This window comes from Lissotriton helveticus, chromosome 1_2 (genome assembly GCF_964261635.1).
Source record: "Lissotriton helveticus chromosome 1_2, aLisHel1.1, whole genome shotgun sequence".
NCBI lineage: Eukaryota > Metazoa > Chordata > Amphibia > Caudata > Salamandridae > Lissotriton > Lissotriton helveticus.
In genome coordinates this window covers 332,683,999-332,795,510 of record NC_136058.1, presented here as the reverse complement: position 1 = coordinate 332,795,510, position 111,512 = coordinate 332,683,999, and the positions used below count along the sequence as shown (strand labels likewise).

Sequence of the window (111,512 nt, the reverse complement as noted above, 5' to 3'; positions counted from 1 at the left end):
GAGGTTAATGGGAGTGGTGGCCTAGTTCCCATCAAAGGGCAGTTCATTCCAGGGACAGGGCTGTGGATCATGGCAAATTAGGAGGGGCTGAGTGCCGGGACAGCAGTAGGTAGCGGTCATTGGGCTCATCAAGAGGTGGGGGGGCTGGTGGAGTTGCCCCTGAGTGGGTCACCTGTTTGGTGGGATCTGTCGTGGTCTGAGGCGAGGTCCACTGGTAGAGGTATGAGCACTGGAGGTCAGCATCAACCCTCTGATGTTTCAGTTCAGGTTGGGGAGTACTGGAAGCAGGGGCTGCTCTGTGAGATGATCTTGCTCTGGTTTATAATATATGGATTTTGTGAATCTGTTCGGCTTTAGTAACATAATTTGGCTGTTTCTCTAATTCGTGTAAATTGGTGTGTAACTTGGTTGAGAATTGTTATTTTCAGCAAGATGTATTACTAGGCGTCACTAAATGGCGCTGGAACCTCGGGCCATATTATCAAGCCTGGGCGATAAAATTATCGCCGCTTTATCGACAGGAAACTGCCTCTAAAGTGGCGATAATGGGCTTGATAATAGGCTCTATGGAATATCTAACATGGGCTTCGATTGGAATTCCATAGAGCCTGTTATCAAGCCCATTATCGCCACTTTAGCTGCAGTTTCCTGCCGATAAAGCGGCGATAATTTTATCGCCCAGGCTTGATAATATGGCCCCTGATTTCTTTCTCTTCTGGCTTTTCCTTTCCAGCACAGAGCACCATATTCAAATCGCTGAAAGTAGAAGTTTAATTGGCATCTCTTGAATGTAAAGGATTGCTGTAATGCTCATATATTTCTTCTGCTTTACCTAAGTCAACTGACACAGCTAACATGTCCTTTTACATCAACATCTTTGTAAAATACATTTTCTAGTTTAAGATATTTCAAAGCTTTCTTAACCCTGTGAATAATTAGGAGTTCCTGACAATTTAAGAAAATCTTTTGGTGGCCCTCCATTTACTAGAAATGCTTGTGGTTCTTCTTCTTCTCGATCTACACCTATAGTTGTAATATTCTCTTTCATATTCAAAGGCAAATACACAACTTTACCTTTCAGGCCGTTTAATAATTCACAAGGAGGTAGCTTCTTATTGTTATTCTGGATTCTAACAATTGCTTGGAAGGGATGCACTGTCTGTATGGGAATACTCTCAAAGGCATCGAGGAGAAAAACTTCCAATTTATTATGAACACCTCTTGCAGGCCTTGTGATTGGCCTGCCTGTCACACAGTGTGCAGCTTTGTGACTTTTATTAATGATCCTACACTCTTACGGAGAAGCCTTATGCTTGGCCAGCCTATCTTGCAGTGTGCAGCTTGATGAGTTTGGGCAGTTTCTGTTCTACGTAGGTGAGATTCATATAACCCTGGATTTTGTTTCTAAGTTTGTGTGATTCGAACCCACATTATATGAGAGTAAGGTAAGGTCACAAATTAGGATAATGTTCTTGATGAAATTTAACAAAATTAATAAATAATATAGAACTTCAGTTACTGACCTTACAAACTAGAAACCTCTAACACCGGTCTCGATAAGTGACCATATCAAATGATTACGGCCAAATTGATTTACCTCCCTTCGCCTCAAATTATACATATGCTTTTAGGAAATCTTTGAAATGTTACAAAAAATAAACAGTGTGCGGTGTTAAAATACATCAGCATATTATACTCTCTTGTACTGTCCAAACTATTGAACTTGCCGTTTTGATCAACTGCATTGTCTAAGCAGGCATCACCGGGGCAGCCCTGGATTTCTCCTGCCTTTTCCTCAATGGTCAACTGCAGACATTTCCGCTCCTGATCCAGTTGTGTAGCTTTCAGTGTTATGTATACACTGGTGGTACCAACGTCCTGCTCAATTTAGTTTTGTTATGTTATGATATCAGCATCTGTATAGCAGTCTTTGCCTTTACTTTTGTATGAAAAGACTTTCTTAATATTGTCAGCCTTTTTATTTGAAAGGTTCTTGATTTTCTGTCCATGGGCTGTGTTCGGACGTTTAGTTGTGTTTCATCAGTAGAGATACATAATGCCAGGTTTCAAATTTGTTATGCCACTAATGGCTGCACAAACCACATATTTCTTTATTCTAAAGTGTTGAGTTTAGAAATGGGTCCTGTTAATGTGAAAGTGAGTCTGATCCTGGTATGAACCCCTGTAGTGTGTTATAGATAAGGACGGGTGTGCTGAAGAGGAGTCCCTTTACTGTCCCTCACTGACTTGGTGGTGGTGATGGTGGTCAGCGAGGAGGAGAACTTCCCAGACTTAGGACTTTGTTAAAATAACTCAGTGGAATTCATTAGTTTATGCAGTCTTTGGCTACTGAAGATGTTTTCTTTACTTTCTTCTGACATGGATGTTATTAGTGAACTCCTTCCTATATACACGGCTGTACTATGATAACACTTTGGGGCATATTTACAAGAAATGGTACATCACTGTGCCAAGGCAGCGGTGCATCAACACTTCTTGCGCCTGCGTGAAAAATCCTTACGACGTCATTGATGCGCCATATTTCCAATACAGGGCTCCATGGTGCATGGTCCCTATGATGCGTCAGAAATTCTGACGTATCTGTGGGAAGGATGCCGCAGGACATCTGCACAAAAACTGTTGCATTTCTGTAGTAATCCGTAAAACTATAAACAAAAAAAGGGGGGGAGAAAGTGGATATAGACTGGGGCCGCCCTCTAATAGGATTTACATATAGAAACAAAAGACCCAGTCTTATTTCTAGCAAGAAAGGTAAATGTACCTGTTACGTTGACAGTCTCCCTTATCGCGCCTTGTCCCCTGCATGCCCCCGTCCCTGCCGCGTGACCTTCCTCATTTCCATATGTTACGTCAGTGGCTCTGCCAGTGACAGTTGACACTGTTGACAGTTAGATTAGTTGCGGAGCCATATGTTGAGCCTTTGACAGGAGTGCTGCTCTTCCTACCAGTGTGTCGCTTTACTACGAATAAAGCTTTGTTAAAATTCACATGCTTGGTTCATCTTTACAAATTTGGCGACGAGGACGGGGATACGACACACTGAAGAATCCACGACTTGAGAAGTAACCTTTTTAAAGAGGAAGGCGGCGCTAGACTTCGTATGAAGGGTATGGACGCAAAAGAATAATTTATGAGTAAAGATTAAGCGCTGTAAACGGATATTGAGTAAAAAGAAAATTTAACTTTGGAGTGTTTTGAAGTAACGGAGGAAGATCCGAAGCACAACAAGTTGACATCTGCACAAATAAGTTGAGGTGAGCCGGGAATTCTGGTGGAAATAGAGTGATCGGCGTGGTAATACAGTTGGGTCCCTTCAACTGTGTTAAAACTAAATTGAGTAGACGCGGTAGCGTGTGAGGAAAAAAAAAAATATCACCTCAGCTCTCCAGCACCTATTCCCGAGTGACGTGATGACGTAATTGACGTCTGGGGCCATATTGAGTGAGGAAGTCTCCGAGTCAGTCACGTTAATGAGGAAGTTTATTGAGCTAAGTGAGATTTACATGAAACTGACGTCTGGGGGCGATATTGAGGGAAGAAGTCTCTTGGTCAATTTCAGTAGTGAGGAAAATTATAACTTTGATTTCAACGCTTAGGAAGCATTTTTCATCACCGCGCAATTCTTTATTAAATTTAATAAATAAAACGAGAAGACAAATTTGTGGAAACAAACATAAGAAAAGAAAGAAGTACCTGTGGGGTAGATATTATTGGCGCAAGAAAAATATAGAATATTAAGTAATTTAGCATTTATTGGGAGAGTTCAAAGAAATAAAAAAAAAAAAGAAAGATACAACGTGAGAAATAGGAAATTAGGAGACTATATCAAGGGAAAATCTTTGTATATCAGAATGGCAACGGGCAATATGTACAATCTACCACCCCCACAATCATTCATAAAAGGAAAAGAGGAACCTGAAATAAAATGGGAGGAATGGAAAGAATTCTTCAATAATTACATAACGACTTTTGACAAAAACCAGATGAGGTTCTACCAGCTGAGCAAAAGAAAATAATACTACTACACTGTTTAGGGGCAGGTGGCCTGAAGGTGTACAACAACATCACAAAAAAAACTCGTGGCGTAAATGAAGGAGATGTGTTAAAAAATGCTATGGAAGACTTGGACAATTATTACAAGCCAACTGTTTGTGCAGCAGTTAACAGATATAAATTTTATAGGCGTAAACAAGGGAAGGAAGAAAGTATAGAGGACTATGTATCTGCTTTAAAAAATGTGGCACTTACATGCAAATTCGGTAACATGCATGATGACTTTATAAGAGACCAAATTGTCATGTGCGCGGCTAATCCCGACATACAAGACACATTATGGGCTAAAGGAGAGAAACCACTCAAGGAAGTTATTGAAATTGTAAAGAGGAAAGAATTAACGGGTCGTTGTGCCAAAGCAGTTATAAAAGAGGAAGAGAACAAAAAGGAGGAAACAGGAATAGTAGCTAAACTAAGCGGAAGAAGGAAGAAGCAATTACTATGGAAAAACGATAAGGAGGAAGAGAGTAATACAAAAAACGAAACTAGGAAGTACAAGGATCTAAGATGCTTCAGATGTGGGAGCAAAAAACACTTGGCAGATAATTGGGAATGTCCTGTAAGGAACAGTAAATGTAAGAAGGTGTGCTACAGGAGAGGTAAGGGGAAAATGAGTTATGTAGAAGTGAGCGAGGAGGAAGAATCAGAATCTTCGGATGAGTCTGAATATAATCTATGTGTACTCATCATAACAGATGAAGATAACAATGACAAAGATGAAGAGATTGAGAAAAAACCTATGTGTGTCATCCCCATAGGGGGGGTGAACATTGACATGTTCGCTGATTCAGGGTCAGATTTCACAATGGTCAGCAAGAAGGTGTGGAAAAACGAATTGGCAAGTGAGCTAGGAGAAGAGTTAATGGAAGCAAACGCAACTCCAAGAACATACACCGGTGAAATCATTGACCTGGTTGGATGCAGAGAAATGGAATTGAGTTTCCAAGGAAGAAGTACCAAGAGTACAGTGTACATTTTAAAAAAAAGGCCTTTCGGTATAGGGATGGAAAGACCAAAGAAAATTAGAAATTACCCTAAATCCCAACAATTTCCAAAGAGTGAGTTGGGTGGAAAAGAATGAAAGGGAAAAGTATGATCATTCCAGGATGTTGAGCGTAAAGATTTCACAGGTTAAAGACAATGATGCGTGGGAAAAAACAGCAAGTAGGACTGCAAGAACAAGTGAAGCAACTATGGAAAATAACGAAGGAAAACACACTAAAAAAATATGTGAAATCAGGAAGGGTAAGGGTGTAAAAGTGGAAGAGAGTGTACTGGTTGGAAAGGAACAATGTATACCAACACAATGCATGGGGGAAGAAGAGGTCGTGTGTCAAGATGAACTAGAGTGCAACAACAAGATGGATTATTATGACTGGCTGTATTTGGAGGAGTCAGAGAATGAGAGTGAAGAGACACATGAACTTTTGCTACGTCAACACCCTAAGGTTGATATCGGGATGAGCATAACGCACAAAAAGTCCAAGAGAGGATACGTGTACAACGGTACAGTGGACTCGGGCAACTCTTCTTGTTCAATTCAATCGTCCATGCTGAGGAAAGGAAATGTCCTTAAGGTAGTTCGCATGAAAGAGATGGATCTTATGGACAGTAACATCACCGGAGGTTCCAGTACTGAGTGCATCAAGAGGACAGACGTAGACGTTTGGATAGCAACCCGTCACAAGAAGTATCCTAAGGAAGAGGATTGCTTAGCTTGTATCACAGACCAGTGCGAAGAAGACTGTGCTGGTAAAAGGAGTCTCGTGAACAACAACTTGATGGACTACGATGAATGGTTGTACAATGGAGAGTCACAGAAAGGAAGTGAAAAAGCTCAAATACATCTACGGCGTCCACGCCCAGAAGGGGATTTGGGAACTAAACGAATGCAAACAGAGTCAGTGGAGAAGCACGAGTACAAGAAATCTGAGGACTCTGTTGACACCTTTGGCGAAGTAGAATCGACCACGTTGAAGGAAGGTCAGGACTTTGTAGAAGTCATCCCGGATGATATGGACCCTATTTACAAGGATTATACCTGTGATTCTTTGAACTGTGAACAACAAGAGACCCAATTAGAGACCTAACATGAGTGACTTCGACAAGGAATATTCTGGTCGCATGTTGTCATGACACGTGGCGGTCAAGTCCCTTAAGAACAAGGACTCTTTGTTTTACTTTGGTTCATGTTTTTTCTTCTCTCTATAGGAAGGAGATGTGTTACGTTGACAGTCTCCCTTATCGCGCCTTGTCCCCTGCATGCCCCCGTCCCTGCCGCGCGACCTTCCTCATTTGCATATGTTACGTCAGTGGCTCTGCCAGTGACAGTTGACACTGTTGACAGTTAGATTAGTTGCGGAGCCATATGTTGAGCCTTTGACAGGAGCGCTGCTCTTCCTACCAGTGTGTCGCTTTACTACGAATAAAGCTTTGTTAAAATTCACATGCTTGGTTCATCTTTACAGTACCTTATGTTGGGAAAAACCTTTAGTTTTTGTAAAACCCTCACCCACCAGGGTTAGCCCTTTGTGGCATGCTTCATCATAGGGTCCTTCACGTTTCGCCACGGAAAAAACGGACACAACTATAGCAATGTGTCAAAAAAAGAGGTGATGTGTCAGTTTTGACTCACGAAAGAAGCCTACTGTATGAGGACCAATGTAATACAGTGTCAAAAGGTGAAAAACCCACCTTGTACATTGTTCCTGAATGTCACGCATACAAGTAGGCATAGTGTACTTATGTGTACTACTATGCCTATGTATGTATGACATAGGTCATTAATGAGGAGCAATGTGTAATTTACTGTGTTAAATACCTTGTGTGTGCACTTACCTGTTGAGAGGATGTGTCTTGATTGCAGATTACACTGTTTCAATTCACTTCAGCTGGTCAAATTCCTCTGCAATAGCCAAAGCGTCCATTCCTACCACTGGGAGGCCTTAGAGGCATAGGAATTTTGATGCATCTTAAGAGCAGAGACCCACTTCCCAACAATGCGGGACTTTTGGAAAAAGCGGTACAAAAGGGGGTGGTGATGGACGGAGCATCTGAACCAATCAAACACTCACACCCAGTCAAAAGATCTGGGTTTAATCCATCACCGTTCTTTAGCCCACTCTGCCGACCCAGTTCAGACATGGCCATATGCGAATCAGTCTGACCCTGTGCCTCATGGGAACAGTCCAGCCCGAACTGCCAAGCCATGCCTTCCCTGGACCGGAAACAAGCTTCCTAGGACCGGTTTCTGGCATTACAGCCGTCTTTAGCCAGGCTTGCTTGAATCCAGTGGCAAAGTAAGCAAGGGACTCACGTCTGAGCATACCCTGCCAACTTATGGCGAACAAAGCAGTACAAAAGGGGGTGATGATGGACGGAGCATCTGAACCAATCAAACACTCACACCCAGTCACAAAATCTGGGTTTAATCCATCACCGTTCTTTAGCCCACTCTGCTGACCCAGTTCTGACATGGCCATATGCAAATCAGTCTGACCCTGTGCCTCATGGGAACAGTCCAGCCCGAACTGCCAAGCCATGCCTTCCCTGGACCGGAAACAAGCTTCCTAGGACCGGTTTCTGGCAATACAGCCGTCTTCAGCCAGGGTTTCTTGAATCCAGTGGCAAAGTGAGCAAGGGACTCACGTCTGAGCATACCCTGCCACACTTATGGCAAACAAAGCGGTACAAAAGGGGGTGGTGATGGACGGAGCATCTGAACCAATCAAACACTCACACCCAGTCAAAAGATCTGGGTTTCAATCCATCACCGTTCTTTAGCCCACTCTGCCACCCCAGTTCAGACATGGCCATATGAAAATCAGTCTGACCCTGTGCCTCATGGGAACAGTCCAGCCCGAACTGCTAAGCCATGCCTTCCCTGGACCGGAAACAAGCTTCCTAGGACCGGTTTCTGTCCAGAAACCGGTCCTAGGATGCTTGATTCCGGTCCAGAAAAGACATGGCTTGGCAGTTCGGGCTGGACTGTTCCCATGAGGCACAGAGTCAAGGCTGATTTGCATATGGCCATGTCTGAACTGGGGTGGTGTGGCGTGCAAAAAAATATGGATTTAGGCCCAGATCTCTGTACTGGGGTGAATGTATGACATAGTTCTGCATTCTGTCCATCAACTGTTGGTTTTGACTTTTGGAAAAAGTCATAAATACCACTGCATCAGTTTTAAGGGAGATTTTATGAAGGTACGTCTACCTTGCATACTTTAATTCTAATGAGAAACAGCCGATTCAGACGATGGAAAAAACCAATGCATCACTATGAATTGTGATGCATCTGCCTAGATGTGTCACTTTACTTTATGAATATGGAGCAAGAAAGCGCCACAGTTGCGTAAAACAAATGATGCAGCAGCTGTGCAAGCTCATTGTAAATATGCCCCAGTGTATCTGGCAGCTCCAGCACAAAAAAAAAATCAAATATCAGATGAGTCAAATTGCTCCAGTCTTATTTGTGGTCTGAGGAAGTCTCAACTGCATCAATATATTCAAGTATACTTCAATAGTTTAGGATTAAAGCCAACACTGTTTTGAGAACATGAATAAAGGAAAGACCCCCAACATGGAATCCAGTTGACTGTTTTTTAAGACTGTCACTCACACTATTCCTGGCATGCCTCACCATCAGGTCTCAGCCGGGTCTCTATAAACCAGGCCAGGCTCAAGTATAATTCTGGGAGTACTTCAGACATTACCAAACGGGGGTCTACAGAATAAAATTACATTATGACCAGCCCAGTTTCCCTTTATTTTTGGGAGTCCAAGTATGGGTAAAGAAAAGTTGGCAGGGTGTGTATATGTTTCAGAGTCCCAAAACCCTCTTCAAAATTGTTCTTTTTTTTTAATTTACTTACTTATTGGAGCATTTTTACCACCTCTCTTCATTCAATAGTCTTTTGTGTCATTCACATTTTTATTCTTTCACAATTAGCACATCCGCACACAAGATAGTTCACCTTCGGTGCCAGTGGTTTTGTTTTTCTGTTATGATTACTTTAGTGTTGCCTTTGTGTTTAGAGTCTGAGGTGAAAGTAGATTTTTACAGATGTGAACACAGGCCACATTCCACACTTTATCCCTTCACCTGTCAATGGCGTTTTAAATTCCTTTTGGAGTGTGCTTTGTTTATCTGACTGCTGGTATTTTAAAGCATAACAGATTGTGTCTTTTTGTAACTTATGTATTAAGTTATCCTCTGTTTACTACGCATGCAGTACACACACTGGAAGTTACAAGATTATATAAGTGAATTCATAGGCAGACCATTCTTCAGAACACGTTTATTCAGGACTCAAATTCCCCAATGGTTCCTTAATAAACTTTGCCCAGGAAGAAAACTTGAGTTTAATTTGCAGCACTTGTAACACTTTTTTATTTATTTTATACTTTCTTTCTTACCTTCTTCATTTTTTTCTTTCCTTTTTTCTTTTCACCTTCTTTCTTTCTTTCTCTTCTTTTCTATCTTGCCTTTCTTGCTACCTTTCTTTCTTTCCTGCCTTATCTTATTTTCATTTTTCTTACGTTTTCGTCTTTCCTTTTTCTTTTTCTCCTTCTTTCTATCCTTCTTTAATTAATTTTTTTTTTCATTCCTTTTTTGTTTCCGTCTTTCTTTCTTTTTGCTTTCTTTCTTTTTCTATTTTTTTCTTTCCTTCTTGCCTCTTCTTCTTTTCAAGCTGTCTTCTTTCTTTCACTTTTCTTTTCTTTCCTTTATTAATTTATTTATTCCTTTCTTTTTTCTTTCTTTTTTTTTGGTCTTTCCTTCTTTTCTTTTCTTCTTTTGTTCCTCATTTTTTCTTTCTTTCTTTCTTTCCTTCCTTCATTCTTACTTCCATTCTTCCCTTCTTTCTTTCTTTCTCAAAGGCAAGGGGCTGGCAGCCGATGGCACAACTAATTGCTTCTTTAGGTCTGTGTTAGCCAAGATCTTTTGATTTTACTAAACTTATATCTATGTCATAGTTACTTATAGAGGTTTTTAGCCGCACTTCATCAATTAGTCTGTGGTTCTCTTATTTTGGTCCACCCCATTTAGTATACATCATGGGGCAATGCATCAGCACTCTTCAGTCATTGGCTAACTTCACTATGAATTATGGCATGCTGCCCTTTTACAAGGAGCACATTAAGACGCAAAGTAATTCCCTTCAGCGCCAGGGAGCACTATGGTCATGTGTACATTTTTGAGACCCAACAACATTTTGGCCTTGATTCAATTTTTTTTAATTAGATTGATTGAACTCCCAGAAGCTTTTCAAAGAACATAAAATTTCACAAAAACCATAAAAAATACAAGAATTGCAGAAAGCCTAATGGATAACACCAGACCTATAGGTTTTGCCAATGCTTTTTAAGTGTGTGGATTGTTACTTCCCAGACTAAGGGACGGAAGCACTCCCCAAGTTAGGTATTCAAAGGCTTTGGGTAGGAGTGTGTTAGAAATGCAAGTCCTATCTTCACCGCTGACAACCAATGTCAGAAATGGGGGTCTCTAGTTGGCAATGGTTTGCACCTTTGTCCACATAGGGATCCTTCCTTCTAGTCAGGATAAGGGGGATACACTAATGAAATAACCCGTTCTCTCCCCCTTGATAGCTTGGCACGGGCAGTCAGGCTTATCTCAGAGGCAGTGTGTAAAGCATTTCCATGGAATATAACCAATATTTATCTGTGCAAACAAGACCAAAACGATAAAAGACCAACATACAGTAATCAAAAATAGGCACTTTGCAAGTATGACTTAAAATGCAGTTCCTTGAAGTCGGCAACTCCATGCGGTGCTACAGCGGTGCTGAAAACAACAGTTACGGCTGATCGCGCCGGTGCGGACTAGAATTAGTGTCAGCAGACTAATAGACAGTACCTTTGTTTCCGGCCTGCCGCGTTGGTGCAGGCCGGTCGTGGCAACCGCTGCGGTTGCAATGTGTAGCGGTGCGGCGTGGGGTGCACTCAGGTCACAGTGCAAGCTGCGGCTCGGTGACGGTCATCCAGCGTCAGTGCTGAGACCAGGGCTGTGGTGCAAAGTGTGGCAGTGCTCGTGGCAGTGCTAACAGGTCCTGGTGCAAGTGACAGTGCCGGTTGATGGGAGCTGGCATCGATTGGCTCAGCCTGCAGTGTGGGATGCTGGGGTGCGTCATGTAACTTATGAGCGGTGCACCCAAGCCACGGTGCGGTCACAGTGAGTGGGTAGCAACGTCATCGGTGAAATCGGGGCGGCAAGGTGAAAAGAGGCGCTGTGGAGTGCGGTGCCCACAGGTCACAATGCAAGCAGCGGCTTGGTGGCAACAGCGGTCGCCGCCATTGGTGAGACCAGGATTGCGATGCGAAGTGCAGCGGTGCTCTCTGTGGTGCCTTCAGGACACAGAGCCCCGCAGAGGTTTTGGTGATAGTGTCGGCTGCTTTACCCCTCTGTGGCAACTGAAACCCACGGTTATAGTGGCGGTACCGAGAGGTAAGTGAAGTCTTTGCTGTTCCTGAGACTTTGTGAACAGAAGGCAAGCACAATTTGAAGCCCTCGGAGATACTCAGTGACAAGTAAAGAAAGTTAATTCCAGTCATTTCACTGCCAAAGGCAGAAGCAGCAACTGAAGCCCAACCCAGCAAAGCAGCAACACAGCAGAGGGGCAGTACTACTACTGGCAGCTCTTCCAGCTCTTCTTCTTGGCAGGTTCCTTGAACCAAGCAAGTTCTAAAGTTATGGGGTCTGGGCCCCAATATTTATATTGCATTTCTCTTTGTTCTCTTGGGCAGAGAGTTTCTGTGCTAAGTCCAAACCGGTTTGGTCCTCTCTGGCACAGCTTTTCGGCAGGAAGTAGAGACAGCGTTGTCCAAGGCAGACCAGGCCCATTCACGTGCAATGAAATATCTTCCCACCACTCTTAATGCGGCCGAGGTCTATTCAGCCCAGCCCTGACTGATCCAGGAAAGGCAGGACACACCTCGACCCCCCAGTGGCTGTCTGAAGTGAATGCACATCCCCAGCCCCTGTCGCTCCAAAGCCAGACAGTCAATACACAACCAAGCAAAGGCACATAGGATGGTTAAGCAAGAAAATACCTACTTTCTAAAAGCGGTAATTTCAAACACAGAACATAAAAATCATTACGTACCTCTAACAGGCCAAATTGCGTACATAGATTTTTCCATAAGCAGGTTGGTATTTGTGGTTACCTATTTGCAGTTTATGTAAATGAATGCCTCCCGTGTTGGTTTGGTATATATATATATATATATATATATGCAACCTTTATGCTGCAGTCCCACGATAAGTGCATTCGAAGCTATGGAGGTTTCCTGCTCTGAGAAAAGGTTTTTCAGGGAGCTCATTACAAGATGATGAGGAAAACAAGCATTGGAAATGCAATAGGTCTCGCATTAGGAAAGTTTGAGCTATTGGTATTGTAAATGACACTTTTTTTATTTATGTGTTGGTTTTGAAAGTAGCAAAATTAATAGCTTTGTCAGTAACAATGTCAATAGTTTTAACTTTTGCAAATGTGACACCTATAGCATTTGTAATGCAATATGTGTTGTATGTACGTGACTTATATGTCTTGATATTACAAATAACAATGGCTTTTAATTTTGTAAATAATTAATACTTAAATAAAAGTTATTGTAATTTATAATGGCAATAGCTTAAATGTTTGTAAATAACTTTTGTGAAGATTATGTTCAGTGTATTTTATTGTGATGAAAATCCAAGAACATTGCATTTGCACCTAAACACACACAGAGCCACACACATATAGATGTGGTGGATCTGGGGGATATGGTGGTGGTGGATGTGGTGGTGGATGTGGTGGTGGTGGTGATGGTGGATGTGGGGGTGGATGTGGTGGTGGATGTGGTCGATGTGGTGGTGGTGGATGTGGTGATGTGGTGGTGGTTGTGGATGTGGTGAAAGTGGTGGTGGATGTGGTGGTGGTGGTTGTGGATGTGGTGAAAGTGGTGGTGGATGTGGTGGTGGAAGTGATGGTGGTGGGTATGGTGGATGTGGTGGTGGTGGATGCGGTTGTGGATGAGGTGGTGGATGAGGTGGTGGATGAGGTGGTGGATGTGGTGGAAGTGGTGGATGTGGTGGTGGTGGATGCGGTTGAAGTGGTGGATGCGGTGGAAGTGGTGTATGTGGATGCGGTGGTGGATGTGGTGGTGGATGCGGTGGATGTGGTGGTGGTGGATGTGGTGGTGGTGGAAGTGGTGGTGGATTTTTAAAATTGTTATTTCTGTGTCACTCTTAAAATAACTTGTACTTTTAACTGCGCACTCACCCGGCTGGCACCTGTGCAGCGGGCTTGAGACACGCCAAACAGCGACCCCTTCGCTGCACCGATTTAGGAACAAAACAAACATTTGGACGCCATTCACGGCGAGGAACTGAGGCCACGCCCACTCTCAGGCCACGCCCACCCGCCACAGCATAAAAGCGCGAATAACAGCGCTAAGTAATTAGAACTGCTAATTCTCCTGAGGCGGAAGCCGGGAGACGACCGATTTTTAAAATTGTTATTTCTGTGTCACTCTTAAAATAACTTGTACTTTTAACTGCGCACTCACCCGGCTGGCACCTGGGCAGCGGGCTTGAGACACGCCAAACAGCGACCCCTTCGCTGCACCGATTTAGGAACAAAACAAACATTTGGACGCCATTCACGGCGAGGAACTGAGGCCACGCCCACTCTCAGGCCACGCCCACCCGCCACAGCATAAAAGCGCGAATAACAGCGCTAAGTAATTAGAACTGCTAATTCTCCTGAGGCGGAAGCCGGGAGACGACCGATTTTTAAAATTGTTATTTCTGTGTCACTCTTAAAATAACTTGTACTTTTAACTGCGCACTCACCCGGCTGGCACCTGTGCAGCGGGCTTGAGACACGCCAAACAGCGACCCCTTCGCTGCACCGATTTAGGAACAAAACAAACATTTGGACGCCATTCACGGCGAGGAACTGAGGCCACGCCCACTCTCAGGCCACGCCCATCCGCCCCCTTTCCACCCATAAAGATGTGCAATCACCGGACGCGCAGCGGACGGGCGCAGCGTGCGCGCCGTCAGCGCGCCGAAGGCGCGCCAAAGGCAAGCCCGTCTGGGCCCGTCCGGGCCCAGCCGGCCTTAGGCCCAGTCACTCTGGCCGTGGCAGCTCCTAACATCCTGACCTACACCCGGGCTGACTTGCTAGCCTTGAACACCAACAAACATCCCTCTTGCTCGCGCATCCTAACCGGAGACACGCAATTCTCCGGCTGTGACCGCTGTAACCCGGTCAATCAGACCGTGGCATCAAAGGGTTTGTACCTAGGCCTACTTAACTGCAGGTCGCTTGTGAAACATGCACAAGAAGTGAACCTCCTAATTACCAACAATGCCATAGATATTCTGTTTTTAACAGAAACCTGGCTTACCTCCAGTAGTGGCCCAGACATCGTTTTAGCACTCCCCTCCGGGTACGTTATGTGCTCACAGAACAGACCAGAGGGTAGGGGAGGTGGACTTGCAATAATCTTTAAAGACATCTTCACCTGCAGAACGTCTGATGGCAACATCAAGGGTTATGAAAGCTGCCACTATACCATTACAATCTCCCCTGTCACCTCGATATCAGGAACGTTGATATATCGCCCACCAGGCAATTTAGGGGACTTTCCGACCAAAATTGCTGACCAGACCTCCATTAAGTGCACGTCTACCACTAACTACCTATTATTAGGAGACTTGAATGTACATTTTCTGGATCCAGACGACAAACTGGCCAATGAACTACTCCAGGATCTCACCTCAATGGGCCTAGATCTTGAAAACCCACAGGCCACCCACGAAAAAGGGCAACTGCTTGATCCCATTCTTTCCAACATCCCCAACCTTAGATCCCTTGACCATATCCCCCTTCCCTGGACGGACCACTTTTTGGTTCCCTTAGTATGGGACATTATTACTGTGCCCCCGCCACCTCCAAAAATCAGAACGTACTCCAGACAATGGCAGAAATTGGAACCAGACGTCTGGGCAGCCAAACTCCGAGAAAATGTTCCTCATCCCCCCAATAACACCGTAGTAGGGGACAAAAAATTCAGTACCTGGATTACCCAATCGCTCGACGCCATCCTGCCCAAAACCCACTCTCTTAGACACATCAAGAGAGTTAACCCCTCACCCTGGTATACCCCGGAACTCAATCTGCTACGTAAGGCTTGCAAAAGAAACGAACGAATCTGGAGGAAGGAAAAAACCGAGGAACGGAAAGAAGCATTCCGCGCCGCGGTAAAATCCTACAAAAAAGAGCTCCGTAGCATCAAAACTAGTTTCTACGAGGACAGAATTAAAAACGCGGCCTGTTCGGCTCATGAAACCTACTTAGTTCTAAAAGAACTACTCCACGCCCCCGACCCCCCACTCAAACCCCTCGATCCAAAAGCAGCTGAAACCAAATGTCAAAAATTAGCCACTTTTTTCGACGAGAAGATTAAAAATATTCTTCTAACCATACCCTCCCCCGAACAGGACCCCACACAGCCGGATCCCACCATCACTATCGCCAATCCTCCACTGCCGCCAGCCCCCCAACCCTCCCTGGACACTTTCGGTCCCGTAACAGCGGAAGAAGTAGGAACCACGATGGCCGCAATTAAAAGTGGTTCTCCCCTTGATCCTGCCCCCCTCCGTTTCCTAAAAAAAGTGTCAAGTACCATCATCCCCCCCCTCACGGCCCTGATCAATTCCTCTCTCTCTGAGGGTATTGTCCCCCCCAGCTGGAAAGCGGCAGCAGTCAAAGGTCTGCTGAAAAAACCCTCTTTAGACCCGCAGGACTTCGCCAACTACAGGCCCATATCCCTTCTCCCTGGAAACAGCAAGATCGCAGAGAAGCTGGTGAATAAACAACTATTGCTTTTCTTAGAAAGTAACAACCTCTTAGCGGCCTCCCAGACAGGATTTCGTCCAGGGCAGGGCACTGACATCGCCCTCCTGACAGCAGTGGAGAAGGCCAGAAGCATTCTGGACACAGGAGGATCAGTGGCAGTGATCCTCCTAGACCTCAGCGCGGCCTTCGACACTGTAGACCATCCCACCCTTATCCACCGACTGGGAGAGATCGGATTAAAGGGTCTGGCCCTGAAATGGCTAGAATCCTTTTTGACTGGACGCTCCTTCCAGGTGTGGGAAAACGACAGCTGCTCATCCATCATCCCCCTCCGGTGTGGAGTGCCACAGGGCTCATCTCTGAGCCCTACACTTTTCAACGTGTACATGGCCCCACTGGAGAAGAGGGTCAGCTCGTACGGCGTGTCAGTCATCAACTACGCCGACGACACTCAGCTGGTCGTTACTCTTTCCCACCCTCACCACGCTCCTTCCGACCTCCACAGCTGCCTTTCCGAAGTCCACGTATGGATGAATCTCTCCTCCTTGAAATTGAACGGGTCCAAGACCGAGATCCTCCTGATGGGCCACAATGGGCCCTCTTTACCATCTTACCTTTGGCCCAGGTGCCTAGGGGACTCCCCTGCACCCAAGGAAGAGGTCAAGAGCCTTGGTGTGTGGATTGAGAAAGACATGAGTTTTAAAACCCAGGCAAAGAGAACCGCAGGGACATGCTTTGGACTACTCAGAGCCTGCAGGAAGATCTTTCCCCTGCTCCCAGAGACCGCAAGGAGGCTCCTCATCCAGGGTCTAATCCTGGCAAGATTAGACTACTGTACGCTATATACTTGGGAGCCCCTGAAGCCACCTTGAACTCACTGCAGAAAGTCCAAAATGCCGCAGCCCGCCTACTTACGGGCACACCTGGAAGATCCTCCGCCAGGCCGGCCCTCAACTCTCTCCACTGGCTCCCAGTCAGAGAAAGGGTCCTGTTCAAAGCCCTCTGTCTGGCCCATAAAACACTCAACAACAACGGTCCCCCTCTTCTGAAAGAACTTTTAATCCCATACAAAGCAGAGAGGGATCTCCGGTCCAATGCAGAAAACCTCATTGCAGTCCCTAGAGTGAGAAAAGCTAAGACCGGTGGCCGTCGCTTCTCGGTTCACACGGCGAAACGATGGAACCAGTTACCCCGAACACTTAGGACAGAACCGAACTATCTCCAGTTCAGAAAGACCTTAAAGACCTTCCTTTTCCCGCAAATATAATCCCACTAGTCGGCTAAAACCCCTGGAGAAGCAGATCAGCGCTGGGATGCTCTTCGGAGTTACTACGCGCTTTACAAAACCATTAAATAAATAAATAAATACATTAAATAAATAATGTGGTGGTGGTGGATGCGGTGGTGGTGGAAGTGGTGGTGGATGTGGTGGTGGTGGTGGTGGTGGATATGGTGGTGATGGTGGATGTGGTGGTGGATGCGGTGGTGGTGGATGCGGTGAATGTGGTGGTGGATGCGGTGGTGGTGGTGGATGCGGTGGTGGTGGTGGATGCGGTGGTGGTGGATGCGGTGGTGGTGGAAGTGGTGGTGGATGTGGTGGTGGTGGTGGATATGGTGGTGATGGTGGATGTGGTGGTGGATGCGGTGGTGGTGGATGCGGTGAATGTGGTGGTGGATGCGGTGGTGGTGGTGGATGCGGTGGTGGTGGTGGATGCGGTGGTGGTGGATGGGGTGGTGGTTGTGGTGGATGTGGTGGTGGATGTAGTGGTGGATGGGGTGGTGGTTGTGGTGGATGTGGTGGTGGATGTAGTGGTGGTGGGGGTGGTGGTGGATGCGTTGGTGGTGGTGGATGCGGTGGTGGTGGATGCGCTAGTGGTGGAAGTGGTGGTGGAGGTGGTGGTGGTGGTGGATATGGTGGTGATGGTGGATGTGGTGGTGGATGCGGTGGTGGTAGATGCGGTGAATGTGGTGGTGGATGCGGTGGTGGTGGTGGATGCGGTGGTGGTGGTGGATGCGGTGGTGGTGGATGGGGTGGTGGTTGTGGTGGATGTGGTGGTGGATGTAGTGGTGGATGGGGTGGTGGTTGTGGTGGATGTGGTGGTGGATGTAGTGGTGGTGGGGGTGGTGGTGGATGCGGTGGTGGTGGTGGTGGTGGTGGTGGATGCGGTAGTGGTGGAACTGGTGGTGGAGGTGGTGGTGGATGTGGTGGTGGTGGATGTGTTGGTGGTGGATGTGGTGGATGTGGCGGTGGATGTCATGGTGGATGTGGAGGTGATGGTGGATGTGGTGGTGGATGTGGTGGTGCTGGTGGTGGATGGGGTGGTGGTTGTGGTGGATGTGGTGGTGGATGTAGTGGTGGTGGGTGTGGTTGTGGCATCCTGAAATGTATTGTGTGTTGGAATTCCTCTTCCTTGTCAGAAGTATCAACATAAGCCTGTATGAGAAGGCTCCTTCTGGTTGCAATATTACAAGCTGCCACAGTTTTATTAGCCACGTATGGGGAATATTGGAGAGTGCCACTAATATTATGTAGGTAGCGAAATGTGACCTTTAGCAGTCCAAATGTATTTTCATTTATTACCCGGGTCATCTGTGAGTAACATTGTATCTTCGTGGTCTGTGAGTTACATCATTTAGGTATGGTGTCATGATCTAAGTACTGAGAGCCTATGCACTGTAACCAACACAAATGTAATGTTACAAGGTAAATCAGTACAGATATATATATTTAAAATAAAATCTACATTAATATAAATACGTTTTAGGAGGTACTCACCAACGTCTCATCTTGATAAGTCGGTTGTACAAGTGTAGGAATAATGTGCAGACCCAGGAAATTTAGCTGCAAAGTATGTTATTAAACAGACTACATTGAATACCATTTATATGTTTAAAAGTGCTGGCCTTGATGAGGGGGATCATACAACTTCTAAAAACTGCTAATTAGATATTCATTTAAGTGCAGTAAATCATTAACATGAAATATTACGCCAGGTCTACTTTGATCGCCGAGCCCCCAGAGTACTGGACATTCCAGCGGAATGGGGGGGGGCACGGCCCAAGAAAGGATACAAATAAAGCGTTCCGTAAATGTATAGTTTACTAAACCATAGCCATCATATTTGATTGAGAGTTCAGATACCATAGGGGGCCAGTTGAAAAATCCCACTACCAGGATTACCTATCCAGTCACGTGCAAACAGGAAGTAAGGTAACCAATCACCAGGTAAGCAGTTTTATTTTTAGACGCACATGCTTTCAACCGCCATCTGAGCGTAATTATACGGTTCGTGCAAAGCACTCCCGCGGCTACGAATACGAACTAAAATAAAGGAACTCCGAAGTACATTTTCATTGTTTCCTGCTGGAGTCACAATCGCGAGGCACAGGAGTGTAGGCTGATGGAAAAAAAAAATCATCTCTGGAAGGAAGTGAAATGTTGAAGTCATGCTCCGGTTTCAGAAATTCCAATCTAAGCATGAGTAAAAGTAATAAAATAAAAAAAGAAAGAAACACGGAATGGCGCAGTGGTAACAGCTCAGCGACATTAGCCAGTTTAATTTTTATTCGCCGTTTAGAGGCATTTATCTGTATAGTATTCCTACTGGTGGAGTGTAATTTTCCTCAAAGTTTACTCTGACAATGAAAGGCTGTTTGCGCAGCAATTCTGGCCAGCTGAGTGCGTGAAAGGCACATTACAAATAGAGATCCCAGCTCGAAAGTGTGTTTATCTAGAAGGATGGGTCTGCACATGCAACGGGCCTGTGATTCAGTACAAAGCTATGCAGCACGGCATTGCAAGCTGTAACTGGAGATCGTAAAGCCTTTTGTATGGATTATTTAAGCAACCGCCTTCTTTACTCTTAAAATCTCTGTGTAGCTTGTCCTAAAATATTAATATAGGACGAATCACGTTTACCACCGAAAACTTTGGCATACTGGGTGTACAATGTTCTGTATACCAGTCCCTCAAAGCTGGTAGCCTAAAGCAGCAAATGTTTCTCTCCCTCCTCCAGGAAGTCTGTAAAATGCAGGCAGGGGAGGGGGCAGAGTGACGGAGGGAAGGCAGAGAAGGGGGGGAGGAGAAATGCGACACGGCGGGCAGGGGAGGGGGCGGATTGGGGAGAGGGTGAAGCTAAGCTTCACTTCAAAGGTGTGGGAGGAGTGCGGCTGAGGGAACAGACGGCGATTTGGTGATGTGCACGCGCATTGACCTAAAAGCGCACGGGCACAGCACCAAATCGCCACAGTTAGTTAAACTTTGTTTAAAGCCCTATAGTCTCGCTTCTCTCAATGCGCATGCGCATTGATAGGTCACGAGACCTAAAAATAGATAGTAGTTGGATGATTGTTGTTCTTTTAAGTTTGAAAAGCTTTATTGAATAGTGAAAAACAATGTAAAACAGGAGTACAATGGCAAGAAAGGAAACAGCATGAGATAAATAAAAAAAAGATCGAAAACATTGCAAATGAAAAGTTAAACCCCAAGAAGGGTTAGAAAATATACTAAGGAGAAATGCTTTTATAACTTTTCAATTTTTAGGGGGAAAAGGAAAAGAGAAAAGAAAATGAAAAGAAAAAAGGGATGAAAAGGAAGGGAGGGGAGAGAGGTGCAAAGGGAAACATCATCACATATCAATAATTAGGCGGAAAACATCATCACATTTCAAAAATTAGGCGAAAAACACTAATAAAAAAAAATTTAAAAAAACCAATATTAGAGAAATAACAACTGTGGATGATCATGAGGCGTCTCTGGACAAGAATTCTGTCAAGGGAGACCACAATAAATCACGTTTTATCAACAGTGGAATTGTCGAAGCACAAGCACGATCTAGTCTATGGTGGTGACAAAGTAGATTCCACCAAGCATTATAAGCAACATTAGTAGTGTCTTTCCAATTAGCAGTGATAACTTGAAGAGAAATGGCAATGGAAAGGTCAATAAATTTGCGGGTATGCTGCGAAACATTCCAAACTGGGGCTAAACCACCCAAAAAAATGGTAACAATATCAAAAGGAACAACAGTGGACAGAATTTTGTTAAGTGTAGTCCAAACCCTGGACCACATTGATTTGACTCTAGGGCAAAGAAAAAACATGTGGAACAAATCGCTAGTAGGACTAGAACAAGACCAACATTTGCTGGAGGCAATTAATTTAAATTTGTACAGATCATTAGGGGTATAATAGAGTCGATTGTAAAAAAAGTAAAAGGTCTGTGTGGTACTAGCAGAGCGTGATACAGAGTGAATTCTAGACCAAATGGAGTCCCAGGTGAGCAAGGAAAAGGTGTGGTCGAGGTCAGATTCCCATCTAAACTCAAGACGGGTTTTGGGCCTATCTGTGGGAGAGGGGGATAGTAACTTGTAAATGGCCGAGGCCCTAAAAGGGATAAGGAAGTTTGGTGGGGAGGCAAGTAAGGGAGGAGGAGGGAGTGATGGGACATCCTGAAGAATGAGAGAGGATATTGTGGGAAGAAGGATGTTGAAGGACGAGAGATATTTGGTGGAAATACCAAAGGAATCCTGGAGTTCCTGGAAGGTTAGTAAGGAGCCATTCGAAAGGAGATGTTTCTAAGTAAGAATGCCTTTATCGATCCATTCCTTCCAGAAAAGTGCCCGATTGCGGAGTTTAAGAGATTTGTTGTACCAGAGAGGAGTATTGAAATGAAGGTCGGAAGACGAAGAAAAAGAACGAAAAAGAGCAAGAGTCAAAGCTTTAGAGTGTTTAAAGATAGGAGAGACAGACTTCTGAGGCGGCTGGGTAAGATTAGTAGCTGTAAAAAACGAGAAGGGGAGAAGTTGAGCCAATTCCAAAGAGCTCCATGCCGTGGTAGGTGGGGGAGAAGAGTCGTGGAGAAAAGTCCAAATCTGTTTGAGGGAAAAGGCGGAGTGAAAGCGGGAGATGTTGGGGAAGTTAACACCACCAAGATGTTTAGGTTGTTGGAGGCGGAGTAGAGACACCCTGGCTTTGCGCTTGTTCCAGAGAAATTTAGAGAAGAGTTCATTGATAGATTTAAAGAAGGAATGGGGAAGGGAGACAGGAAGCATAGAAAGGCAGAAGTTAACTATAGGAAGGAGCATCATTTTGATAGTGGAAAGACGACCCCACCATGAAAGGAAGAGCGGGGACCAACGATCAATGAGGGAGGAGAGTTTCTTAAGAACATCAGAATGGTTCAGTTTAATGGTGTCTCTAATGGTACTAGCATACAGGACACCAAGACATTTAATATGTCCAGGGTTCCACTCAAAGCCTGAGCCATGAAACATATGGGGAAGGCAATGTTTGTTAAGAGGAAGGACCTCTGACTTATCTACATTTAACTTATAGCCGGAGACCGAAGAGTAATCCCGGAGTAAAGAAAAAAAAGCGGGAAGGGCATCAATAGGATTTGAAATATAAAGCAAGATATCATCAGCATAAGCCGTGTATTTGATTTCAACATCTTTGTAAATGAAACCGGAATATTCGGGGGATTGTCGAATTTTCTCCAAGAAAGGTTCCAATGCCAAAATAAAAAGGAGAGGGGATAACGGACAACCTTGTCTAGTGCCTCTGTGGAGGGGGAAATAAGGAGATTGAGAACCGTTAACCCAAATGGAAGTAGTGGGACAAGAATAGAGCAATTTAATGTATTTGAGGATAGTGGGGCTAAAACCGTGCCAACGAAGTGCACCAAACATAAAATCCCAATTAACACGATCGAAAGCTTTCTCAGCGTCAAGGGTAATAGCCGCAATAGGAGTGTCCATTTTGGCAGAAAGGTGCATAATATTGAGAAGGGTCCTTGAGTTATCAGTGATAGACCTGCCTTTAACAAAACCGGATTGATAAATATTAACTAAATCAGGAACAACGGAGTTGATGCGTAGAGCTAAGAGTTTAGCATATATCTTACAATCAGTGTTGATGAGGGAAATGGGCCTATAGTTTTTACACTGGGAAGGATCTTTATCTTTTTTGGGGAGAAGGACAAGCATAGCTTGCGTAAAAGAGCCTTTAGATTCACCGGTAGCGAGAAAATGATTAATTAATTGGAGCAAATAAGGAACCAAAACAGTTTTGAAGTGGAGAAAGAACCGTACTGTAAAACCATCAGGGCCAGGCGTCTTATCTTTAGGGAGAAGAGAAAGAGCCGTAAGAATTTCCGATTCAGAGATGGGGGCATCGAGGGAAGAGAAATCTACAAGAGGTGCGGAAGGCTTAGGGATGGAATGAAAGAAGGAATCAATTAGTGTAGGGGAAGGATTGGACTCAGGCGTATAAAGGGTAGAATAATATTGGACAAAACAATCAAGAATTTTAGAGTCTGAGGAATGAAGGGAGCCTTGCGAATCCTTGATCGTCACAATTTTAGATTTTTGTTTTTTGATTTTGAGATAATTCGCTAAAGACCTACCAGCTTTATTCCGGCCACCATAGATTTTAGCGTTAAATTGGAGAAGCTGGTTAGAGGCAGAATCCCAAGAGTGTTTGTTAAATTCAATTTTTGCTTTAATAAGGGAGGACAAAGAATCAGGAGAGTTGGAGGTAAAATAAAGATGCTCAAGCTCTTTAATGCGGTGAAGAAAAGAGGATGCTTTATCACGCGCTTGCTTCCTTTTGCGAGCAACAAAGTCAATAATGCAGCCGCGAGCAGCAGCCTTGAAGGCATCCCAAATAAAGTGGAAATCAGAGGAAGTATTCAGGTTGTTAGTAAAGAACTCATCCATGAAGTGGGTGAAATAATCAGTGAAGGAAGAGGTAAGTAAGAGAGAATTATTAAAGCGCCATCTACGGGTTTTGGGAGTGGGGGAGGGATAATCCATATCCAGGATAATAGGGGCATGATCAGAGATCAGGATAGAACCTATTTCAGAGTTAGTCATGAATTGGAAAGCATGGTGGGAAAGAAAAATGTAATCTATACGGGAATGGGAAGCATGCACAGGAGAATAAAAAGAAAATTCCAACGAATCGGGGTGAGAGATTCTCCAGGAATCTATTAAACCTCTAGAAGAGATGGATCTGTGGAAGGACTTTTGCATCTTGTTAGGGACATAACGTGCTTGGGATTTACGGTCCAAGAAAGGGTCCATCAATTGATTACAATCCCCCCCAACAATCAAATCTTCAGAGGCAATGGAGGATACAAGGGAAGAAAAAGCAGTCCAGAAAGAATTATCCACCCCAGTAGGACCATAAACATTGCAAAGGGAAAGAGGAACATCATTAACAGTACAGTCTAGGAGCAACCACCTACCATTAGAATCGGCAGTTTCTTTGTGTATTTGAACAGACAGAGATTTATGAAATAAAATAACAACACCATTTTTACGGTTAACAGCCGGAGAACAGTAAACTTCCCCAACCCACTGTCTGCGTAACTTAGACAACTCATCAGCAGTAAGATGTGTCTCTTGCAAAAAGGCAATTTGGCATTGTAAACGAGCAAGGTGAGACACAACACGTTGTTTCTTAATAGGGTTGCGAAGACCCTTAACATTCCAAGAAATGAGTCTGAAACCTTTCATAAGAGGAGAGGAGAGAAAAAGGAGAGAGAAAAAATCCCAGCAACTATGAAGAGATAGAGGAGAGGAGATAAAAGAAGGCATATAGTGACAAGCCCAGTGAGGCGAAAAGAGAGGAGAAGAGAACAGCCAGGGGAATGAATGAGAGAGAGTAGGAAAGAACTAGGCAGCACTACCACTTGAAGTTGCGTATGGAGAGAAGGAGTGGAAGAAGAGAGAAGAGGAGAGGAGCCAAAACCATGATACAAAATGAGAGAAAGGAGTAATGACGGGGAAAGAATAAAGGTAACAGGAAAATAGTAGGAAAAACTTAAAAGAAAAGAAAAGGAAAGGAGAGGGCAGTGAAGAAAAAAGAGGTGGGAGCCAAACGCTACCCGAAAAAAGACAGTAGAAAGAAGGATGGCGAAAGAAACCAAAACGGTTCCAGCCATACAAGACAAATAACGAAGAAAAGAGACAATAAAGTGAGAGCGGGAGCAGCAAGAAAAGACGACCGAACAAAAGGGAAAATGTCAGAAAACCCGGTCAAAGGAACAGGAAAAAGAGACACGAGGAAAAACATGGAGTAAAAGAAAAGAACCCATGACCGAGCACGACAATAGAAAACAAATGGAGGAGACTTACCGAACAGTTAAGTAGAAACAACAGCGAATTGGAATAATGGAGACAGAGACAGCACGGTACGATGGCAGGGCTGACAATCAAAACAGAGGACGACGAATCTAGAAAACAGCGGAGACAAAAACCAATTAGAACATATGCATGAAAACAAATAAACAGCACAAGTAGAGACAATGAGTAGAATACAGAGAAGAAAACATAAAGAGACTAAGAGTCGCTTTGTTCCATGGAGTCTTCTCTGTGGGAGTGGATGAATCTGCGTAGGTCAGCCGGATCCTCGAAGCTATAAGACCTCTCTTTGTATGTGACCTTGAAGAAACAGGGATGAATGAGGCCGTATCTAGCGTTCATGGAGCGTAGTGTAGGCCGCAGATCGAGAAACTCCTTTCGACGTGACGCAGTTTGTTTAGAGACATCCTGAGAGAAAAAAAGTTTATGGCCCGACCAAAGTAGTTGCTTGTGTTGTTTGGCTGAATGCAAAACGGACATGAGGTCGGAATACAAAAGAAAATATGCAATGATGCCTCTAGGTTTTGAAGAGGAAGAGGAATTTTTTGCGCCCTCTGAATATTCAAATCGACATGTTTAGGCAGCCCAACTATTGGGAGGACTTGTGACTTCAAGAAGAGGATGATGTCGGACCCTTCTGAATTTTCTGGAACGCCATAAATACGCAGGTTGTTGCGTCTATTTCTATTTTCCAAATCCTCGGTCGTTTTCTTGAGTACTTGAACTTCCTTGGCGAGGCTATCCACCTTGGCAACAACATCTTGAGCGTCACTGATTTTTTGTTCAACGTCGGTGACCCTTTGATCAAGGTTGGACCATTTGTCGTCTAATCTCTGCAGGGTAGCAGTAGTATCCGCAATAAATGGGCGGATTAGACGAAGTTCCTCCATGAGGTCATCAAGGGTGACAGGGGACGGAGATTTAGAAGGAGACGGGGGATCCGTCTTGGGACGCTTGCCTGTTGATGTAGGATCCTTGCGTGAGGAAGAAACTGTAGTGGAGGCTTTAGCGCCATGCGCCTGCTGCATGATGATTGAGGTGAAAAAACAGCGTGAGGCAAATAACAAAGCAGCTCACCATGCGGTGTGAAAGCAAACAAATTGCAGAAGTGGAGACAAAAAACCCCCAGTAAAGAACAATGAACCTCCGTGGTAGACAAAAGTGCGTAGAAGTGAAGCAGTGACGCACCCAGCAGGCAGGTTCCAATAGAAATATGAGGGCAGGAGAGAGTCACCAAAATTAGGGCAGTATCACCTCAAGGCACCTCAAAGAAAGTCTCCTGGAGCAATAAAGAAAGACATATGTCCGTCGAGAAGACAGGAGCAGCAGAAGATGCAGAAGTAGGACGTTTTATAAAAAACGAAAAAATGAAAAAAAACAAAATGGCGGCCGGAGCTGAGGCAGCGGCATTTATGCCAAATATGGCCCCAAAAAATGCATTAACATGTTCAAGAACATACCCATGTGCTGGGGGGCAGTTCCGATGTCATAATCCGCCGTTTCCGACCAAAAATGCTGTCGGGAAGCGGGACCTCCGTAAGTTAAGCGCCGCCGGAATCGCGGAGCTCAGGGAGTGGCGGCCATCTTGTCTGCCGCGTCGCGCGCTCTCCGATGATTGTTGTTCTAATCAGTTTACTGGAGCATAATATACAATTATGTAGAAGATAGAGTGAGTGTGGTAGGTGAATCAGTGTCTATCTATCTATCTATCTATCTATCTATCTATCTATCTATCTATCTAGGAGTAGTACTTTTGTCTTTAAACATGCTTTTATTGGCACATATCAGGAGCAAAGCACAGTAGCAATTACACTCGGCTATAAGAGTTGCAGAGTGGGCCATTGTATAGCAGCAGAATATTATGCCTTTTAATAGCAATAACAAAGCAAATGTAAAGAACAAAACAAAGCGATCCTACGACCTTTATCAGCATCCAAAGTACCCATTACTCCTACAACTCGTCGAAGAGCTGAATACCGGTACAAAGAGGCACTGCAAATGGGGACGAATAGCTCAAAAGTAAGAAGAGCTCAGGTGTTAGCACGTATCAGACAAAACGGTCCTCATTTGACAATACTGAATGTCATGAACTGAAGGCATTGTTGTATGGAACAGCTAGAGGGAAGGTTGATCAGGGAGAAACATCATCCTTGATTAAGGATTTAAACCCCTCTAGATGGAGGTCCCATAGTTGTGAAATGTGGTGTTTGCGACAACCTGGTCTTTCCTCCACGTGTAAGTGTGCACTCTAAGAGAGAAGCCAAAGAAGCGAGACATTTTTCCAGATGGCACAGAAGGAGGGCCTAGAGCAATGTTCTGCTAGCCACTTTCTCAAGTTGCAATTGAGGGAAGTGGCCCTGTGAGAAAAATTTCAGGGAACGTGTAATACTACGCCCAGTAACTCAAAAGAAAATACTGAGTACCAGCAACCAGTATAAGTAAAGAGAGGTACATGACCATAACATGTTGGGGCAGATCTGTATCTATCATGTACACCTTGGGCATTGTGCCTCTGTATTGGGTTATTGGGGCATCAGGTAAACTCTGTTAACTGTGTTAAATTGAGTGTGTTTGAGATTTTATGTGAATTTAAAAGGACTCTGCCACTCAGAACCCTGCAAAGGCCTCACCCTCGCATGTGCAGCACAGTTTGGTTGAGGACAGGTCGCACAGTTGTACATAGGCTTTATAGAGCCATATTATTAAATGAGTAGAATTGCCCGTAATGTTTTGTGCCTGTAGAATGCTATGAATCTTTGGTTCAAGAGACCTGGTGACAAATAATATGTTCAGCTCACACTTCAAGCGTCCATAAGTGAGAAACTAGCCCAGAGGCAAGCTATAGTTCGTGACCAGGTCCACAAAGTCGAGTAAGATGGAACCTTCCAATACATCTTCAAACAGTGAACGCAGTGAATCGGACCAGGAGCAAATTTGTTGAGAATGCAACCAGTCGGTGAGCGTGGGGAGGCCAAACAGAGGTATGCGTAAAAGGAGTAAGACTTAGTTAGCTTACTAGTCTGCTGCAAGCAAGCCAAGGTGGTGTTAAGTAAGATGGATAGGGAGGATAGAAAACGTTACAAGGGGAACAGCAGCTGATACTGAAAATCGCTTGCCAGGTTACCAGCGGGTACTTTGGCATTTTTCTTTAAACTCACCAAACACATGTGAGTGTGTATCTCAGGAAGCAAGCAGTTTCAGATTCTGAGTGTGTTCCTCGAGAAAGATTGTGCAAGAGGTCTATCCTTCTTGAGTTTAGAAGCTCCTTTCGGCACTTGTCTTTCCTGAACTTGACAGTGTATTTCACAAGGTGGACGGGTTTGTGTGTGAAGCAGGCTGTCATTCAAAATGCATCTTGCTTCAATTGGAAGCCATTCTATATTAATCAGACTAGAGGTGTATTGTTTGTAACATTGTTCTCCTGCTACGAGGCTTGTCAGTGTAACCCTTAAAGATGCTGGGTGGAGTTTCCGAGTGCAAGTAAGAGTTCCTTTGCCACAGTCTAATCTTGACAAAATTTGGGATTGTACAACGTGCTGGACGTCTTATTTTCGTTTGATTGGTTTAACTTTCTTGTGGAGTTTGAGGTTACATATTGCACTTTTTGCAGTAGAGTTTATGTGAGCGTTTTGGCCCATGTTTTTGTCTATAGGTATCCTAAGCTGATTTTGTGGAATTGATGCGTTTGGGGGTGCAGTTTAGTGAATCTAGGTGAATAGGTTTGAGTGTGCTGGGTTTATAGGTTCTAATCCCTAAAGTTAGCTAAAAATACCCTGATTAGTCTCCGTTTTCTTCATGTTCTGTTTCATTAAATGAAAAACTTTTCTTTTATTTTAGTTCGCATTGTGCTTGCCTTCCAGTTTATTTCCAGGCATCTAATGTATTTGTACGTGTAGAGAAATGAACAATGGCTGGGAAAAGGCATTTATATAATTCTGTAAATATCTGATTTTGTTCTTCTTTCCTGCTAGTCAGGTCTTCTATCATCTACTTTTTATCATCTGGTATTTGAAAGTCCCACATAACTGTAATTTTATATTTTTCTGTAATTTTTGCACCTAACAATAAATGCTCCTTTTTTGCTCCTCTGTATGTCCACAGGTGTATTATTGTGTTGTACTTAAGTTCTTGCCAAATTCACTGTATCTTTAAGATCATTTCTATGTGTGGTAAATGAGGGAGTATTTTTAGTTATGGTGTTGTAGGAATGATAATTTCCTAAAGTTCTTCCCACTTTCAATACACCTGTATGTTTTCCCCTATGTGTGTTCTCTGATGTGTTTGTAGCTTTGATAATTCTCTAAAGCTCTTCTCACATTTAGTAGACGAGTCCCTAAAACTACTTCCACATGCACTGCAATGATATGGTTTTGCCCTAGTGTTGATGATGTTATAGCTGTGTTGATTTAATAAAGCTTTTCTCACAATCACTGCATCTGTGCGGTTTTCCTGTGTGTATTCTCTGATGTGTATTAGGTCTGATATTCGACTACAGCTCTACACACATTCACTGCACTCATATGGTTCTTCTCCTGTATGCGTTTGCTGATGAAAGTTGAAGATTCAACAAAACTACTTCTACATTCACAGCAATTATAGTTTTTCCACTGTGCATGTTGAAAAATAACATAATCTACTTCTACATTTAGTACATTTGAATGGTTTTATCCCATGTGTGTTTGCTGATGAATTCTTAGAGGTGAAGATGTGCTAAATCTATTTCCACAGTCAATGCATACATAAGAGTGTTCCTCGTGTGTGCTCGCTGATGTCCTTGGAGGTGTGAGAACTGATTAAAGCTCTTCATGCATTCACTACACTGGTATGAAAAAGAGAATGGGAGAGAGAAGGTTGAAAGAGATAGAATGAGAAGGAGGGTGGTGAGAAGTGGAGCGGGAAATGGTAGAGAGAGAGCAGAAGAAAGGGAGGAGGGGGAGGTAGAGAGAAAGCAGGACAGCAAGATGACCCGACGGGGCAGGCATAAGGGGAAGTGGGAGCACAATAGACAGCGGAGGGGAGAAGGGAACACCAGGGGTACGTACATGGACAATGGAGGGCAGCGCCAGGCAGGACAAGCAGATGTGGCAGTGGTAAACCCATGGACCACAGAGACCAGATGGGAGGAGGCGGGGGCACACTCAGGGAGAACAGAGTACAGGGGAAGGGGAAGAGGAGTGGACACGGTCATCAAGCTGACCATGATGAGCAGGCTGGCATTGGCTGGAGCAGTAAACTGACCATGAAGAACAGGCATGAGGGGGCAGGGGCATGAAAACAGAGAAGGCATTTAAGTTCTTGCCAGATTCGCTTCATCTTTAAGCTCATGGTAATTGTGAGCTTTTGCTTATGGTGTTTGCTATTGTCTTTGGAACTGTGATAACTGACTAAAGCTCTTCACACATTCACTGCAATGGTATGGTTTTTCTCCTATGCGTGTTCACTGAAAATTCCTTAATGATGAAGAGTACCTAAAACTGATGGTTTAGCAGAACTTGCCCCTCTGCCTAGAGCAGTGAGATTCCATGGTGTATGATGGCGTATCTCTCAGTTCCTGTGGAGTGGATCCTTGCTTTCAGTAGCACTGTAGCAGTTCAGTGAGTTTCCGAAGCAGCACAAGACCACAGACTTTGGAAACTTATGCTAGTATGACATTTGACCCTGGGGCTTTGCCGCTTGACAGCTAATTAAAAGGCTTTCTTCACATTGTCTCTTACTGGGGGAGCATACATGGAGTCATTGAAAGCAACTTGGGGCATCCTGTTGATGGCCTCATGGTTAATGACTGAGGGGTGTGTAAGGGGTTGGGTAAGGGCACCTGACTGGAAGAGGGAGTTACTAGGGCTGGCGGCTGTGACAAGGTGGAGTCTATGGAAGGAGAGGCAGCATAGGCTTGTATCCTTTTCAATGAAGGTTTTATTTTAATTGGTACAGTATAGGTTTTCCGTCGGCGGCTGGTCAGTCGCTCCCTCGCAAAGGCGGCAGGGTCGTAGGTAGTCCGGGAAGTATCCAGGATGCCTGGGCCCGGGGTCCGGTCTTCTCCCGCAGTCGGCTCCGGTAGCACCGAGGAAGGAATGGAAACCGGAAGGTGCCGATAGAGAACGTTTCACAGGGACCGGGGGTGAGGGAAACCGGTGCACAAGTGTCTGTTTAACATACGGCTTGTAAGTGCCTAGAAAGTGCTCGTGAAGACTGGGGAGGGGGGATGCAGGAGTAAGGGCACACGTGCGGGGCTCTTAATCAGATGGGGGCAGGGTACGTTGTCCCAACCAACCCGCCATACGACCGCGTACCTGTTGGAGCCACACACCTCCCGTGGGCGTGTGGCGGGGCGGTTCGTTTCTCCTCGGCTATCCTGGCCACTGTCTTTCTTCTCCTGGGCTCCTCACGGTCTCTTCTTGTGGGCTCGTCAGGAAGTCGACTGCTGGGCACGTCCGTGAGTCCTCTCCGCCGGGGCAACGTCTGGAAGGCACCTCTCGTCCACTCGACTCGGGGCTCGCGTTGTCCGTCTCTTCCTCCTCGCGCTGTGCTTTTGACGTCGTCGCTTTCCCGGAAGGGGGCGGGGCTACCGCGCCGGTGTCCCAGTCCTTAAAGGAGACGTGTTCCGTCTCCTGGTTCGTTGGCCACCAGTACTCCGGATCGCCCTTCATCCACTCATCAGGGTCAGGACAGTCCCGGGGCAGCATGGAGGCAAGGGAGGCACGTAAGTCAGGGGCGGCTGCCCACCAAAGGGTATTCCGATCACCTGCCTCGGGGTCTGACACACCCGCCCCGTGACAGGGTGGTTCAGAACTGCTTCAAAATGTTCAGCCCATCTCTGGAGGCTGGAAGTACAGAACTGACAGGAAAACTCTTCAATTTGAGGCGACTTTGTGCCGTCACCAAGGTGATGTAAACTGTGCTGCAGGACTTTCCCTTTGCCAACGATTGTGCTCTGAATGCTAGTACAAAGGCAGAAATACAAGTCTGTATAGACTCCTGACGAGAACCCTGACACTTATTTTATTTTCATTTTTACAAATTAAGCACTGGAAGTGGTAAACGCAACAAATAGGAGCAGTAGAACTGCTTACTGGAAGGTTGTCTAGGTAAATTATTCACTTAACTTTATGGCACACAGTCACATTTTAAAAAGGATGTATTTCACATTAAACAATTTCACATTTGTCCAACAATTATGGGAAGAAAATGGCATCTTTAAGTTTTCACATATTTACAACCCCAGTTAGAAGATTGGAATGGTAAACAGCCAAGAATATCAACAAAATTAAAAGGAGAACTATGTCAACACAGCAAAATGTTGTACATATAAATACGGTAAGTAACTGGGTATTTTACTGCAGTCTCATAACGATGCACTAATTTCACAACAGCACATTCACAGCATTTATTACTCGAATACTCTATCTAAAATACAACCGGTCACTACCTTATTGTACAAAATTAGCAGCAGGAGCCTAATATGGCGTCATGTGCCTCAGAGCACCACACATGCAGAGGCGCAGCCAGTGCACCACGGGTGCAAGGAGGAGATTGGTCCATGGCCGATGTTTGCGAACACTTTAAGGTGTTTAGTTTCCCTTGTGAAATATTTCAATTGGCTTTTATTTGTCAACGGAAAATGTCAAATGCTTGTAATTCCCTACCCGTGCATAGTTCCCTTCCATTACCTCCTCACCCATTAGGCGCAATGCAATGCATCCCTATTCAAATTTTACAGCAAGAGCCGTAAGTGCTGTAACTTAGCTGACAGTAAAGTTATCCAGGCCATTTTGCATGCTCCCAAGCGCCTGGCCTCCACCGCTTCACTTGGTGGCTCCCTCGCAGTTTATCACCCACAATGAATTTTTTTCATTCTTTAGGCAGGAAGCCCTGTGCATGCTGTGTCAATGGTGCTCCCTGGGCAGAATACGACTCATCAAAGGGAACTTTTATTTAAGGGAGCATATCAAAACAAACGGCTCCCAAGCATTGGACAGGCAATGTATACATAAACAGAACAGTGCCTCAAAGAAAAACAGACCTGAAAACACTGGACGCTCACAAGCACGGTTCACTATTCACAGACAAAGATCCTCCAGTCCCGCCCCCACCTCCTAAGCCAATCCTCGAGCAGCACTGCCACATTGCTGATGACAGCAGTACAAGGATTTGCTGGGTCAGGGGCTTGCAACGCTCCTTTAGACAATTGCGGGCTGGGGATGTAATCCTCTCAGTGCTCCTATCATTGAAAATAGGAGAGGTTTCAAGAGTGCATGTCAGAAGAAGGCACCCGTCCAACCCAACATGCGGCCTTCCCCTCCCAAGAGGCCTCAGCTGTGCTTGTAACTCAACCATTTAAGCCACATCCCCACCCACGTCGGACTCCACTGTTCTGACCTTTCTGACTAGTGCAGAACGACAAACTTTGCCCACACTTTACTGCGCACTGCTGCAGCAAATAAAAACATTTACATTTGTTCCTGGGGGTAGGGGGGCCACACGCCCACGTTAAGAAACCGCTTCTGGCCTCAGCAGTGCATTTGCCCATGATTCCTTAATGCTGCAGTGTCAATAAAACTACTCCCACATTCACTGAAACGCCACGGTGTTTCCCCTTTGTGAGTTCGCTTCAGTTTTTGTAGCTGTGATAACCAAGTAAAGCTCTTCACACATTCATTGCAGTGGTATGGTTTTTCCCCTGTGCGTGTGTTCGCTGATGGCTTTGGAGCTCTGATGATTGACAAAAACTCTTCACACATTCAACGCAATGGTATGGCTTTTCCCCTGTGTGTGTTCGTTGATGCCTCCGGAGAGCTGTTAACTGGCTAAAGCTCTTTACACATTCAGTGCATTCAAAAGGTTTTTCCCCTGTGTGTGTTCGCTGATGATTCATTAATGTTGAAGGAAGACTAAAACTACTTCCACATTCACTGCAATGGTATGGTTTTTCACCTGTATGTGTTCGCTGGTGTCTTTGTAGGTTTGATAACTGACTAAAGCTCTTTTCACATTCTGTGCATTTGAAGGGTCTTTCTCCTGTGTGTGATCGCTGATGTATTTGGAGGTGTGATAACTGACTGAAGCTCTTCACACATTCACTGCATTCAAATGGTTTTTCCTGTGTGTGTGTTCGCTGATGTATTTGTAGGGTTGATAATTGACTAAAGCTCTTCACACATTCACTGCACTGGAAAAAAATTTCCCCTGTGTTTATTTGCGGAGTGCTCATTAGTAAAGATGACAAACTAAAGCTCTCACTGCATGTGTCTGATACTTCTCTATTGGTTAATTCCTCTGGGTCGGGTATACATTTGTCTACATCCCTTGACTGTGTTTCCTGAAGGGCCAACATGGCTGTTATTCTAACATTCCCTGTATGTGTGTTATTTTGTGCATCGAATTTACAGTTTAAGAATAAAGTACAATAGTCACTAAACTCTTGCCACACTCAAAATATGTGTAAGGATTCTTCATGAACGATTTTGTCTTTAGTTTGTATAATTGTTTTGCATGCTTGCGGGTGAAGATTTAGCCTCCTTCTGGTCAGTGCAAATTGGGACAGTGACTCTCTTTTAGACAATAGAACTGTCCTTTCCTTTACCTTTCAGCTGTCTGGTTCCACTCCATTGTACTGTTCTCTGGTTCCTGTGGTTTGGCCAGAAGGAATTTACAATAAACCTAGAACACTTAATGGTGGTCAGTTATCATTTTAGGTAGTTGTTCCTTTTAGTCTTGTAGCATGAAGGTGCACAGCTCAGACTCTTGCATTTGCTGAATTACCCTTGACTGTTTCTTCCAGGATTTGTCAGTTTATGTTCAGGATCCTCCGTCACTGACTGCGCTGATGTTTTCCTGAATACTGGAGCCCATTATTTAATAAAGTATTTTGCAGTTTTACAGTGTAATCTTCATCATTCATGAACATTTTGTGCATTCAAGGCTTTTTTCTGTTGGATGTAAACATATTTAAAATTACTAAAAGGCAATGTAATGGAATATGAATACACAATATTTACCTGGTTATAAGAGACATCTCCTCTTTACTATCTTTGAAACGTATCAAGCGTTATTTCATCATGAACAGATTTTTTTTTATAAATATATTTTATTGTGTCAATAGTCAAACATAGGGCAGAGCCCCCTAATACAAATGGCATCCACCATATCATATACTGCAAAGCATTGTCATTGACATTTAGATTACATACTATTGAGATAGAGAATACACAGAACAAAACAATATGAACATATTGAACCCCTTCCCTTTGCACTGTTCCACTGCTGCGTCTCTTTTGCCACCACAAGGCCCACCCCAACAAATGAATCCCATAGCTACATGATCGCTTCCTCACCCTATGGCCCCCCCATGGCAGTAAAGGCATAGACGCATCCGCAGGGGGCACGTCTTCGAGTACAGATCCCGGTATTCCGCCCATCGTTTCCAAATCTTGGGGTGGTTTTGCGGGCATCCCGTGGCCTTAAATATTGGTACCTCCAAGCCCATACAGAAATCCAGCCCGTTCTTCCATGCCGATACAGAAGGTGGGGCTGATACCTTCCACAACCTTGCAATATCTCTTTTAGCTAGAGTAAGCTCTCTCCCGTGTGCCATCGCTCCACTGCATATGCGGGGTCCCGCCTATCCCCATACCACCATTCATTCAGTACTAGCAAATGGGATGCCATATAGTACGATTGCATGTCCAATGTAGCCAAACCCCCCGCAATACGTGTCTGGAAGCAAGTCCGCAGCACAACCCTGGAGGCTCCCATGGCCATAGATACTGGCCCAAAGCAGCATTGACCTGGCAAAACCAAGTATGAGGAATCGGAAATGGATGATTCTGCAACCGGTGGAGCAAGCGCGGCAGCAATACCATTTTAAATATAGCTCACATGCCATGAATGGAGAGGGGCATGTGTGACCAAGATTTGTATTGTATTGTATTGTATTGTATTGTATGGCGTTTTTGTAAAGCGCGTGGTTACCAGAAGGCATCCCAGCGCTAAGATAGAGTGAGACTCAGAGAGGGGGGGGGGCGTGAAAGGGAGGGGGGAATCATTTGGGAAAAAGGAGAGTTTTCAAAGATTTCCGAAAACGGAGGAGGCCGGGTTCCGCACGAAGTTGCAATGGGAGAGAATTCCAATGGGAAGCCGCGTTGACCGAGAAGCGGCGGCCTCCGGTGCGAGTTTTCTTAATTCTAGGCACCGTAGCCAGGAACCCATTATCAGAACGCAGGGGTCTGTTGGGTTTATAGGGGGTGACCAGGCTTCTCATAATCGGGGGTCCTTTACCTTGGAGGATTTTGTGGGTAATGCATAGGGATTTGAAAATAATCCTCTCTCGAACGGGGAGCCAGTGAAGAGCTTTGAGAGCAGGCTTAGCTGATGACCTAAGGGGGATACCCATTAAAAGCCTGGCAGCAGCATTTTGGGTTTATTGAAGCTTGTTGATAGTAGCTTCCGGGGCTCCCAGGAAAATTGCATTACTGAAGTCTAGTCTAGAAAGAACTAGACCTTGTATCAAAAGCCTCCTAGAGTGCTGTGGGAGGAGGGGGAGGATTTTGCGGGCGGAACGGAGTAGGCCGAAGCAGGTACCTGCTGTCTTTTTCGCATGAGTCTTAAGCGAAAGGTCCTGTTCCAGCCAAACCCCCAGACTTTTGATTTCCTTTCTCGGGGTGGGTGGGACCCCCAGACAGGTCGGCCAGATGGAAGGGGGCAGAACGGCCGACTTGTGACCTAACATCATGATTTCCGTTTTTTCTCTGTTAAGCTTGAGTGAGGAGTCACACATCCAGGCATGGATCTTGGTCAAGCAGTGATGGAGATTGTCAGAGCATTGACTAAGCTGTGAAAGAGAAACGACCAGTTGGGTATCATCGGCATAGCTTATTATTTTGATCCCGAAGGGGGTGACCACCTCCTCCAGGAGGGCCATATACACATTAAACAATGTGGGGCTCAAAGATGAGCCCTGCGGCACACCACACTGGAGGGGAATTAAGGCAGATTGTGAATTGCCTTCCCAAACTTGGAAGGTGCGATTCGAAAGAAAGGATGATAGCCAGGTCAGAGCAGACCCTCGTATTCCGACTTCAGCCAGACGGTGGATCAAGATACGGTGATTCACCGTATCGAAGGCCGCACTCAGGTCCAGGAGGATCACTGCCACTGACCCTCCTGAATCCAGAATACGCCTGGTCTCCTCGATGACAGTGAGGAGAGCGGTGTCAGTGCCTTGGCCTGGGCGGAATCCGGTTTGGGAATCGCGTAACCGATCATTGGACTCCAAAAAGTTGGAAAGTTGGTAGTTCACCACTTTTTCGGTGATCTTACTAATCCCTGGGAGAAGGGAGATCGGTCTGAAATTGGCAAGCTCTAGAGGGTCGAGATGAGGTTTCTTAAGGAGGGCCTTGACGATGGCCCCTTTCCAACTGGGAGGTACAATGCCCTGAGAAAGAGAGAGATTGATGAGCTCAGTAGCCGGGGTGGAAATAGTGGCAGCTATCTGTTTTAAGAACCGCATCGGGACAGGGTCACTAGGAGAACCACTCTTGATGTTGATAAGATTTTGAGAAAATCCTCCTCCGAGATTAAATTAAAAGTGTTCAGCTGAGGGGTTATGTCCGGGGGCGAGATCTTATGGTGTAAGGGGCTCTCCATTTGGGGTAAGGTGGAAATGATATTTTTGATTTTCTGGTAAAAGTAAGTGGCTAGTTCATTGCATTTAGCGCCTGAGGGATCATGGGGTAACGGGGGATCAGGGATCTTCAGGAGTTCTTTCATGATCATGTAAGTCTCTCTCGTTGAGTTAGAGGCATTTTTAATTCTATGATCAAAAAATGTTGTTTTGGCATTTCTGAGGGCCACTTTATACGCTCTGATAGAGTCGCGATAGGTGTTTTAGTTGGCCGTGTCCCAGTTTCTTCTCCAGATACGCTCAAGCCTCTTGCAGCCTTGCCTAAGGGTTCTAAGCTCAGGAGTGTACCAGGGGGCAGAGCCAGTTCTGGCCTGCTTTTTTCTCAGGGCTTTTTTGGGTAGAACTAAGTCCAATGAGTTAGAGAGCCAGTTTTTGAGATTAATATCGGCCACAACGGGATCCAAAGCGGGGGGTGGGAGGGAGCAGTCTAGGATGTCAATCCACTTTTCCACTCAGAGTTTCGACCACATTCTGTCGTGAGTGGAGGTACTAGGCGAATGAACAATTTTGCGCTCGACCTGCCACGTAAAAATCAAGAGAAAATGGTCTGTCCAGGGGAGGGGAGCTGGGGGACTGGTTTGAAGTGACCCGATATTAGAGAGTATCGGATCTAAAAGGTGACCTTTGTTGTGTGTGGCACCTGTATTTCTGAGATGAATCTCATAGGATGATAGATCAAGTAGCAAATCAGAGGCCACTTTGTCAGACGGTTCGTTGAAGTGGAGATTCAAATCACCTAAGATGGTGAAGTTAGGCGCAGAGGAAGCTAGAACGGTGACTGTTTCTAGGAGGGAGCTGGTGAACTGACCGTAGTGCCCGGGGGGACGATATACTAAAAGGCCTGTGAAGGAGGTAGTAGGGGAGAGTTGGAAATGGAAGTGACAGTTTTCGGAATCCGCGAATCCGCCGTCCTTCATCCTGCAAGTTAAGTGTTTTTTATGTAGAATAGCCAGTCCACCTCCTTTGCCCGAGGTTCTGATCTGTGAATAAATAAGGTATCCTGTAGGGAGAGTGCTAACAATGTCGGCCTCGGAGTTGGCAGAGAGCCACGTTTCTGTAAGAAACAGAATATCCAGGTCATGATCTTGAAGCAAAAAATTAAGCTCAAGTGAATGTTTTGGGAGGGACCTACAATTCAATGAGGCCATACGAAGGTCAGTAGTGGCTGGGTGATGCTGCGTTGAACCCAAAGGGCCTGAGTTGCACATGTCGCAACACGTGAATACGTGCTCCGATGTATGCAGATAGTGACAATGTTTATGTTTACGGGGTCTCAGAGCAAGAAGCTCACTTCGGGAGTAGAGAATGGGGCCATCAGTGAGATCGGGCATAGGTTCGTGCCCTGAGCCCGGCGGAGCCCGGACGGGCCCAGACGGGTTTGCCTCTGGCGCGCCTCCGGCGCGCCATCGGCGGCCCGCTGCGCCCGCCCACTGTCCGGACGGAAAGCAGGATCCATTTTATCGTGCTCTGGCCCCAAATCGGCCGTAGCACTAACGCGCTATCCTCTCCCTCACCCAAGATGGCGGCCGCTGTCTGCGCCTGGGGACGAGGGGAGAGAGAACCTGCTGGGCCCGTCAATCGGCCAAGAAAGGACAGCAGGAGTCCCAAGAGGGAATGATTACTTAAGTAAGTACAGTCAGGGCAGCGTTTTCTGATGCAACAAGAAATTACAGTGAAAGATTAAAAAACGGCGATTTTTAAGAAAATGGTAAAATAACAATTCAGAAGTGCAATTTAAAGCAATACAGTATCTATCTCCCGGCTTCCGCCTCAGGAGTGACCTCTATCAATGGTAGGCTGCTCTATTGCGCTTCTTTTATGTGCTCTGGCCCCAAATCGGCCGTAGCACTAGCGCGCTATCCTCTCCCTCACCCAAGATGGCGGCCGCTGTCTGCGCCTGGGGACGAGGGGAGAGAGAACCTGCTGGGCCCGTCAATCGGCCAAGAAAGGACAGCAGGAGTCCCAAGAGGGAATGATTACTTAAGTAAGTACAGTCAGGGCAGCGTTTTCTGATGCAACAAGAAATTACAGTGAAAGATTAAAAAACAGCGATTTTTAAGAAAATGGTAAAATAACAATTCAGAAGTGCAATTTAAAACAATACAGTATCTATCTCCCGGCTTCCGCCTCAGGAGTGACCTCTATCAATGATAGGCTGCTCTATTGCGCTTCTTTTATGTGCTCTGGCCCCAAATCGGCCGTAGCACTAGCGCGCTATCCTCTCCCTCACCCAAGATGGCGGCCGCTGTCTGCGCCTGTCTCCTCTCGCACCCGCACCCAATGTCGGAGCAATATTCCTGTCCCATTCCATGTGCGTTGTGTCCGACAGGAAGACTCCCAGGTACTCCGTTGTTACCTGTACCGCCGATGCCCAGTACTCCAATCCAGCCCTCCCCCAGTACCCATAGGGTAGACTTACAGGGATTCATAAGTAAGCCAGAGGATTCCCCAAAGATTTGCATTATACGGAGCAGTCCCGACCCTGTCCTGTTGATGTTCGTTAAAAAGAATAAAACATCATCTGCACATAGTGCGATGCGGTCTGAAAGTCTATGAGCCTACTAGAAGCCTTTTACCGATGCATCCATCCGCACCCATGCCGCCAAGGGCTTTATTGCTGAGGCAAATAAATACGGCAACAATGGGCACCCCTGGCGGGTGCCCCTTCCAATCGAAAATGTACAGCAAGTGGACCCTGCAACTCACACTGATGCCGTAAGGTCTGTATACAGCAATTTTAAGTATGACAAAAATAGTGGCCCTATAATGAGGCGGTCTGGTAGCGCGAACTGGAATACCCAGCTGAGGCAATCGAATGCCCTATCCATATCTGCCAACAACAGGGCGGCCCGTTTCCCAACTCCTTTCAAGGAGGCTATAGCGATGTGGGCCAGTCAAATATTATGGTGCGTAGCTCTCTGAGGCATAAAGCCCGCTTGATCGGGATGGATCAGGTTTGTTATATGTGATTGGAGTCATTTGGCCAGCGCTGTGGCCAAGATTTTGGCCTCAACGTTCAAAAGCGAACGGTGATATGATGCGTGCTGTTCCGGAGGCCTATTGGGTTTATGAAAAACAACCACCTCAGCGTGTCTCCACCCCGTGGAAGGCAACCCCGTCGCCTCGTCCACTACGCTGAGAAAATGGGGTCTTAATTTGAGGAAATATTTCTTAAGAATTTGCAAGGGGAATTCATTAGGACCCGGCCACTTACCAGAGTTCAAATCCTCCAGTGCAGCCCAAAGCTCCTCCGTGGTGAATGGGACGTCAAGGTCGGCCCTTGCCTCATCTGAAAGGGCTCGGGTGGTAGGGCATCTATAAAACGTTGTAGCGTGTCTTCCTGCAGGAGTTCCTTATGGGTGTGGAGCTACGCAATACAGCTTGCAAAGCTCTCTGCTATCAATGAGAGGTCACTTAGAACACTCCCATCCGGGCCCAGTATACTGGGGACAGCCTGGAGGTGCAGGGGCCCATGACACAGTCGATGTAGAATTTTGCTGGACTTGTCGCCCCATTGATAAATTCTGCTATGGGATACCAGCCATGCCAATCGGGCCTCATCCATCAGGATACTAGAATGAATCTGCAGCTGGCGGTGCACCAGACCCCGGCTACCCTCCCCACTATGCTGTTTTAGTTTTATCATTTGGGCCTCTGACCTCAGGATTGATTCCAGATGGAGTTTACACGCCGCATTGCAATAAGAAATGTCGACACCCCTTGGGTGGGCTTCATTGCCTTCCACAGATTTCCGCCTCCTCTACCAAGCCAAAAAATATTGTAACCAGCTTGAACGCGCCTGGAGACGCTCGTACGACGTGGCAGCAAAAAGTAAATACCGAGCAGCTAATAAGCATTATCACAAATTATTTTGGAGAGCACGAGCGGAGTTTGTGGCCGATAAAATCTTGGTTAGCACTAACCCCTCTAAGACTATCTGTCATGGCCGAAACTCCTCAGGATCGTACGTTGCTCAAAATGGTCCACCTCTCAACACCACAACGGTCTGAACATATGTACACAGAAACCATGGAGTGGTCAAGCGGGGGAAGGGAAGGAAGGGGACAGCAAGGAGGGAGACCTGTAAAAGAACAAGACAGGTATAACTAACAATATAACCTATAACTTCTTCCTTTCCTACCCTACCCCTCTTGGATGGTAGGTAGAACACTTAATAGCAATCCCTGTAAATAAAGAAAAAAACACTTCTTCTAATCTGCAATTCACTTAGGACAGGTATTTGATTTCAGCTAGATCTGGAGGTGAAACATAACAATCAGCAGTATTCTCAGAAGCACAACAATTCAATAACGGAGGGTTCACAGAGGATAATACAACATACCAATTAGTCAATCCCTTTTTGCAGAGACAGGGGTGCGGAAGAGCCGTCCTCCTGCTCACTCTCGGTACCCCTGCTTCTGGACACATAAAGAAACACGCATGACTAATTACCCACAGTTGGAAGCACACCAAAGATATCAGGAATCAGATCCTGTCCTCTGTTTCAATACATCTTGAACAGAGGTCTGAAGTCACTAGTGTTATTTATTTATTTATTTTATTTATTTATGACATTTGTAAAGCGGCTGAATCACCCCACATGGGGTATCTCCACGCTGAAGTCGCAAGCCGGTGAAGCAGTGGGAGTTTTTAGAACAGTGAAGTTTTCAATTTTCCCCGAAAGCTTAGATAGTTGGTGCAAAGGCACATGTCCAGTGGAAGCTGATTCCAGAGTTGGGGTGCTAGATGGCAGAATGATTTGCCTCCCAGTCTGGTTTGCTTGATGCGAGGGATGACGAGAAGACCTTTCCCCTTGGAGCGGAGGGTGCGCGAGTGTGAGTGTCTGGTCAGTTTGTTGGTCAGATGTATGGGACCCAACTGGTTGAGGCCCTTGAACACCAGGCAGCACATTTTGAATTTGATTCTTTTGCGGATGGGTAACCAGTGGAGCTTGCGAAGCAAGGGCAGTGATGGGGTGCGATATGGTGAATTGGTTACCAGGCAGGCGGCTGTGTTCTGCACCACCTGTAGGCTGTTGAGGGCAGATTCTTTGGCAGAGATCAGCAGGGTATTACTGAAATCCAGGCGACTGAGAACTAAGGCATGAACCAGAGTTTTGCGGGTGGACGTGGGAAGGAAGTGAAAGACTTTACGAAGAAGACTACGTGCGTGAAAGCAGGCTCGTTTGGTGGTGGCGATGTGTTCATCAAGGTTGAGTTTGCTACCGATTAGGACTCCTAGGTTTTTGACTACTGGCTTAGGGGATGGAGAGGTGTGGCGCCGCGGCTAGGGCGACTGACTCCGGAATCTGGGGATCACCGTTCGATCCCCGGCACCGGCGGCAGATTAGCCCAGCACCATGTGACTCTGGGCAATAGCTTGCTTAATCTTCCTGATGGCCACCAGCGCCTAGAGACCCTTACGGGTGATTGTGCGCTTTTCAAATGTGGATTATTATTATTATTTCTTCCGACCACCAGCTGGGAGACCAGGTGGTCACTGCTTCTCTGAAGAGCATTATTTCAGTTTTACCAGCATTTAACTGCAGGAAATTGCTGCTCATCCATGATGTTATGGTCCTCATACCTTCTAGAAAAATGTAATTGATGTTCGGGGTATCTTTGTCGAAGGTGAGGAGGAGCTGCGTGGGAAATGGGGGTGAACCTGCTCTTCCTAAGGAGTGCCGCAAGTGGAGCTACATAAATATTGAATAGCGAAGGGCTAAGACAAGAGCCCTACGGAACTCCTTTGGTCACCGGGTTGGTTTCTGAACTGAAGGGTCCAAGGTGTACTGTTTGTGTTCTTCCTTTGAGAAAGTCCCCAATCCAGTCTAATGCAGTGGCTTGGATCCCTATGGATTCTAGTCTTGCTAGCAGGATCTGATGTGAGATGGTGTCGAATGCGGCAGAGAGGTCGAGCAGTATGAGAATTACTGCTCGGCCGGCGTCCGCCTGCATACGAATGTCGTCAATCACGTTGACCAGAGCTGATTCGGCACTGTAATTGGGGTGAAATCCCGACTGTGAGGGGTCAAGACAGTTGGAGGATTCAATAAAAATGGAAAGATGTGTATTGATGTGTTTTTCCAATAATTTGCTATACAGTGGGAGGAGTGAGATTGGCCGATAGTTTGTTATGATGTCGGGAGACAGTTTGTTGTTTTTCCTAATGGGCATTATCTGGGCCGCTTTCCATTCTTCGGGAAGCTTACCTTAGTTGATTGAACTATTCAGAATTGTACACAATGTAAAAGGAGTGCTCCGCACTGTCTCACATTCACTCTCTCTTGTACTCGTCCTCTTCTGAGGAAGAGTTAACACCACTCTTGAAACACAACAGAAACATGTAGAAAGTGCCCACTGCTCTGGGCAGTAAACCAAGGTAACTGAGCGTAATGCTATTGCTAACAAAGTCGCCTTTTTTTTTTAAGAAAGGATCGTTTTCCCCGCATGAACTGAGTGGTTCGCCAATGCGGGAAAAAGTTTCTGGTCTTGTTTGCCCAGAATCCCTTGTAGTCTGAATGTAGCGGAGAACCCAAGAGGTTCCTACCCCTCAAGAATTCACACGGGTAATTTACTGAAAATGCGCAACACCTGAAATGGGGCCTTGCTGCTAAGTTGCTCCACAAGGAACTTGAATCTGGTTCCGCCAACGGAGCAACCAACCGAAGCAGCGTTAATGCCCCCACAGTCGCCACCACAAGGAAAGGAGCCCACAGCTGTGACCCTGAAGTAACTTGAAGGTTTCGGTGCACAACGCACCCTTACCAGCCTCCTTCTTCATAGCGGCTCCTCCGGTAAAGTAGTCAGCTTCTCTCCGATGCCCCGCGAGTTTCTTTTAAGGGAACGCCTCAGGCGCGTGCAGACGTCACGGACGTCAGAACCGCCAAGGCTCATGGGCTTTGTAGTTTTGTTATGGCAGTTGCGCTTTAGCGCGTCTCTGCAGTGTTCTTTTACTTCCTTTCGGGTGAGACGCAACAGTACATTCCTCTTCCGAAGAACACTGACAGAGACATGGTTTCTCAGGGAAGTGTTTATGAAACGATGAGACATAACGTGGAGCATGAACCCCTGTTGCTGGCTCCCAGGTGTTTTCCTCGTCTCCATATCCTTTCCAAGCTATCAAGTACCATAACCTGGTATATCTTGGAATCCAGGATACCCCTCCCGTTCTAGCTCTTCGTTCACCAGCACCAGATGCGGACCTCTGTTGGCAGCTGAACTAGAGGGTTTTAGAAGAGAAATGTGAAAGGACGGATGAATCCTCAGGGAGGAGGGCAAGGCCAGTCTGACTGCTACTGGATTGATGAGCTTCACCACCTTGTAAGGACCGATGTATTTGGGATTAAAAATGCTATATCTCTTGAACCTGATGTTCCTAGTGGATAGCCATACGTAATCCCCCACTTTATAGACGGGACCTGGAAGCCTATGTTTGTCTGCGTATGTCTTGTAATGTTCTTTTGCCTCTCTCTATCTTTTTTGTGTTTCTTTCAGTGTTTTCTGTATGTGAAGCACTCTCTCTCTAACCTCTGGTAGGGCCTCAGTCTTCACTGGATGTACAAGGGGAATGAACCTAGGGTGGTAACCATAAGTGAAGAAAAACGGTGAGTGTTTAGTGGAACTGTGTATGGCACTGTTGTAGGTGATCTCAGCTAACCACAACCCGTCTACCCAGGCTTCAGTGGTGTTTTCCACATAACACCATAGGTATTGCTTTAAGGATTGATTCACCCTTTTAGTTTGACCTTCCATTTGTGGATGAAAACTCGTTGACAGGTTGGGTGTTATCTGGAAGACTTCACACCACGTCTTCCAAAATGTGGCTGTAAACTGAGGTCCACAGTCTGAAACTACCACTTGCGGACGCCCATGCAACCTCACCACGTGCACTAGCAGCAGTTGGGCTAACTGGCCTGCAGTGGGCATGGTTTTACAGGCGATGAAATGGGCCATTTTAGTAAGGTAGTCCACCACAACCAGGATTGTTGTGTAGTCTTTGTCTGATGGCATTCCCACAATGAAGTCCATGGATATTTTTTCCCATGGAAGATCTGGGGTTGGCAACGGTTGTAGAAGTCCTGCTTGTCTGGCATGAAAGGTCTTCATCTGGTTACATAAAGTCAAAAGTCAAAAAGATTTTTATTTGATTTGGTACTCGACTGAGGACCACAAATATTATATAAAAACAAATTCTTTACAAGTTAATATAATGTCAAAAAAGGTTTTAAAAATGTATAGAAATTATAACATACAAATTCGTTGGGTGGTTGTTTACACACAAGTAACAATTCTTTTGCAGTTAATATTCTACATTTCCGATATATGGGTTCCAGATATCTTCTGGTTACATGTTACGCACTCCATGACCCAAGTTCAGGTGTCAGTTCTTACGGAGGGCCACCAAAACTGGCACAACACTCTCTCAGTGTTTTTTTCAATTCCGTTGTGCCCTGCACTGGGAAGGATATGACACCAGGAGAAAACATGTCTTCGTAGTGAGGAAATTGGGATCAGCAGCTGTTTCCCTCGTACTGGTAGGCCTTGTTTTTAGCTCCCACTCTGGATGACTCGCCAACCACGCCTTCCATTTTTTGGTACGTACCTTCTGCGCAACGCTTTTGAGAAAGGGCTCCATTATGGTAGCGCAAAGGACGTGTTAAAGATCTATAATGGCTTTCTCTGCCTGTTCCTCCAATGGTTGAGTGTGTGTTTGACGGGTTAAAGCGTTGGCTTTCTTATTGTCTTTTCCGGGTCGATAGGTAACCAGAAAGTTATACTCGCAAAGAACAAGGTCTATCTCAGTTGACGTGGGGAGAGATGACGTGCTGCCATCATGAACTGGAGATTACGGTGGTCTGTGTAAACCGTGATAATGTATTTAGCTCCTTTAAGGAAATGTCGCCACTCTTGAAAGGTATCTTTATAAGCCAGAAACTCCTTTTCGGCTATTGTATAGTTGCGTTCTGCAGCTTTGAGTTTCCTTGACCGCTAAGCCACCGGATGGAACTGTCCAATGTCAGAATGGTGTTGTGATAGCACTGCTTATACTGCGTGGTCAAACGCATCTGCCTCTACGATATAGGGTTGAACATGATCAGCGTGCACCAAGACTGGAGCGGATATAAACGCCTCCTTCAAAGCCTCAAACCCCTTTTGTGTCTCCTTTGTCCATTGAAAGGAAAGGGAACCTTCTTCTGTAGCAGACGTGTTAAGGGAGATGCCAGGGATGAAAAGAGGCTGATGAAACAGCGGTAAAAATTGGCAAAGCCTAGAAAATATTGGATGTCTCTGACATTTGTTGGAGTGGGCCAATCTTTTACTGCTGCTATCTTCCTTTCTGCCATCTCTTGTCCCCTAGGAGTTAACATCACACCTAGAAATTCCACAGTGGTAACTCCGAACTCGCACTTACTGATTTTATAATATAGTATAGCTGATGTTCCTGCAGGATGCGTAGAATGGTACGCACATGATAGATGTGGCTCTCGATGGTGGGTGAATAGATAAGAATGTCATTGATGTACACCACGACGAAGTGATCCAGGTATTTGCGCAGGACATTACTCAGGAACAACTGGAAGGCGGCGGGCGCGTTGCATAACCCAAAGGGTATGACGAGGTATTCATGTTATGTTATGTTATTAGGATTTGTATAGCGCTCAGCTGCCCCAGCAAAGGGGCGTCCCGGCGCTACCAACATCATAAATCAGCAACCATACACCAGAGCAGAAAAGAGCACTAGAAAAAAAGAAGGAGAACAGACCTAGTAAGATGGAAAAAGGAAGGTTTTGATAGCTCTCCTGAATTCAAGCAGGCTATCCATACTGCGAACCTGGAACGGTAATGAATTCCAAAGTCTAGCTGCCAGATAGCGGAAAGACCGGCCACCTGCACGAAGACGTTACACCCAGGGTACAGTGACCAAGTACTGCCCCAGGGAGCGTAACTGGCGGGAGGGAACATAAGGGATAAGAAGATTTGCCAGTATGCTAGGCGTGGACAGCTTCAAGATCTTAAAAGAAAGGCACAATGTTTTACATTGAATGCGCGCTGCCATAGGGAGCCAACGGAGTTTCCTAATAGCAGCAGCTGTAGAGAAGGTTCGTGGTATACTCAACAAAGCCCTAGCTGCGGCGTTTTGAACGCATTGCATCCGGGTTATTTCAGCCTGATTATCCCCTAGAAGAATGGAGCTGGCATAGTCCAGTTGGGATAGAATAGATGACTGGATAATCAGCTGGCGGGTCGAGGAATCAAAGAATTTCAGAATGGGTTTGAGGCCGCGCAGAAGGCCAAAACAAGTGCTGGCGACTCTTTTTGTGTGGTCTTGGAAACTGAGGGAAGAACCCCTAGGTTCTTCACCAGAGCTTTAGGTTTAGGGGCAGGGCCCAGAGCGCTAGGCTACCAGTGTTCATTCCAGGCCCTCGAATTCTTCCCTACCAACAGGACCTCTGTTTTGCTGGCATTCAGCTGCAAGCAGTTGGTGGTCATCCATTCTGCAATGGCTGCCAGCCCATCCCTGAATTTAGATACATTCGTCAGAATATGAGACCATAGTAAGGTCCCACTCCCTGGCGACTGCTGTCAGCGGCTGAACATAAAGGTTGAATAATGACGGGCTCAGCGCCGAGCCCTGGGGCACTCCCTGGTTGATGGAATAGACCTGGGAAAGACAAGGATCGGCCGAAACACGAAAAGATCTATCGGTCAAGAATGATCTAAACCATTCCAGGGCCTGCCCAGCCACACCAGCTTTCTCCAGGCGTTGTAGGAGGATGCCATGCGAGACCGTGTCAAAGGTGGCACTGAGATCAAGCAAAATCATTGCCGCCGTTTGACTGGAATCAAGAATGGACCGCAGATGTTCCGTCACTGCTAGAAGAGCCGTCTGAGTGCTGTGGCCCGGGCGGAAACCGTTTTGTGAGGGATCTAAAATATTATTAGCGCTCAAAAAGTTGGTGAGTGTAGAATTTACATGAGCCTCCGTAATTTTGGCCACCCAAGGCAAGAGGGATATAGGCCGAAAGTTAGAGGGTTTATTAGGATCAAGCAGGGGTTTCTTGAGAATAGGGGAGACCCATGCCTGTTTCCAAGGCATCTGGACCACAGCAGTGGAGAGAGAGGAATTAGCCAGATGACATAGTGGGGCGGAATCTTGAAACTGAGCAGGCCTCAAAGGATCGGCCGGGGAGCCAGATTTAACTGTCCTACTCAGACGGGTGAATTTGTCCTGGGTGATACTCGGGAAAGCTAGAAGGGATGGGAGGGACAGGGATCTGTGAGGGACTATAGGAGGAAGAAGGGGTCCTTGGGGGAAAGCCTGATAGATAGTGCGAATTTTCTCAATAAAGAAAACAGCGAGATCCTCGCACTGCTGATCAGATGATATGGGCGGAGTCCAGATTTTTCCTAACCCTCAAGTATTTTAAAGATACAATTAGCTGGATTAGGGCTAAGCTTGATTTTGTTGGCGTACTATGCTGCCCAAACAGTAAAAATGGTTTTATGATAATGCTTAAGCTCCCTCAGATAGCAGACTTGTTTCCCAGGGTCATAGTCTTTCCTCCAGTCACACTCCAATCTCTTACAGGCCTTCCGTAGAAAGGACAGAGACTCATTTAACCAAGCACTGGGATTGACTGTGAGACCCTTACACCATTTGGCAGGGATGAGAGTGTCAAGTCCTCGGGTGATCCAGGCACAGAAAGAGCTATAGCATGTCTCCGTGTCTTCAAGTGGTCCTAGAGGATTCGTATTAAGAAACATGTGGAAATCCTCTAACCTCAATTTACGCCATGGGCGTTTAAAAACGGGTGGATAGATGGTTATGTTGGGGGATTCAGTAGCAGGGAAGGACAATTCCACCAATGAGTGGTCAGTCCAACACATGTAATGTAATGTAATGTAATGTAAGTATGTATTTGTAGAGCGCGTCTTTCACTCCAGGGAGCATCTTGGCCCTGAAACCCGTAGCCTAGATGGAGTGGCCGGGAAATGTCAACTCACACATCAGTCTCATCAACACTAATCTCCCTATATCTAGACCAGAGTCATGCATACTGTGTCTGAAAGGTTGAAAACCCAAGTTTTCAGAGCTTTTCAGAAATTGTTCTCAGCGGAGATAAGGCGCAGATTAGGTGGAAGTTTGTTCCAGGCTTTAGCGCCCAGTGTTGCAAGGGATTTTCCTCCTTTTGTGGACAGCCTGAATTTGGGGGTCAGCAACAAATTCATGGGAGTAGGACTACCCACGATAGCCGCCGTAATATTAGAAAAAATAGGATCCAACAGGTGCCCTGCTGATTGTGTGGGGCCGGGAACCAATTGGGGGATTTGGTAAGTGGCTAGATCAGCGAGAAGACTACAGATCTCCTTGTCTGTAGCTAAATCAAAGTGGAGATTAAGGTTGCGAAAGATTTTAAAATTGGCCATATCCTAAACGCAAGTACAAACCACGTCCAGCAGAGCAGCTATAAATTTAGAGGCAGGCCCTGGTGGCCGATAAATTAACAGCCCAGATAGGGTCAGATGGGTACTGATGGTAATGCTAAAACGTGCACACTCACAGTCCTCAATGGCTTCTTGTACAAAAAGACATGGGTAGCAGGATTTAACAATCACGCAATACCTCCTCCTCTGGACTCCCTGTTAACCATAGAAATAGAGTCCCCGGAGGCAATGCGAGATTTGGTTCTGCCACTGTGTCCTCATTAAACCACGTCTCAGTTAGAAAAAATACATCTGCAGATTCCTCCCTGACTAAATCATGAATTTCCAGATAGTGCCTCGCCAGTGATCGCACGTTAAGCTTAAGAATTTTCAATTGCTGCCGCGGTCGCACAGTATGAGGGGGGGGACCAGACACAGCATAGAGGGGGAATACCTGCAGCTTAAACAACCAAATGGACCCTTTAAGGTATTAAGAAGAGGTGCACTGCAAGATTGAACAGAAGACCTAATGGCTAGAAGTGCATCCCTAGAATAGGACAGCGGGGAGACGGACTATGAGCAGCGTTCCTGGCGAGAGGTGATGGACAGGCGCGGACGGGTGCAGACTGGCTTGCCTTTGGCGCGCTCGCTGCGCGCGTCCGCTGCGCCCCCGCGCCATCTACCAAACAAGTACTAGCTGTATCAGGATCAACTAGAACGCCAAGAACAACTAGAACGCCCACCAAAATGGCGTCTTGCAATGGCCGACCGGAAGTGAGGATTTCCGGCGGTCGGGGCTAGGTCAACTCGCCCTCCACAACAATCAGCCAAACAGGATGCAGTGGACCGGGGCAATTTGAGGCAACACAGCAACAAGTAAGCAAGTACAAAAATGCAAGCAAGAGTTAGGTGCAGACGGTTAAAACAGCACGCATAGGTGTAGAGCAAGGTGAATTAAAATGCCAGTAAGTTACAGCGTAGTGCAAGCAGCACGTCAGCTGATCAACAGGACTGGATCACCTGGTCCCAATAAGTACTGGTAGGCGCAAGAACAACTAGAACGCCCACCAAAATGGCGTCTCGTAATGGCCGACCGGAAGTGAGGATTTCCGGCGGTCGGAACTAGGTCAACTCGCCCTCCACAACAATCAGCCAAACAGGCTGCGGTGGACCGGGGCGATTTGAGGCACCACAGCAACAAGTAAGCAAGTACAAAAATGCAAGCAAGAGTTAGGTGCAGAAGGTTAAAACAGCACGCATAGGTGTAGAGCAAGGTGAATTAAAATGCCAGTAAGTTACAGCGTAGTGCAAGCAGCACGTCAGCTGATCAGATTCATATAAGCCGTAACGCGTCTTGAAAGCCGTCTTCCACTCATCTCCCTTTCGCATCCGCACCAGATGGTGTGCCCCCTTTAAATCCAATCGTGTATATATGACAGCCCTTTTTACCTGCTCCAATAAGACTGGGATCAGAGGTAAGGGATACCTGTTCTTTACTGAGATGGCGTTCAATGCCCTGAAGTCTATGCAGGCAAACAACTCGCCATTGGCTTTGGGGATAAACAATTGTGGAGGAGCCGCGGGAGACATGGAATTGCGGATAAACCCCAGCGCCAGATATTTGTCTAGATACGCCTGTAAGTGTTTGTTCTCTGGTTCAGTTAAAGCATATACTCGTCCTGTGGGAATGACCGCCCCTGGTACTAGCTTAATCTGGCAGTCGTACTGCCTGTGAGGCAGGAGTACCTCGGCTTTGGCATCGTTGAACACATCAGCAAAATCCTGATATTCTCGGGGTAGAGTGACCGGGTGTTCTGCTGCAGTGGCGATGTGGTGACGTTCGGCCAACACTTGAGATGGGCTGTGTTTTGGGGGAACACAATGGTTAGAGTAGAACACAGAGGTGAAACGTATCGTCTTCTCCACCCAATCCACCTGGGGGTTGTGCAGTTTCAACCAGGGTAACCCCAATATAATACCATACTGGGGGGCTTGTATCACGTTGAAGGCGAGCCTTTCCACGTGGTCACTACCTTGGCGTACTTCCATGGCATTTGTTTGAAACCGAATAGGACCGGCTTCTTGATATCTCCCATCTACAGAGAACGTGATTTTCGGCGTGTCTTTTTCTTGCAGAATCAACCCTAAAGATAGGGCCTGTTCCTTATCCATAAAGCACCCTGTAGCGGCAGAGCCCAACATGGCTGAGACCGGACACCATTCCCCTTTCACCAACAGGGAAAGTTCTATGAAAAAGTGTTGTTTGGTATTGGGGGTGTCTCCCATCAAGGAAGGGATGTAGGTCTGGCTTGAAGAATTCTATTCTGTTGCCCTCAAGCTCAGTCGTTTCCTGCAGCACCCTCAGAAGTGGCTGCCAATTGTTTGCGGTGTCCCGTGCGTGGGTATCTTATTCTCAGGGAGCACTCTTTGATGAAGTGGCCTTTCTTTCCACAGTAGATACAAAGGCCTTTCTTTCGCCTGTATTCCCTTTCTTCATGGGTAATAGTGGAACGGACTGCTCCTATTTCCATAGATTCGGGTTTTTGTGCAGGCAGACTGTCATAGGTCTTTGGGTGGTCCATTTGCCAGGAAGTTCGTTCCCTTTGTTTGTTTTCTCCCCGTCTCTCACAGATGCGATGATCCAAAGAAGAACCAATCTGATCAGATCTTCGCAGGTCACAGGTTGAGGTTCAATTTGGGCCGAAACATCTTTCATTTCTTCTCGAAGACCCTATGAAAGATGGCGGCCTGTTTGGCCTCAGGCCATTCGGTCTCGGTAACTAGCCGATGGAAGTCATTGAGGTGAGCTATGAGATCCCTATTCCCCTGTTTCAGTTCCAATAGGTCTTTGTCTGCCGAGATTGTGGCTATCCTACGGTTGAAAGTTCTTTCGAAATCCTAGCTGAAGGAATCCCAATCATAAAGCAAGGGATCGTCCCTCTTCACGAGCGGAACTGCCCATTGAGCTGCGTCCCCGGATAAGTAAGAGATCAAGAAGGCTAGCCTCGCATGGTTAGTGGTAAATGCTTAGGTTTACATGAGAAATGTAAGAGCACCTGAGTGAGGAACACCGGTACGTTACTGCTCTCCCCATGGAACCTCGCGGGGGTGGCTTAAGGAATGGGTGTTGGTATCTCCACCAACAGAGCGGCAGAATGAAACGCTAGAAGCATGCCTGCGTTAAAAGGGTTTCTCTGCAGTCTGTCGACTGTGGCTTGTAGGGTAGCGGTTTCTGCCCTGGAGGTTGCAAACTCAGTCTGTACTACCTGTAATACAGCAAGCACGTCTTCCAAGGTGGCCATCTCTAACGTACGACAGAGAGAATACAATCCTTGGGCCGATTACTCTGTCATGGATGAAAAAACTCAGGATCGTACGTTACTTAAAATGGTCCACCTTTCAACACCACCACAGTCTGAACGTATGTACACAGACTCCATGGAGTGGTCAAGCGGGGGAAGGGAAGGAAGGAAGGAGACAGCAGGGAGGGAGACCTGTAAAAGAACAAAACAGGTATAACTAACAATATACCCTATAGCTTCTTCCTTTCCTACCCTAACCCTCTTGGATGGTAGGTAGAACACTTAATAGCAATCCCTGTAAAGAAAGAAAAAACCTCTTCTTCTAATCTGCGATTCACTTAGGACAGGTATTGGATTTCAGCTAGATCTGGCGGTGAAACATAACAATCAGCAGTATTCTCAGCAGCACAAAAATTCAATAGCAGAGGCTTCACAGAGGATAATACAACATACCAATTAGTCAATCGCTTTTTGCGGAGACAGGGGTGAGGAAGAGCCGTCCTTCTGCTCACTCTCGATACCCCTGCTTCTGGACACATAAAGAAAGACGCACGACTAATTAACCACAGTTGGAAGCACACCAAAGATATCAGGAATCAGAATCCTGTCCTCTGTTTCAATATGTCTTGAACAGAGGTCTGAAGTCACAAGTGTTATTTCACAATGTACAAGGAGTGCTCCGCACTGTCTAACACTCACTCTCTCCTGTACTCGTCCTCTTCTGAGGAAGAGTTAACATCACTCTTGAAACACAACAGAAACATGTAGAAAGTGCCCACTGCACCTGGCAGTAAACCAAGGTAACTGAGCGTAATGCTATTACTAACAAAGACGCCTTTTTTTTAAAGAAAGGATTGTTTTCCCCGCATGAACCGAGTGGTTCACCAACACGGGAAAATGCCTGTTTGCCCAGAATCCCTTATAGTCTGAATGTAGCGGAGCACCCAGGAGGTTCCTACCCCTCAAGAATTCAAACGGGTAATTTACTGAAAATGCGCAACACCTGAAATGGGGCCTTGCTGCTAAGTTGCCCCGCAAGGAACTTGAATCTGGGCCCGCCAACGGAGCAACCAACCGAAGCAGCGTTCAGGCCCCTACAGTCGCCACCACAAGGAAAGGAGCCCACAGCTATGACCCTGAAGCAACTTGAAGGTTTCGGTGCACAAAGCACCCTTACCAGCCTCCTTCTTCACAGCGGCTCCTCTGGTAAAGTAATCGGCGTCTCTCCAATTCCCCGTGAGTTTCTTTGAAGGGAACGCCTCAGGCGCGAGCTGATGTCACTGACGTCAGAACCACCAAGGCTCATGGGCTTTGTAGTTTTGTTATGACTGTCGCGCTGTAGAACGTCTCTGCAGTGTTCTTTTACTTCCTTTCGGGTGAGACGCAACACTATCTTTTCTCTGCTCAAGGGCATGAAGAGCGCGGGCGTAACTGAGGTCTCCCCCATTTCTTCGAACCATCAGAGTAACGATCTTGCCAGGTATTTTGTGAACAAGGTTGCCTGCCTACCATGACCTCATCTGATGTGGTAGTTGCGCCAGGGGATATCGGACCCACGGTGGGCAATATCTTGTCATCCTTTCCTCTTCTGTCCTCCCTTGAGTTCGAGTCCCTCTGTTTGAAAATCAAATCGGGCTCACCAGCCGACCCTCTGACACCCGCCCACTTTCATAAGTTTTAAGCTCTGATTTCACCTGTGAATATTGGTCTGGTTAATCTCTCTCTGTCCTTAGCATCAGTACCAGTGGCGTGGAAACACGCCAAAGTCACTTTGCTGCTAAAGAAACCGTCTCTGGATCCTTCTGAGTTGGGCAATTATTGCCCCATTTCCCAGCTGCCTTTTTTGGCTAAGGTGATCGAATCTCATGTGAACTCTACTCTCTCTGAGTTCATTGAGCATAACGCCCTCTTGGACCCCTCGCAGAACGGTTTCCGAGTGCGCCATAGTACAGAGTATGCCCTGTTGGCGGTGACAGAAGCAATCCGGGGGAGTCTGGATGTCGGTGATTCGGCGTCCTTAGTCCTTTTGTAGTGCAGTGTTCGACACCGTCTCTCACGCAATACTTTTAAAGCGCCTACAGAAAATCGGTATCAGGGGTGTAGCTTTGGACTGGTTTTGGTGGAGGGGAGACCTTTCCAGGTATTTGTGCCACCTTCTCATTCGCAGGAGTTTGCCTTGCAACAGGGGGTGCCACAGGGCTCAATATTGAGCCCCTTACTGTTCAATATTTATGTCCGACCTCTGGCGTCGGTAGCTAAAGGTAGGGGGCTGTCACTGATGTTGTATGCTGACGACACCCAACTGGTGATTGCCTTCTCTAAGAAATGTAGCGTCAACCTGGACAAGTTTAAAGAGGACCTGCTAGTGGTTGCGGACTGGATGGCGGTAAACTGCTTGCAGTTGAACGCCAGTAAGTTGGAGGTTCTATTGTTTGGGAAGGACCGGGAGTTGTGGTCTGAGTAGTGCTGGCCGGATCGTCTCACACCAGCCCCATCGCCCAAGAAGGTAGTAAAGAACTTGGGCGTGTAGTTCGACAGTGGTCTCACCTTTGACATACAATCAAAAGCCGTTGCAGGGGTTTATTTTGGGCTTCTGCAAGGCGTGAAACCTCTGTTGGGCTTTTTCCTTCTAAAGTGCGTCAAACCATTGTCCAGGCGACAATCTAGGCTCGAATATGGGAATTCTCTTTATCTTGGCGCAAATAAGTCCAGTATCAGGCGTCTGCAGAGAATACAGAACGCAGCGGCACGTAGTTTGGTGGCACTTCCGAAATCCTGTTCTGTTTCCCATGTTCTTCCTAAACTGCACTGGCTGCCTGTTGAAAAGCGCATTCATTTCAAAACACTCTGTGTGTCGCACAGGATTTTGACTCAAAAGGCACCTTTAGGGCTGGCCAATCTGCTAGAGTTTTATGTTCCGCGGCGTACCCTAAGATCTGCAGACCAAGCATTGGTCAGTATTCCTCGAGTTTTGAAAGCCAGAGCCGGTGGCCGTTCTTTTCGAAGTCTTGCTGCGAAACTTTGTAATTTGCTCCCTGTTTCTATCAGAGCGATCCAGAACCATTTGGCATTTTGCAAAGCCATAGAGACCTGGCTTTTCCCTGCCTAACTTCTTAATCTTTTCCCTCTAGGTTCACGCTTATGGTCATTGGTGGCGCTGGGACGCCCCGTTGCTGGGGCATACATGCGCAATACAAATCCGACTATAATAATAATAATAATAATCCCACATTAACGTATTGCTCAATTGCCTGTTCCAAATGCATCCGATATGTCTCATCTTGCAGGTGCCAGTGGGAGAGACGCCAACGAAAGGCCTGTCTCACTGGGTCTGCCTGACAGACCCATTGAGAGAATGCCAGCAGACCTTGCTCTACTGGACTCGCCAGTAGGCACGAATATATAATCCAGGCGGGAGTATGAGTCATGTGTCGCCGAGAGATAAGTGTACCCCTGTTCCTCCCCATGTAGCCGCCTCCAATGATCCATCCTGCCCAACCCCACCACCAGGGAGTTCAGTTTGGTGACTTAGTGAGCATTAGAGTAGCCCCCGTCTCTCCATCTATCTCTAGCCAGGTCCATTATATCATTCTAATCCCCCCGTTCCTACATTAACCATTTCGGTATGTTAGACCACAGGGTCGTGAGGCGCTCAACTAGGTCCTACAACAGTGGCTGGGGGACAGACACGCAAGCCAGCACCACCCGTTCCCGTTCCTCGTATAAGGAGCCCGTAATAAAGATGTATCTCTCCTGAGTGTCTATCTATTTCTTAACGTGTGTGTATGGGATCCTATAATGAATCAGGATCGCGCCCCTCCCCGAGACCTCCTGGTGAAACCGGAATGGAACACTTGAGTATAGCCATATCTAAGAAGACACAGTGCTTTAGTTCCCATTAGATGAGTCTCCTGGAGCATCAGGATGTTCGTATGATAACACTTGGCTTGCTGAAGTATTGCCCCTCTTTTTACTTTGTCTAATGCCCCTCTGATGTTCCAACTCACTATTCGAACATCGCCCACAAGGGCCTGCACCTTATCTATGGGGACAGCAATCAGGTCCGGGAACTCTGGCATGTGGGAGGCTTATCATACAATGTGTAAGCAGTGGCCGTGCAGGGCAGTGACTAAGCGCAAATAGACAACATGTGTTCCCCAACTTCCCCCCCCCCCCATACCCCAAAACTGCTGAAGTACCTGTCGCAGTGAGAGTGGCTTGCGGACCCCAACGGGATCCCCCTGCCTGCCCCCACCACTGGTTCCCCAATAACAAGCCTATAATCAACGGGCGCTCCCCTCCACTATAGAGAGTCTCACTAAGGTACTAGCCCCCCCTCTCGCCTCATCGGCCTGAGCATGTGTCTCCAGCTACCCCCTTCTTTTGTATCGGCTATGAGGCCGAGGTCCCTTGATGAGGCATCGATGTGGACCTGTCACTGCCGGACTTGGGAGGAGTTTAGGGTAGAGGGGAAAATGAGACGGGAATGTCAAAAGAGAAGACAAGGAAAGTAATAAAACTCCAAATATGTACACGACAGAGAAGGGAGTAGGACAGAGGTGGTTAGAGCAACTACAATAGAAAGAGAATTCAAAAAATGCAGTGAAGAAGTATCAGGCATCTTGAAAGTTGAAATGAGAAGAAAGGGACACATTTGGCCCATATTCTCAATACCATTGGAACAGAAGCAGTTTCAACTCCTTTTTAGGTCGAGCCTAGACTGCGCATGCGGTGTCGCAAGACCTGAAGTAAACAAAATATGGAGGGTAATCCCGCCTGACGCTTGACATTGGTTCACTCTGGCGTTGCTCTGCTTAGCTGGCTCATTATTGGCTGGCCATTTGATATGTCACTTCCGTTTTATGGGAAGCAGCAACGACCAACTACAATTTAGTTACGCTATAGGTTGGTATCTCTTTTGTTTTGGGACTACTTCTTCTTCTCAGTGTCCAAGGCCTTGTAAACAAATGCGACCCGGGACAATGGCAGTCACTTGTTTGTATTCGCAGCGCGTAATAGGCCTTTTCACTTTTAGAACAGCTGTAGTCCTTCACACCACTCACTTCATAAAGTGAAAGCGCGCACGGTGTGCTACAAATACGAACACCGATCGCCATTGCCTGCTTACAGACAAGGAGCAAAGAAAATCGGAACAATGGCTTTGGTAATGGCGGCTGCTTGTATAATTCACTGGCACTAGCGGGGGGTGTATATTTCTTTGAACCCGGGGCGCTATTGTAGTTAGGCCCGACTCTAAGTGCTACATATAAACCTGTTACGAGTGGTTGCACTGCAGCCTGGAGAACAGGCAGCGAGAATGAGCCAGCAGAAATCCAGGCTAGGAGTCAGCGCTCACATGCCAATCTCGCTGGCGGAAAAACACCGACAGCTGCGGTAACGCCGCAAACCTGCAAGGCCCCTCTTAAGAACCCCAAGGTCACAGAGCAAGGTGTCTTGGGAATATTGGATTGGGCAGACCTTTGTGACGAGTCTAACGCTATTATTGTGGATTGCGAGTAGTACGCACTTACTCATTTCGGTATTCACAGAAGTTAGGAGTCCTAACTTTAGGACTCCTAAATGCCTTCTGTGAATACCGAAAATCTTAAAAGTAGGATTTTTCTCAGTTCAGTAGTAGTAAAGATAGGACTCCAAACTTTGACTCCTAAATGCCCTCTGTGAAGAACGAAAGTCTTAAAATTAGGATTTCTCTGAATTTAGTAGTAGTAAAGTTAGGACTCCTAACTTTAGGACTCCTAAATGCCTTCTGTGAATACTGAAATTCTTAAAATTAGGATTTTTCTCAACTTTACTACTACTAAACTGAGAAAAATCCTAATTTTAACACTTTCGGTATTCACAGAATGCATTTAGGATCCTAAAGTTAGGAGTCCTAACTTCTGTGAATACCGAAATGAGTAAGTGTCTTCTGTGAATACCAAAATGAGTAAGTGCCTTCTTTGAATATGAAAATGGTAGTAAGTTTAGGATTTTGTCTTAAGTTAGTTCTGTGAATCGGGCCCTTAATGTTTATGTTTGCAATTGTTTAATGCACATGAGTACCTGTCAGGTGCATATGTATGAGACGCCAACATGACGCAGAATCAAATAAACGAATCTAAACATGTCCGTTGTCATCACGGGTGTAACATGTTGCTGTACAGTTGGCCCATGGTTACGTCACCATGGCCAGGGAGCCAATGGATCATGGCTATTTGCGCCTGCCCCGTACCCCCAACCTCCTGTCCTGTGACTCGGCCACATCTCCGCGATGTGATTCTGTGGCTGTGGTGCTGCGTGCACTGCGCCTCCTTTCGCTGGCCTCTGGAACAGAGGTGCTGCTCACGCTTGAGGCAGCCTCACTCCCCTCTTCCCCTCCCAAACTGCTGGCACTGAAAGTCCCAGACTGCAGACGCTCCACTGCAGTGGTCACTCTCTCCAGGGACTTTGCGACATCCCCGCAATAATGGCCCAAATCGACCTGCAGGGACACAGATCTGCGCGACAGCACAGCTGTGCTGTTGCACAGCTTAGTGATGGCTCTAATGGTGGCAATAGTACGGACCATGTTCTGGCGATGCCTACGGCGCTCCCCCCCTTCTTGGTCTGCAATTACAGCACGTTTGAGTTCCTGCAGGCACAGTTTGATGTCTCTGTTGCCCTCAGCAACGGCTGTGGTCATCTCGCGCATTGCGTCTCTCATGGTGCCTATTTTGTTTGTCAGTTTCACAATGTTGATGTTCATAGCACCCATGTGTCTCCCCTGCAGGCGCTGGACACGCAGCATCCGTGTCTCCACCACTCCGTATTCGTGTGCTGGATCATCTGCTCTCTCAACAGCTCTGTCTAGGGGCCTGGCCCGCTGCCTGACTCAGACACGTGCTGCTGCTTGGGTGGTTGGAGCAACGACTGTCTGTCGTGGGACAATTGTGTCAGCTGGCCTCTGCTCTGACTCCATCACCTGCAGGGAGGGGACATTTGCCCTGCGGCTCTGTGTAGTTTGCTGCGGTGGTGGTGGTGGTGATGTCCGCCGTGGTGGTGGTGGCGGTGATGGTGGTGTTGTGGGTTCAGGTTCCTGCGGGGTCTCAACATCTGTCACCACTGGTGTCTCTGAGATGACGAGGCATCCGCTGTCATCTGAGTCGAGGGGTGATGCATCTGTATGTGAAACAGTGCATAGTTATTATTTTGCCATGATGTTACTGTGTTGCATGATTTAACCTACATAAAGGAGATTTTGCACTGACATATGGCCATGTGCAGCTGGTTTCATTTCTATTACATCAGGGGTCAGATATGCACTCATTCATGATATGACTACAACTCCCATGATGCACTACTCTGGTGAGGGAATATGCATTAGGCGCAGCTAAAATATGCACTGTGATTGGCCTGAGGGGATGGGCATGGGTGGACAATATGCTGCATATCTGCGCTGGCATGCATCTTACCTTCTCCTCCTGCTGCTGCACCGGATGTATCCAATTGAGTGTCCCCCACAACAGCTTATGGCTCAATTGTTGCCTCGACAAGGTCCTCAAGGGCAGTGTTTGCAGTCACGTTGGATGGACCCCCTCCTGTGCCAGCTGCATCCCTCACCCTTTCGGCAATCCTCTCCTTTGCCCTTTTCCTGAGGTCATACCACCTCTTCTTTAAATAGTCTAGGCTGCGGTGGGTGACTCCTACAGCATTGACTCTGTCCTTAATGCGCAGCCACAATTTGCGCTTCTCTGCCTCTGGAACTTTTTGGGACAGCCTCCCAAAAAGCCTGTCGTGTTTGCTGCTCACCCCCTCGATGAGCAGTTCGAGTTCCTTATCAGAAAACTTTTGTTTTCTCTTCCTGGGTGCCTCCTTGTTCTGGGGTGCATCCTTCCCAATCCTGGTAGTCGGCTCTGAGATTGGTTGTGTTCTCACTGTAACAATCCTCAGCTCCCGTGCTCTGCCTCCTCCTCTGAGCTCCTCAGGGCACTGAATGAAGCATGGGCTGTGTTGCTTCCTGGTTGTGATGTCATCAGCCTGCTGACGATGCGACTTTTATTTTTTCCCGGATTTGCTATTACCGAAATCTCAAATACCGATACGGTATTTGCTACTTCGGTATTTGCTCATCTTTGAATTGGTGTCTCGCAAATGTGTTTACCGGATATTTAACGATTTTTAGCGATTCAGTATTAAATACCGAATCTGTTGATGCATCGCGGTATGCGGCTCCTTATTAGCGATTCCTTATTTTTCGCTAATAAGGACTCGTTATACCGATTTTTGATGCATATACACATAAATGTTAACTTATAACTGATCCTGTTTTGTAACTCCCTATGTGTCTATGTGATCAGTCTTGTCCTGGAATTCATGAAAGACAGCATGTGGAGTCTTTTACAAAAAGTACAAACTTTTAAGTAGTTTTCCGCTGTTAAAAAAAAATACAGAAAGGAAACACATTGTCTGCAAAAATCAGTAAAAACAGAAAACTGGGAGCCTTCATTATATTATAACACACTAGAGCCTTAATTATATCCCTTGTTTTGAGCTAAATATGTTAGTGGGACATGGAACAACTGGTCGAGGCGGAATAATTCTCACCACATGACTGAGAATTATAGAGCAGCGTTTTCTCAGTAAGTTGCGGCAGAGTCAGCACCAGAAGTAAATATCAGATTCCCCTCGTATTTTTTTCCGTGTGTTCAATAAGATAATTTAAGTATTAGGAAGGTTTTAACAAATGCATAGCTTGTCTAAAGGTTACTAGTGATAACAAGAACTGAGAGAAAGAAACAGAGGTGATCATTTTTCTACCGTGTTTTCCTCTGAGAAACAGTACTCAACTCAACTGAATTTATAGCAGCACTTGAAAAACAAGAAGGAGAACCATTCTTACCTGAGTATCCTACGGGGCTGCAGTACCACCAGAGCTCCATGGTCATGCAAGTACCTGAAAAAAGAAAGAAATTAAATAAAATAGGGAGTACAGTGGTTCAGGGTTGGCCTTACTAGGTCCAGAGAGATAGAGACACAGTGTTTCTATATATTTGCCCTTATAGGAATGGGTAGATTCAATGTAGGTGTGGTACTTGATCAAACGAGGGAGCAGGGTTGTAGGACAACAGTTAGGGTTTATTTTCATTAAACACATTGAGGCTCTGAAATACGTTCACGTGCTCACATAAGTGGGTAGGTGCGTATTGTGACTAAGTGCAAAGTGCCATAAAAAACATAACATCACATTGACAACATGAGGGAACTCCAATTAAATATATACAATGGACGGAGTCCCGGTTGTAAGGGTCGACGAAGTTTCAATCTTTTTCTTAGTTAAGATCTTCTTCAGGACAAAGTGTGAGCAATCTGAAATTAGCACTTAGGGCTATGAAGAATGGATGAGTCTTGTTCTTCGTGTACTGGCTCCCAATTTCTCGCCAGAGGAGTGGATGTAGCACTTGGCGAAGGAAGAACGAAGTAGGAAAGGGATGAGTCTTGTTCTTTGTATTGTTACTGTCAATATATCGCCCGAGTAATAGATATGTGTGGCCCTGAGTGGTGGCGTAATTGGGCGTGTTGCTTTGCTTGGTGGTGAGTCTGCAGGTTCTTGAGGAGTAGGCGCTTATGAATGAGCGCAGGGTCTAGTCAAGGGTGTACTAGAAATCCGGGCAGAGGCTGCGGAGTTCCCAGTTGGCGCCCTAATTTCAGTCAAGGCAGAAATATGTCAGGTTTCTCGTTTTTTGCATGTGGTCGCTCGTTCTTGGATTAGGTAGATATTTCATCATACACCGAGTGGGAGATTCAACTATTTACATTTTCCTGTAATGCAGGGACTTACTTGAGGCAGCTGTAGTCAGGGGAACAACTCCCTGGTCTGCGCGCAGCAATCAATCCGACTGCGGCATTGAAGCGGATCAACTTCCGCCCCACTGCGCCTATGATTGTAAAATCGAGCTGGAACCGGGTACACACCTGCCTTGCAGTAGAGTGTATGCCCTGACGGAAAAAGAGAACCAGCATTTAAAGGACTACATCCGGAAATATTTTGAGAATGGATTTATCCGGCCGTCACAATCTCCGGTTTTTACACCATTTTTCTTCATGCCGAAAAAAGGAGAGCTGAGAACGTGCATTGATTACCGCGCAATAAACTGTATCACCGTAAAGAACAGATACCATCTGCCCTTGATCTCGGTGCTCTTGGACCAGGTAAAAGGAGTACGGAGGTATGGGTCACGCACTACTCTCTGTGCATAAGGTTAACTGGTTGTGGTGTGCTTCAAAGATATCACCCCCTGACAAAGAAGGTGTGGAAATCACTAATGGTTAGTGACACCTAGGGTAGGTGTCAACTCTTCGAGCACAACCTAAATGAAACAAACGAGTTTCTTTGAAAAGTTCTTCAACAATCGCAAAAGAATTAATTAAACCAAATTTGTGTTCATCTTCTTCATCATGTTTAATTCACATGAGTCTTTCTTCAATAACCATGAAATTCATTTCACATAACAATCCACGTTCATTGTATGTATGACGATTTCATTTCCCTTTCCCAATGCATTTCGGACACCTGGTCCTTGATCAGGGGAATCCTAAAAGAACAGTAATGATATAATCTAAGTGTGATCCACCGAGTACCAATAAACGCAAAAATATGCTGCCTTAATTAGAAAGATCTCTAATGAAAAATAACAAAATGTGAGCCTCACGTGAAAAGATTAAAAACACCCGAAATATGTGTTGCCCAAAAGATCAGCGTATGTGTGTTAAAACTAAAACGAACATGCTAACGTGGCTGCAGGAGTATGGACCGACCAAGATCAACCAAAAGTTGCGGGAACATGTTACCAACGGTGTTATATGGGTAGATAATGGGTTTGTGACTATCAGTGCACGGAGATTAATTGCACTTTTGTATCACCTTGTTCCCGCAACTTTTGGTTGATCTTGGTCGGTCCATACTCCTGCAGCCACGTTAGCATGTTCGTTTTAGTTTTAACACACATACGCTGATCTTTTGGGCAACACATATTTCGGGTGTTTTTAATCTTTTCACGTGAGGCTCACATTTTGTTATTTTTCATTAGAGATCTTTCTAATTAAGGCAGCATATTTTTGCGTTTATTGGTACTCGGTGGATCACACTTAGATTATATCATTACTGTTCTTTTAGGATTCCCCTGATGAAGGACCAGGTGTCCGAAATGCATTGGGAAAGGGAAATGAAATCGTCATACATACAATGAACGTGGATTGTTATGTGAAATGAATTTCATGGTTATTGAAGAAAGACTCATGTGAATTAAACATGATGAAGAAGATGAACACAAATTTGGTTTAATTAATTCTTTTGCGATTGTTGAAGAACTTTTCAAAGAAACTCGTTTGTTTCATTTAGGTTGTGCTCGAAGAGTTGACACCTACCCTAGGTGTCACTAACCACCCAGGTAAAAGGAGCACAAGTGTATACCATACTAAACCTGAGAGGGGCTTATCACCTCATTCAAGTTCGCGAATGTAAGACGGCTTTTAGGACACAATTTGGATTGTTAGAGTACCAAGTAATGCCCTATGGTTTGTACAAAGCACCAGTGGCATTTCAGCTTTTCATCAACAATGTTTTAAAAGATTTCACCAATCAATGTGCAATTGTGTATATTGCCGAAATACTAATATACTCGAATGTAGTAGAAGATCATGATCGGCATGTTCCAGGAGTCTTGCAAAAGCTGAGGGAGAATTGTTTGTACGTTTAAATTGGAGAAGTGTGCTTTTAAGGTGAGATCAGTGGAATTTCTTGGATTTGTGCTAACTCCAGATGGAGTCACTATGGATCAGCAGAAGATCAGAGCTGTAAAGGAGTGGAGCACACTAAAATCGGTCAAGGAAGTCCAAAGCTTCATCGGATTTGCAAATTTCTACCGAAGATTTATCCAAGATTTTTCTGAGAAGCTGATTCCCTTAACACGCTTATTAAGGAAAAAGGTGCCCTTTGAATGGTCGGAAGATGCACAAAGAGCCTTTGAATCTTTGAAAGAAGATTTTACAACTGCACCCATCCTTCTCCATGCCGATCCTCAAGAACCAATTTTTGTTAAGACCGATTTGGCGATTGGTGGGGTGTTGTCTCAAAGACACAAGGTGACTGGACAGCTGCATCCAGTGGCTTATCGGTCCAGAAAACTAACACCCGTCAAAATAAATTACACCATAACGGAGAAAGAATTACTAACGATCAAAGATGCCTTTAAGGAGTGGAGGCATTATTTAATGGGAGTGCAGCCTATGGTGACAGTGTACACTGATCACCAAAATCTGAAATCCTTAAGATCAGCAAAAACCTTAACTCCCCAACAACTTCGTAGGTCACTATATTTTGCAGATTTCGATTTCGTCATCACTTTTAGACCAGGAACAGAGAATGGAAAAGCGGATGCTCTGACTAGAATCAATACTGTAACGTCGCAAAAGACATTGGAAATTCAAAACCTCATTCCAGAGACAAGGATTGTCGGAACAACTTTCATAAGGTCCTTGGAAGAAGATTTTCAAGGCATCATAATCCCAGCAGAAATAGAAGGGTGGGCTGATCAAGACTCAAAAAGAGAAATTCGAGATAATCTATAATTTCATGATGAGTTCTATACCTCCCACATTCTGAGATGCAAAAGAAGGCACTAAAAGAGTGTCATTATAGTAAACTGGCTGGACACAAAGGAATGCAGAAGTTGGAAGAGTTGGTGAGAAAGAGGTTTCGGTGGCCACAGACATTGTGAGATCTGTGCTCGGAGAAAAGCCGACAGACACTCCCTAGCTGGTTTTTTACAACCGTTGTCCAATCCTCCCTACCCTTGGCATACCATAACCCTAGATTTGATAGTTGATCTACCCTCTAGTCAGGGGTTTGACACAATTTTAGTTTGTGTGGACATCTTCACTAAAATGGCCCATTTTGTACCTTTAGAAGAAATCCCAAAAGCCCACAGTTTAGCACAGGTATTTGGAGAACAGATATTTCGAGTTCATGGGTTACCAAAAGAATTGGTTTCTGATAGGGGTCTCAGTTTCTTTCCCACTTCTGGAAAACCTTCACCAAGGAGTTAGACATCGAAACCAGACATTCCACGAGCTATCATCCAGAAACTGATGGCCAGACAGAAAGGGTCAACCAAGAGCTAGAACAGTATTTGAGGATATTTTTGCTAGAACAAGGAGATTGGCCAGAGTACCTTTGGGCCGCAGAGTTTGCATATAACAACGCTAAAAATTGATCCACCGGGTACTTTCCTTTTTACAGGAACTATGGCAGACATTCGAATGCAAATTTGAATTTTCAGGAACTAACAGTACCCGTAGTAACAGATACATTAAAGAAAATGGCATCAATTCATCAATCAGCCACAGACAATCTAAGGAAGGCAAAAGCACACTACAAGCATTATGCTGACAAAAAAATAAGGAAGGAACTAGACCTAGAAATTGGAGATAGAGTCTGGTTAAGTCCATAGAACCTCAGATTTAAGGGGAACAGAAAATGTCAGCCTCGATTCATTGTCCCTTTCAAAAATGAGAAGAACATAAATCCAGTGACCTACAAACTGAGGTTCCCAAAAACCAAAAAATTCATCCAGTGTTCCACGTCTCACTATTTAAAAAGGTATCTGAGGGTTTGAGAGTTAAATTGCCTCTGAAACCAATTCTAACAGATGCAGGTCCAGAGTAAAACGTATTTTAGACTCAAAGGTGACAAAAGGTCAGATTCATTATTTAGTTGATTGGAAAGGTTACGGACCTGAAGAAAGATCTTGGGAACTGAGTTCCAATGTTTATGCACCTCGAGTGGTGAAAGACTTTCATAAAAAATTCCCGAAGAAACCAAGCCCGGAAGAGTCCTCCTTGCGAGGGGGTACTGTCAGAACCCAAGCTGATTCTGAAGAGTCACTAAGTTTAAGTTTGAATGTAATTCAGTATAAAAGCAATATACCCCTCAGAAAGGGGCAAATGAAAATCAGCAGGTCCAAGGCTTGGAACTCGCGGAATTCCAAGATGGCCACCAGATTCACTCCCTTTTAGTTAGCGCTCTAGTTACTCAGAGCGCGAGACAAGGGAACTGGTAAATGTGCACAAAATACCTGACTCCTCGCACTTTACCTGAGGAGATTCAACGAGTGACAGCGTTTTTTCCTGAAGCGTCGCAGTAGTTAGTCAGGGTAGAGGCGGCGATAGTTTTTTCGGCATTTAGTGCTTGTCGTGTACCTTCCATGTCCCCACTAGGTAGCGACCAGCTTTTCTTGAGTTTCTTTTCTTCCGTCTAAAATTGGAGGCGGAGTAATTCTCTTCACGTGACTGAGGATTACGGAGCAGCGTTGACTCAGTCAGTTGCGGCAGAGTCAGCACAAGAAGTAAATACCAGATTCCCCTCGTATTTTTTTTGTGTGTTCAATAAGATAATTTAACTATTAGGAAGGCTTTAACAACCGCTTAGCTTGTCTAAAAGGTTACTAGTGATAACAAGAACTGAGAGAAAGAAGCAGAGGTGAACTATAATTTTTCTATCAAGTTTTCCTCTGAGAAACGGTACTCTCCTCAACTGAATTTACAGCAGCACAAGAAGAACAAGAAGGAGAACCATTCTTACCTGAATATCATGCGAGGCTGCAGTACCACCAGAACTCTATGGGTACGCAAGAACCTGAAAAGCAAACAAAATAAATAAATAAGTAAAGGTCATTAATAGCATGCACACAATAGAGGAATGCAACAAAAAAGTTAAAAGAGCTAATACGATTCAACCAAATATTGCGGTTATTCTTGCATATTATAAATTGTAATCATCTAGGGGGCGTACAGCTGAAGTAGTAAAGGTAAAATTGAATAAGAACATATTAAAGAGAGTGGAAGAGTAAGTTAGCAAATGTATAGACAACTGATTCATGTGTTTTGCAGATAAGGAGATGTTAGAAATGGGATTTCTGGTTGGCTAAGGCTTGCGCCAAAGCCAGGCAGAAACCGCCACTCTAGTTAGGGCAAGGGAGTTACACGCCAAGATAACCCCTGCTCACCCCCTTGGCAACGTGAAATGAGCAGTAAGGCTTATCCCGAAGGCAATGTGTAAAGCGTTTGCGCAACACACACACAGCAGCCACACACTAGGCACACCACAAAAAGGAACTCCACACAAGGTTATATATAAAAAAATTGCCTTTGTATTACCATAAACACATTAGATCATAACCACTCACCCTCCCTCAGGGTCTCTAGCCCGCAAGATCAGCATTCCAGGACTGTTGGAGGCCCTGTCTCATTCGCAGGTAGCCCCGGCCGAGGATCTGGAAGAGCAAGTTGATCAATTTACGCCTGGGTCAGCCATGGGGTCGAATCCATCTGCAAACCCTTGTCTAGAGCACACCAGCGCGAGTCGCCCTCTCAACCCTGGTACTCGCCTATGCTAAAAGATCTGAAGCTGAACTGTAAGAAGTTGGAACGGCTATGGAGGGCGGCTTACTGCCCGCTAGCCAAATCTAAGCTCCGCTCATCTCAGAGAATATATTACACCGCGGTGAGGAATGCAAAAAGCGAGTACTATGCATCTAGAATTATGAAGGCTGATAACAATGGCAAAGAGATCTTTGCCATCGTACAAAGCTTCATGTCTCCCCGAGCTGAGCTAAAGTCCATCCCTGTCTCCGCAGGTTGGTGTGAGGAACTTTCGTCTTTCTTCATTAATAAGATCAAACTTATTGAAGAAAGCTTAGCCTTGTCTGCCACCCCATCTCACCCTCCACCTGATTTCACAATCTGCTCCCCCCCCAGTAGGTGTCTCTCCCAGTTCGACCTGGTAGAACTGCCAGATATTCTTACCATCCTCATATCACTAAAATCAGGATCTCCCTCAGATTCCTACCCTGCCAGGGTTCTGGCCGGAGTGGCTGATACTATAGTCATGGAAGTCACAGACATGGTTAACAGGTCGTTGCAGTCAGCAATGGTGCCGAGTCAATGGAAGCAGGCTAATCTCCTTCCACTGTTAAAGAAACCATTGGCAGATCCGCTTATAACAGCAAACTACCGGCCTATTTCCCTGCTACCAGCACTGGCCAAAGTCTGTGAGAAGGTGGCCTTCCGCCAACTGAATGCCTTTGTTGAAGACTCGGGGGCTCTCCACCCAACGCAGTTAGGCTTCAGATCATCATACAGTACGGAGACTGCCCTTGTTGAGGTGACGGAGGCCATCAGGGAATGTCTGGATAAGGGCGGCAGAGCGGCTCTTGATTTTATTGGACCTCTCTGCCGCCTTCGACGCGGTACCTTACCAGGTTCTCCTGGCGGACCTATCATCCATCGGCCTCTCCGGGTCAGTGTGGTGATGGTTGGAATCCTTTCTGAATTCCCGCTCCCAGCAAATCTGGATGCCCCCTTACTCTTCTTCGGCCAGAGAGGTTCAGACGGGGGTCCCTCAGGGCTCGACATTGAGCCCGCTTCTTTTTAACATCTACATGACCCCACTGATCTTCCTGGCTGAAGAATTGGGCGCCAAGATTATGGCCTACGCTGACGACACCCAGCTTCTGTTTACCTGGGACGACTCGAACGTCGGTACAGAAGTGGCGCAAAGATGCCTAGCCGCCTTGTTTTCATGGCTTGCCAAAGCTAAATTAAAATGTAATGAGGGGAAGTCAGAAATCATATTATATGGGCCATTTCCCTCTCAGTTTACAGAAGCTTTGTGGCCCCCTGATTTTCCCCGTCCTACACCTGAGGAAGGCCCAGCCAAGAACCTAGGTATTTGGTTTGAAGCAGACCTTAGGTTTACAGAGCACATAAAAAGACTTACGGGCGTCTGCTTCGGGACCCCCAAGTCCTTAGGCAAATTCTTTCCTTTGCTCCCTCAACCGGCCAAGGAGATGGTCGCCCGGGCACTCATCTTGTCTCGCCTGGATTATGCCAATGAGCTTTTTCTTGGCATCCCGGCATATCTGTTAACAAGTTACAACTTATTCAGAATGCTGCGGCGAGACTCCTCCTCGGCATTTCTAAGCGAACCAGCATAAGATCACAAATGTGCTCGCTCCATTGGCTGCCGGTGAGCCAGAGGGTACAGTTTAAGGCTCTTGTCTTAACTCACAGAGCCTTGCACGACTCTGGCCCCTCCTATATCAAGAAGAGGGTGGCCTTCTACATTCCCCGATGATCCCTAAGGTCGGCTGCCAACGACTGATGGTAATCCCCTACTTCCGTAGAGCTAGGATGGGCGGCCAGTCTCTTTCGGTCAAAGCAGCCATTCTTTGGAATGCCCTCCCTATAGCGCTGCGTCACACTCAGGACCTAAGATGTTTTAAAAAAACTCCTCAAAACACACCTTTTTAAACAGGCCTACTAATTTGTTTTTTCTCGCCATAGGTTTCTACTGTATCGCGCCAGGATACTCAAGAGTAGTTGTGTGCGCTACAAATTCCAATATAACATAACATAACACAGATACACTGTGCCAACTGGCACTGGGCAGTATTTACAGGGGATTATTTACACAGGACAGGGCCACGTGGGCCACTGTCATAATCAGCACTTAGTAGAAATAGCACTTAGAACAACTGTAGCACAAAATAACAATTGTAGAACACAACCAGTAACCACTGGTAAAAGGTAGGTACACACTACGCAATACTAATCACCATAGGCATAGATCACGCAGGGACACATAAACTTACTAGTATAATCTATACTAGGCGAAACACCCTCCTACGCATAAAAACACAGTTAGAGGTATCACAGGCATAAAGGCATTGCACATTACGCATAAATCACCTTAGGCAATTATTATCACAAACACAGTAGGCAATCACCTTGCGCAAGAATCACATTAGGCATAAACACAGTGTGCCCCAGGCGGGGGCACAACACAAGCAAATTGTCCCCAAGCCCACTGGCCTCTCAAAGGGCACCAACGCCCTATGTCCAAAAGTCAGGGCTGGCTGCGCACGCAGCCAAAAGCAATAACTCAAAAAGACCAGACCTAAACGTGGCAGCTGCCCACTAATTGCTGGGCAGCTGTGAACTCACAAAATGAGGCACTGGAACTCCCTGTGCCAACTCTGTCCCCCACTGGGACTCTAACAAAATAAAATGTGCCCCAAGTGTTGCAGCTGCCTGCGCTCTCGCAGGGCAGCTGGAAAACTGCCAATGAAGTCTGGCACTCGTGGGGCCTGCGGGGCCCCGACTGGAGCTCTGAAACTGAGATGACCCCTAAGTCCCCCTTCGGGACTTATGAACAGGAATGGCCCAAGAGAGTGCAGGCACCACGTTGTGAGTTACATTTGAGTCCTCCTCTGGGACTCAGAAGGAATCCTAACCTTGCCCGCGTGTTGCAGCTGCCCTCTGAGAAGCGGGGCAGCTGTGAGCACAGATAATGTGCCCCGAAGCAGGCACCAACCATGTGCGTGCTGGCCCCACGCACGGGGCTCGCACCAAGTGCTCCCTTTAGGACCCCACTCACCGGACTGCCTTGCCTGCCCCTCCGGTGGGGTCCTCTCTCTTTGGCTTCACCCGGTCCCTCCCCGGGGATACGGGACTTCTCGTTGGAGCCCTCGAGGCTCGAGACGTTCTGGGCTGCGTGCGGGGCTCTCTTCTCCGCACGGAAGCCCCGCCAATCACTGCAGCCCTCCTCCTCTCATGCGGGCACAGTCCAGTACCAGGCGGGCTCCCGCCTGGTCTCTTCATTTACCTCGCTTCTCCCTTGGCTTGGCCCATCGCGGGGTAGCCTCCCGCCTGGGTCTCAGACTCCTCACTGGTCATGCCACGCCACACGGGGCTCTCCCTCACAACAGGACGTCCGGGAAGGCGGGGTAGGCTCCCGTCCTCCCTCTCCTCACCGACAAATTCCTCCTTGCCACGCGGCCCGCCCACAACCAGGCAGGGCCGCCTGGCTTCCGGGTCGCGGCGGGAGGAGCCCGGCAACGTTTTCGCCACTCCTGGGCTGTGGCGGTGATGCGCTTCTTCTTGGTGCCTACGAGGGGTAGGCTCCCTCTGAACTGGACGATAAAGCAGGGTGGGCTCCTACTACTTAAAGTATTAAAAAGAACGGGTAGGCACCCGCTATGCAGAGAAAGCACAACTAAGGGGCAGAAATGCGGGGAAGGCTCCAGCACGACGTCAAAACAAAGGGGGGGGGGGGGAATCCCCAGGTAGTCTCCCCTTGCTGTAATCACAAAATAGAAGTGCCCTTCAGGAATAAAGATACAGCGCTCACAGGGCGCTTAGAGGCACAAAAGTCCAGGGCAAAGTTCAGGGAAGGAAGGCTGGGGGCAAAGGCTAGGCCCAGGGTCTAGCTCACAGGGCCCTCCAGGCAGGGAGGAAGCCTGGCACTCGTGATGCCTCCGGGGCCCCACTGGAGCTCTGAAACTGAGATGACCCTCAAGTCCCCCTTCGGGACTTATGAACAGGAATGGCCCAAGAGAGTGCGGGCACCACGTTGTGAGTTACATTTGAGTCCTCCTCTGGGACTCAGAAGGAATCCTAACCTTGCCCGCGTGTTGCAGCTGCCCTCTGAGAAGCGGGGCAGCTGTGAGCACCGATAATGTGCCCCGAAGCAGGCACCAACCATGTGCGTGCTGGCCCCACGCACGGGGGCTCGCACAGAGTGCTCCCTCTAGGACCCCACTCACCGGACTGCCTTGCCTGCCCCTCCGGTGGGGTCCTCTCTCTTTGGCTTCACCCGGTCCCTCCCCGGGGACACAGGACTTCTCGTTGGAGGCCTCGAGGCTCGGGACGTTCTGGGCTGCGCGCAGGGCTCTCTTCTCTGCACGGAAGCCCCGCCAATCACTGCAGCCCTCCTCCTCTTGTGCGGGCACAGTCCAGTGCGGGGCGGGCTCCCGCCTGGACTCTTCGTTTACCTCACTTCTCCCTTGGCTCGGCCCAGCGCGGAGTAACCCCCCGCCTGGGTTCTCAGACTCCTCACCGGTCACACACGGGGCTTTCCCTCGCACCGGGACGTCCTGGGAGGCGGGGTAGGCTCCCGTCCTCCGTCTCCTCACCGACAAATTCCTCCTTGCCACGGGGCCCCGCCCACAACCAGGCAGGGCCACCAGGCTTGCGGGTCGCGACGACAGTGGCCCGGCAATGTTTTCGCCACTCCTGGGCTGTGGCGGTGATGCACTTCTTCTTGGCGCCTACGAGGGGTAGGCTCCCTCTGAACTGGTGGATAAAGCAGGGTGGGCTCCTGCAAGTATTAAAAAGAAGCGGGGTAGGCACACGCTATGCAGACAAAGCACAACTCAGGGGCAGAAATGTGGGGAAGGCTCCAGCACGACGTCAAAACAAAGGGGGGGGAATCCCCAGGCAGCCTCCCCTTGCTCTAATCACAAAATAGAAGTGCCCTTCAGGAATAAGGATACAGCGCTCACAGGGCGCTTAGAGGCACAAAAGTCCAAGGCAAAGTTCAGGGAAAGAAGGCAGGGGGGCAAAGGCTGTGCCCAGGGTCCAGCTCACAGGGCCCTCCAGGCAGGGAGGCAGTCCCCAGTGGCGGTACCTCCTGGCGCACAGCAGCAGGCCCCCCTCAAGATAGGATCCAAGGAGAGAACCTTTTACATGGGGTCACAGCCCCTTTTTATACATACATTTCCTTTGTCTGGAGGGTGCAGGGTAGGGGGAAAACCAGACGCAGCTGGTTCTGGAGCACTTTGTTGTGCTCAGCCCCTCTCACCAGTCACAGGACAGGCTAGGGACATCAGTCGCACCACAGGGGACGGAGCCAGCATTGTGTAGGGAAGGCTCAGCCCTATTCAGGTCCCAGGTATACTCCTCCCTCCCATCAACATGCGGATCGCTCCATTCACCAACCGGGGCAGACCCATCCTGACTCCTGGAGCCAGGCACACCAGCCAGCTCCAGCCAATCACAAGCCAGACAGTCAATTCGCATTTACTACACAGACATGCCAACTTCTAGAAGTGGCACTTCCACACCAGGCACATTAAATCTGCGCACACCGTCGTGCAGCATTTAATCTCACGAGTTCGCACATACCAAACTCGCCCCTGCTCTCCCCACAAATCAGGAACTACCATGGACACACATATTCCCCGTGTATTCCTATGGGTGGGCAGGTCACTCTCACCACACGCACTCAGATTGGGACACTGTGTCAAAGTGCACAGAAGCCAAAAACAACTAACACCAGGTCACATATAAAAGCAAAAAGTTTAGGGGTGAACCTGCCAAAAGGGCCAAGTCCAACAGAAGAACTCGTGAAGAAGCCAAGCAGACGAGCAGGAGACGTAGATGAGGCGACAGGAGAGTTCGGCTGTCTCTTCTTACAATCCCATTCCCCTTTCCACCTTTGGATCAGATCGGTTCCTAGTTAATATCAGGAGACGTCTGTTCTGGAGTGGGCATTGGGAAATTAGCTGCGTTCTTCTTCTACGCCGACCAGTGCTTTCCTTGACAAATATGCACCTAAACGACATGGAACCATAATCCCAATAGGCACTTGTCATTAAGAAGGCACATAACACATCAGACCCCACTGCACTAGGTGCTTTTTATGACATCACATAAAACATTTAGTTATTTTTAATGTGAGATCACATAACCCAATATGTCATTTACAATATAACTTTGCTTAAACCACTAAGTCATTGTCAATATTGCTCTTAGTTGACCTTAACCCCAATAAAAGTACATTTTACAAAAACAAAATGCAATACTCATTTGAAAACCTTTGGTAAAGCAAACCTACCTTATATGCTGAATAGCATATAGCTCCAACAAAAGTGAGCTTGGAAATTAGTGAAACTGTGAGGGAGTTGGTGATTTTGGGGTCCCCCCTAACCTAGGGCGAGGACCAAGCAGATGACTTGAACACAAAGAGCACCTCATGTTGAACTATTCGGGTGTAGTGCCATCCTCCTAGGACCACTCCAAGCAAAGTTATGGGCAAAAATACAATCCAAACCAAATGCCCGCAAAGGATTATGGGGCGAGATTCCAGAGTGCAGTGAATATCATAGTATTGGCTCTCCCGCTGAGCCGGGGAGAGCTGCTGTCCTTCAGGAATGGTTTCTTCTGGGTCTAGTGGGTCTGATGGAGGTGCCCATCTCTTCGGGCACCTCAACAGTGATCCTTGGTGGAGGGCAGCACGGGGAGCCCACCCACGGCTGTCCTCGCTGGCTCCCTGCCCTAGCAGAACCCACATGTGATGCTGCAGGAACCGACAACAGGTATGGACGGCTGCCCTGGGAGGTCGCCTCACGCTCCCCCCAGACACAGGCACGGAGAGCGGACCACGCTGGGGAATCAGCTGCCCTCCCCTGTCCTTACTCTCGCTTCAGCCTCAGGAAGCACACAGGGGTCCGGGATGGGGTCCCGGTCCCCTTTACTATAAGTCTTCATCGGGGGATGGGGTCCCCAGGCGAGATGGAGGCATGGGGGGGGGACACACCACGACCCCTCACTCAACATGACATGTTAGCCCAGAAGTTGTCCCCGTGGCCCTGGACCACCCTGGAGAATCCAATCGAACCTCAGTAGAGCTCACGCACACCAGGTGCGGAAAGGTCTAAGGTTGCCAAACTTTAAAAGGGCATAACTTGGGCCCCACTTTGCCGATTTGGACGATCTTGGGCTCGTTTTACTCCTGGTGAAGTGCTCTACCCACCAGGGGAATTTGCAACAATCTTCTTTACCTCTAATGTGGTACAGTCCTCCAAAAGCTGGTCCTCCTGACTCCCTGAACCAGTTCTCCTTTGTCGTTTTGTTGGGGGGCACAGAACTGGTCCTCGGAGATAGTAAGGGGGCCAATGCACACAAGCCCTTGGGGATTCATCACAAGCAGGATACCACAGCAGGGCAAAAACAGTCAGTCCTTTTCCTTCACCACAGACAGAAGCAGCAACTACAGGCCAACCCACCCCTAACTCAGAAAAAGTAGCACTTCTTACACAGTCCTTCCGCTCTTCTTCTTGGTAGGGTCCTCCTGATCTTTGAAGTTATCCCAAGTCTTGGGGTTTTTGGTCTAATACTTATACCCCAAAATGTCTTTGTTCGCTTTGTGGCAAGGGTCTCTGAACCCAGTCCAAACCAGTTCTGCATTCATGGGTGCAGAATGACCTCAGGGGGGCAGAGACAGCATTGTGCAAAAGGCGACACAGCCAATTCAGATGTACGTAACTCTCCTCCAAGACGTATTGACGTAACGACTAGGGCGATCAACCTCGAATCTGGGGAACTACATTTGAGTCTCAGCAATCAAGGGTCAAGTTTGTGCTATATAAAACTATGTAAAAAAAAAATAATAATTCATGGGATTGTTAAAGCGTGACTACTCACCCGTAAGGGTCTCAAGGAAATGGTGGGTGGTGGGAGGTGGGCGCAGGGTCTTGTCCATCGAGGAGGATGTCTAACAAAGAGCCTTGTTTTGTGGTCCCTCGTGAAGTTGGGGAGTGGTCTCGTCTGTCTGAGGTGGAGCGGGAGGGCGTTCCAGACTCTGGCCGCGAGGAAGGAAAAGGAGCGGCCTCCCGATCTGGACATCCTGGTGCGAGGGACCACAGCGTGGAAGAGCTGGGCTGGTCGTAGGGCCTTCGGGGTGCGTGGAATGTGAGTCGGCTGTTCAGGTTGCTGGTCCTGGGTTGTGGAGGGCTTTGTGTGCGTGGGTGAGGATCTTGAAGGTGATTCTTGCCTCGATGGGGAGCCAGTGGAGTGTGCGCAGGTGCAGGGTGATGTGGCAGTGTCGTGGATGGTTGAAGATTAATCTAGCGGCAGCTTCTGGATGTTTTGAAGCTTGCGGTGAAGTTTTTGTTGATTCCAGCATAGCGTTTGTTGCAGCAGTAAAGTCCACTAGTGACAAGGGCGTGAGTGACGGTCTTTCTGTGTTCGAGGGGGATTCATTTGAAGGTCTTGCGTAGGAGGTGGAGGGTATGGAAGCAGAATGATGTGACAGAGTTGATCTGGCGGTCCATTTTGAGTTCAGAAACCAGGATGATTCTGAGACTGCGTGCGTGGTCCCTGAGGGCGGGAGGGCTTCTGAGGGCGGGGGGCCACCAGGTGTCGTTCCAGGCGTCGTGGTGTGGTCCTATGATTAGTACTTCTTTTTTGTATGTGTTGATTTGTAGACAGCTGCTCCTCATCAATTTGGCGACTGCTTCCATGCCTTCTTGAAAGTTGTGTTTGGCTGCTTTGGGTTCATTGGATAGGGAGAGGATGAGTTGGGTGTCATCTGTGTTTAAACAATGTTGAGTCCATGGGTTCTGACAATGGGGGCGAGCGGAGCCATGTAGATGTTGAACAACGTGGGCTGAGGGAGGATCCTTTGGGGACTACGCAGGTGGTCGGAATAGGGTCCGAGAGAAAGGGAGGGAGTCTGACCCGCTGTGTTCTGCCCGAGAGGACCACCACTCTAAATGCAGACCAGGTCTATTCAGCCCTGTGCAAAGTCACCCAGGCAAGGCAGGGCACCCCTCAACCCCTCTCAGCATGTGTCTAGAGTGAATGAACATCTGAGCTCCTGTCACGCACACACCAGACGCTGAATCCACAAATAGCCAGAGGCACACAGAATAGTGAAGTAAGAAAATGCTCACTTTTTCAAACACAGGATTTTAAAAACACCCTTACCTGAGGGTGCGTAAATACATTCTGAGTTCAGAGTCCAAACATGATTTTCCTATTTTGGCCCTAGGGAAAGTAACACATGTAAACATGGTACTGTGCAACCCCATCAAAAGCCTATGAGACAGATAGCGTTTCAACAGTGAAAAATGAAATACTGTGTATTTCACTATCAAGACATGTCTTACACACACTAGTACGTGTCCTACCTTTCACATACACTGCACCCTACCCGTGAGGGTAACTTGGCCTACTTTAGGGGTGCCTTACATGGAAGGAAAGGGAAGGTTTGGGCTTGCCAGGACAAGATGGCAGTTTACATACTGCATGCGCAGACACTACCATGGTACGTCTGAGATACATTTACAGGGCTACTCATGTAGGTGGCACAACAAGAACTGCAAGCCCACAAGTAGCATTTGATTTACAGGCCCTGGCACAAATCATGCACTTTAGAAGGGACTTACCAGTAAATCAAATATGCCAATCATGGATAACAAATCATTGTCCCAATTTACACAGAGAGCATATGCACTTTAGCACTAATCAGCAGTGGTAAAGTGCCCAGAATCCTATAGCCAACAAAAGGTAAAACCTGTCAAAAGGACAAGGTCTAACAGTGGGGGAACAGATGAGGGGAGGTGGGGACTGAAGGTGGAGAGGAGGGAAATAAGAAAGGGAGAAAGGAATGGCAAAAGATGGTGAATGAATAAATGAATGGAGTTTTGTAGGGTGCACTACAACCCGAGCCAGGCATTATGGCGCAGAGAGCTAGACTAGACACAAGGTGTGCTTCACCTAATGAGAGCTAGACTAGATGCAAGGGTATGCTTCACCTAATGAGAGCTAGACTAGACACTAGATATGCTTCTTCTAATGAGAGCTAGCCTAGACGCAAGGGTGCACTTCACCGAAAGAGAGCTGCTTGACGCGAGGGTACGCTTCATCTATTGAGAGCTAGAATAGACACAATGGTAAGCTTCATCTAAAGAGAGCTAGACTAGACAAAAGGGTATGCTTCATCTAATGAGTGGACATTTCTCTGCTCTTAACTTTCCTCTGTGTGCCTGCAGCCTGTTCCAATACATGTCTGGGCTGGGTAACAGTTATACTTTGTGCATTCCCTCCAGACAGCCACAAGAGCAGGAAGGTGGGGCTCATCTGCATTCTGAGCGCTCATCTGCATTCTGATGGGTCTTCCAGGGCAGAGAGGGATGGGAGGGTCTGACCCACTTCACTAGGTAGTGTACTGTCCACACACAAAGTACTAACCCCACAGATAGCCTGGCAGACAGGACTGGGTTGAAAGGGATCCTTGTGCACTTCAGAGAACTACTTTGAAGTCACCTCCTACATCAAAGGTACTATTGGGTAGAAGTACTGAGGCTCTGACCGTACAAAATCAGTACACTACTGGACATGGGAAGAACTCTGCTGGAGTGAAGACTATTGTGCTGTAAGGATTTCCACTTTGCCTTGACTGATTGTTCTGGGGAACTGCTTCTCAGCTTTGCTGAGCTGCCCTGGTGCTTGCTGATCTCTGCCCTTCTGAGGACAACGACTGGACATATTTCACTTGAACCCAGAGTGACTCCAAGGGCTTGCTAGCTTGCTTCCAGGTTTCTAAATTCTCAGGATCACACTTCCTGCAATCCTGCTGCTGCTGCTGGACCCTGCCATCTGTGAGTCCTACCCTTGCATGGGCCTCAGAAGTAGGTTCTGCTGCTGTTTTCTACAAAAACCAACACATCATCACCACTGCGCCGTTCGGAACCGACAAATCGCTCTCTGATGCTGACGCAGAGGCTGTCCGACAACAGAGGTTTCACAGGCTGCGAGGCCCGACAATAAAGCTCTGCACTGCTTGGCGACGACGCAATGGCTTAATCTCCACGGAAATCGACACGGGAACCCACTGAATGAATCAGAACCGACAAATAGTGCTCTCGCCATCGACACTTGCTTCATCCAAGGTACTTTTTCATCTGGACCTGCATGGGTCCTGTAGTCAACCTGCCCATCCTTCATGGTCGGCCTGAACTTTGGATTTGTACCGGTCCCTCACCACCTCAAGTGATTATTTGACCGATAGTGACTTCTAAGCACTATTTTTGCATTTATTGTTTAGAAATTCATATCTCAAATTCTAGTGATTGAATTCTTTTGTTTTGGGCTTGTTTTACTAAGATAAATATTCTCTGTTTTTCTAAACCTGTGTGAAGTTTTATTGGGATGCTTTTGTTGTGTTACTGTGTGTGTTGCATAAATACATTACACATTGCCTCTTAAATTAAACCTGCCTGCTCTGTGCCAAGCTACCAGAGGGTGAGCACAGGTTAATGTAAAGTGCGTATCTAGCTGAACCTGACTAAGATTGTGGTCCCTGCTTGGACAATGTGGAAACCTATGCCAACTAAAGACCCAATTTCTAAGACCCCTCTTTTTGGAGCACGTACACTTCAAACTGCGAATCTCAGGACTATTAACCCTGAAAGGAGCCCTCATCTACTGTCCGACTGAACCACGGGCTACGTACACCGACAACATCGCAGATTTTGTCACCACTCTCACCATCAACACCAAAGTCTACATCCTACTAGGAGACCTCAACTTCCACCTGGAACCCCAGCTCAATGGTACTCCCTGAAAGCCTAGGAAAACTCTGACTGACAACACATTGCAGGACCAACATACTCCACCAGACACACCCTTAAACTCATTTTCACCACTTTTAAGGGCATCAAAATCTCCACTACTATGCCTCTGACCGGGACCATGCAATCGTCCACTTCCAAATCAACATCACCTGTCAAACCAAACCCGGAACCACCAGCATAGCCAAACACAGCTGGAACAGCATCTCAGAATCAAACTGGTTCCTCACCCTGCCCATGAACCAGCCCAACCCCTCCGATTACCTAAACAGCAACATCAGAGAACTCAAAAAGTGGATAACAGACTGCGCAAACTCTCTAGCACACCGTAAACACAACGACTAAAAGAGAACCCAAAATCAGGCCAGCTGGTACACTGAGGAACTCTGCTCAACCACACAGCAAACAACTGGAAAGAAGATGGAGAACAAATCACAAAGAAAGAGACAAGGACACCTACAAATCTGCACCAAGACACTAATACCATCAGATCAGTAGATCCATAGAAGACAACCCTAGCAGAGCTCATAGAAAATAACGCTAATATCTGAAAATACATCTTTGTAATTGTCAAAGACTACACTGCACTAGCATCCACCACAATCAGCATCTCCCGCTTGCAAGACCTATTCAATAACCTATGGGAATAGTTCAGCAACAAAATTAAAACCATCTACAACAATTGCGAGTATCAACTGAACCCCGGCCGCCTTGCTTCCATCCTACCCAAATAAAAAAACGAATTGTGAGCCTCAACCGAATTCTGGCAGCCTCGCCTCCAGCCTACCCAAATAAAACCCTGTAAACATCCAGACTACATGGAAAACTACTACTACAGAAGAAACAGCCATCATCATGAGAACCATCCACTTCAGGGCACTGACAGCCCCAGGCCTCCACCACATCTACAGCAGAGGCACCTCCCTAATCAGTGACGTGCCCACCCTCATCCTGAACACCTCAATCATCACTGCAACATTCCTGTAGGCCTGAAAACATGAAGGGTTCAATGCACTACTAATAAGACCTTCGGCAGACCCTACCAAGCTAGCAAACTACTCCTTCATCTCCCCATTACCCTACCCAGCAATGGTCATGGAGAAAGCCGTCACACAGCAACTCACCCACACATTCAATATACACAGCTCCCTGACACCAAGCGATCAGGTTTTAGACCGATTCACAGGACCGAAACCACCGTCATCGTACAACAGATAACATCAGGATGGTCCTCAACCGAGGAGAAACAGCATCCTGCCCGACCTCTCATCGGCCTTTGACACAGTCTCCCACTCCCCCTGATCAGAAGACTACATGAAACGGGAAACATCCTTTACAACGCAACTTTTACAACGCACTACCATTACGACGCAACTTTTACAACGCAAGTTTTTACAACGAATTGCGCTGGGGGGCGTTCTAGGATAGGGAATAGTTTAATTACTATCCAACACCTTCCCTACTATCCACGGGCACTGGAGTTGGAATAGTAAATTAAACTATTCACTATCCAGCGCCCCCCAACGCAAGTCGTTGTAACGACTTGCGTTGTAAAACCTGCATCGTAATGGCATGCGTTGTAAAAGCATGCGTTGTAGTGACATACATCCCATGAAACAGGCATCCGAGGACCCACACTCACCTGAATCTGCTCCCTTTTCATAGGAAGAACACAAAAATTCAGCATGCCACCCTACACATCAGAAGCCAAGAACCTCATCTACAGAGGCCCTTAAAGATCCTCTCTCATCCCGACCTTGCTTAACACCTACATGACCCCACTGGCCAATCTCATCAGATTGAAAGCCATCAAAATACTTTCCTACGCAGACGACACACAACTGATACTCTTACTGACGTACAGGATTCCCATGGCAATAAACAACTACGCCACCTACATGACCATGGTAGCCACCTGAATGAGATGCAGCGAGTGGTGATCTTCAGAAGGAAAACCTCTGCCTGGGTCTCCAACTGGTGGTTCGTAGACCTCAACTCCACACCAACCGCCAACGCGCACACCAGAAACGTAGGAATCATCCTAGGTGACAAGCTCAACATGGCAGCCTAGGTAAACATGGTGACCTCCACCTGTTTCCACATCCTAAGCATTCTGCAAAAATATCTTCAAGTGGCTACCAGAGGACAACAGATAAACAGTCACACAGGCCCTGAAAAACAGTAGATTTGACTGTGGCAACACACTCTACGCAGGAATCACCAAACAGCTCTAAACTGGCTTCAAACCATCCAAAGGTCTGTAGAAAGACTCATCCTCAATCTACTTATCTGCACCCACATCAATCCACAACTCAAGGAACCTCACTGGCGTCATGTTTTCACAACTATCCCAGATGATTGGTGATAGCACTCTTTTCACATATACTTGTCACTATACCCTGCATAGAATAATGAAAAGCCTGAGGTGTTGGCAATTCACCTACTATCAATACCGACTCACTACAAACTGGGGGTTGATGTATCAAGGGTTTTTACCCATTTTCTGTGGGTAAATGTGATGGCACATATTAGGAAAGATTCTTATGAAACCAGCCATTTTACCTAGCAGTGAAAGAATCAAGAGCAGCCAATATGTCAGATATGATTTTGATATTCCCTGACTCTATACAGTTTATATAATAAATAAATAAGACCCAGACCAAAGACCACAAAACTGAAAAAAGGAAGAAGGAACAACAAAACTCAAGCAGAGTAATGCTAGCCCAGTCTTTCTTGCTGCTAGCTAGTATAACAAAGTTATATTGGCCCTTTCAGGAAGAAAAAAATGGCTCTTTCCCTCTCCTTTTTCTTTCTTTGAATGGCATTTAGTTTGTGGTTGTGCAGGTGTTTTTTCAGTGTTTATATGTTTACACTGGTGAGGGGTATTTCCCTTTCGGTGGAGTTTTCTCAGTTATTATAGGTTTAAACCTAAATCCAGACAGCCTAAATATAAACAAAAAAGGATCTACAGGCAATAAAACTGTCCCAAAACTCTGTTCAATATGGTCAAGGACTTATCCGGCTCAACCACAATACAACCTTCCCCCACACTTAACTCTACTCAATGCGAAGATCTTGCACAATTCTTTGTGAGTAAAGTAGAGAATATCTATTCTTCCCTGGCTAGCTCTACCCCTTTCTCCCTGATCCCTCCCACTGCACCCTCTGATTGCCCTGATCCTGATAATTGCACCGATTTGGAAATGGTGCCCACCCTTGAATTTTGGCCTTTTTTGGACATAAAGGCACTTATGCATCACCTTGGCCACATTAAATCGGGATCTCCCTGCGACACGCTGCCCATCTCAGTTTTGCGTCAAATTGACCCATCCTCTCTTACCCATGTTCTCAGAGTGCTTAACACCTCTTTAATGACTTCCACCGTTCCGCTAAGCTGGAAGCATGCAATGGTGGTCCCATTGTTAAAAAAAAAACAATGCGGACCCTGCTCTTCCTTCTAACTTTCGCCCTATCTCTCTCTTATCTGCTCTTTCTAAGATTCTTGAAAGACACACTAATGGTCATTTGTCCAAATTCATTGAAACAAATGGGCTGCTTCATCCCACCCAGTCCGGCTTCAGGACCGGTTATTCTACCGAGTCCACTTTGCTCGGAGTTACAGAAGCTCCCCGTCACAACATCGACAAGGGTAAGACCATGGCCTTATTGCTTCTTGACCTGAGCGCGGCCTTTGTCTCTCATACCGTACTCATTAAGGCCCTCCAGCGCTCGGGTGTCACAGGTTCTGCCCTGAGCTGGCTTAGGTCGTTCCTTTCTGATCACGCATTGCAGGTTTTTTCATCTACCTCTAAATCCAAATCTCATCCCCTGCCATTCGGTGTCCCCCAGGCCTCAATTCTCAGCCCTTTGCTGTTCAATATTTACATCCGACCGCTGGCAGTATTAGTGGAGGAATCGGGGTTGTCTCTTTTTTCATACGCTGATGACACCCAGATCCTCTTCTCTCTGTCATCCGACAAACAATCCGAGCCCTCGGTACTCAGAACCGGCCTCAGTAAAGTGATGGCCTGGATGAACGCCAATTTTCTGAAACTCAATGGCGACAAAACTGAGGTTCTGATCCTTGGCAAGGACCGCAGTCTCTGGGGCCCTCAACACTGGTCCCCGGAAATGGGTACGCTCTCTCAACCGGCTACCCAGGAGAGCAACCTTGGCTTTATTATGGAAGACTCGCTTTCCATGCGGCAGCAAGCTACCAAGGTTGCTGCCACCTGCTTTACCATTCTGAAATGGTTAAGGAAGATTGTGTGGATGCTCCCAGCTCACACCCAGTGTACCGTGGTCCAAGCCTTGGTGACGTCCAGGCTGGATTACGGGAATATTCTCTATCTGGGTATTAACAAGGACATTACACGCAAACTGCAGCGAGTTCAAAACTCTGCCGCAAGACTACTCTGTCGAGTTCCCAAAACTGTCTAAGCGTCCAAGTCATTGATCGATCTCCACTGGCTTTCAGTGGAAAATCGTGTCAAGTTCAAGGCCCTCACGTACATGTTCCGCATTAAGCATGCACAGGCTCCCGACTATGTACAACAGCTTGCCATCCCTTATGCCCCCTCCCGCACTCTTAGATCCTCTTTTCAAGAGAAATTCCAAGTCCCCAGAGTCAAACTGTCTCGTATGGGAGGGCGCTCTTTCTCTTATCTTGGCCCTTCTTTGTGGAATTCGCTTCCATTGCCCCTCCGCCTACAATCTGACCTTCTGTCTTTTCGCAGATCTATAAAAACTTGGCTTTTCAGCCAATAGTTCCTTTTCCCCCTGTTGTTCACTGTCAGCGCCGAGAAACCCCATGGGGTAGCTGTGCGCTGATATATAAATTTAAATAAATAAATAAATAAAAATAAATAAGGATAAACAGTGGCCATTTACGTTGTGCACACTTTAGATGCTGCCCTGTGAACTGACTCACAAAAATGACAGGGCAAGTAACCAATGACTGAAGAGGCCTTGTGCTTTTGCCCCTTTTTAGGTCTGGCTGGACAGCACAGCTGTTGCCAGACATTATGTGATCAACCTAAACTAAATGCTTTAAGAACCACTACCAGCAAAGGGGCTTTGGCTCCACCCATATCTTGGTAGCCATGTTTACACCATTTGATTGGGCAGAAGTTATGTCAGTTCCCTTACAAAGACGTTCTGTTGTTTCTGCTGTGCCAAATATTGCTCTGATGCCAGTAAGGGATGGCACAGACTTTTTAGGATGCTCTGCTTACCCCGGACTCTACTCATACTCCTCGAGCCCGATGGCCCCCTGCAGGCTCTGCTGCTGATAACGATCTACAGCTGTAGGCGAGCACTCACCAGATGTGATTATTTTGCCTAATGAGCAGCTCATCCTGGGGACAGAGGCAGTCACCCACTCGTACACCGGCAGTGGGAGCAGCCCTAAATTATTCACGGGCAGGCATGATTCCTGTGCGTCAGTACGGCACCTTACGGAAGAACTTGGCAGAGGAGGCTTCTTGTAGCTGTTCAACTGCGCGCACCAGGCTCTGTTTGGCAAGTTACAGCCCCTGGCAGGCAGTATCGTCACATGAGGCCCTGGCAGAGGTGGCTCTTTGGAGCTGTTGAACTGCGCGCACGGGGCTCTTGGAGGCAGGTCAGAGGCAGGCAGTAACTTAGGTGTGGAGCTGGCGGAGGAGGCTTCTTGAAGCTGTGGTACTGAGTGGACTGGGTTCTATGAGGCAGGACTCGATGGAGGGAAAACATTTAGGGTGGCTGCAGGAAGAGGGCTGTCCTGCTATGCCAGCTGTCCAGTGGCACAGTTTGTGGTCTGTCTCCCGCAGACTGTGTATGTATCTGTGCTGTCACGTGGCCGTTGGGGACACTGTCGACATCACCAAGTTACCATAAGCCCTGCCCTAAAGATGCAGCTTTGCACATGTTACTACATGTTAGCACATATACTGCATGTTAGTTAAAATAAATATTTTAAACTATTTTCGTGTCTCTGTCAGATCTTAGTGTGGACAGGTAAAAAAGTGAAAGCGAATTGGTGTGTCTTGCTATCGCGGTTCCTGAGAGAGAGGGAGTGTTGTGTTCTGGGGAGTCTAATCATTTGTTTCTCTGTGGGTGAGTAGTGAGAACAAGTGAGACACTATAGCTAGTCGGTCCTGGGCTTATGGGTACTCAGGTGGTAGGCTGACTCAGTCCCTACTTACTAAGGTCCCAGAATCCTATGCATAGTTCTGTTCTTGGGTAGAATCCCTGCAACAGTGCCAACCCCCAGGAGAGGGGGCTTTGGGAACATGCACAAGTTATTCATATTGCAGTAAGATGCAGTTCAGTACACAGATTCCTCACAGTGCAGTAAGATGAAGTGCAGTGTGCACAGATGTCTCATAGTGCTGTTAACAGTAGTGCAGTGCGCACATATTCCTTAGAGTGCAGTAAGATGCAGTGCACAGATTTCTCATAGTGCAGTTAAATGCAGTGCAGTGTGCACAGATTCCTCATATTGTAATAAGATGCAGTGGTGTGCACGAATTCCTCATAGTCAGTATGATGCAGCGCAGTGAGCACAGATTCCTTATAATATAGGAAGATGCAGTGCAGTGTGCACAGCATGCTCATAGTGCAGTTAGAATGCAGTGCAGCATGGACAGATTCCTCAAAGTGCAGTAAGATGTTGAGCAGTGCACATATCCCTCTTTAACACAAATGACGACTACGACCACCTCCAGAACTGAAAGGGAACCCCCCCCTCCCCCTCCCCCACACACACCACCACCCCAAGGTCCCTGGATAGAAGAGCTCCTGGCAGTGATTTCCTCTGGGATTATTCAGTCTATTTCTACAAACACAGCAGAAAGTGCTGATAATCTCCTACCTGAGCAGAAACCTGTGTAGACTTTTCCAGGCTCTCTCCTCCTCCTGGGACAGCTGCAGGTTTGGGATATGGTGGGCGTCAGTGAGGGTCTGAAAATGAAGATAACTGCACAGATAGACAGGGAGTCATTCCTCCTCTGCAGCAGGATGAACATAGATGGAGAGACCGGAAGTGATGTCGACATCCGCTGCTAGTGCTTTCTCTGCTTTTGCTGACCTGGAAGAGGAAACCTTTCTCCCTTTCATGCATGTGCTCAGTAGATTTCATCGGCAGGTTGGGAGCGCCCTCTGCTGGCCGCTGACAGAATCGCCACTGCAGGAGTTGACCTGCATTTTGTGTTAAAAATGTGGGTTTTAGATGTCACAGGCACACACACCGTGCAAGACAGGGACTCACACTTGGGGTCACTCAGAACGGAACAATTGGGTATCATGTGTTCGTAAGACGCAACAGCTTAAGCACCCCAAAGGACACACGTTAGGGTTCTCACTTACCACATTTTGCAGAGATAAAGACTGACAATTGTTTCATTTTTTTTTATTCTGAAAAGGTCCTGATATGATACCTCAATAGGGCTTTATATTAAATTGTCCTTGTTTATTTTCAACTTGCTTTTTTCTGTCTTCGTTTATTTTTATTAACAGTCTGTGGTCATTATTTTTTTAGGTATGTATGTACGGATAAGGAGACATAACAGTGCTTTATTTGTAAAAGAATGAGTGTTGGTGCCCAAAGATCTGGTTGGAAGCCCACGGCTGGCGTTATTGAATGTCCAAGGGCATAATGCAAGGCTGCTGGATTTTCAATCCACCTCATGCATCTTTAATTCACTTCCAGACACTTCCTATCCCTTTATCCCACTCTTGCAAGTTCCTGCTTTCTCCTTTTGAGATGCTTTTACCACTTTTTTCGCCCTCCTTCTTGCCGCTTTGTGTGTATTTCTTTCTTTTGCTCTCAGGGATTGTCGGATGGAGAAAAATAAGTGTTGTGCCTCCCTCCCCCCGCCCTCCTGCCCATGAGCCCCCACCTGTAACCATCAGCTCACATTAAGCACTGGAAATAATACCGCTTTCAGGTGTCTTTACTAATTTTTGTATCAGCAGGGGCATTAAAATACTGTGTATGCCTGTAAATAATGGCAGGTGGCACACCCCCTAGGCACTTCATGGAGCATTTTTTTTTATTATTGGCTGTCAAGACATAAGTAAAAAGAACAGATGATTCTGAACAATGTCATACATTCACCCCAGTACAGAGATCTGAGCCTAAATCCATCATTGGGTTTTGCTCACCATGCCGTTCCAGTTTGTACCCAGCCATATGCCATATGCAAATAAGGAAGGAATGTTTCCATGTCTTTCTGAGCAGGACTGGTTATGAGACTTTCTCAGAAACGTAATAAAACATTGATGATGTTACCCCTAAAAGTAGCATATACATTAGTATTATTGTTAGTGCCTTATTGCCTGTGGTTTCTTTCTTGCTGAGCACTGTCAGTTAGTCATCCAGTGTCCTGCGGTCGATGAAGCATTTCAGTCCAATGCTGCAGACTGTGTCGGTTTTTGGTTTTTAAAAGTGTGGTCACCCTAGTCATGACAGCCTCCGACCTAAATGAAGCTAAACCACCAACTCACTCATGCCCAGCTAGACTACTGCAAAGTGCTTACACGATTATGGCAAGAAAATGACCCCTGCACCCTCGCTGTGCTAGTGAAGTAGAGGAAGCATGTGTGAAAGTTAATCAGGCACTGAGCTCTGAGCCCACTTTAGGGCTCCCAGGTTGTGCTTTGCTGGAAAAGTGCAGTCAGTTCGTGGTCCTTGTTGCTGGCCGTGGATGGATGTGAAAAGTGCAGTCAGTTCGTGGTCCTTGTTGCTGGCCGTGGATGTGGAGGGATGACCAGAGGGCGCCTTGAGACGTATGACAGGCTCCATGGTCACTGAAGACCTGTCTTCACCCACTGAGCAGGAACTGGTTGGCAAACACAGTAAAAAAGCAATCACAGTGTGCCTGTGGTTCTAGTGAGTGTAGCTGCAAAGGAATTCTGAGGCTGAGATTGCCGTCAGCACCTCGCTGTTGGTCGCGCTGGTCGCGTTTTCTTGAGCTCCGCTCTTTAACTTTTAATGACCCGTTTTTTGGATTTATTTTATTTTTAATTTTTATTATCCCCTGTTCTTAGCCTCCCGCTTGCCCCCTACCTTGCACCATAATTCTGGTTAAACCCACCGCTGTTTGGCGGGCCCGGTTCTGGGGAGGTTGTGGTGACGGCGGACATCTTGCCTTGGGCAGAGGAGGGTGAGCGCCATTTTGGAGCGTCCCAGGTCAGCAGGGACGCGGTGAGCACGCTATTTAGGGCGAGCACCACGAGGAGAATACCTGCAAAGGAATTCTGAGGCTGAGATTGCCGTCAGCACCTCGCTGTTGGTCGCGCTGGTCGCGTTTTCTTGAGCTCCGCTCTTTAACTTTTAATGACCCGTTTTTTGGATTTATTTTATTTTTAATTTTTATTATCCCCTGTTCTTAGCCTCCCGCTTGCCCCCTACCTTGCACCATAATTCTGGTTAAACCCACCGCTGTTTGGCGGGCCCGGTTCTGGGGAGGTTGTGGTGACGGCGGACATCTTGCCTTGGGCAGAGGAGGGTGAGCGCCATTTTGGAGCGTCCCAGGTCAGCAGGGACGCGGTGAGCACGCTATTTAGGGCGAGCACCACGAGGAGAATACCTGCAAAGGAATTCTGAGGCTGAGATTGCCGTCAGCACCTCGCTGTTGGTCGCGCTGGTCGCGTTTTCTTGAGCTCCGCTCTTTAACTTTTAATGACCCGTTTTTTGGATTTATTTTATTTTAAATTTTTATTATCCCCCGTTCTTAGCCTCCCGCTTGCCCCCTACCTTGCACCATAATTCTGGTTAAACCCACCGCTGTTTGGCGGGCCCGGTTCTGGGGAGGTTGTGGTGACGGCGGACATCTTGCCTTGGGCAGAGGAGGGTGAGCGCCATTTTGGAGCGTCCCAGGTCAGCAGGGACGCGGTGAGCACGCTATTTAGGGCGAGCACCACGAGGAGAATACCTGCAAAGGAATTCTGAGGCTGAGATTGCCGTCAGCACCTCGCTGTTGGTCGCGCTGGTCGCGTTTTCTTGAGCTCCGCTCTTTAACTTTTAATGACCCGTTTTTTGGATTTATTTTATTTTTAATTTTTATTATCCCCTGTTCTTAGCCTCCCGCTTGCCCCCTACCTTGCACCATAATTCTGGTTAAACCCACCGCTGTTTGGCGGGCCCGGTTCTGGGGAGGTTGTGGTGACGGCGGACATCTTGCCTTGGGCAGAGGAGGGTGAGCGCCATTTTGGAGCGTCCCAGGTCAGCAGGGACGCGGTGAGCACGCTATTTAATGCTCGCTTGGTGCGCGCAGCGGAGACGCGCAGCGGTGGCGCCTTCCCTGCGCCTGAGTCGTGCCGGAGTCCTGCCCGTCTGCGCCCGTCCGCGTCTCGGCCGCGGCGAGGTAGGACTCTGTCACACTCTTTTATTCTTGTTGTGCACATTACTATTTTCTATTGTTTCTGGGATGATTGTTTACGGCTTAGCTGAGCTGTTCGCGTTGCGTCCCCCCTCTCCGCTGTGCCCTTGTTTACCTCCGGGCCGGCGGGCTTTGAGGAAAGGGTGTCTGATCTGTGGCTGGCGGCCAGTTGTTCCATCGGAATTATCAACACCACCCCCCTCCCAATACTGCCAATGCGCTCTTTTGAACACCAGGTCGCTTGGTAGGCATTCCACGGAGATCTGGGATCTGCTCGCTAACTCTCAACTTTCATGTCTGTTTCTAACAGAGACATGGCTCGGGGAAGGCTCAGGGCCGGATGTGGCTAAAGCACTACCCCCGAACTATACCATCCTCAGAAATGATAGAGTTGAGGGGAGAGGAGGAGGTGTAGCGCTTATTGTGAAAAAGGACCTAATCTGTTCCTCTTTTGTGATAGACAATATATCTGGGTGTGAAGCCATTGGCTTCAAGCTGTCACTTTCACCTTGTCAGACATGTACCGGACTGCTTGTCTACAGACCACCAGGTCCGATTGGTACCTTTTTTGAAGATCTACAAGCCGCGCTCTCCATTCCTTGTATGCGCTCGGCGCACTGTCTTCTATTAGGGGACTTTAATTTTCATATGGATCTAGCAATGGATCCAAATGCTGTTAGAATCCATGATGTTGCGGCATTGCTTGGTCTTGTCCCTTTTATTAAGAGCCCCACCCACAATAAAGGGCATATTCTGGATCAAATCTTCTCTACCAAACCGATTGAAGTATCATCTCCACTCCCAGTGTTGTGGTCTGATCATTTTTTGCTAAATTTTAAAATTCCTTTTTATACGGCCACAGGGCAGAGAGGACAGAGTAACGGGTTTCGACAATCCAGAGCCTTCCACCGTATTTCGGTGGAAGCAATGACTGAAGCTCTCCGCCTTCATCCTTGCAAGCTCACTGATGATCTGGAGGCAGACCTGGAGATGGTGCAAAAGTGGCTAACGGATAGACTTGATGATTTGGCCCCTATGAAGACTGTTAATTCAGCCCGTCACTTGGCCTCTGCTCCATGGTTTACCTCCTCATTAAGATTAATACGCCAAGAGTGTAAAAAAACTGAAAGGCTCTGGCGAAGAAAATATGACCCTGAGGATAAACAAAGATATAAAGATATGATTAAAACGTATCATAAACAGATTGCCGAGAGCAAGCAAAGCTATCTGGAGCATAGAATAGATGAAGCCACTAATACTAGTAAGGAGCTTTTTAAAATAGTTAGGGAGTTCACCTCACCGGCTGCCTGCTCTTCTGCCCACTCACATTCCGAAGAGTGGATAAAACAGCTTGCAGTCTTTTTTGCTAAAAAAATTAAGACTATTCAGGAGTCTTTTCCGGCTGTAGACCCCACATTGCCAGTATATAGCTCTACTTTTACCTCCTTGAGTGAGGATACTATGCCCTTCCTTTCGACATTCCCTCAAATGTCCTGTTTGACCTCGTTTGATCTCTTATCTCGACTGCAGTCAGGTTCGCCTATGGACCCCTGCCCGGCTAAATTCTTGGGCAGAGTAGCTGCAGCTGTAAATAGTTTGCTGAACCCTCTGATGAACATGTCTTTGTCTACGGGAGTGGTTCCCTTAGCATGGAAGCATGCACTGATTTTGCCCCTAATCAAAAAGCCAAATTTAGATCCCTTGACGCATGCTAATTACAGACCGATATCCCTTCTCCCTGCTCTAGCTAAGGTTGTTGAAAAACACGTGCAGCTCTCGATTACCAACTATATCGAGAGCAACAACCTTCTTCATGACACACAGTCGGGGTTTCGTGCTAATTACAGTACAGAGACAGCCCTTCTGGAGGTCACTGAAGCTATCAGGGAGACGCTCGATCTTGGAGGTAAGGCTGTACTAGTCATGCTGGATCTGTCGGCGGCTTTCGACACCGTCCCGCATGACGGTCTCCTTTTAAGACTCCAGGAGATCGGGTTTCGCGGGACGGTGTTGGACTGGTTTAGATCTTTTTTATCTGACCGCCGACAGGTGATCTGGGCACCACCGTTCTCCGCTGAAATGCCGTCGCTAGGGGTGGGGGTTCCTCAAGGATCCATTCTGAGCCCCATCCTTTTTAATATCTACATGGCCCCTCTGGCGGCGGTGGCGGAGGCTTATGGTGCCCAGGTCATATCCTACGCTGATGACACCCAGCTCCTGTTTACTTGCAGGAAGGGAGAGGCATTTGATGGGGCTAGAATCAGGGACTGCCTTGACACCGTTTTTTCATGGTTTCAACAACACAGCCTTAAATGCAACTCAGACAAGTCTGAGTTGCTTTTTTTTGGCTGTGCTCCGGATCCATGTTGGAAATCTTGGTGGCCTCGAGACATGTTTCCTCCAGACGCGGTGTCAACGCAGGCCAAAAATCTGGGTGTGATCTGTGACGTTGATCTGTCATTTAGATCCCAGATCAATGTATTATCAGGGAAATGTTTTAGCATCCTGCGGATGCTCAGGAAATTTTTGCCGCTGCTGTCACTGCAATATAAGAAAATTGTGGTGCAGGCATTAGTTGGATCACGTTTCGACTATGCTAATGCACTCTATGCGGGCCTGCCGAAGTATTTGGTGGCAAGATTGCAGATAGTCCAAAATTCTGCTGCAAGGGCAATTTTTGGCCTTCCACGCAGAGCTAGAGCCTCTGGTTTACTTAAAGAGTTACATTGGCTACCGATTTCCAAAAGAGTCATTTTTAAAACTTTGACTCTGGCATTTAAAGCCCTGCATTCTGTAGGCCCTGTGTACATTAGGAAGAGACTGGCCTTTTATGTCCCAAAGAGGGTGTTGCGTTCAGCTTCATCTGCCACGATTGTGGTCCCTTCCTTTAAACGCGCTCGGATGGGTGGTCGGTCCTTCCGCTATCTAGCGGCCCTCCATTGGAATGGGCTTCCGATCTCTTTGCGGAAAGCCAACAGTCTCCTGACGTTTAGAAAAGAACTAAAGACGTGGCTCTTTTCTGCATGATCATCACGACTTTCTGAGCTGCGGGCTGGATTGACTGGTCTCTGATCTCTTTGCTAAAGCGCCGGGACACCCGTTTGGGTAGCCGTGCGCTATAAAAGAGTGGGCACATAACATAACATAACATAACTTTACTGTGTAAGGTAAAGACATGGGGGCTGCTTTGCAAGCCCCTTGCGCCTCTTTTACGCCGCTGTTGCGTCACTTTTATGACGCAGCGGCGGCGCAAAAAATGCACCATGGTGTGGAGTATTTACAACGGGACGCATCTGGGAGATGCGTTACGTTGTAAAGCCCTGCGCCAGAAGGAGGTGTTCCTGCGCAGGGGGCGGGGCGTTCCGGTGCTGGAACGCCTCCTAAAAGTGGCTGAGTGAAATCTACAAGATTTTACTCAGTCATTTTGGTGCCCATGCTGCGTCAAAACCCTGCGCCTGCTTGAAGCAGGCATAAGGATTGACGCAGCATTAACAAGATAGGGCCCCCCAGAGCACTGCTGGAGCTGCGTTGCGCTTGCGACGCAATTCCAGAAATGCGCTACTTTTACGGCACAGATGCGTGACGCATCTGTGCCATATTTGCCCCATGGTGCGCCGCATTGTAATTGCGGCGCATCCATGGTGGCGGAGGCATGACGCACAATAAGTGGCGCATCCCTGCTGATATACAGGGATGCGCCACTTATTGTAAATATGCCCCTTTGATTCTCCTACTCTTTATTTGCAGCTTTGCAGCGGCTGGTGTTCCACCAACATACATACTAAGCAGCGTAAGCACATTTCATTCGGGTGGGTCTATCGACACTCAAGCTCAGGTTTGAAGTTGTTAAGGTTCATGTCATTGAGCCAGATCTGTGCTGTTTCTTGGCAGGAGTGCTGTCTTGACTGGGTTGTGATTCAGGCAGCCGGTGGGCATCCGAGTCTACAAGAGGTGCAGGCAGTGATAGAGGCACTGACGTGCATGTGGAGTTGTGTATCACTGGCACATGTGCTGGGGTTATTATTGTATGTGGTATGATTGCTGTGTTTTATGTGGTTGTGATTTCATGTGATGGGGTGTGATTGTGTGTGGGGTGGCAGTGATTGTATGTGTTGTGGCAGTGGTTCTCTGTGGTGCTGCTGTGAATATACGCGGTGGCTATAATTGTGGTCTGTTTGTGATTGTGTGTGGGGTGGCAGTGATTGTATGTGTTGTGGCAGTGGTTCTCTGTGGTGCTGCTGTGAATATACGCGGTGGCTATAATTGTGGTCTGTTTGTGATTGTGTGTGGGGTGGCAGTGATTGTATGTGTTGTGGCAGTGGTTCTCCGTGGTGCTGCTGTGAATATACGCGGTGGCTATAATTGTGGTCTGTTTGTGATTGTGTGTGGGGTGGCAGTGATTGTATGTGTTGTGGCAGTGCTTCTCTGTGGTGCTGCTGTGAATATACGCGGTGGCTATAATTGTGGTCTGTTTGTGATTGTGTGTGGGGTGGCAGTGATTGTATGTGTTGTGGCAGTGGTTCTCTGTGGTGCTGCTGTGAATATACGCGGTGGCTATAATTGTGGTCTGTTTGTGATTGTGTGTGGGGTGGCAGTGATTGTATGTGTTGTGGCAGTGGTTCTCTGTGGTGCTGCTGTGAATATACGCGGTGGCTATAATTGTGGTCTGTTTGTGATTGTGTGTGGGGTGGCAGTGATTGTATGTGTTGTGGCAGTGGTTCTCTGTGGTGCTGCTGTGAATATACGCGGTGGCTATAATTGTGGTCTGTTTGTGATTGTGTGTGGGGTGGCAGTGATTGTATGTGTTTTGGCAGTGGTTCTCTGTGGTGCTGCTGTGAATATACGCGGTGGCTATAATTGTGGTCTGTTTGTGATTGTGTGTGGGGTGGCAGGGATTGTATGTGTTGTGGCAGTGGTTCTCTGTGGTGCTGCTGTGAATATACGCGGTGGCTATAATTGTGGTCTGTTTGTGATTGTGTGTGGGGTGGCAGTGATTGTATGTGTTGTGGCAGTGGTTCTCTGTGGTGCTGCTGTGAATATACGCGGTGGCTATAATTGTGGTCTGTTTGTGATTGTGTGTGGGGTGGCAGTGATTGTATGTGTTGTGGCAGTGGTTCTCTGTGGTGCTGCTGTGAATATACGCGGTGGCTATAATTGTGGTCTGTTTGTGATTGTGTGAGGTGTGGCTGTGATTGCCTGCAGATGAGTGAAACTCTGTTTGATGTGTAAACATTGTTCTTCAATAGGACACAGTGATGGGTCCTACCCTTCTAATACTTTTCAGCCAGGTGGACGAGACCATCAGGGCCATGTAGATGCCTCTGGGGAATCCCTGCAGAGCAGGTAGGGCAATCCACATACACCTCCTGCCACCTCTGACGAGCTGTCGTGGCAAAAGAGTGGCCAAAATATGTTTGGTTATTTGGGCATCCATGTTCCCTGATCTGCACCTCAATAGGGGCTACTGCCACAATACTTTCTGTAGTACAGGAGGGCAAGAAATGCCACGAAGATGCTTCTGCCCCTGGTGGCTGGATTGGCAATATCTAAACATGGTCATCAGTACTGTTGGGGAGTCTGGCTAAGCATGGTCACTCACAGGTCATAAAAGAGGGTGGTGTTGTAAGATCACCCCACCAGGGATGGGCAGGATTGATCTGGGGAGGAAGGGACACTGACCTTTGGACGTGGGAATGTAATAGGATAAAAGTCCCTGGATGGACTGTGGGACTTGATACCTTCAGCCTTGCAGGATTCTGCTGTCAGAAATGTTCTGATCCTGGGTTTACTGTTTATTTCTCTTTCACTTAATGATAGACTCTGAGGGCCCGATTCACAGAATTAACTTACGACTCAATCCTAAACTATTTTGGTATTCACAGAATGCACTTACTACTTTTGGTATTCACAGAAGTTAGGATTTTGTCTTAAGACAGACTTAAGACAGACTTAAGACAGACTTAAGACAAACTTAAGACAGACTTAAGATAGACTTAAGACAGACTTAAGTCAAAATCCTAACTTAAGTCTGTCTTAAGTCTGTCTTAAGTCTGTCTTAAGACAAACTTAAGACAGAATCCTAACTTCTGTGAATACCACAAGTAGTAAATTCATTCTGTGAATGCCAAAAGTAGTAAGTTCATTCTGTGAATGCCAAAAGAAGTAAGTGCATTCTGTGAATACCAAAATAGTAGTAAGTTTAGGATTGAGTCTTAAGTTCATTCTGTGAATCGGGCCCTGAGTTACTGGCACTGCTCTGCATTGGTCTGCAGTGAAGACTCTTCATTACAGGGCTCTTTAAGGCGGGTACAGTGAGATGGTAATAGGAATATGTTGTGCATTGACTTCAGGTTACAATCACTTGACTCTGAAGTCAGAGCACAGGGGGCAGAAGGGGATGAATGGTTCAGTGCCCATCGTAGTAGAGGGTCCTCAGCAGGTTGACTGATATCAGGGATGAGAAAGCATGGGCCACATCAGGGGAGAGGCTGACTGGCGTTCAGGGGAGCAGGACCTGGGTGGGTTGAACCATGCTTGAAAGGTGCCAAGTTGTAGGCAGTAAGGCAAGATCATTGCTGCACGGTAGAAATCTGCACTACTGCATACGCATTGTTGCTCGAGTATGAATTTACCTTGAAAAAACAAAAGACAAGAGGCGTTTGGCAAAACATGAACAGTTGGTTTAATTAAACGCTTCTGCCGGGAGTACAATTACAAAGCGGGTCTGGGGAAAGTTTCAAAATACAGTTGATCTAAGCAAGGTTTAAAAATGTCTTTGGGTATATTAACATTTTTCAGCCAATCCTGTTTAACTAGAGCCTGGCAGCGCACGCGCTGCTGCGAAGCACGCAGTATTGGAGTATGGCTTTGGTACCACCTTGTCTGCATTTATAACCTCCCATAATGACTGGACCTTTTACTTGTCTTGTTACGCGGTCTACTTTCGGTGAGCACTATTTTGTTTAATGAATAATGAGGACAATGGCGGCTGCTTCTTGTATTTACAGCCCGCCCACACATACTTATCGTATGGAGTGCTATGCCGGCTTTTACTTTAAAATTTGACTGCCCCACCACCCACACAGCACTTATGGGACAATGGCGGCCGCTTCTTGATTTTTCAACTTTTAAGGTGAGCGCGACGCCCACTTCAGGGACACCGTGCATTCTTTCAGCTTTTTTTATTTTTTAAGTTTAAAGCTGAGCATGGCCCCCACTGAAGGGACACTGCGCTCTCTTTCAGCTTTTTTTTTTTTTACTTTAATGCTGGACTTGGTGCCTGCTTCAGGGACACCGTGCTCTGTTTTAGCTTTTTTTTTTTTACTTTAATGCTGAGTGCGGCGTGCAACTTTAAACTTTAATGCTGAGCACAGCGACCATTTCAGGGACACTGTGCTTTATGTAATGGTATGGTCTCACATTATCCAAACTTTGACCTATTGGTATTGTAAATGACAGTGCCTTTTATTATTCCAGACTTTTTAAACATATAAATAAAAGGCATTGTCATTTACAATGGCAATAGCTCAAAATCTTGCAATTGCAAGACCTACTGCATTGCAAATGCGTGTTTGGTAAAGAATGCAGGCCTTTTCTTTGGACTCATAAACAAGGCCCCTGATAACAAATGCAGGTGGGTCTCGATCAGGCATGGGCACAATGGGGGCCAATGGGTAATATATACGACGCCCAGCATGAAGGGCATGTGATCACTGCATCAACTGTCTCCTGATTGACTGTGCGTTCCTAACTTCATGTGGCATCTGATTTTATGGTGTATTGGGAATGGGAGCACCCCTCTGGCTATGTGTACTTTATTGGGGCCAATCTCCCTGGACTATTGAGGTGTGGCTGCGCTTATCTGGGGGATTGAGTCGGGGTTGATGGAGTGTTCATGACGGGTGAATTCAATAATAGAGATACCATTTTGTTCTTACATATGAGTGTATCATTATTACCATTGACATCGACTTTTTCAATATTAACACCTTAACCGCAGCGGGAATTCCGCTGCGGTGCGGCGTTCTAAAAGGTGGGCGGGGCTGCGACGGCCGTTGGCAGCACCAGGGAGGAAGTGCTCCCGTCGGCCTTCGGGAGCACAGAAGGAGTTAACAGCACTATCCCCTTCTGGGTTTGATAGCTATATCCAGAATGAATATTTTTAGACCTGTCAACTTTATAGTGCTCCTCCCTCAAACTGTGTGTCTACTTACCTCCAACTTTTGCTGAAATGTGCTTTTGTTAGCCATAGAACTCTGTGCACTTTAACACTGCTAACCAATGCTAAAGTGCTTGTATTCAATCACCTAAACATGGTTTGATTGGCTTATAACTGACAGGCATATTTAATTTACTTGTAAGTCTCATGTAGAGAGGTATACTATATACCCAAAACCTGTAAATTAAATGATACCAGTGAGCCTGCAAAACTAATTGTGCCACCCACTTAAGTATCACGTTAAAACATGTCCCAGGCCTGCCACTGAAGCCTGAATGCTGTGTCACGCTGCCATGTCGACTTGGCATTTAAACCCTGTTGCATAGCCTTAAATACCCCTTTAATTACATATAAGTTACCCTGAGGTAGCCCCTAGGTAGCCATTGCAGGGTGCTGTGGAATTAAAATGTTGGACATCTACTTTTTTCTAGTTTTTCTTGGTAGTGAAAAACTCTAAAATAATTTTTCACTACTGTGATGTCTACCCCTCCCATGGTATAACATTGGGGATTCCTTATTACTTTTAATAAGCTGTAATTTCCAATTGGGGTGGGTTTCTATTTCATGGTTGGTGTCTTTGGGACTGCAGTGAAATACCCTATTTAATTGTAAAGTCAGTTTTTTATAACAATTAAAAAAATGCCCCTCTAAAAAAATTGGTACTTTTCTGCCCTTTGCCCTTTTGTGCCTGTAGTCTGGCCTGGGTCATATGACTGGCTGTGACTGACTCTTAGACTTTGTGAATTCCTCCCAAACAGTCACACAATACAAGGATTAGGTGTGCCTCAATGGGCCATCTGCTGGCAGGATGGTGGGAGGAGCTGAGCACAGCGCCACTTGCAACTGAATCGTTTGTGCTCTGCCTTCGCACAAAGGGCCTAACGACCTCACATTGTCATTGCAGCCATGGCAGCGGAGTCAGGAAATTCCATGCACTTCAAAGCCACTGTCTAGAAGCTTCTCTCGCCTTCCAGAAGGACACCAGTGTCTAAAAAGTGAACCTAGGGAATATGATGATGAAATATTGGAAATTAATAAACCTGCACATAACTGGTTGTAGACCAGTGCCCAACCCACAGAGCTGCCTGTTGTGATTAGTAACAAGAGCAGGAACCAGAAAGACAAAGACCGGTGACTAGATGTAGTGTATGCTAGCTGAGTGAAGAGCTGCTACAATGCAGCCCTCAATATAGTGTACGCTGCCTGAAAGAAGATTTACCTCCGTGCAGCCCTCAATATAGTGTGCACTAGCTGATAGAAGAGCTTCCACCAGGGAGCTCTCTATGAATTGTGTGCTAGCTGATACAAGAGTTGCCACCACACAACCCTTGATGTAGTGTGCACTAGCTGAGAGAAGAGATTCCACCATGCTACCCTAGATGGAGTGAATGGTAGCTGAGAGAGGAGAGCTGCCACCGCGCAGCCCCAGAGATAGTGTTCACTACATGAGAATTGAGCTGCCACTGCACAGCACTCAAAGTAGTGTGCACTGGATGAGAGAAGTGATGCCACTGCACAGCTACATGAGAGAAGAGCTGGCACCATGCAGCCATCAATGTAGTGTGCGCTAGCTGAGAGAAGAGATTACACCACACAGCCCTAAATATAGTATGCGCTAGCTGTGAGAAGCACTTCCACCACACAGCCCTTAATGTAGAGTGTGCTAGCTGAGAGGAGAGCTGACACCACACAGCCCTAGATGTAGTGTGCACTAGCTGTGAGAAGCGCTTCCACCACACAGCCCTTAATGTAGAGTGTGCTAGCTGAGAGAAGAGTTGACACCACACAGCCCTCAATGTAGTGTGCGCTAGCTGAGAAAAGAGCTGTATGGGAAACTGGGTTCTTGTTGCAGTACCTTCCCCACTTTTTGACTGTTTTTTGATGCCACTTTGACTGTGGTGTACTGGTTCACTCCTAACCAGGTTCCCAGTACCTGTGTTCTTTCCCTAAAACTGTACCACGTTTGGCACAACCCCAGCAACTCCTTTAAGTCTCTATTAAGTGGTATCCCTAGTACCTAGGGCATTGGCACTCAAGTGGGTCCTCTGTGTCTGAAGCACAAATTATGCCACCCCAGAAACCCCTCACCAAGACCATGTAAACTGTCATTGCAAGCTGCATGTCTTGGTGCAGAGAAATCCAAGGAATCAACATGGCACACACTGCATGAGGTGTATTTAAGTCACCACTACTACAGGCCTTACATCCCTATGGTAGAGTGCACTAGGGAAAGGAGTTGGCCTAACGGTTAGGGCAGTCGATTAGAATCTGGGGAACTGGGTTCTAGTCTCAGCAATGACGCCGAACATCCTGTGATTGGGGGCAAATCATTTAATCTCCCCATGCCTAGCAAAAACATTTCTTTATGTGTCCTCATGTAACGCAACTGGTGCTATGTAAAGCGCTCTGATACCCGATTCGGGTCCAGTTTGCGCTATAAAAACTCTGTAAAATTAAATAAATAAAAATCACGTATGTTGACCGTACAATATCTGAGTCCATTCATGGGTATTGTAAGTGTAAAGGTAAGCCAAAGAGAGGACAGGGACTGGATATTTATCATTACAGGTTTCCTAGCTCCATGATGCCTACACTGTATCCTAAGATGTTTGGTACCAAACATCTCATCTTAATAAATTCTCACTGTTGCAAGTGTTGGATTTGTTAATAAATGCACACAGGAGACACCTGAGATGGTCCCCTGATGACCTACGAAGCACTTGTGTGGTCTTGCCCAGCCTGCCAGACATGTTTCTGACCTGCAGTAACATTCACATTGTCACTGTACTGGTGGCATCATGGAGGCTACTGGCGGCTGCCTGCAGTGATGTTTGCATTGTCACTGTACTGCCGGCAGGTCTGCAGTCATGTTTACATTGTCACTGTTCTGGATGGCAGCGTGCAGTTATATTTACTTAGTCACTGTACTTGTGGCAGCCTGCAGTAATGTTTCCATTGCCAGGCTACTGGTAGCAGGTCTGCAGTAATGTTTACATTTTCACTGTACTGGGGGCAGCCTGCAGTAATGTTTACATTGTCACTGTACTGGTGGCAGGTCAGAAGCAATGTTTACGCTGTCAGGCTACTGGTGGCAGGCCTGTAGTAATGTTTACATTGACACTGTGCTCGTGTCAGGCCTGTATTAATGTTTACAGTGTCACTGTACTGGTGGCCGCCTGCAGTAATGTTTACATTGTCACTGTACTGGTGGCAGGCTGGCAGTAATGCTTACATGGTCAGGCTACTGGTGGCAGGCCTGCAGTAATGTTTACATTGACACTGTGCTAGTGTCAGGCCTGTATTAATGTTTACAGTGTCACTGTACTGGTGGCAGCCTGCAGTAATGTTTACATTGTCACTGTACTGGTGGCAGGTCAGAAGCAATGTTTACGCTGTCAGGCTACTGGTGGCAGGCCTGTAGTAATGTTTACATTGACACTGTGCTCGTGTCAGGCCTGTATTAATGTTTACAGTGTCACTGTACTGGTGGCCGCCTGCAGTAATGTTTACATTGTCACTGTACTGGTGGCAGGTCTGCAGCCATGTTTAAGCTGTCAGGCTACTGGTGGCAGGCCTGCAGTAATGTTTACATTGACACTGTGCTAGTGTCAGGCCTGTATTAATATTTACAGTGTCACTGTACTGGTGGCAGCCTGCAGTAATGTTTACATTGTCACTGTACTGGTGGCAGGTCTGCAGCAACGTCTATGCTGTCAGGCTACTGGTGGCAGGCCTGCAGTAATGTTTACATTGACACTGTGCTAGTGTCAGGCCTGTATTAATGTTTACAGTGTCACTGTACTGGTGGCAGCCTGCAGTAATGTTTACATTGTCACTGTACTGGTGGCAGGTCTGCAGCAATGTTTACGCTGTCAGGCTACTGGTGGCAGGCCTGCAATAATGTTTACATTGACACTGTGCTAGTGTCAGGCATGTATTAATGTTTACAGTGTCACTGTACTGGTGGCAGCCTGCAGTAATGTTTACATTGTCACTGTACTGGTGGCAGGTCTGCAGCAATGTTTACGCTGTCAGGCTACTGGTGGCAGGCCTGCAGTAATGTTTGCATTGACACTGTGCTAGTGTCAGGCCTGTATTAATGTTTACAGTGTCACTGTACTGGTGGCAGCCTGCAGTAATGTTTACATTGTCACTGTACTGGTGGCAGGTCTGCAGCAATGTTTACGCTGTCAGGCTACTGGTGGCATGCCTGCAGTAATGTTTACATTGACACTGTGCTAATGTCAGGCCTGTATTCATGTTTACAGTGTCACTGTACTGGTGGCCGCCTGCAGTAATGTTTACATTGTCACTGTACTGGTGGCAGGTCTGCAGCAATGTTTACGCTGTCAGGCTACTGGTGGCAGGCCTGCAGTAATGTTTACATTGACACTGTGCTAGTGTCAGGCCTGTATTCATGTTTACAGTGTCACTGTACTGGTGGCAGCCTGCAGTAATGTTTACATTGTCACTGTACTGGTGGCAAGTCTGCAGCAATGTTTACGCTGTCAGGCTACTGGTGGCAGGCCTGCAGTAATGTTTACATTGACACTGTGCTAGTGTCAGGCCTGTATTAATGTTTACAGTGTCACTGTACTGGAGGCAGGTCTGCAGCAATGTTTACGCTGTCAGGCTACTGGTGGCAGGCCTGCAGTAATGTTTACATTGACACTGTGCTAGTGTCAGGCCTGTAATAATGTTTACAGTGTCACTGTACTGGTGGCAGCCTGCAGTAATGTTTACATTGTCACTGTACTGGTGGCAGGTCTGCAGCAATGTTTACGCTGTCAGGCTACTGGTGGCAGGCCTGCAGTAATGTTTGCATTGACACTGTGCTAGTGTCAGGCCTGTATTAATGTTTACAGTGTCACTGTACTGGTGGCAGCCTGCAGTAATGTTTACATTGTCACTGTACTGGTGGCAGGTCTGCAGCAATGTTTACGCTGTCAGGCTACTGGTGGCATGCCTGCAGTAATGTTTACATTGACACTGTGCTAATGTCAGGCCTGTATTCATGTTTACAGTGTCACTGTACTGGTGGCCGCCTGCAGTAATGTTTACATTGTCACTGTACTGGTGGCAGGTCTGCAGCAATGTTTACGCTGTCAGGCTACTGGTGGCAGGCCTGCAGTAATGTTTACATTGACACTGTGCTAGTGTCAGGCCTGTATTCATGTTTACAGTGTCACTGTACTGGTGGCAGCCTGCAGTAATGTTTACATTGTCACTGTACTGGTGGCAAGTCTGCAGCAATGTTTACGCTGTCAGGCTACTGGTGGCAGGCCTGCAGTAATGTTTACATTGACACTGTGCTAGTGTCAGGCCTGTATTAATGTTTACAGTGTCACTGTACTGGAGGCAGGTCTGCAGCAATGTTTACGCTGTCAGGCTACTGGTGGCAGGCCTGCAGTAATGTTTACATTGACACTGTGCTAGTGTCAGGCCTGTAATAATGTTTACAGTGTCACTGTACTGGTGGCAGCCTGCAGTAATGTTTACATTGTCACTGTACTGGTGGCAGGTCTGCAGCAATGTTTACGCTGTCAGGCTACTGGTGGCAGGCCTGCAGTAATGTTTGCATTGACACTGTGCTAGTGTCAGGCCTGTATTAATGTTTACAGTGTCACTGTACTGGTGGCAGCCTGCAGTAATGTTTACATTGTCACTGTACTGGTGGCAGGTCTGCAGCAATGTTTACGCTGTCAGGCTACTGGTGGCAGGCCTGCAGTAATGTTTGCATTGACACTGTGCTAGTGTCAGGCCTGTATTAATGTTTACAGTGTCACTGTACTGGTGGCAGCCTGCAGTAATGTTTACATTGTCACTGTACTGGTGGCAGGTCTGCAGCAATGTTTACGCTGTCAGGCTACTGGTGGCATGCCTGCAGTAATGTTTACATTGACATTGTGCTAATGTCAGGCCTGTATTCATGTTTACAGTGTCACTGTACTGGTGGCCGCCTGCAGTAATGTTTACATTGTCACTGTACTGGTGGCAGGTCTGCAGCCATGTTTAAGCTGTCAGGCTACTGGTGGCAGGCCTGCAGTAATGTTTACATTGACACTGTGCTAGTGTCAGGCCTGTATTAATATTTACAGTGTCACTGTACTGGTGGCAGCCTGCAGTAATGTTTACATTGTCACTGTACTGGTGGCAGGTCTGCAGCAACGTCTATGCTGTCAGGCTACTGGTGGCAGGCCTGCAGTAATGTTTACATTGACACTGTGCTAGTGTCAGGCCTGTATTAATGTTTACAGTGTCACTGTACTGGTGGCAGCCTGCAGTAATGTTTACATTGTCACTGTACTGGTGGCAGGTCTGCAGCAATGTTTACGCTGTCAGGCTACTGGTGGCAGGCCTGCAATAATGTTTACATTGACACTGTGCTAGTGTCAGGCATGTATTAATGTTTACAGTGTCACTGTACTGGTGGCAGCCTGCAGTAATGTTTACATTGTCACTGTACTGGTGGCAGGTCTGCAGCAACGTCTATGCTGTCAGGCTACTGGTGGCAGGCCTGCAGTAATGTTTACATTGACACTGTGCTAGTGTCAGGCCTGTATTAATGTTTACAGTGTCACTGTACTGGTGGCAGCCTGCAGTAATGTTTACATTGTCACTGTACTGGTGGCAGGTCTGCAGCAATGTTTACGCTGTCAGGCTACTGGTGGCATGCCTGCAGTAATGTTTACATTGACACTGTGCTAATGTCAGGCCTGTATTCATGTTTACAGTGTCACTGTACTGGTGGCCGCCTGCAGTATTGTTTACATTGTCACTGTACTGGTGGCAGGTCTGCAGCAATGTTTACGCTGTCAGGCTACTGGTGGCAGGCCTGCAGTAATGTTTACATTGACACTGTGCTAGTGTCAGGCCTGTATTCATGTTTACAGTGTCACTGTACTGGTGGCAGCCTGCAGTAATGTTTACATTGTCACTGTACTGGTGGCAAGTCTGCAGCAATGTTTACGCTGTCAGGCTACTGGTGGCAGGCCTGCAGTAATGTTTACATTGACACTGTGCTAGTGTCAGGCCTGTATTAATGTTTACAGTGTCACTGTACTGGAGGCAGGTCTGCAGCAATGTTTACGCTGTCAGGCTACTGGTGGCAGGCCTGCAGTAATGTTTACATTGACACTGTGCTAGTGTCAGGCCTGTAATAATGTTTACAGTGTCACTGTACTGGTGGCAGCCTGCAGTAATGTTTACATTGTCACTGTACTGGTGGCAGGTCTGCAGCAATGTTTACGCTGTCAGGCTACTGGTGGCAGCCTGCAGTAATGTTTACATTGTCACTGTACTGATAGCAATCCTGCAGTAATGATTACATTGCCAGGCTACTGACAGCAGCCTGCAGTAATGTTTACATTGCCACCTTGCTGAATGGCAGCCTGCAGTAATGTTTACATTGTCACTGTACTGGTGGCAGGCCTACAGTTCTGTTTACATTTTCAGGCTATGGGTGGCAGGCCTTGAGTAATATTTACATTGTCACTGTACAGGTGGCAGACCTGTAGTAATGTTTACATTGCACCTGTACTAATGGACTGCAGTAATGTTTACATTGTCAGGCTACTGCTGACACGCCTGCAGTAATGTTTCATTGTTACTGTGCTGGTGGCAGCCTGCAGCAATCTTTACGTTGTCAGGCTACTGGCAGCATCCTGCAGTAATGTTCACATTGTCAGTGTACTGGCAGCAGCCTACAGGAAGGTTTACAATGTTACTGTAATGGTGGCAGCCTGCAGTAATGATTGCATAGTCAAGCTACTGTTGGCAGCCTGCAGTAATGTTCACATTGTCACTGTACTGGTGGCAGCCTGCAGTAATGTTTACATTGTCACTGTACTGGCAGCAGCCTGAACGAATGTTTACATTGTTACTGTAATGGTGGCAGCCTGCAGTAATGATTGCATAGTCAGGCTACTGTTGGCAGCCTGCAGTAATGTTCACATTGCCACTGTACTGGTGGCAGCCTGCAGTAATGTTCACATTGTCACTGTACTGGTGGCAGGCCGGCAGTAATGCTTACATGGTCAGGCTACTGGTGACCAGGCATACAATAATGTTTACACGCGGCTGTGATGGTGGCAGGCCTTCCCTTATGTTTACAATGTCACTGTACTGGATGGCAAAACGGGTGCTGTAGTCCACTTGTGACATTTAACTTACTGGCTCTGGGTATACCTTGGTACCATATACAAGACACTTAATGGAAAGTTAAATGTGGCAACCTGGAGTGTGCCAGTTTTACCATGTTGAAAGGAGGAGCACAAACACTTTATCACAGGTTCACAGGGTAAAGTCGGAGGAGTTCTATAGCCAGCAAAAATGGGTTTGGCAGAAAAGCAGACGACATTCAGGAGATCGTTACCTTTTCCCATAACTCAGCTGCTGCTGCCGTGGCTTTTAGGGTTTGTTTGTCTGAGGTATCAGATGGGACAGACCTCAACTGCCTGAAGTTAAATGCAGGTAAGACAGAGGTCCTGATCCTCTGCAGGAAGCCCTCAGTTTGGTCTATGGCCTAATGGCCAGAATCAATTCAGTCCTTTCCTCAGCCTAGCCCAAAGGTTAAAATCTCAGCCTTAGCAGGCATGTGTTTTGGCATCATCAAATCTCTCAAACGTTTTATTTATCTTCTTACCTTCTGTGGTTCTGAAAATCTGGACCCTATTGTTATCCCAATATCGAGGTCCAATACCCGTGTCACAAAATATCAACGTACCATGACGAATTTCGTGTCCATGAACCGATAAAGATTAGGACATCATTCCTATGTATTTGCGTGACAATCGAGGGTAGCCAACACCCCTAAATCGTAGTTTCCGTCCCAATCCCTTAGACTCCATTTTGTGAACGGCATCCATCTTACGTCTTGCCCTCATGTTAAGTCAATTAAAGATCGAGCTTGATCCAAAAGGACACGTCCACCTTCCCTGACTTCCCCCTGACCTGTCCAAACTGACTCCATTGCCTTAAGCCAAACCGGTTTGGGCGGCTCCCCGCCCAGTGGCCGAATACGATACTATCGACACATAACATTCCACAAACCATTCACCCCATACAGAACATGCTTTCTACAAACATGCACCTGTCCATACTTCTTCTTTATGGCCAGTTTTATGACTGGGTGGTACCTGCCTTTATTGGTGTTTCATCGATATCTGATGGGAGTCCCGGATCTTGCTGGGTAATCTGTCACGAACTGGACATCTAAAATGTGGGTTTGCTTACGTGACGCCGCACTTTGTATTATTACAGAAATATGTTTACAGCCATATCATAAACCCAAGAATTCTTGCTTGAAGCCATTATTTCTGTATAAAAGGAGAAGACTGGTTCTGTAAAAACGAACACGTACAGTCTCCTGAGAATACATGACCCGTGTTTGTCATGCTTCTAGGACACGTGTTACTTGGTAGCTACCAATAAAACTTGATCTCTGACTGCGACTAGAAGACTCATTGTTTCTGTGGTCCGGAACAAGGGAGAACTCAGAGGTCATCGGGTGTTATCCCCTGGCACCACCGGGTTCCTAAAAACCCGGCACCTCAATTGGCGCCCAACTCGGGGCGATATCAAGCGGCGACGGTCCAAGCCAGATGTTCGTGAGGAGCTTCGTGTGAAAATTCCGGAGGACGGCCAGCCACTTCAGCGACCCCTGTATGTCGACGTGGTTCCGAAGGTCTTTGCTGCGAGGTTCCCCGCGTCCCGACGGCTACGAAGGACTGCTACCCTGACTATCGCCTTGTTTTGGACCCAGTGATCCTTGGTAGAGCGAAACGATAGACGAGTCTTCTAGCGACGTCACCGATCTTCAAATACTTCAGTTAAGTATAAGTGGAGCGTCTCCCAGTCCTTAGTTTGTCCTTAGTTTTTGGTATCCTGGAGATACGACTTGATTTGGCACTTGCAAGCCCCAAAGCCGAAGGACTCGTGTTTTCACGAGAAATATCATAATAGATAAACCTTCGAAGTTTGAAGCTAGACTAGTGAGCGAAGATGCCTGGTTTTAGCAGACTTGGAAACTTGTTTTGTCTTGGTTATAATAGGGACTCCCGATTAGAGGATTCGTGTCCGGTTCCTCCAATTGGAACTCCAACGTATGAGCTCTATGTAAAACATGGCGTAGGTCCTATCACATATAATGAAGTGTGGATAAAATACACCCGTAAAGATGGTGTTTTAAAATGGCCCCAATATGGTAGTTTGGACTCAGAGATTCTAGATAACCTAGAGGTTAAACTGTTCAAAAAGAAAGCCCGACCGGCGATGTTTGACTCTTTCCGCTTATGGCGTAAAGAGGCCAAACAAAAGGCAATTAAACTAGAAAAGAAGAATAAGAGGGAAAGGGGTATTTCAGTAATACAAGCCGCGATAAAATTTAAAGACAACGAAGAGGATCGAATAAGTGAGCAGTTGCACAGGCAACGTAAAATGGCAATAGACAAATGCTATCCTGTTTTACCATCTCTTCAGCAAGAGACAGTAAAAGAGCGTGAGAAAGATCCATTAATGGCGCATTTGCTGAGTTCGCCACCACCCTATGCGCAAAATGCCACAGCACCTCCGCAACCTCTAGTTGCACCTCTGGTAGCTGTTATACCAGCTCCTCTACAGCACTCACCAGCTACTCTTCAGCTGGCTTCTATTTCTCTAGTGCAGCCTCCTCAAGGCTCACCAGTCACATCTACTTCTCCTACTGTTCCTTCTACAACTTCGCCTAGCGCACCTTCTATTTCTTCCGATACTAGTTCTGCGAACGCTTCTGTTTCTGCTTTGCGTGACTCTGTTCTGACACCAGTTATTCCTCCACTTTCACCTTCCGTCTGGCATAAAACGGCCAGCATTATTACTAACATTCCTTCACCACTTTTTCGGTCGCCTAAAACGACCCCTAATACGGGACTAAGACAGTTACGAAGCCAAATGCCTGATTATCGAGAGAGGGAATGCCTGAATAAGTTAGCACGGAATTGGGCTCTGGATACAGCCAGATATGATGTAGAGTCCGTCATGAACGTTTTCCGTCAATGGGATGAACTGACGCAAAGATATGTTTTTGAACAGATGTGTGTTTTTCTGTGTGAGGATTTGGAAGATAATGGTCAAGAGAGCAACTCTCGAGAGTTGTGTAGTATACGATTTAAATTTGGGGAAGGCATGATTGTAGGTCCCGATGTCGACAAAGCAGTTGAGGTATTATTATCATATCGAAGCACAGGTGGTAACTCTGGGTCATCGTCTGAATGTGGTACGTCTAGTAGGAAAAGAGCGAGACAGTACCCCATGAGAGAGGTTCCTCCTGTTTGGAGGGAAGGTGATGCGAATGCTAATTCACCAATTCTGCCCCATTTCCAGCGTGTATGGGTACATGTCCCATGGAAAAGATCGGAAGTATTAGCACTCAAACAGTCACTACCTGACCCTCGTAAGAACCCAACTGGGTATTATAAGGAGTTATCGCAAACTGCAAGCTCATGTATAATGAATTTAGCAGATGTAGACATGTTATTTGGGAACGTTGTTCCACATCCTTTATGGAGCAAGATACGTCATACGGATCACGATCAGGAACTAGGTGACTCATGGGCGAACATTGCGACTACAGATGCTAGACAAGTCGGTGGTTTTAAACCTGAGCCGTTAATAGCTGAACTTCCCGGTAGAATTATAGCGTACATGAAGACAATAATGCCTGAAGTACGCGTAAATTGGGACAAGCTATCAGCATGTAAACAAAAGAAAGATGAGAATGTGTCTGACTTTTTCACGAGATTTGAGGAAACATTCACCGACCACAGTGGCCAAGATATGGCTACCGAGGGTGGCCAAAGATTGTTTGTGGACAAGATCGTACATAATTTGCTCCCTGAACTATGTAATAAACTAAAAGACTCTGAGAGTGCTTGGGCTGTCTCTACGTCAGCACAGATTTTAGCTACAGCCCAGTACTATGAGAATAGGCGTAAAGACGAGCTAGACAAGGCAGATAAAAAGACGAAAGATTTGAAAACTAAGGTTCTCCTCCAGCAGGCCTATCCGCCTCGCACGGCTAGTCAGCCCGACTATCAACCGCGACAGCAGTATTCGAGGAACGCGCAAGGTAACGAGTTTTCCCACCAGCGTCCTACATATGGCCCGAATCAATGTGCGTATTGCAAAGAAGAGGGTCATTTTAAGGATAATTGTCCGGCTCTTGCG

At 46.7% G+C, this 111,512-nt stretch overlaps 1 protein-coding gene across 2 annotated transcripts; it reads right to left on the bottom strand.

Annotated features, from left to right (window-relative positions):
* Positions 1-32,079: 32,079 nt before the first annotated feature.
* Positions 32,080-87,714, bottom strand: LOC144807888 (uncharacterized). 2 transcript variants are annotated; one of them, XM_078673498.1, is made up of 5 exons: positions 87,580-87,711; positions 74,685-74,925; positions 68,114-68,167; positions 62,375-62,428; positions 32,080-35,013 (listed from the first exon to the last, which is right to left on the bottom strand). In XM_078673498.1, the coding sequence occupies exon 5, from the start codon at positions 34,416-34,418 to the stop codon at positions 33,732-33,734; it is 687 nt and encodes a 228-aa protein (XP_078529624.1). In that variant the 5' UTR covers positions 34,419-35,013; positions 62,375-62,428; positions 68,114-68,167; positions 74,685-74,925; positions 87,580-87,711; the 3' UTR covers positions 32,080-33,731. The 2 variants fall into 2 exon arrangements, with proteins under 2 accessions (XP_078529624.1, XP_078529623.1); XM_078673497.1 differs by lacking the exon at positions 74,685-74,925 and having other exon boundaries at positions 87,580-87,714.
* Positions 87,715-111,512: the final 23,798 nt, after the last annotated feature.

Bases quoted from the DNA above. Each gene is read 5' to 3' on its own strand.
- LOC144807888 (XM_078673497.1), bottom strand. From the start codon at position 34,418: ATGTTGGCCCTTCAGGAAACACAGTCAAGGGATGTAGACAAATGTATA.